The sequence below is a fragment of the Zea mays genome, chromosome 6, assembly GCF_902167145.1.
Source record: "Zea mays cultivar B73 chromosome 6, Zm-B73-REFERENCE-NAM-5.0, whole genome shotgun sequence".
Taxonomy (NCBI): Eukaryota; Viridiplantae; Streptophyta; class Magnoliopsida; order Poales; family Poaceae; genus Zea; species Zea mays.
Window position 1 is genome coordinate 19260860 of NC_050101.1, and position 116227 is coordinate 19377086.

Sequence of the window (116227 nt, forward strand, 5' to 3'; positions counted from 1 at the left end):
TCTGTGTCGCTACTATGTCGACAGGGTCTCAAATTAGTGTTTGAGTCTAATAAAGTGGTCCTGTCTAAGTTTGGTACATTTGTTGGAAAGTCATATGAGTCAGGCGGTTTGTTCCATCTTTCTGTTTTGAACAATCAGTCTTCTTACCATGTTAATGTGGTCTGTAATAACGATTCCATTAATGATATATGGCATTCCCGTTTGTGTAATGTGAATTTTGAGGCCATTAAGAGATTAAGTGACATGTCTTTAATTCCTGAATATAAACATGCCAAGGGTGCAAAGTGTGGTATTTGTGTGCAAGCTAAGCAGCCCAGGAAACCGTTTCATACGGTTGAAGGCAGAAGTACCACTCCTTTAGAACTAATTCACTCAGATGTCTATGAGATGAATGGTATAATCACAAAAGGCGGTAAAAGATACTTTCTTACCTTGATAGATGATGCTTCCAGATTCTGTTATATTTACCTACTCAGAACCAAAGATGAGGCACTAGAACACTTTAAGATTTATAAGACTGAAGTTGAAAACTAGTTAGACAAGAAAATTAAAAGGTTGCGGTCTGATAGAGGAGGTGAATACCTTTCCAACCTTTTTGATGAGTACTGCAAAGAGTGTGGAATCATTCATGAAACCACCGCTCCATATTCACCTCAGTCAAACGGGGTAGCTGAAAGGAAGAACCGAACGGTGTGTGACTTAGCTAATGCTTTGTTGCAAAGTTCGAGGATGCCTGACATCTGGTGGGGCGAGGTAGTACTCACGGTGTGCTATGTCCTGAACAGGGTGCCGCCTCGCAACCGTGAGGCCACACCCTATGAAGGATTTAAAGGAAGGAAGCCAGATCTTTCGCATCTTCGAACTTGGGGCTGCCTTGCAAAGGTGAATGTCCCGTTGCCGAAGAAGTGAAAGCTAGGCCCTAAGACCGTAGACTGTGTCTTCCTGGGTTATGCACATAACAGTGCAACTTATAGATTTCTAGTGGTCCATTCCGAGACAAGCGAAGTCGCTGTAAATGTAATAATGGAATCTCGGGATTGACATTCTTTGAGAGCATTTTCCCTATGCGGGATAAGGAAGTGGTAGCCCCATATGGTCCATCTCGGACGTATTCTCTGCCCTCGAGTGTCCTTGACCAGACTCCAGATTTGGAGTTAAGGAGGAGTAAGAGACAAAGGACTGAAAAGTCTCTGGGAGATGATTATATTATTTATCTAGTGGATGAAGAACCACGCTCCCTCACAGAGGCATATACATCTCCGGATGCAGAGTACTGGAGGGAGGTTGTCCGTAGCGAGATGGATTCAATCATCTCGAACGGAACTTGGGAGATAACTGATCTCCCAGCTGGTTGCAAGCCTGTGGGCTGCAAATGGATCTTTAGGAGGAAGAGGAGACCTGATGGTACTATTGAAAAGTACAAGGCCCATCTTGTGGCTAAGGGTTTTACTCAAAAGAAAGAGGAGGATTATTTTGATACTTATTCTCCGGTGGCTCGATTGCCCACAATCCGTGTGCTTTTAGCGCTGGCAGCTGCTTATAAACTTCTTGTTCATCAAATGGACGTAAAGACAGCATTCCTAAATGGAGAGCTAGAAGAGGAAATTTATATACAGCAACTAGAAGGATTTGTGGTTAAAGGACAAGAGAGCAAAGTGTGTTGGTTGATTAAATCCTTATACGGTCTTAAGCAAGCTCCCAAACAATAGCATGAGAAGTTTAATAACACTCTGACCACTACAAGGTTTTATGTAAACGAAGCCGACAAGTGTGTGTATTATCGCTTCTCTAGGGGCAAAGGTGTCATCATGTGTTTATATGTTGATGACATATTGATATTTGGGACCGATTTGGAGGCTATCATGGAGACAAAAGTATTCCTCTCCAAGAACTTTGATATGAAGGACTTGGGTGAAGCTGATGTAATATTGAACATCAAGCTAATAAAGGGTGAGGATGGGATTACTTTGTCACAATCCCATTATGTGGAAAAGGTCCTGACTCGCTTTGGACATATGGACTGTAAACCAGTCGCCACGCCCTATGATCCATCCTACACGCTCTGTAAATATGAAGGCGAGCCTGTTAACCAGCTACTATATTCGCAGATCATCGGATCTCTCATGTACCTGAGCAGTGCAACTAGACCAGATATCTCATATGCAGTATGCAGACTGGCTCGTTATTTGGCCAGTCCAGGAGATAGACATTGGGTAGCCTTGTACAGAGTGCTTCGGTATTTGAAGGGAGCAATGAATCTTGGTATTAAATATACCGGATATTCGTCAGTACTTGAAGGATTCAGTGATGCAAACTGGATCTCTGACTCGGATCTAATGAAGTCTACAAGTGGCTATATGTTCAATTTAGCTGGTGGGGCCGTGTCGTGGAGATCGCCTAAACAAACAGTGTCGACACGTTCCACCAAGGAGGCTGAATTAGTTGCGCTTGATTCAGCAGCATTGGAGGCTGAATGGTTGAGAGACCTGTTGTCAGACCTTCCAATGTTAGCAAAGCCGATACCGGCTGTCCTAGTATACTGTGACAACACTTCTGTGTTGCTGAAAGTGAACAGTAGTGTCACACCCGGATTTAGGGGCAAACCCGGGCGCGACTCACATGCGTGACAGGATCAAGTCTTACACATATGATGACTCATGGTATAGAAATCAATGTCATATCTTTATTAAATAATCGGAGTTCTGTACAAAATAACTAAAATATATTACACCATATGGCGACGATGATCCTCCACAATCCCTAGTTGACTGGGAGACGACGACCTAGATCTCTCCGAACTCGTCTTGATCAAGTCTTCCTCCACTTCTGGATGCCCCTGTTCTTAACCTGGGGAGTTTAGCAAGGGTGAGCTCCCATACGGTCATCGCTCAACAAGTTGTGGGGAATAATGTGTATGAGCTCACTTACGGTGGGGGCTCATGTGAAGTGTAAGGCTTACCAAAGAGAATGGTCAAGGCTGAGCGTTGCTTTTAACAAGTTGGTCAAAATTTTATTAACAGTTACTAAGTATAAGTAGATACCAACCCAATTAAATAATTGATCACAATTAATAATAAATCCCACAATGCAATGCAAATGATAGATTAAGTTTAGTTCCATAAATTACTCATGTGAGGGTCCGAGCCGCTCATGACCGTGAGCACGGCTGATATACCAGTTTTACACTCTGCAGAGGTTGCGCATCTTTACCCATAAGCCGTGATCCCTTATTTGCCTCGGGTTGCGCAGACCCTTAAACACTGCCAAGGTGAGTAGGCAAGGGCTCACTACGAGGCCTTTACAAAGTTCCACTAGAGGAGAGAACCCGCTATGGATTCCGGGCCGAAGGCGATATAGGAATCCCTCGTCGGAAAAGCTAAAAAGACAGTCCGACCCGAGGACCTCCCTATACCCGCACAACTCCACCCCGCTTGCCCCTTTCGGGAAAGGATTAACTCACACTAGCTTTCCTAATTATTCAGCCAAGGGCGTCCCATTAAACCCTTGTGGTAGCACTGTTTTCCCGGGTGGTTCTCCATGTTCCAATTAAACAAAGTTATCTTATCATGAACAATAATAATCCAGCAATATCAAATCATTTTGGAACATGATCAAAATTCAAATATAATATTAATCCCCAAACCAGGTAGAGCATAGCAAGACTACCCAATAATTCATTTGTATGCAAGGTGTGGGGTAAACAAAACTAGGGTAACCTACTAGGTCCCATCAGATTAACCTGAGCATGTTACAGTGATTAACAAGAGCATTATTGGGTAAAGAAAAGTGATCAAGGGCACAACTTGCCTTTTTGGTGCAACTCTAGGTACTTCTCCAATTTGGTCTTCAGGTTCCTCGTGACCTCGCTTCTACTCGTAGCAATACATACAGATAGGCAAACAATACTTAAAAATAACATTACATCAAACATGTAAACAAACAGTGTAAGAATATTCTACGCGTCGCTACGGAACCGTAGGTTCGAGAACCACTAAAATCGGAGTTAAAACGATTAAGTTATGAATTTTCTAAGGTTTATCGAATTAAATTTACACTTAAAACATTTACTAAAGGCTTTTATAAAATTCCTGGATTTATTTTATATATTTAAGGTGAAAAAGGACGGCGGGTTGTATTACCCGAAAGCTCAGGGTTTAAATTGCTAAAAACAGGACTCATCCGTATTACTTTTGACTATGGATGGACTGCGGGTTGATTCTGTAGTTTTCTAGGGGTTCTTTTGTGATTTGGCTGAGCCGAAGGGGTAGGCACACCTCTCGGCCGCTCGATCAGATATGGATGGTCGAGATTAGATCATCAACGCTCCGAACCGGTACGCTACGTGGGCACTTGGATCCGAGATCCACGGCCGGTATTTTAAAACTGTGAAATCAAATCCCCACTCTCCAACGAGGATCCAACGGTCCTGAATCAATAACGCGAACCGGTATCTCTGTTATGATCTCCGCCGTTAATTCCCCGATCAACGGTCACCATGCCTCGTCACCAGCCCGACAGCCGACCACGGAGGCGCTAGACCCTCCGCGACGGCGACCCTGCTGTCGTGCGACAATCTTCCAACACCGTGTCCCAAAGCCAAATCCCACAGGTGCTAAACAATGTACGACGCAGGGTGATTACTATGGAGAACTTCTTACCGGCGATGAACGCTGTGTCGGAGTTGATCCACTGTGTCCATGGCTTCGCGGTGGCGGAGGAACTCCGTCGAAGAATTCCGGCCGGTATCGGCCGAGTCCTTGCCCGATGATGCAACGTTCATATCCCTCGATCGGTGGCGAAGCTCCACGTCCATCCCTCCATCATGGGACATCGACGCAGGCGAGATGCTTGTGTGGCGGCCATGGCGGCAATCCTCCCGACCCCTCTCACTGCTATGGTGCTTTGATGTGGTTGACGGGGACCTACTGGCGAGGCGAGGAGATCACAGGGGGCAGGTTTTATACCCCGAGGAAAGAGAGGGCGCATCCGCGGCGAGTCGGTTACGACGGCCGCGAGATTCGCCGTGATACGCGCGGGGCACAACGGACTTAGCATCGGACTCGGCGAGGAAGGCGGTCCTGCGCGCTGGGTCCATGCGTCAGCCGAGGTGGTGCTCGACCGCACACGCGAGGTGGACTTGTTCCGCGGGCCCTTCTATCAGCGAGGATGAGTGGACGGCACAAGCACGCGTGTCGTGTTGGTGAGGCTGAGGGATGGGTCCCATGTGTCGGCCACTGTGCGGTGTGCGTGTTTCAGCGATGCTAGCTGCCAAGCGGGGCCCACCTGTCAGCCAAAGAACCGAAGCGCGCGACGGCCAGAGAGGATGAGACGCGGGTCCCACCTGTCGGCACATAGCCTCAGCTATGCTGGGCCGGCGCGGTGCAAGGATGGGCTAGGGAGTAGGTTTCGGCCCAGTTGGGTCTGCTTTTCTTTTTTTTCTTTTCTATTTCTATTTTCCACTTCAAATTTGAATCAGTTTGAAATTCAAACACAAGTTAAATTAGCACAGATCAAAAACCCAGCATGAGATGCAAGTTTCATTTTAATTATTTATCAATACTTATTTAAATAAATGCTTCTAGGTATGCAATTTACACACAAATATTTATATATATTTTAAAATAATTTCTAGTGTAGATCCTTTATTGAGAGGTGATTTAGCTTAAATACTTTAGAGAATACTTATTTACATATAGCTCCACAAAGGGACAATTTAATTCATATAAGAATCTTATTATTTAATGGTTTATTAGAAAACACATTTATTCAAAGGTGGGAAAGTTCTTATTAAAAGATACTTTTAATTCAAAGCTTTGGGTAATTTTACTAAAATACCAAAATAAGATTTTGGGGTGTCACAAATCCTACCCCCCTTAAAAATTAATCTCGTCCTCGAGATTAGTAGAAAAGGGATGCAGAAGGTTCTGTGTGTAGTTTTAACTTTTTAGTTTTCAGTTAGTTTTAATATTACCAAAAGTTTCTTTTCATTAGCAAGTGTGGCTAGAAACACATGGGTATTTTATGTTTTAGCTAATAAGTAAGATTAGAGCAGAGTAGGATAAGAGAAGGTTTAAGCAAGGAAAACTTCTATCCCGGATGGTGGATCCTGTCTTATTTGGATATCTTGTCCGGCTTCTCCTTCCTTGACGAGGTTGATCTCCCTTATCTGGTCTTGGTGCTTCCATTCAAGTTAGGGACATATAGTTAAGATAGTTGTGGGTAGGATAGACTACATTAAGTAGGTCAAGATCTGGTTTGATGTTAGGTTGGAATGGATGGTCATCACGAACATGTTGGTTAGGTCGTTTGTTCATGGCCGAGTTGGTCTAAGGCACCAATTTAGGTTTAAGTGAATTAGGTGAGAAAAGAGTTTCTAGGTGTAGAGTTTAATCTATTAACTGATCTGGATTAATTTGCTCTACCCTACAAATTAGTGCAAGAAATATGAACCGATTGACTAGGCCTTATTAGATTAGATCAGATTAACCACATTAGATTAGGTTATATTAGTTCATATCAGATTAGATGGGATCTAGATTAGACTGGATATGACTAGGTCTCACTAGATTAGATTACAGATTATGGTTATCCTTCTAGGTTAGGATAAGTAGATTCATTAGGATAAGATAGAATCTTTTAAGATAAGATGGATCTGTTTTTTTTTAGATATTTTGTCTTTCTAATTGTATTTCTATGTATATATATATTTAGATGTAATCGTGGACATTACTCCACAACTCATTACACTCAATCAAAGAACCAAATCAAACAAGGTTCATAAGGACAAACATTCAAGCGTATAATTATCTATAAAAAAATAGTTTTTTTCCTAGGACTGGGTGTCCTATTCCTAAGGGTCACTTTAGGTGTAGGATTCCAAGGTGTGAAATCCCCTTGGCTTAAGAGAAGAAAAGATGAGTTAGAACAACAAGAATTAAGGTAAGATGAACTAGAGGATAAGTAGCACAATATGAGAAAAGATCTAGAAAAGATCAAGGAAAGTTTAGAAAGAATCGGAGTAAAGGTAAGTAGGTAAGAGTTTGTCCAATTCTATCTAGGTTACGTCCTACAGTCAACATTGCTCCGATACCACTTCTGTCACATCCGGATTTAGGGGCAAACCCGGGCGCGACTCACATGCGTGACAGGATCAAGTCTTACACATATGATGACTCATGGTATAGAAATCAATGTCATATCTTTATTAAATAATCGGAGTTCTGTACAAAATAACTAAAATATATTACACCATATGGCGACGATGATCCTCCACAATCCCTAGTTGACTGGGAGACGATGACATAGATCTCTCCGAACTCGTCTTGATCAAGTCTTCCTCCACTTCTGGATGCCCATGTTCTTAACCTGGGGAGTTTAGTAAGGGTGAGCTCCCATATGGTCATCGCTCAACAAGTTTTGGGGAATAATGTGCATGAGCTCACTTACGGTGGGGGCTCATGTGAAGTGTAAGGCTTATCAAAGAGAATGGTCAAGGCTGAGCGTTGCTTTTAACAAGTTGGTCAAAATTTTATTAACAGTTACTAAGTATAAGTAGATACCATCCCAATTAAATAATTGATCACAATTAATAATAAATCCCACAATGCAATGCAAATGACAGATTAAGTTTAGTTCCATAAATTACTCAAGTGAGGGTCCGAGCCGCTCATGACCGTGAGCACGGCTGATATACCAGTTTTACACTTTGCAGAGGTTGCGCATCTTTACCCACAAGCCGTGATCCCTTATTTGCCTCGGGTTGCGCAGACCCTTAAACACTGCCAAGGTGAGTAGGCAAGGGCTCACTACGAGGCCTTTACAAAGTTCCACTAGAGGAGAGAACCCGCTACGGATTCCGGGCCGAAGGCGATATAGGAATCCCTCGTCCGAAAAGCTAAAAAGACAGTCCGACCCGAGGACCTCCCTATACTCGCACAACTCCACCCCGCTTGCCCCTTTCAGGAAAGGATTAACTCACACTAGCTTTCCTAATTATTCAGCCAAGGGCGTCCCATTAAACCCTTGTGGTAGCACTATTTTCCCGGGTGGTTCTCCATGTTCCAATTAAACAAAGTTATCTTATCATGAACAATAATAATCCAGTAATATTAAATCATTTTGGAACATGATCAAAATTCAAATATAATATTAATCCCAAAACCAGGTAGAGCATAGCAAGACTACCCAATAATTCATTTGTATGCAAGGTGTGGGGTAAACAAAACTAGGGTAACCTATTAGGTCCCATCAGATTAACCTGAGCATGTCACAGTGATTAACAGGAGCATTATTGGGTAAAGAAAAGTGATCAAGGGCACAACTTACCTTTTTGGTGCAACTCTAGGTACTTCTCCAATTTGGTCTTCAGGTTCCTTGTGACCTCGCTTCTACTCGTAGCAATACATACAGATAGGCAAACAATACTTAAAAATAATATTACATCAAACATGTAAACAAACAGTGTAAGAATATTCTACGCGTCGCTACGGAACCGTAGGTTCGAGAACCACTAAAATCGGAGTTAAAACGATTAAGTTATGAATTTTCTAAGGTTTATCGAATTAAATTTACACTTAAAACATTTACTAAAGGCTTTTATAAAATTCCTGGATTTATTTTATATATTTAAGGTGAAAAAGGACGGCGGGTTGTATTACCCGAAAGCTCAGGGTTTAAATTGCTAAAAACAGGACTCATCCGTATTACTTTTGACTATGGATGGACTGCGGGTTGATTCTGTAGTTTTCTAGGGGTTCTTTTGTGATTTGGCTGAGCCGAAGGGGTACGCACACCTCTCGGTCGCCCGATCAGATATGGATGGTCGAGATTAGATCATCAACGCTCCGAACCGGTACGCTACGTGGGCACTTGGACCCGAGATCCACGGCCGGTATTTTAAAACTGCGAAATCAAATCCCCACTATCCAACGAGGATCCAACGGTCCTGATTCAATAACGTGAACCGGTATCTCTGTTATGTTCTCCGCCGTTAATTCTCCGATCAACGGTCACCATGCCTCGTCACCAGCCCGACAGCCGACCACGGCGGCGCTAGACCCTCCGCGGCGACGACCCTGCCGGCGTGCGGCAATCTTCCAACGTCGTGTCCCAAAGCCAAATCCCACCGGTGCTAAACGATGTACGACGCAGGGTGATTACTATGGGGAACTTCTTACCGGCGATGAACGCTGTGTCGGAGTTGATCCACGGTGTCCATGGCTTCGCGGCGGCGGAGGAACTCCGTCGAAGAATTCCGGCCGGTATCGGCCGAGTCCTTGCCCGATGATGCAACGCTCATATCCCTCGATCGGTGGCGAAGCTCCACGTCCATCCCTCCATCCTGGGACATCGACGCAGGCGAGATGCTTGTGTGGCGGCCATGGCGGCAATCCTCCCGACCCCTCTCACTGCTATGGTGCTTTGTTGTGGTTGACGGGGACCTACCGGCGAGGCGAGGAGATCACAGGGGGCAGGTTTTATACCCCGGGGAAAGAGAGGGCGCATCCGCGGCGAGTCGGTTACGACGGCCGCGAGATTCGCCGTGATACGTGCGGGGCGCAACGGACTTAGCATCGGACTCGGCGAGGAAGGCGGTCCTGCGCGCTGGGTCCATGCGTCAGCCGAGGTGGTGCTCGACCGCACACGCGAGGTGGACTTGTTCCGCGGGCCCTTCTATCAGCGAGGATGAGCGGACGGCACAAGCACGCGCGTCGCGTTGGTGAGGCAGAGGGATGGGTCCCGTGTGTCGGCCACTGTGCGGTGTGCGTGTTTCAGCGATGCTAGCTGCCAAGCGGGGCCCACCTGTCGGCCAAAGAACCGAAGCGCGCGACGGCCGGAGAGGATAAGACGCGGGTCCCACCTGTCGGCGCATAGCCTCAGCTATGCTGGGCCGGCGCGGTGCAAGGATGGGCCAGGGAGTAGGTTTCGGCCTAGTCGGGTCTGCTTTTCTTTTTTTTCCTTTTCTATTTCTATTTTCCACTTCAAATTTGAACCAGTTTGAAATTCAAACACAAGTTAAATTAGCACAGATCAAAAACCCAGCATGAGATGCAAGTTTCATTTTAATTATTTATCAATACTTATTTAAATAAATGCTTCTAGGTATGCAATTTACACACAAATATTTATATATATTTTAAAATAATTTCTAGTGTAGATCCTTTATTGAGAGGTGATTTAGCTTAAATACTTTAGAGAATACTTATTTACATATAGCTCCACAAAGGGACAACTTAATTCATATAAGAATCTTATTATTTAATGGTTTATTAGAAAACACATTTATTCAAAGGTGGGAAAGTTCTTATTAAAATATACTTTTAATTCAAAGCTTTGGGTAATTTTACTAAAATACCAAAATAAGATTTTGGGGTGTCACAAGTAGAAAGGACAACCAAAAATCCTCGAGGCATATCAGAAGACGACTTGATTCGTGTCGGCATGCTAGAGAGACGGGTGTAATAACCGTAGATTACATCAAGTCCGAAAGGAACCTTGCTGATCCTTTCACCAAAGGACTGGCTCAAAAGCCAATCCAAGCAGCGTGCATGGGAATGAGACTCGTACCCTGTTAGCGGTTTTAACTGTGGATAACTGTCCTGTGTGACTGGAGGTCCCGGATCCAGGCTCCAGGAAACGAAGCACTGTGAAACCAAGAGCACAAAAGACAAAGAGTCTCATGAGCTGTTGTGCTCTGTCTGTATGGCAGGTTGAGCGATATGCTCTTAATGCAGTCAATGCTATAATCAGGGAAATTGTCCTACAGAATTTCCTTAATGATTTCACCTATATGAGCTGGCTGTGGGGTCGCAGTCCGGGAGAGAATGGGGTTTTCTCTCTAGTGAGCTCATGAATAGATATTAAAGGGCATGACCGTAACGCCCTGCCCCGTAAGAGAAGCAGATAATCTGCCTAGTACTATGTGCCTTTTGTACGAAGATTCTCACACTAGGGTTTGTGGATCAAGGCGTAGTCCTCCGCTTGCTCGTGCAGGGTTGGAGTACACTGGGATAGGCTTTGGTTCAAACCTAACAAGTACCTCTGCCGAAAAGTAGTATATAAATAGTACGAGAGCTCAACGACATTGATCAGAAAATAAGAGTGAAAATGGTGGGGATTGCTGTTCATTTTGGGGTTTTTCCTTTATTTTTCATATTGGAAATGAAGAAATGAATTAAAAAAAGAGGAGGGAGGCCAGCAGGGTGGGCCGCTACAAGGCCTGGTGGCCGAGCAACCCACCGGCCAGCACGTCCCTAGGGCAGGCTGATGCTGCGGCTGGCAGGTTTGGGTGAGCGAGCAGCTCAGCCGCTGCTCGGGCGGCAGCGGCGTTCTTCAACTGCCACTCCGTTCTCTCCGGAGCTGCTGGCCCCAGTCGGCCGAATCGTGCGCATCTCCCCTCGGCAACTACCTCTTCTCTGCTCCTTAAGTATGGAGAGGTGCCCCCTGGCCAAAAGCTCGCTGGAAAATCGCAAGCTCTCTGTTCCTCTTCCTCCTCTCGGTTCCAGTCATGGTTTGGATCGATTCCTTCGATTCTTGGTGTTCTGGTGTTCATCTTGCCGGTGGAAGAAGGTGGAGGTGGCGCTGCTCGTGCGCAGTGAGGTTCTCCTGTGCTCCGTTGCTTTACCAGTGCGCCTGTTTGGTGCTCTGATTGTTGTCCACCGTGGCCTGGTGCTTGGGCTTCTTGCTGCGCGGTGTTCCTCTTCTCGGGCCGGTGCCGTGGACGTCTCCCACGGCCTCAGCAGCGGCTCTAGTATCTCCGTCAACCTCCCGCCGTGCAGGTCCGGACGTGGGCGGCGGAATTGGTTTTCTGGGACAGAACCTCGTGTTCGCTGAGCAGGTCTTCCCACGTAGACAATCTACGTGTTGTGAGTTACTCGTTGCCTCTTATTATTTATTGAGTAATTTTGTGCAATCTGCTAGTATTCTATACTTGGGTGTGATTGCACTATTTGTGGGCGGATTATGTGCTCGATGATGATAGCGGTGTAGTGAGACAACGTGACAGTCTGGGTTTTAGTGTGTTGTTATTTTCAGCATTAAATATATATTTGTGCCTAGTTACATCTCTCTTTGTTGAGGCTGATTACTTGCGTTAAGTTCTGTTATTTGGTTCAGTGCACAGTTCCTTACTCTTGGTATTCATGCTTGGTTTCTAGGCTCGTTATATTTGATCTAAAACCCTGATTTGGTAAGATAGGACTGTCACGTTAGTCAAGGATTTCTGATCACCACTTAGCGTTGGAGGGCTGTTAAGTGCAGCAACCCGCTATTTTGAGAGCAATATATTAATATAAACAATCATGTTTATTTGTTTAATCTGCCTTTTTCATCTACTAGCCATGTTTAATTTACAAATGGACCTGAGTAGCTATATGTTTCATGTTTTCATTTACTGGAATTGCTACTGTTCATTGCTGTTATAATTACATATGACATTTATGCTTGTTTTATTCGGAATTAGAATATTTAATATATTTAAATATGTTGGAAGCATGTCACTTATTTCTCTAAAACTACAACAATATACAAAACCAACATTTATTACAATTATAGTCCCAGACCAGGGAAAAATAATCAAGCTCTCGAAAATCAAAACTAAAGAACGAGACGGCAAGCTATAATTACTCAACTTATTATACGATAATCGTCCATGTTTAGTGAAGTTGTCTCTACGATATGGCATGTATGTTTTAGATTCGTTACTGTCGGTTTTTTCTTTTCGATAATGGTACCACAAATTTCTCTCTTACAAAAACTTCGCGAGCTCAGGTTAGGATTAGGGTTGAGGACACAGAACCCGATGCTAGCTCACTCGCGTACGTGTGCTTGAGTGATCCGCAGGCCAACGACACTCACTGTCGACCAAAGCTCCCATCCGGATTCCAGCATGGAGAAGAGAGAACAACAGGCCGGCCGGCACCTATGCCTATGCTATGTATATATGCTCTGAGCGTGACCTGAGCTGAGCTAGCGAGACGAACGCGATTGGGAATGTGAATGTGATGCTCCACCTCCACTACCACTCTATCGCCCATATCGTCCGTGGTCCGTCTCGCGCCGAGCATTCGCATTGGCAACCAAACCAAGCTGCTTGCATTGTTGCCCGTCCCTTCGTTGTTCAGAGATCGAACATCCAAGTCGTTAGGAAATGGAGGCGGCGGCGGCGGGGAGCGGCGGGAGTGGTGCGGCGACCAAGCTGCAGAAGGTGTACCGCAGCTACCGGACCAGGCGGAGGCTCGCCGACTCCGCCGTCGTCGTCGAGGAGCTCTGGTATGGTAACAACGAAAGAAGCCAAACAAAATCGTTATCAGAGTTCCGGAGCGATTGCAAATTTTTGCCACCGTTTTGAATCCTTCCTTGAGTTATTGTGTACTGTCACACTGTCACTAGCTAGAAAAACTCCAACGACGCCAGCAGGACAGGCACGACTACTGTCGTCGTCGTCGTTGGAGCGATGGTTTTTGTAATTTTGTGAGTGACAGAACCGGTGGCAAATTTGAAAATGCTTCGGCTTCCTGTTCTCCCTTCGTCTCCTTTTTATAATCTTCTTCCGGCATCATCTTCGTTTCAATCTTCGGAAAACGAAAATATATTTACTACACCCCTATGACCTATCACCTATCGGCCTATTAATTCTTGTAGTTTCTTTTTTTTTTTCAAAAATAATTTGCATAGTTTCTCATAGGGAGCAGGGGCAACAATTTTCCCCACCTCCAGTTTGCATACCATGGATGATTGGTCTGAGTAAAAACCAGTGTTTTTAGCATGTTTGGTTGCCTAACCAGAGGAGCATGACTCGCATTTGGGAAGTAGGCTCTAGTTGGACAGGCTGGAGGATGTAAGCTGCATTTGTTTCGTTTACTGAATCTAAAGGCTGAGCAGAGTTTTTATTTGTTTGCCCGTACTGGGATATGTAAAGTTGAATTGAAATAAAAAAAACAAGTATCAAATAATAGTAATTTTTGCTTGAATCAGTTGTATATCACTTCTTTTTATCGTACTAAATCTTTATTAACTTGCTTGAAATATATTAATATACTATTATGCTAATCATATACTAATATCATAATTAAAATGCTAATCTCCTAGAAAAAATTTGGTGACGATCATCACTACTACCAGGACGTGGGACTCTGCAACTGATAAGTGGGTCACAGTACCATTTTAACCGTGTGCATGGTAAATTAGATATTTCATGGCCCATGGGTCACTTGCATGTCCGCATAGTGTTTTGGTGAGGATGCCTTTCATCGAATTTTTTTTCATCTCCTACATCCCACGAGTTCTCATTTCTCATGGCCAGGCTTGCTGGTTGCTTTTGCATCTGCAAAGCCTAGTCCAGACTAGTATCCAGGCAACCAAATGTTGCGCTGCAGCATCTAGGAAGCTTGACTATCCCATATGTAGACAACCAAGCAAGCTATATATCACCAGCTATATATGTCCTCTTAGAGCAAAGGTTATAATACAACCTTTTATTGATTGTATTGCACCTCACTTATCAGTCTATTCATATAGTAGTTTATCTCATCCATGACTCAAACCTTTCACTTATAACCACCACATGTCTTTTCTCTCTTCTCATCTCTCTCCTTTACATTAGCATTCAACCTACTAAAAGCCTACCCATATATTAGTTGACTCACATATGACCCACCATTTTCTAGAGGCTCAATTGTTCATATGAACATATAGGTAGACCTTCTTTAACTAGTTATTTTTTAATATAGCGACAATTCTAGCTAGAGATTTAAGATCTTGACAAAAACAGGGATCACAGTCATGAAAAAACAAATTACTGACAAGCAAAAATGTTACGAAAAGAGTATTGTACAATTCATCATAGAACATTTTTGGAAAAAAAATGCGGAAATATTCACTAAATTTGTGAGAAGCAGAGTGAGCCTTCGAGAGAAAAAAGAGATGAGAAAGAAAGGAATTGAGATGCGTGCAGTTATGAACTCCAAAAGGCTGTGCAGCACAAGCGTGCAAATGGTCTGAACTCCTATATAAGATCAAATTGAATAGTTTGCATCCAGTTATGAAGTTAATTTGGAGAATACCCAGAATGGAAAAAACGTGTTAGATCAAAATTCATCATATTTATTTTGTTTATTATTTAACATATAAACAAATCTAGAATTTTTCTATCACATACATATAAGTCCATAGCACAATATAGTTTAAGTAGATTGGTACATGCTCATATGTATGATTTGCTCATTTCTTAAATATTCTTTTGGTCCAAGAAATAAAACTGAATTGATTCTTACTGGTGTTTAAATAACTTTTAAATGACATCGAGGGGTTTATGGATTGTATGGATTAATGAAGGTGGCAAGCACTGGACTTCGCAAGACTTAACTACAACACTATCTCCTTCTTTGACGAACCCAAGCCTAAGGCTGCTGCCTCACATTGGAATCGTATTGGCCAAAATGCGTTGAAGGTTGTGTCAGTTTCTACCTCAAGGAATCTTGATTAATCATACATTTTAGGATATCTGCCTTTATTCAGAATTCTCCTACATTGCTCTTATATTAATAACTTTTTGGCCATATTTATGTACTTGACACAGGTGGGTCACGGTCTCTCCAGGGAGCCCAAGGCTCTCAAGTTGGCTTTTGAGCACTGGATCGAGGCTGTGAGTACAATTAGTACAAACCCACTAGTATTTATCCACAAAATCCATTTTACTTCATTAGCAGTCTTAAGATTTTCTAATGTGCTTATAAGTGGGTCAAAAGAGGCCATTTTCCAATATCACTTGATTTTAATATTCTACTTAGTGTCAACACTAATCATTAGATTAATTTAGAAGTCACACATATTGCTCTTAGACACTTTCTTTGGATATATCTATAAAAAATTGTATTTGCAACGACATTTTGTAATTAGTTGCGGCATTATATCACTATATATATTTGTTCTTCTGTAGATTGACTCGCGACATCGCTCCGGGCACAACCTGCATTTCTACTATAATTTATGGTGCCAAAGCCAAGCTGGTCAGCCCTTCTTCTATTGGTGAGAACTTGTAAATATTTACATGTTGCATTGTGGAACAAAGTGATGCAATTTGCATATAACATATATATGACAATATTAATAGAGATACATCAGAAGCATTGTTTGGAGATATCAATTGCTTATTGCATGGAAATTTCAGTGAGCTCACATGCATTTGTAGGCTTGACGTCGGGGATGGAAAAGAAGTGGACCTTCCCGAGTGTCCAAGAACTTTGCTGAAGAAGCAATGCATAAGATATCTTGGTCCTGTAAGAAATGATCTCTACTATGGATGGCTATCTATATAAAATCATGATATATATTATTATCAAAAATATTTCAAGAAGAGTTGTATAAGGGCTTGATGAAGTTCACCCACACACCCTGACTTTGGTTCACATAAGATTTTGTAGTTAAATAAGACTTCTTAGTGTTAGAATACCCGTTTAGGGTTTGGAGTCTTCCTCGTGTAATGACCTTCTCACCCCTCTGTAATGGGCCTGGCCCAGTTCACTCAGTCTATTAATATATCACCCAACCCCTGTTAGGGTTATGGGTTCACATTCCAATATGGTATCAGATTAGGTTTTTCCAGCCTCCTCCCTCCCAGCCGCCAGCCGCCGGCTTCCCCTCTCCTTCCCAGCCGCCGGACTCCCTCCCCCATCCCCACCGCGCCACGAAACCACGCCGGGCTCTGCCCTCCATCCGCCCAGCCATCCCTGCGGCTCCGGCCGAGGCCGTCCCCGGCAGCCACGGCCACCGTCCAGGCGGAGCACCAGCCCGCGTTGCCCGCGGCGCCAAAGCCACCCGCGCTACCGTTTCGCGTGGGCCACGGCTTCGACCTCCACCGCCTGGAGTCCGACCTCCCGCTCATCATCGGCGGCATCAACATCCCCCACGACCGCGACTGCGCGGCTCACTCTGACTTCGTCGTGCTGCTGCACTGCGTGGTGGACGCGATTCTCGGCGCGCTGGGGCTTCCAGCCACCGGCCTTCAACCCGCCGTTGGCCAACTCCTGTCTGCGCCGGCCGCCTCCCTCTGCTCCCACCGGACCGCGCACCTGTGCCGTCTTCTCCAGCCGCCAGTGCCGTGCGCGCCCCGTCCTGTCGCGCCCGCGCCGCCGGACCCCTCCCGTCGCGCCTGCCCCGCCGGATCTGTCTCCTTCCGCGCCAGCGCCACCGGATCCGTCCCGGCCGGCTTCTCCCTGCCACCTCCTCTTCACTTGTCGTCTGGCGCTGTCGGCCCCAACTCCCAGCCAAACCGCCCGACTCGTTCCTACTGGCAGCGTGCGCCCTTCTGGACGGCCAATTCCTCGCTACTCGCGCAGCTGCGCCTCTCCTACCAGTGTTGTCCCCACCCCCACCCATTCCATGGCGTCACCCCCGCTGTACATGAGCTTTCCCTCGCCCGTCGCTCCTGTAACTGTGCGTGCCCTCCTCCACAACGACCAGCTCATCCGGGGCCTGTTCGTGTCCTTCGACCCTGTCTGGAACCTTATTCTCCAGGACTGCGTCGAGATCCACCCTCAGGCGGGCCGTCACGTGCCTGGACCGCTAGTCTTCCCGTGTGCTGCAATCGCCTCCCTAGCGGTTGAGCCCGTGTCATCTCCCTCCCTCCCTAGCACCTCTATCGGGGCACCTTCTTTAGCCCTCTCCGCTCACACCGTACCTTCGCCACCACCACCTCCTCCTCCCTCCACCGATTGGGTGGTTGACTCCGGGGCCTCCTTCCACACTACCCCCACAACTAGTTCGTTACTCCACTCCCATCCACCGCACCCCTCACATCCTTCCTCCATCGTCGTTGGCAACGGTTCCACCCTCCCGGTCACCTCAGTAGGTGCATCGGTTCTTCCAGGACAATTCTGCCTTAACGACGTCCTTGTTGCTCCTGGACTAACTCATCCCCTCCTCTCGGTTCGTCGCTTCACTAGTGACAACCAGTGCTCTATGGAGTTCGACCCCTGGGGTCTCACCATACACCACCTTCCCACACGTGCTGTGCTCGCTCGCTGTGACAGCTCCGGCCCCCTCTACTCCCTTCACTTGCCCACCACTCCCCACACCAGAGTAGCCTCATCTCCTGCCCTTACTACTACCACCACATCACATGCTCTTACTACTACCACCACCTCCTCCGCCATTTGGCACCGTCGCCTCGGGCACCCTGGACCTGACGTCATGTCCCAGCTTGCCGGCCACTCTAACATATCCTATACTCGGGGCTCCTCTGAGCACCTCTGTCATGCTTGTCAGCTTGGCCGTCACTCCCGCCTTCCTTTTTCCACTTCCACGTCCAGGGCTGTCCAGGCCTTTGATCTTGTCCACTGTGATCTCTGGACGTCTCCTGTCCTTAGCCTCTCCGGCTACAAATACTACCTGGTCATTCTGGACGACTACTCCCATTTCCTTTGGACTTTCCCCCTTCGGCTGAAGTCCGACACGTTTACCACCCTCACTCACTTCTTCGCCTGGGTATCCACCCAGTTTCGACGCCCGGTCCGTGCCCTGCAGTGCGACAATGGCCGCGAGTTCGACAACAACGCCTCTCGTTCTTTCTTCCTCACTCACGGCATCCAGTTGCGTCTCTCGTGTCCCTACACCTCTGCTCAGAACGGCCGGGCCGAGCGCATGATTCGCACCACCACCAACATGATCCGCTGCCTTCTCTTTCAGGCGTCTCTCCCTGCCACCTACTGGGCAGAGGCCCTTCATACTGCCACTCATCTCCTCAACCGTCTTCCCTCGAAGGCGGTGAGCCACCCTACACCTCACTTTGCCCTGTACGGCACAGCCCCTTCCTACGACCACCTGCGCGTGTTCGGCTGTGCCTGCTACCCTAACATTTCCGCTACTGCCCCCAACAAGCTTTCTCCTCGCTCCACTCGCTGCCTATTCCTCGGCTACTCCCCTGACCACAAGGGGTATCGGTGCCTGGACCTCACCTCCCACCGCATCATCATCTCTCGTCATGTCGTCTTCGACGAAGATGTGTTTCCCCTTGCCGGCTCCACCCCACCCACCGATCTCGACTCACTCCTCGAGTCTGATCCGGTTCCCCTCCCACCCCCGGCGCCCCGCCTTGCGCCGTTACCCGTACCTCGTGCGGCCACGACGCCTCCACTCGCGCCCACTCCCACGCCACGCGCGGCCCCGACGACCCCGCCTGCGCCACGCGCGGCCTCGTCGATCACGCCTGCGCCCCGCGCGGCCCCGACGACCCCGCCTGCGCCACGCGTGGCCCCGACGACCCCGCCTGCGCCACGCGCGGCCCCGTCGATCACGCCTGCGCCACGCGCGGCCCCGTCGACCCCAACTCGCTTCGCCGACCCCACGCTCGTCTACCACCGTCGCAGCCATGTCGCCACCTCGGCGCCTGCCGACTCGGGCCCGTCGACGAGCACGGCCCGCTTTGCCGACCCTGCCGTCGTCTACCACCGCCGCGAGCCGGTCACACCCGCCGCTCCCGACGTTCCGGCGGCCCGCCCCGAGTCGTCAGTGTACCACCCGGTCGCCATCCACCGCGACCCCGGGCACGTCCACCCGATGGTGACTCGGCGCGCCGCTGGCGTTCTTCGCCCCGTCGACCGGCTGGTCCTAGCAGCGGATACGACCTGCACTCCTCCGGACGCATCCCCTGTGCCCTCCTCCGTACGCGCTGCCCTCGCCGACCCACATTGGCGTCGTGCTATGGAGGAGGAGTACGCGGCCCTCTTGGCCAACCACACCTGGGACCTGGTGCCGCGTCCACCAGGCACCAACGTGGTCACCGGCAAGTGGCTATTTCGCCACAAGCTGACCTCGGACGGCTCCCTCGACCGCTACAAGGCCCGTTGGGTCCTTCGGGGCTTCACCCAGCGCCCCGGAGTGGACTACGACGAGACCTTCAGCCCCGTCGTCAAGTTCGCCACTGTTCGCGCCGTCCTCTCCCTCGCCCTCTCCCGCGACTGGGCGATCCACCAGCTCGACGTCAAGAATGCCTTCCTCCATGGCACTCTGACGGAGACTGTCTACTGCACCCAGCCCACCGGCTTTGTCGACGCTGACCGTCCGGATCTGGTCTGTCGGCTGAACCGGTCCCTGTACGGCCTCAAGCAGGCGCCCCGGGCATGGTACAGTCGCTTCGCCTCCTACCTGGCCTCCATCGGCTTCGTCGAGGCCAAGTCGGACACGTCCCTGTTCATCTACCGGCGCGGCGACGACACCGTCTACCTCCTGCTCTATGTCGACGACATTGTGCTCACGGCATCCACCGCCGACCTTCTTCACCGCACGATCGTCGCCCTTCAGCGGGAATTCGCCATGAAGGACCTGGGGCCCCTACACCACTTCCTCGGCATCACCGCCGAACGCCGGCCTCAGGGTCTCTTCCTCCACCAGCGCCAGTACGCCATCGACATCCTGGAGCGGGCTGGCATGTCTGACTGCAAGCCTTGCTCCACGCCTGTCGACACCCAGGCAAAGCTCTCTGAGGACGACGGGCCTCCGGTCGCCGACGCGACGTCCTACCGGAGCCTGACCGGCGCGCTCCAGTACCTCACCTTCTCCAGGCCCGACATCGCATACGCCGTCCAGCAGGTGTGTCTGCATATGCACACCCCGCGGGAGCCCCATCTCACCGCGCTCAAGCGGATTCTACGCTACCTCCGCGGCTCGCTCGACTACGGCCTCCTCCTCCGACCATCCCCGACGTCGGAGCTCGTGGTCTACACCGACGCTGACTGGGCTGGCTGTCCCGACACGCGCCGGTCCACCTCCGGTTACGCCGTGTTCCTGGGCGCCAACCTCGTCTCTTGGGCCGCCAAGCGTCAGCCCGTCGTCTCTCGCTCCAGCGCTGAGGCCGAGTACCGTGCCGTGGCCAACGGCGTGGCAGAGGCCTCCTGGCTGCGCCAGCTCCTCCACGAGCTCCACAGTCCCCTCCAGCGTGCCACCCTCGTCTACTGCGACAACGTCAGCGCGGTCTACCTCTCCACCAACCCCGTGCAGCATCAGCGCACGAAACACGTGGAGATCGACCTGCACTTCGTCCGCGAACGTGTCGCTGCCGGTGACGTTCGGGTTCTCAGCGTCCCCACCACGCTGCAGTTCGCCGACATCTTCACCAAGGGGTTACCGTCGAGTGTATTTTTAGACTTTCGATCCAGTCTCAACATCTGTACAGGATAGAGTTGTGACTGCGGGGGGGTGTTAGAATACCCGTTTAGGGTTTGGAGTCTTCCTCGTGTAATGACCTTCTCACCCCTCTGTAATGGGCCTGGCCCAGTTCACTCAGTCTATTAATATATCACCCAACCCCTGTTAGGGTTATGGGTTCACATTCCAATACTTAGTATAGACATAAGTCATCAATAAAAAAATATCTCATGCTCTACAAACTTTTGTTGGTTTTTTTAATATTGTTATTACTATTATATTATATTGTATACAAGCTGCAATTTAAAAGACATCAAGTCTCGATTGTTGTTACACAAGAAACATGAATATAATTGGGCATATCTTGGCCGTACGTATCATGACAAATATAAAAACATTCGAGTTCAAAAACAACACAATACCAAGAACTAGAAAAGTGAATTCCAAATCTTCATTTTGTTTATAGTAAACCTACTGGCAACTGGTTGTAAGTTCATATATTTCGAAAATGTTTTGCAGAAAGAACGTGAGCTCTATGAATACATTATTAACGAGGGAAAGGTTATCCATAAGCAATCTGGAGAACCACTTGATACAAGCAAGGGTCCTAAAGATGCTTATTGGATTTTTGTCATGAGCACAGCAAGAAGACTTTATGCTGGCAAGGTAGATTGTCTACTTTTACAAGGACTTCCATGCGCACATTGCTAAGAAATAGTCTTTAATCATATTGTTTTAGCTTATGATTTGGATCTCTATATATCTATGTAACCTAATTTATTCATCCAGAAGGAGAAAGGTGTATTTCAACACTCCAGCTTTCTGTCAGGAGGTGCAACCATAGCGGCTGGGAAGTTTACTGTAAAAGCTGGAGTAATCAAGGTAGTATTGTTCTACAATAATGCCCTATGAAAACTGGTATTTTATTGTGATATAATTAATTCTTGGTTCAAGAAACTTTACTGCTATCATATTGTTATATGTAACATAGTGCTATCCGCCCTCCCTCCCATCCTAGTATTTCTTTCCTAGTTATTCCTTGATTTCACATCTATTTATACATTTTCTAGGTTATATGCAATATTTACCTAAGTTTAGTGAATTTTCTAAAAATACATGATGTGATTTCTAGAGTTAGAATAGCATAAAGATATGTGGGTATATTTCTTACTGTACTTTTTGATTAGCTACTTATCAAGCTAATGAACAATAGAACATCTGCATTTTTTTCCCTATTTCCTTTTCGGCCAGGAGAAAATGATAATATTATTTTTCATATTTTCCTTGTCCTTGTGTTTATTTACATGTCCAATTCTGATTATTTTTACTATCTTATCTTGATCAGTCTATCTGGGCATATAGTGGTCACTACAAACCAAGCACAGAGGATCTCAATAATTTCATGAAATTTCTAGAAGAAAATGGAGTTAATCTCAAAGAAATTGAGGTACACCAATGCAACCATAACTTTGACTTACCTATACATGTCCGCCTAGATGGTTTTATTATATATATGGTGCTGATTTTGGTTATTCAGATGCGACCATTCAAGAAAGGAGACTACCATAATGATTCAATGCCTAATGAAACACAAAACATCATTGTTGGTACCAATCCTCCACAATTGATTCTCTCTTCAGACACAAAGGAAGGCGATGAAGGAAAGGATGCTCCAATAGAACGAGCAAAGGTAACATATCATAGAACCTTATCAGGTGGTCTGCACAACCCCAAAGGCACTGATGTCCCCCAGAAGGCAATTCTTGAGAGGATTAAATCCAAGAGTGAGACTGAATCTTATCAGCTTGGCCTCAAGTTATCCCTCAAATGGAGCACTGGAGCTGGGCCCAGAATTGGATGTGTGAAGGATTATCCAACAAAGCTTAGAATGCAAGCTCTTGAAATGGTACACTTGTTAACAGGGGCATCAACGATACCACATTCATCGTTGCTCGCAGAAGCTCAAGAATGTCACGACCCAGATAGGAGGCTAGAAGATCTTGTGAAACGTGCACAGGCCAACTAATGCACTTGATAACATGAAACCTATGCAGTTCGGCTATTGGATAATTGTAGTGGTAATGTTGCATTGTCATTGTGTTGTGTACTGAAAAACTTATGTTGTTAGCTTGTTCGGTTCTTTTCCTTTTTAGTGTGGCGAAGTCCACCAAATATGACAACTTATCAATTTAGGACCCAATTGGAATGCAGGGTTTCTTCATAATCCTGTACTTTTCTTGTGAAAATTGAACTGATTTCTATGAAATTCTTGTATGATTTCATAAAATTTATTGCATTCCAAATATGTTGTCAAGTTGTAGCAAAAATAGTTTTAGTGCAGAACTCACTTGATAGTGTGCTTGATACTACAGTCAGACAAGATCACCATAAGTATATGCTAAAGATATGACTAATTTTAGGGAGAACAAAAGTGTTGACAGCAAAGCTTGTTCTACAGCAAAGCTTGATACTATATCCTTTTGTAATTGGAAAAGTTGTCAGGTCTCATAATTGAGCAGTCTTACTATTAATCTATTATAATCAGGGACACGTGAGCCTTGATGTTATTTCTCATGAACTAATTATACATTTTCTTTGAGACAACTCCTTAACATTCTCGCTAAAACTGAAACATCCGTCCATCATTTTGGTGGACTCAGGATTCATGTCTAAACTATCCACTTTTCTTTACTGAAATAACTTAAACTAACCACATAGGCCTAAACTTTGCGTTGTGAATAATAAAGTAACCATAAATTTACCTTGCCATTATTAAAAAAGATAACTTAGAACCTCAACTTTCACGCCAATTATCTCTTCATGACCCCATTTATGAATAAATTAGCCTCGAAGTTGTCCAGAGTAAAATTGTGTAGTTTGATCATGTGCGGGCGGAGATAGCGCTGGGGGTTTTCTCGGGCTAGTTTGGTAACTCCATTTTCCCAAGGGATTTCTATTTTCCCAAGGGAAAATAGAACTAATTTCCCTTGGAAAATTGAAAATCCCTTGGAAAAATGGTGTTCCCAAACTAGTCCTAAATTAAAATAGCTCGGGGGCGTCTATCCCGCAACCCGAGTTTTTTTTTTATCGAATTTTCTAGGGAAAAACTAATATTTATGTCACAAAATTAATATAGTGAGATAGAAAACTAATCATGCCTGCATCATTATGTTTCTTAGGTATCGTATCTTTTTTTTTTTTTTTGAGAAACTCTTAGGTATCATATACGGGGTATATCTGATCCTTACCATTCGACACGAGAAACCAAACATTGCGATCGGGAGGCGAAAATTAATGGGTTGGGCCGGGCTCAGCAATGGCGTTTCAGGCTGAGACCAGCCCAACAAGGATGAGGCCTACTAGTACGTTGCTGGGCTTGCTCTTTGGGGGGGTCACGTTAAGGCGGCAACTGAATTCTGGTTACCCTACAGGCTACAGGCTACAGGGAAAGGAAGATGCAATCACGGTGTAGTATATGGCTTTGGATCTGCGTCTGCGTCTGCGTCTTTCGTCCCTGCGTCAACGGTAGAACACCGACTCGCATGCATTTTATGTCACGTCACGTAGCACGATCATTGTAACTGCAGTTCCCGAGCCCTTTATGCAGCACTTTACTCCTTTATACCCAGCTGGTATGTGGTCTTTTGCAGTATGCAGCAGCCAGCATCTTTAGTTACAGTACTTCTTTACATCTTTGGTGAATCCATGCTCCTCATCTTTTTCCTTTTACGTAGTAGAGAGCCTGAGCAGACCAGGTAAGGCTATCTCCAGCAGATTCCTTATCACATTCCCCATCTCATCTCCTATTTCAAACTTCACTCTGCAAACAGTGTTAAACAGTCTCGCGTCCCCTATTTTACCCAGTCTACCGGAGACCATCTAAAGGTGTCTCAGCGATCGGTCGGTCGACGACGCGCCACAGCCCACGCCTCCGGCCAGACGGACTCATTGCTGCCCCGGCAGCCCAGCACCTCGTATCATTAGTGTCACACCCGGATTTAGGGGCAAACCCGGGCGCGAATCAAATGCGTGACGGGATCAAGTCTCACACATATGATGACTCATGGTACAGAAATCAATGTCATATCTTTATTACTTAATAGAAATTCTGTACAAAATAACTAAAAGATATTACACCATATGGCGACGACGATCCTCCACAATCCCTAGTTGACTGGGAGACGATGGCCTAGATCTCTCCAAACTCATCTTCATCAGAGTCTTCCTCCACTTCTGGATGCACCTGTTCTTAACCTGGGGAGTTTAGCAAGGGTGAGCTCCCATACGGTCATCGCTCAACAAGTTGTGGGAAATAGTGTAGTGTAAGGCTTACCAAAGAGAATGATTAAGGCTGAGCATTGCTTTTAATAAGTTGGTCAAAATTTTATTAGCAGTTACTAAGTATAAGTATATACCATCCCAGTTAAATAATTGATCACAATTAGTAATAAATCCCACAATGCAATGCAATGCATGTCAAATTGAGTTTAGTTCCATAATTTACTCATGTGAGGGTCCGAGCCGCTCTTGACCGTGAGCATGGCTGATATACCAGTTTTATACTCTGCAGAGGTTGCACATCTTAACCCACAAGTCGTGTTACCCATTTGCCACGGGGTCATGAATCCCATACATCTCTACCGAGGAGACGAGGCAGGGTATCACTACGAGGCCTTTACAAAGTTCCACTAGCTTCAGAAAACCCGCTACAGTTTCATGAGAAGAGCGATACAGGAATCCCTCGTCCAAAAAGCCATCGCAGCATGATTGACCCGAGAACCTCCCTATACCGGCAACTCCTCTACCGCCCTTGCCCCTTTCGGGTAAGGTAGTCCTCCACTAGCTTTCCTAATTAGTTAGCCAAGGGCGTCCCATTCCACCCCTATGGTAGCACTGTTTTCTCGGGTGGTTCTCCATGTTCCAGTTAACAAAATGATCTTATCATGAACAATAATAGATAACCAACAATAATAAATCATATTGGAACATGGTCATGAATCATAGTATCATTAGCCCAAAAACCAGGTAGAGCACTAGCAAGACTACCCAATAATTCATTTGTACACAAGGTGCAGGGTAAACAAATCTAGGTAACCTATTAGGTCCCATCAGCTTAACCTAACAGTGTCACGGTGATTAAGAATAATGAACATTATTAGGTTAAAGAATGTGATCAAGGACACAACTTGCCTTTTTGGTGCAAACTCCAGGTACTTCTCCAATTTGATCTTCAGGTTCCTTGTCGTAACCTCGCTTCTATCGTAGCAAAACATATATATAGGCAAACAATGAACAAAAATAACATTACATCAAACATGAGAACAAACTGCATAAGAATATTCTACGCGTCGAGACGAGACCGTGGGTTCGAGAACCACTAAAATCGGAGCTAAAACGTGGAAGATGTAAATTAAACAAGTTTTAGCAATTATTTTCATACTAAAAATTGATTTATATATTCAATTTACCAATATTTAATTACTGTTGGACGACTAGATATATTTTTAAATAAGTTCAGGGTGTATTCTGTAAATTCCGGGACCTAGATTCTATTCCCATTCGAAACAGGGGGAGGATGAGTCGTAAGGGGAAAAAGAAAAAATGGCGCTCGGTCCCCTGGGCCGGTTCTTCTTCCTCCAGCGCCCTTCCCTCCCCTTCGCTTGGTTCGCAGTGTCGTGTGGCGCGGTCTCCTGCTGTTGGGCCGCTTCCTTCGTGCCTCTCCTTGGCCCAGGGATACAGTATCCCGGCTCAGGCGCCGAAGCGGTCCCTGGATTGGCGTCCTTCTTGGATCGGATGGAATCAAGGCGTCACGCCGCTCCCTTCTCGCCTGCTTCCCCTCACGCGTGAGTCGTCTCGTTCGCTGTCTTCTCCGCCCGTAAACCCCTCTCCATCGTTAGGGTTTCCTCCGGATTTTGTTGGTGCGTATTCTTTTCCTCACTGCGCCGCCTTTCTCTCGCACCTCTGGTCTCTCCCGTCTTCGGTGAGATCTAGTTTTGGCGGAGGTTGGTGCGTTTCGCCTTTTCGGCCGCCGGTGGTTGAGGAGGAGTGGCCGCTTCTGGGGTCTGGCGGTTTTCGAAGTCCTTCGAAAATCTCTACTATGGATCCGAAAGGAAAGAATCCTCAGAACTCCCAATGGGATCGTTGGGGTCCGATGGAGAAGCCGCAAGGTTCTCATTCTTGGAACAGACCAAGAAACCTAAGCTGGAAGCTGAAGCCGAACGTTGGCAAATCTGAACAGCAGGAGGGGGTGTTGTCCCCCAATCCTGGTGAGGGATCTCAACCAGGTAACCCAGCGGTCTCTCCTGTTCCTTTGAAGAAAGATCTTGATCTTGTTCGTCCTGCGTTCTGTCAGAAATGTGGTGCTGGAGGTCATCATGCCAGACAGTGTTTTAACGCTTTGTGGTGTGATATTTGCCGTAAGGAAACACATGTCACAGCCCGCTGTGTTCTTCCTAGGCAGAACAAACCCACCATGCCCATTGTTGGTTTGGCTGCTGATGGATTAGGGTTTTATCTGTCTCATTTCGCTAAACCTTTGATCAAAAAACCAAAGAGGGTTTTTATCGGTCTGGTTAAAGTGATTGAGGGATTAGTCTCGGCTGAATATCTTGAGAGGGATTTCAGTTTTCACTTCCCTTGGAACAAGAGGTGGAAAGCTACTAAGTGCCATTCGGGGTTTCTGATGCAGTTCCCCTCCCAAGAACGTCTTGAGGAAATGATAAGCTTCCCGGAGCTTAAAATGAAGATGTCTGGGGCCAAGATTGCTGTTGTGCCTTGGAGTTCTAGGGCCAAACCTAAATCCAGGCTTCATACTGTGTGGGTTATTGCTGAAAATGTTCCTGAGGAATTGCAGAACTACCAGTCTATCTGTGAAATTGGTTCAATGATTGGTGCAGTTGAGGAAGTTGACCTTATGTCCCTGGATTCAGATGACATTGTGAGATTTAAAATTCACATTAAAAGTGTGGCGATGATTCCCCCAGTGGTGGAAGTGGCTGTCAAGCCTTTTCTCTATGATATCTTCTTTAGAATTGAATCTATTTGTGATGAAGGATGGAATGATGATTCTGTGAATTTGGGCAAGAGAGCCTCTGTTCAAATTCATGGGTCTAATGATCCACTTTTTGATAAATCTGGGAAAAAACCCAAGAACTTGGATGACGTTAACCTTGAAGACGACCCTAATCATAACCTTAAAATTGGGGAGTCCTCTTCTCAAGGCAAAGAGTTTGCCAAAATGTCTGATCCTACCCTTGTGTCTGCTAAAGATTTGTCAGATGAAGAGCAGAAATTGGAGAATCTTTCGGATGAGAAAGTGGATTTTGATCCAAATGAAGATGACTTGCTTAGCTCTCAAGAACTGGAAGAATTCGCTAAGGATATGGAGGAAGACCAAACTGATTTTCAATCTAGAATTGATGCAATGATCTCGATCCCCCCTAATGTTGAGATTGCTCGTGATGGGAAGAACAAAAAGAATCTGGACTTGCCTGCTAACATGGCTGATGGCGTCAGGAAAAGCTCTAGACTGGAGAAGAATGATGATGTGAAGGTGGCTGACAAAGCGATTTACAGAGCCGAAGCCAAAGACGCCTTCCTCAATAAAGGTATGTGCTCTAACTCCTTCTCCTTACTTGATTCTAATAATGATGACCTGATAGATTTAGCTAATAAACTTGGAGTTTCTTTGGGTCCCTCTGACTCTGATATGATTGATAATTTGGAGTTGATCAAGGATCTGGAACGGTCCAGAAAAATTTTGGCCTTCCAAGCTTGCAAAGAAAATATTTCCTCAAGTGTGGAGGTCCCCTTCATTGTTGATCACAAAAGTGTGGATAGTAGCATCCATAATGAGTCTGATCTGAATATTGATTAGGACTTTTATGATGTGATGGTCTTAAGAAAAGGTAGAAAGATTAAGCATCGGAAAAAACCGATTAAAAAAAAGGCTTCCCCAAAAAGTAGAGGTTCATCTACGAAAAAACGGGAGCCTGATTGTTCTGTCCTCCCTCCTGATCCGTTTTAAATCATGAGAGGCCTCATTTGGAATTGCCAGGGTTTGGGTCGCAACTCTAAATTTGATTTCCTGAGAGAAACCATTAGGGATGAGAATATTGATTTCGTTGGTTTACAAGAAACTAAAAAGGTTCATTTTAATGACTCTCTTCTGTCCTCTCTTGCTGGTAGCAAGCTCTTTGCCTGGTTCTCCTCTCCTCCTAATGGGAGATCGGGAGGCCTGCTTGTGGGGTTTAATTATGAGGTTTTTGATGTCAGAGAATTTGAAGCTGGTGAATTCTTATCTCGCTCCCTTGTCCTCCATAGAGAAAAAAATTTTATTTGGAATTTTGTTAATGTTTATGGGGCTGCCCAAAATGAGCATAAATCCCGTTTCCTCAGTGAATTGTCTGCAATGTGTTCGAGAAGTCAGGTTCCTATGCTTATTGGTGGTGATTTCAATATTATCAGAAGAGCTGAGGAAAAGAATAAGCCTGGTACCCTCAGCAAGTGGAGTTTTTTGTTTAACAGTATCATTGATCAGCATGGTCTTGTGGAATTTGAGCTGAAAAACAGACTATATACGTGGTCTAACAACCGTAACGATCCTACCTTTGAAAAACTTGACAGATTTTTGGCCAGTCCTGACTGGGATCTTGCTTATAATAATCTTAGTGTTATTGGGTTAAATCGATCCTTTTCGGATCATGTTCCCCTTTGCCTTCATTCTGATTCCCGGCCCATGATGCGTAAGGACTTTCGTTATGAGCTGTGCTGGAAGGTTAGGCCTGACTTTCACAATTTAGTGGAAAATGTTTGGGCTCTTCCGGTTGGTGTGTCCAATAGTCTGGATGTTTGGAAGGTGAAATTGAAACGTCTGCGTCAAAAGCTTAAGGGTTGGAACAGAAATATTGTAGGTCATTACAAAAAAGTGAAGAAATCCTTGATTGAGAAAATTGATATTTTGGATAAAACTAGTGAGACTTCTGGCTTATCTGAGGCTGACAGGTATTTGAAATTAGATTTGGAATCTAACCTCAGGAAGATTGTTAATGAGGAAAACATTAGCCTTAGACAAAAAGCGAGAGACAAATTCTTATTAGAAGGTGATGAGAATTCTAAGTATTTTCATTTACTGGCTAAACACAAAAAAAGGAAACTGAAAATTGTGTCGCTTTCTCACGGTGATAATGTGGCTCATGATGATCTTGGCATTAATCAGTTGGCGACTTCTTTTTACAAGGATCTCTTTGGTCCTTCTCAGGGATCGAATATTTCTTTGGCTAATTTGGACATGAAACAGCTTGAGGAGGGTGATAGAGATCTTCTTACCAGCCCTTTTTCCTTGGAAGAGATTAAAGATGTGGTGTTTGCTTTGAAACACAATAGTGCTCCGGGCCCCGATGGCTTCCCTGCTGAATTTTTTCAGGAGTTTTGGGATGTTATAAAGGGTGATTTGTTTAATCTCTTTAAAGCTTTTCATGATGGTTCTCTCAACATTGAGAGACTTAATTTTGGTGTTGTCACTCTTATCCCTAAGGTCCCTGATGCGACTGATATCAAAGCTTTTCGCCCCATTTGCTTGCTTAATGTTTGCTACAAAATCATCACCAAAGTTCTTACTAATAGACTGGCCCGGTGCATTACCTCAGTGATTAGTGATCTTCAGTATAGGTTTATCAAAGGAATATACATTATGGATGGTGTTCTTTCTCTACATGAGATTATCCATGAAGTTAAACGTAAAAAACAAGATGGGGTTATTTTCAAAGTTGATTTTGAAAAAGCTTATGACAAGGTTAACTGGAATTTTCTTCATAATATGATGCTGAAAAAAGGCTTTGGTGATAAGTGGAGTGATTGGGTTTTGAAGACTGTGAAAGGTGGTAAAGTTGCTATCCGTACTAATGATGTGGTCGGGCCCTACTTCAAAACCCATAAAGGTGTTCGCCAAGGTGATCCTTTCTCCCCTCTCCTTTTTAATGTGGCTGCCGATGGTCTTGCTTGTCTGATTCAAAAAGCCAAGGATGAAGGTATTATTAAAGGTCTTATTCCCCATATTATTTCTGGTGGCTGCTGTTGCCTTCAATATGCTGATGACACAATTTTCCTGTTTCAAGATGATTTGGAAAATGCTAGAAATTTGAAGTTTATTCTCTGCATCTTTGAACAGATTTCTGGTCTTAAAATCAACTTCCATAAAAGTGAAATTATCTGTTTGGGAAATGCTCACAATAGAGAGCATTTGTATGCTGACATCTTCACCTGTCCTCCCAGTGGTCTCCCTATGAAATATTTAGGGGTCCCTATTGATAACAAAAAACTGTGCAAATCTTTGTGGGAGCCCATAGTTGGAAAGATTGAGAACAAGTTGGGTTCCTGGCAAGGGCGTTTTCTTAGTTTGGGTGGTCGGCTTGTCTTGATTAACAGCAGCCTCACCAATGTTCCCTTATACATGCTCTCCCTGTATAAATGTCCCAAAGTTGTGATGAAAAAAATGGATATCTTTAGGAAAAGATTATTATGGCAGGGAGGTCATGACCAGAAAAAATACCATTTGGCTGCGTGGAATTTAGTTTGCTCTCCCAAAAATATGGGTGGTCTTGGTGTTTTGGATCTGCAAAAAATGAATGAAGCTTTGTTGGCTAAATGGATTTGGAGACTAGAAAATACTAGTGGTTTGTGGCAATCCATTATTAAGAGTAAATACATCAAGAACAAGCCTATTATTTCTGTGAAGAATAGACCTTCAGATTCTCATTTCTGGAAAGGTATTCTCTCGGTTCGAGACAAATATTTTAAATATTGTAAAAAAATTATTGGTGATGGTAAGAGCTCCAGTTTTTGGAAAAACATTTGGTGTGGTAATATGAATTTTGCAGACAAGTATCCTAATTTGTTTGTGGTTGCCTATGATAAGGATATCACTGTGCATAAGGTGGTCTCTTCCAACTTTCAGATGCTGACTTTCAGGAGAAGGCTCGTTGGTACGTTAGGTGAGGCCTACACTGATCTTATGGATCAGTGTAGTCAGACCTTGCTTTCTGAAAATGATGATTCTTCAAGTTGGCTGTTGGGTTGCAAAGGTTATTCGGTAAAATCCTTTTACAAAATGTTAAAAAATTCCATGATTGATGTTCCTGTGAACTTTCTGTGGAAATCCAGACTTCCACACAAGATTAAAGTGTTCTTATGGTTGGTCAAAAATAATAGGATTTTGACAAAAGACAATTTGGCTAAAAGGCACTGGCATGGGAATATGGATTGTATTTTTTGTGGATTATTAGAATCCATAGATCATTTATTTTTCCACTGCCCTGTGGCCAGATTTATTTGGAGAATCATCCAAATTGCTTTCAAAATGTCCTCTACCCCCAAAAACACAGCTGACCTCTTTGGTCCCTGGATCAATGGTTTTCATAAATCTAAAAAAAATCTGATCGTTTTCGGATGTGGTGCTGTTATTTGGGCTATATGGCGCACTCGGAATGATTGCTGCTTCAATGCTAGGTTGATTGATGATCCGTTAAATATAATTTTTTCCTGCTGTTATTGGATTGATGCTTGGTCTATTCGACAGACAAAGAAGGGAAAAAGACTGGTGGAACAAGGAAGCCGCAGAGTTCGAAAGATAGCAAGTGATATCTACAGCAAGGCCCATGGTTGGAAGCCGGTTGACAGGCGTCTCCAGTGACATTTTGCAGCTGTTTACGCATCTCTTCTAGTCGTGTTCAGCTTGTCTTCTTTTGGTTGATCAAAACTTGCTGTTCAGTCATTTCTGGTGACGCGTGGTCCCTGGCTGCTTTTGGGATTTGTCCTTTGTAGATATTCAGTGATGCTTGTTAGTCTGTTGAACTACTTTAGATATGGTGTGTGTGCCTCCAGTTGAGTTTCGGACCTATATGTTGCTGATATTGTGGTAGGCTTATCGGCTTGTGGCTGTTGGTTATGTCGGGTCTTATGTAAAAACTGTGTTTGGTTCTATTTCTTAATGAAATAGGGGGTTGCCCTCTTTAAAAAAAAAGATTCTATTCCCATTCAATACATATGGACGGCGGGTTAATTATAAAGGAGCTTGGGGACTCTTTTGCGATTTTACCCCGACTAACACTTGCGGACGAACGCGAGCCGTTGATCGCGGGATCAATGGCTCAGATCTGGTTGAGCCGAAGGGGTATATTTAATCTAATCTCGGCCACCCACTGCGAATCCAACGGCAATCCCCCCTTCTACCCCAACCGCCTCATCCCCCCTACTTCGGTTGAGAGACCGGCGGCGCCTAGGCCCTCACCACACGGCGGCGCCATGGCCGGCGTGCGTGCACTGGCAGTCCGCCGGCCCAAACTCCGAAACAGCATGTTCTACACGATGTGGGAATCATAGCGAGTATGATAGAGTGCCTCACCGTCAGTGGAGATGAATGCGAGGCTTGGTCGATGGTGCAGCGCGGATCCGCCACGAGATGCAAGTTCCCGTGCACTTCCCTTGAATTCCGGCCATGCTCCACGCTCGAGATGGCTGCGCCCAAGCGCGGGGTGCCCCGGCGAATCGCCCAGACCGCACGCCGAGCCCCGAGCGGCGATGTAGGTAGGATGCCCGTGTGGCGGATATCTTTATCTCTCTCTGCGCTTTTCTCCGCGGCGATGGCGACTCACGGCATCGGGTTTTCGTTTTGGATGGCCAAGGTGAAGCGAGCATGGCACGAATTTATACGCTCGCCGGTCGAAGGGATAACCACGCGAGTCGCCGTGATCCCCGGGTGCTCGGATTTCTGTTGGAGTCCGATGCGATAGGAAGAGGAGAAATCTAATACGAGGGCCCCACTGCCAGAGACCGGACGAGAGCGCGCAGACTTCGGGAGTTTGCTTTGTTCGCTCCATGACCGAGGACCCGACTTGCTGGGCCCACACGCCGGTGAAATGGACGAGAGGGCGTGCTGGCTGGTGATGTGGCACGGCGAGGGAAGTTGGGCCGCGCGGGACCTTGGGCCGAACAGGTAAGAAAGCACAGGTACACTTCTTCTCTTTCTCATTTTATTTTCTGTTTTTCTTATTTCTTTTCTATTTTCAGATTTTAGTTTTCAAACAAATTCAAACTTAGTTTGGGGCTTTGAATATAAACCAAATACATCAAAGAACCAGCATGATGCAAGTATGTTTGTATACTAATTATTTATCTTCTTAGAAAAATGCTTGTATGCATACAAAGGAAGCAAGTCCCTTAATTAAACAAATTGAAAACTTTTCCTTTGTTTTTTTTTTTCTGAAGTTCAAATTATAATTCTAGTATCAAGATTCAAACCTAAAGTTGGTTAATAGTGCCCTCATTTAGTGCAAGACAATATCTCTTTTCAAATGCTTAGTTTAATTCAAGATTCCCTGTTCATCTTTTCTTTATTTTAGGAAGAGTAATTTCAAAAGTAGAGAAAATTCTTATTATAAGACATTTTTACTTGTTTTTGTTGGAGAATTCTTCAAACCTACCATCATAGGAATTTTGGGTGTTACAATTAGCATGCCCATGTCTCATGTCGTCTGATGTCTCCATCCCCTACCGTTCTAACACCAAGAACAGTTTGGATTCTATCCTTCTCTCTCTCCCAAAAAAAAAAAACAGTAGCTTGCACAGTTGCACTACCATCTTGCTAGTGCTAGCAAGTACTAGTACTCACGATGAACATAATACAACAATTGACTGATTCCAACATGATACAAATTCTGATGGAGGTCCTGCTTGGAACACAAGATGTTCACCTCTTACATTTCCTGCATTCCAAGCAGAACCCCCTAATAATAACATCATATATACTACTCCCTCCGTTCTTTTTTATTTGTCACCGTTTAGTTCAAAAATGAACTAGCGAGCGATAAATATTCGAGAACGGAGGTAGTACTATTTATATTAGAACAAGAACTACAGGGACAGGGTGGTACTGACCAAGGCAGGCAGGTGCCATGCTAATGACATGCGTGTTGCAGCCATGCAGCAACAAGAAACAGCATTAGGTTATTGGTAAAATCCCCGGACGCGAGCTCGAGCTCTCTCGGAGCCGGAGACACGCAGCCGGCAGCCACTTGAGGCCTAGTTTGGATACTTTGGGATTAGAGTGTTTTGGAGGGATTGAAGAGGGTATAAATCCCCAATAGATCAAATACCCGCTCAATACATGTCAATCCACTCTAATCCCACTCATTACTAGAGTATCCAAACTAAGCCTGAGGCGACAGCGCACCCCTGCCTCCTCTGGCCGGCCGGCCGCCTCGTGCGCGCCATGCGCCGTGGTCCATCCATGCCCCCACCACGTGCACGTGCCTGCCCCCGCCGGACTCGGACAAGAGGAGGTGCCTGATTGGGGCCCACCCCGCTCCGGCGACACGACGGAACCAACCGACCAGCGGCTTCTTTCTTGTGCGCGTCGCACGTACGACGCCGGACGGACACGGTCGACGCTTCTTCTCCTTGGCTTCTTCTTTCTAGTAATACTCCACGGGCGTGCCGGGACAACTGTCGTCCGACACGTCGTCGTCGTCGTCGTCCACAACTGCGTTGCCGTTGCTCCGACCGCCAGCCTTGGCGTTGGCGACGACGCTGAACGGTGGCGGCACGTAGGGCGGCGCGGCGCAGCGGAGGAGCGCCCAGTTGACGCCGGCGAAGAAAGGGTGGCGCTTGATTGCGGCGACGCCAACGGTGGCGCCGAGGTGTCGAGCGGGGTCCTTGGCGAGGAGCGCAGTGACGAGGTCCCTGGCGGCAGACAAGACCGTCGGGTCCTTGGGGAACTTGAGCGCGCGCCACGATGTTGGCCAGCGTCATCTCGTTGTCGTAGCCCTTGAACGGCGTGACCCCGTAGAGGAGTTCGAAGACGAAGACGCCCAGCGTCCACCAGTCCACCGAGTTGCCGTGCCCTTGCCTAGACACGATCTCCGGCGCCAGGTACTCGTGCGTGCCCACGAACGACATCGATCGCAGCTCCACCGGCTCCGCCACAAACTCCAGCTCCAGCCCGCTGCCGCTACTGCCGCCGCCGCCGCCGCTGGAGGCGAAATTGTTGCCGCTGTTCGACGATAGCTTCTTGGTGCGCCAGCATCGACGCCGGCGGCCGCGGCCAGGGAAGAGCTGGAAGCAGGAGGCGGCGGGGACGATGCAGGAGGAGATGGCGCAGGACGCGGCGGCGCCGGAGCGGGCGGCGAGGGAGAGCGGGTCGGAGATGACGTGCGCCAGAGTTGGAGCCGTGGGGTCGCACTTGAGGGAGAGGTCGAAGTCGGTGAGCATGATGTGGCCGTCGGCGCGGACGAGGACGTTCTCCGGCTTGAGGTCGCGGTACACGATGTCCATCATGTGGATGTACTCCAGCGCCGCCACCACCTCCGCCGCGTAGAACCTGCATATATATGCACCCGTCGTTTTCAGTCGTCACGCACGAATAATTACCGTTAAATCAGCGGCATCAACTAATCATCCATTTTGGCTAAATAGTACTACTAAATTTGCTATAAACATTGGCCACTTGGCAATGCCATCATGCAAAGTACTACTACCTGCTTGCTCAGAATTTATCTCAAAGTTTCATTTCATTTCTATCATTCAGCAAAGCCATCACGCATGCGTAAGTGATTGTTTGCTCTGCAGCATGACTATGATTGCAAGCTTTACATTTAGCACGCGCATCATCAATTGTAATCGCACACTGCAACTCACGTGGCCACCACGTCAGTAACGTAGACAAAAGAGGCCGGCCTGTGCAACGACTAACGACAAGGGTGCTGTGTCTGAATCAAGTGCCAGCATGTTGGATGCGACTGTGCAGGAGGAGGGGTCACAGCCTCACAGATAGGGGTGTAATCGGATCGAATACGGACAAATATCACTGAAACCATATTTGTTTTTATATTTTTATTCGGATTCGAATTCGAATACGGATATCTTCGAATACGAATACAAATACGGATGTTCTCGAATACAAATACGGATAGTTGTGTGTCGAATCCAGAACTAGTCGGACACAAATACCGTCGGTAACAAATATTTTTGTCGGATATCATGTGAGATACAATTCCACACATATCATAGTTCTTGTAATCATTTAGCCCTCCTTGAGTCCAAATATTTTTTTAGGATTATATGTGGACATATGCTACACCTCCATAAAATTTTATGAATTTCTAAGGCTATTTTGTGTATTACTAATTTCTTTAGGTATAAAATCGTTAAAGTGCAACTAAATTCATAAAATATTCTAGTGTCGATCGAAAATTGCAAATAAGTTATCAAGACTAATAAACATTCTACAAGAATATAACCTCAAGTACCCACACAAAAATGATAAAAAGTGAAGTATTGTTTATATTGAAGCTTGGATACTTATGGTGATTTCACAGGTAACTCACGCAACAGGTAGAAGTGAAATGAAATAAATGTTGGCGTCTTGTGGATTTTATGGTTCAAACATTTTTTGAGGATGCTATGCGGGCATATGTTGCCCCTACGTCAAGTTTCATGAATTTCTGAGACTATTTGTGTATTATTAATTTCTTTATGTAGAAAATCATCAAAATACAATTTAATCCATAAAATATTCTAGTTTCGACCGAAAATTGCAAATAAGTTACCAAGATCAATAAACATTATATAAGAAGATAACCTCAGGTCCCTACGTGAAAATGATAAAGTGAAGTATTGATTATGTTGAAACTTGGATACTTATGGTGATTTCACATGTAACTCACGTAATAAGTGGAAGTGAAATGAAAGAATCACTAGCATCTTATAGACTTTATGATCCAAACATTTTTGAGAATTCTATGTGGACATATGTTACCCCTCCGTCAAATTTCATGAATTTTTGAGGCTATTTGTGTATTATTAATTTCTTTCTGTAGAAAATCATCGAAATGCAATTAAATCCGTAAAATACTCTAATGTTGACTGAAAATTGCAAATAAGTTACCAAAACTAATAAACATCCTATAAGAAGATAACTTCAAGTCCCTATGTGAAAATGATAAAGTGAAGTATTGATTATGTTGAAATTTGGATACTTAAGGTGATTTCGTATGTAACTCACGTAACAAGTGAAAGTGAATTGAAAGAAACGCTGACATTTTATGGATTTTATGGCCCAAACATTTTTAGGATGTTATATGGACATATATTGCCCCTCCGTCAAATTTCATGAATTTCTAAGACTATTTGTGTATTATTAATTTTTTATACAGAAAATTATCAAAATGCAATTAAATTCATAAAATATTCTAGTGTCGACTGAAAATTGCAAATAGGTTACCAGGACCAATAAACATTCTATAAGATTATAACCTCAAGTCTCCATATGATAATGATAAAGTGATTATTGATTATGTTGAAACTTGGATACTTAGAGTGATTCCACATGTAACTATCCGAAATCTGGGAAGGTATCTGGGAACATGCCCGGATATCCGAAATCTGAAATCCGGAAAGGTAACCGAGAAGATATCCGGATATCCGAAAATTCGACGGATATCAGTCATCTCATATTCGTATCCGATATCCGAACTGTACTGTCTTAATCCGAATCCAAAATCCGAATATTCTGTGGATATCCGAAAAAACTATCCAGCCGAATAATTTGCCTTTTGGAACGATCAGATGCTCGGATAATATCCGTACCGTTTACACCCCTACTCACAGAGTCACAGGTAAGGTAGGTAGGCGGAAAAGGCACCAGACAGTGCTCGAATTAGCGCATCATGGCTGTTGGAAGTTGCACGGTGGGGGGCAACACAGTCTCGTGGGTCTACTAGTTGTTTATTAGGGGGTGTTTGGTTACCCCCAGCTAAAATTTAGCCCCTGTCACATCGAATATTTCAACCTCCGTTCCGGTTATTAAATGTAGTCGGATTATAAAACTAATTACTCAGCCGAAGACTAAAAGATGAGACGAATCTAGTCCAGTTGGTTGGGTCTATATTTCATACTCCTATTTGAAAGTTAAACGTTTGACGTGACCCGGACTAAACTTTAGTCCCTAGAACCAAACACCCCCTTACTACTATTGCAGTTGCAGCAAAGGGGACCCCACCCGACCCCCTTGTGTGTGTGTGCATGCATGGTCAGTGCCCGATTGTCAGTCCTTTCATTGTGTTAAACTAGGCTAGAATCCTGAGGGCATGTACAACCTAGAGACTCCGGCTCGGTTTTTTCAAGTACAAGAGACAACTAAGTGACTGCATAATACAATCCTAAGCCTCCAAAACATAAATACAGTCAAGACACAGTATGTATAGAGAGTGGTGTAGAGACGAGCTCTTCACGAAGAGCCCGTCTCTTAATTTTTTTACACTTAGCCCCCAAGAGACACCTCATTTAATTGGGTTGTACATGCCCTTATACAAGACACGAGAAGCGCCTTGCGCATGTGTGGATCAATTGTTAACTTAATCCCTCGTTGGATGAGAAAAAAATTAGTAATAAAAGCCTTCCTTGACCAATGCAAACTAAGCAAGCATCGTCATCATCATAAATCATCTAGTACGTAGTAGTCCATTAAACAGAGCATGGGTAGTCCCAACTCCTGTGGAAAACCATGCTTAAATCCAAACTTGGAGGAGGAGCCCCGCACACGACCAGGGTGCTCCTTGTTGCCTAGGGCGACACTAAGCTCATCCACCTCTCGTCTCGGTATAAATTCTCCTTGCATTTTCTTTTGAGAAAGTGACTGTATTGCTGCCTCCATGGCTGCTGCAATATGTGCATCAGTGATTACTAGCTGCCCAGTTTCTTTGTCCTTAACTTCCCTTGCTCTAACCCAGCAATACGAGCGATCGTCCAAGCCCTCATATTTATACGGGACACCAGCTTGCCTAGCAGCCTCAGCCTCTGCTCTCCACTATTCAACCTTCAGGGCATATCCACCCGAGCCGAGACGGTGAGGGTGTATGTTCTGCTTCGCTTGCTGACTGTTCAAGACACTCAAGGCTACCGCCTCAAGTGGGCTCTTCTGTTCACAAAACCTTTTCCATTGATCAAGTTTGATCTTCCCGAATTGGTTGTACAGCGTACGACCCAACATGTGAAATTTAGGATTTAATTCCGACCTCCAACGTCTTGAAAGTTTTCGCTGCCTGTTTCATTGCAAACTTCTCGACTAGGTCTCCAGGATCACGAGGGAGACCAAATGCCTCCAACAACTTCTTCCATATTTTTCTCTTCTCACCAACGAGAACAAGGGACCAAGTCGGTATTGAGCAATCCAGAATGTCCCTTACTGTTGCTCTTATCGAGCTTGCAAACCGGGAATGTACGCCCTCAGGCTGAGTGGGCTCACCAATAAGGTTAACCTCATCGACAACAACAGTCTGTCCTTTAGTAGGGAACTTGTTCCTGCTTCTTTGCCCTCGCTTTCGTTTCTCTCTCTGAGGAGCGGATGATGAAACAAGAATCTTTGTATGTGCCTATGGTTGCTCTATATCTTGCATTGGCATAAGGGGAGAGACACATGCTCAGATTGCCGTGCACGATGCTCATGTCGTCGTGGAGGTACGCTAGGCCACGCGCCGTGCCCTTGGCGATAGTCATCCGCGTCGCCCACTCCACCGGCGTGTTCGGAGCGCGAGCTGAACAGATCATTATTAGCAAACATCGATGTTCAGAGGGTCAGTTTCAGTGTCCAAGTGCAGAGTTTCAGTTTGCATGGATACTAAGAAATGACATGAATAAACTGGGAACAAATTCATCAGCAGAATTTATAAAGAAAACTGAATGATATGCTCATTGTTGATGAGGTACTGTAACACCCAAAATCGGATTTATAAAGTTTCCCCAAAAGAAGAAGAATAAAAATGACCCTTAATATAGGTTTCTCACTTTTAAAGTTATTTCCTCCTAAAATAAATCGTTGGCAATACAAAAATGTTGTTAGTCAAATATAGAACCTAAAACTTTTGAAATTGGAATTTAGTTTGAAATCCAGAAGAGAAAAACATAAAAATAGAAAGCTCTTCAATCTATTTTCTAAAATGGATTATTCTTCTCATGAACTATATAACTAGAAATACCTGAATTAAAGTTACCCTTGATTAAATATTGAACTTTCCTAGAAGTAAATAAGTAATGAATATTAATTCACTTTCAAATAAACTACACACACAAAATGATATTTTATTAAGATATATCATTTATATGTAAGCATTTCATATTTAAAAGCATTCTCATAAATAAGATAGTAAATATATATTTAATTTGCATCATGCTGATTCTTCGAATGTGCACTTAATTTGAATTCAAATTTCAAAACATAGTTTGAATTTGAAACTTGGAAAGGATAAGAAAACAAAACAGGAAAAAAAAATAAGAAGTTCGGACCTGCACTTGGGCCGTAAGCCTTCCCACCAGCCCACTTAACCTCACCGCGCGGCCCATCCCGCCACACCGCGCGCGCCCTGATCTGCGGGGCCGCTTTTCAGCTTCCCAGCCGCACCCTGTCTCCGACCGGTGGGGCCGATAGCCAGCCAGACCCGCCTGTGCTGTGTTGGGTGCTTTTTGCTGACGATCGGGGTCCACACACCAGAGCCTTCTTCCCAGCCAAATCCCCGACGCGAGCGAAGCGCGTGCACTCTGTGTCTTGCGCAACAGACTCCCGCGTTCCCGTCCGCAGAGACCGGCATGTGGGCCCGCTTGTTCTGTGATTCTGCTCCGCGCGCTGCGTCTCTGTTCCACTGACACGTGGGGCCGGGGCTGCAGCATTGTCGTTGTAACAAACTTCTCGAATGTGTGGCCGCGTAACCGTCTGCTGTAACCGCCGCCACGAGTTCGTTGCGGATTGCTGTGCACCGCGTGACCTGGGTGCCGGTGTTTATATGCGGGGACGTTCCGCACCCCTGACCATCTAATCAGCCAAGCGCGAAAGCTCGGTGTTGCTGCAAGTCGCCAAGAGAGAGATAGGGAGGGAGGGGAGATGCTGTCGTCGACGACCCGCGAGAACGCCGCCGGTTCGTCCCAGGCGAGTCGTCCAGGAACTTCTACGGGACCAGTGAAGTCCGAGGGAGGCTTGATCCGTGCGCGAATCCCCTTGGAGCCGCCGGAATTGCTCATCGGAGCAATTTACTCGCGGCGGATCCGCCCTGTACCGCGGACAGAGCTTCTGCGCGCGCCAATCGAGGTGAGAGTCTTCTACCGAGGTTTGCATCCGTCTCAGTTTTGCTTATCTGCTATCAGAGTCGGGTCTAGTACACGCGGGCGCCTAGATGCATGCTGCTCCGGCGAGCCCATCGCCGTGGGGCGCGTCCGCCGCCGTGACCGTATGCTGGAGGAAGAAGTAGCGCGTTAGCCGTGGATTCTCCCGTGGTCGGCTGAGATTAGAAACCTGGTAACGGTACGGCCAATGTTTGGTGGTCCATCCGATCTGGATCCAAGGGACAAGATCGGATCGCGGCATAATAAAATCCAGACCGCAGATCGGGGGTTGCACGGCTCTGGTCACGTAACCCTTCGGACTTATGATCTGAGCCCTTGATTTCTAATCCAGCGGCTCAGAGTACACGATACCCCTCCGCCATGTACTTTTATTAAAGAGACCCTGAAAAATATCTATATGAACCCGCCATCCATGCTTGTATGAAGAGTCTTACCGATCAGTCCTAAAATTCTCGCAAAAGCCCCTGAATTCTCGGGTAATAGTGGCCGCCGTCCAGATCCTTTATTAAATTATATAAAATAGATCTGAAAATGATTTTTAGTAGAAAAATAAATCTGAAATCTTGTAAAATCCATATCTCCTCCGTTTTAACTCCGATTTACTCCGTTCAAATTGCGTTAGCTTCGTAATCAAATTGTCTACACTTTAGTAACCTTATCTTTATCATGTAACATGTTTTCAAAAATGAATAATTAATTTGTTTACCCTATGTTTACTGGATTAACTTTTCTAATTAAAGTTAAAGTAATGTTTTCAGTCCCTAGTTATAATTTGACTAAAATATGTTTTCTAATCAAGTTATAACTTAGATTAAAGTTGAATTAGTGTTTTCTTTGGAATATCTTTCTCACATGATTTATTAATCAACATAGACATAGTTTTCATATTTAATCACATAAAACTTCTGAAAACCATATCTTTTTAACCGTAACTCCGATTTTTGTGGTTCTTGAACCTACGATCTCGTAGCGACGCGTAGAATATTCTTACGTAGTTTGTTTCCATGTTTTGGTGTAATGTTACCATATCCATTATTTGTTGATTGTATGTATTACTACGAGTAGAGGCGAGGTGACGAGGAATCTGGAGCCCAACTTTTGGGTCAGCATCTGGACAACAAGGTTATCGCAAGTAAAAGGCAAGTTGTGTCCTTGATCACTTTCTTTGACCTAATAATGTTCATGATTCTTAATCACCGTGGCATAGTTAGGTTAAGCTGATGGGACCTAATAGGTTACCTAGTATTGTTTACCCTACACCTTGCAAACAAATGAATTATTGGGTAGTCTTGCTATTGCTCTACTTGGTTTTTGGGCTAATGATACTATGATTCATGACCATGTTTCAATATGATTTATTATTGTTGGTTATCTATTATTGTTCATGATAAGATCACTTTGTTTAATTGGAACATGGAGAACCACCCGAGAAAATAGTGCTACCACAAGGGTGGAATGGGACGCCCTTGGCTAACTAATTAGGAAAGCTAGTGGAGGACTACCTTACCCGAAAGGGGCAACCGCGGTGTTAGGAGCTGCCGGTATAGGGAGGTTCTCGGGTCGATCATGCTGCGATGGCTTTTCGGACAAGGGATTCCTATATCGCCCCCTTCTCGCAGAAACCGTAGCGGGTTTTCTAAAGCTAGTGGAACTTTGTAAAGGCCTCGTAGTGGGACCCTGCCTCGTCTCCTCGGTAGAGATGAATGGGAAGTCGCGATCCCTTGGCAAATAGGTAACACGACTTGTGGGTAAAGATGCGCACCCTCTGCAGAGTGTAAAACTGGTATATCAGCCGTGCTCACGGTCAAGAGCGGCTCGGACCCTCACATGAGTAAATTATGGAACTAAACTTAATTTGACATGCATTTGCATTGCATTGTGGGAATTATTATTATTGTGATCAATTATTTAATTGGGTTGGTATATACTTATACTTAGTAACTGCTAATAAAATTTTGACCAACTTATTAAAAGCAATGCTCAGCCTTAACCATTTTCCTTGGTAAGCCTTACACTACATGAGCCCCCACCGTAAGTGAGCTCATGCACATTATTCCCCACAACTTGTTGAGCGATGACCGTATGGGAGCTCACCCTTGCTTACTCCCACCCCAGGTTAAGAACAGGTGCATTCCAGGCAAGGAGGAAGACTTTGATGAAGATGAGTTCGGAGAGATCTAGGCCGTCGTCTCCCAGTCAACTAGGGATTGTGGAGGATCATCGTCGTCATATGGTGTAATATATTATAGTTATTTTGTACAGAACTCCGATTATTTAATAAAGATATGACATTGATATCTATACCATGAGTCATCATATGTGTGAGACTTGATCCTGTCACGCATGTGAGTCGCGCCCGGGTTTGCCCCTAAAAATCCGGGTGTGACAGTAGTGGTATCGGAGCAATGTTGACTGTAGGACGTAACCTAGATAGACCTGGACAACCCTTACCTACTTACCTTTACTCCGATTCTTTCTAAACTTTCCTTGATCTTTTCTAGATCTTTTCTCATCTTGTGCTACTTATCCTCTGACTCATCTTACCTCTTCACTTCAAAGACAAAAAGGGATTTCACACTTTGGAATCCTACACCTAAAGTGGCCATTAGGAATAGGACACCTAATCCTAGGAATAAAAAAACTATTTTTATAGGTATTTATGCACTTGAATGCTTGTTCTTATGATACCTGCTTGATTTGGCTCTTTGATTGAGTGTGATGAGTTGTGGAGTAATGTCCACAATTGCATCTATATAAATAAATGAACTAAATTAAATAAATAAAATAAAATACCTATTCAACTTAAATTATCCCCCTTAGAAAAAGATAAAACAAACAAGAAAATGTCATATCTTATTAGGTCTATCCTATCCTAATAAGATCCATCTTATCTTAAAAGATTCTATCCTAATAGATTTATCTGATCCTAATAAATCTACTGACCTACCCTAAGAGGAACAACCATGACCTAATCCAATCTGATCTAGATAGACCAATTTAATCCAATCTAATATAGATCCCATCTAACCTGATGTGATCTAATCTAACCTAATGCAACATAGCCTAGCTAAATCAGATCTAATCTAATATGAATTGCTTAATAGGTTAGCTAATACTGGTGAAACAGATTAGACTCTACTCCTATGAACATGTTTTAACCTAGTTCGCTTAATCCTAAAATGGAGCCTTGGACCAACTCGACCATGAAAGAAACGATCTAACCAACATGTTCATGATGACTATCCATTCCAACCTAACATTAAACCAGATCTTGACCTACTTAATGTAGTCTATTCTACTCACAACTATCTTAGCCATATGTCCCTAGCTTGGATGGAGACACCAAGACCGGAGAAGGGATAGATCAACCTCGTCAAGGAAGCACAGAAGCCAGATAAGATCTCCAAATAAGGCAGGATCCACCATCCAGGATAGAAGTTTTCCTTGCCTAACCTTCTCTTACCCCAACTTTTTTGAATTCTACCTATTAACTAGTCATAGTATACCTATTTTTCCTAATCATCTACTAACTAGTATTAAAGACTTGAAACAAACCTTCTACATCCCTTTCTTACTAATCTCGAGGACGAGATTATTTTTAAGGGGGTAGAATTTGTAACACCCAAAATCGGATTTATAAAGTTTCCCCAAAAGAAGAAGAATAAAAATGACCCTTAATATAGGTTTCTCACTTTTAAAGTTATTTCCTCCTAAAATAAATGGTTGGCAATACAAAAATGTTGTTAGTCAAATATAGAACCTAAAACTTTTGAAATTGGAATTTAGTTTGAAATCCAGAAGAGAAAAACATAAAAATAGAAAGCTCTTCAATCTATTTTCTAAAATGGATTATTCTTCTCATGAACTATATAACTAGAAATACCTGAATTAAAGTTACCCTTGATTAAATATTGAACTTTCCTAGAAGTAAATAAGTAATGAATATTAATTCACTTTCAAATAAACTACACACACAAAATGATATTTTATTAAGATATATCATTTATATGTAAGCATTTCATATTTAAAAGCATTCTCATAAATAAGATAGTAAATATATATTTAATTTGCATCATGCTGGATTCTTCGAATGTGCACTTAATTTGAATTCAAATTTCAAAACATAGTTTGAATTTGAAACTTGGAAAGGATAAGAAAACAAAACAGGAAAAAAAGAAGAAGTTCGGACCTGCACTTGGGCCGTAAGCCTTCCCACCAGCCCACTTAACCTCACCGCGCGGCCCATCCCGCCACACCGCGCGCGCCCTGATCTGCGGGGCCGCTTTTCAGCTTCCCAGCTTCCCAGCCGCACCCTGTGTCCGACCGGTGGGGCCGATAGCCAGCCAGACCCGCCTGTGCTGTGTTGGGTGCTTTTCGCTGACGATTGGGGTCCACACACCAGAGCCTTCTTCCCAGCCAAATCCCCGACGCGAGCGAAGCGCGTGCACTCCGTGTCTTGCACAACAGACTCCCGCGTTCCCGTCCGCAGAGACCGGCATGTGGGCCCGCTTGTTCTGTGATTCTGCTCCGCGCGCTGCGTCTCCGTTCCACTGACATGTGGGGCCGGGGCTGCAGCATTGTCGTTGTAACAAACTTCTCGAATGTGTGGCCGCGTAACCGTCTGCCATAACCGCCGCCGCGAGTTCGTTGCGGATTGCTGCGCACCGCGTGACCTGGGTGCCGGTGTTTATATGCGGGGACGTTCCGCACCCCTGACCATCTAATCAGCCAAGCGCGAAAGCTCGGTGTTGCTGCAAGTCGCCAAGAGAGAGATAGGGAGGGAGGGGAGATGCTGCCGTCGACGACCCGCGAGAACGCCGCCGGTTCGTCCCAGGCGAGTCGTCCAGGAACTTCTACGGGACCAGTGAAGTCCGAGGGAGGCTTGATCCGTGCGCGAATCCCCTTGGAGCCGCCGGAATTGCTCATCGGAGCAATTTACTCGCGGCGGATCCGCCCTGTACCGCGGACAGAGCTTCTGCGCGCGCCAATCGAGGTGAGAGTCTTCTACCGAGGTTTGCATCCGTCTCAGTTTTGCGTATCTACTATCAGAGTCGGGTCTAGTACACGCGGGCGCCTAGATGCATGCTGCTCCGGCGAGCCCATCGCCGTGGGGCGCATCCGCCGCCGTGACCGTATGCTGGAGGAAGAAGTAGCGCGTTAGCCATGGATTCTCCCGTGGTCGGCTGAGATTAGAAACCTGGTAACGGTACGACCAATGTTTGGTGGTCCATCCGATCTGGATCCAAGGGACAAGATCGGATCGCGGCATAATAAAATCCAGACCGCAGATCGGGGGTTGCACGGCTCTGGTCACGTAACCCTTCGGACTTATGATCTGAGCCCTTGATTTCTAATCCAGCGGCTCAGAGTACACTATACCCCTCCGCCATGTACTTTTGTTAAAGAGACCCTGAAAAATATCTATATGAACCCGCCATCCATGCTTGTATGAAGAGTCTTACCGATCAGTCCTAAAATTCTCGCAAAAGCCCCTGAATTCCCGGGTAATAGTGGCCGCCGTCCAGATCCTTTATTAAATTATATAAAATAGATCTGAAAATGATTTTTAGTAGAAAAATAAATCTGAAATCTCGTAAAATCCATATCTCCTCCGTTTTAACTCCGATTTACTCCGTTCAAATTGCGTTAGCTTCGTAATCAAATTGTCTACACTTTAGTAACCTTATCTTTATCATGTAACATGTTTTCAAAAATGAATAATTAATTTGTTTACCCTATGTTCATTGGATTAACTTTTCTAATTAAAGTTAAAGTAATGTTTTCAGTCCCTAGTTATAATTTGACTAAAATATGTTTTCTAATCAAGTTATAACTTAGATTAAAGTTGAATTAGTGTTTTCTTTGGAATATCTTTCTCACATGATTTATTAATCAACATAGACATAGTTTTCATATTTAATCACATAAAACTTCTGAAAACCATATCTTTTTAACCGTAACTCCGATTTTAGTGGTTCTTGAACCTACGATCTCGTAGCGACGCGTAGAATATTCTTACGCAGTTTGTTCCCATGTTTTGGTGTAATGTTACCATATCCATTATTTGTTGATTGTATGTATTGCTACGAGTAGAGGCGAGGTGACGAGGAATCTGGAGCCCAACTTTTGGGTCAGCATCTGGACAACAAGGTTATCGCAAGTAAAAGGCAAGTTGTGTCCTTGATCACTTTCTTTGACCTAATAATGTTCATGATTCTTAATCACCGTGGCACAGTTAGGTTAAGCTGATGGGACCTAATAGGTTACCTAGTATTGTTTACCTTTCACCTTGCAAACAAATAAATTATTGGGTAGTCTTGCTATTGCTCTACTTGGTTTTTGGGCTAATGATACTATGATTCATGACCATGTTCCAATATGATTTATTATTGTTGGTTATCTATTATTGTTCATGATAAGATCATTTTGTTTAATTGGAACATGGAGAACTGAAAGGGAATTAGGCTTACACCTAGTTCCTATACAATTTTGGTGGTTGAATTGCCCAACATAAATCTTTGGACTAACTAGTTTGCTCTAGTTTATAAGTTATACAGGTATCAAAGGTTCACAACATAGCCAATAAAATGACCAAGTGTTGGGTTCAACAAAAGGGCAAAGAGCTAACCGAAGGCCCTCTGGTCTGGGCGCACCGGACTGTCCGGTGTGCCACCGGACAGTGTCCGATGCACCACCGGACAGTGTCCGGTGCACCAGGGGACTCCAGCTCAAACTCGTCACCTTCGGGAATTTCCAGAAGCACTCGCGCTATAAATCACTGGACTGTCCGGTGTACACCGGACAGTGTCCGGTGCGCCATGGAGGAGCGGCCTCAGGAACTCTTCAGCTTCGGGAAAAGTTAATGGCTCGTCCGCTATAATTCACCGGACATGTCCGGTGTACACCGGACTGTCCAGTGTGACTCCAGCGCAACGGCTATCCCGCGCCAACGGCTACCTGCAGAAGCAATAAATGCGCTGCAGCGCGCGCAGACGTCAGGTTTGCCCATGCTGGCGCACCGGACAATGAACAGAAGCTGTCCGGTGCGCCACCGGACATCAAGGGTGGCCCACAAGTCAGAACTCCAACGGTCAGATTCCAACGGCACTGATGACGTGGCAGGGGCACCGGACATGTCCGGTGTGCACCGGACTGTCCGGTGCTCCATCGAACAGAGGCCTCCAGCCAACGGTCAAGTTGGTGGTTGGGGCTATAAATACCCCAACCACCCCACCATTCATTGCATCCAAGTTTCTACACTTCAACACCATTACAAGAGCTCTAGCATTCATTCCATAGCACACAAAAGAGATCAAATCCTCTCCAACTCCACATCAAGCCTTAGTGATTAGAGAGAGTGATTTGCCGTGTTCATTCGAGCTCTTGCGCTTGGATCGCTTTTCCTTCTTTCTCATTTGTTCTTGTGATCAACATTCATTCACTTGTAATTGAAGCAAGAGACACCAATTGTGTGGTGGTCCTTGTGGGGACTTTGTGTCCCAAGTGATTGAGAAGAAGAAAACTCACTCGATCAGTGGATCGTTTGAGAGAGGGTAAAGGGTTGAAAGAGACCCGGCCTTTGTGGCCTCCTCAACGGGGAGTAGGTTTGCAAGAACCGAACCTCGGTAAAACAAATCCACGTGTCTCACTTGTTATTCGCTTGCGATTTGTTTTGCGCCCTTTCTCACGGACTCATTATTGTTTCTAACGCTAACCCGGCTTGTAGTTGTGTTTATATTTGTAAATTTCAGTTTCGCCCTATTCACCCCCCCTCTAGGCGACTATCAATTGGTATCAAAGCCCGGTGCTTCATTAGAGCCTAACCGCTCGAAGTGATGTCGGGAGATCACGCCAAGAAGGAGATGGAGACCGGCGAAAGGCCCACTACAAGCCACGGGAGCACTTCTTCGGAAGAGTCCCGCATCAAGAGAAGGGAGAGGAGGAAGGACTCCTCCAAAGGAAAGGAGAAGAGATCTTCTTCACACCACAAGGAGAAGTCCTCTTCCCACAAGCCGCATCGGAGTGAGGACAAACAAAAGAAGATGAGGAAGGTGGTCTACTACGAGACCGATACTTCATCACCATCTACCTCCGGCTCCGACGCGCCCTCCGTAACTTCTAAACGCCAAGAGCGTAAGAAGTTTAGTAAGATCCCCTTGCACTACTCTCGTACATCTAGACATACTCCATTACTTTCCGTCCCATTAGGCAAACCACCAACTTTTGATGGTGAAGATTATGCTAGGTGGAGTGATTTAATGCGATTTCATCTAACCTCACTCCACAAAAGTATATGGGATGTTGTTGAGTTTGGTGCACAGGTACCATCCATAGGGGATAAGGATTATGATGAGGATGAGGTGGCCCAAATCGAGCACTTCAACTCACAAGCAACAACAATACTCCTCGCCTCACTAAGTAGAGAGGAGTATAACAAAGTTCAAGGGTTGAAGAGCGCCAAGGAGGTTTGGGATGTGCTCAAAACCGCGCACGAGGGAGACGAGCTCACCAAGATTACCAAGCGGGAAACGATCGAGGGGGAGCTCGGTCGATTTCGGCTTCTCAAAGGGGAAGAGCCACAACACATGTACAACCGGCTCAAGACCCTAGTGAACCAAGTGCGCAACCTCGGGAGCGTAAAATGGGACGACCACGAAATGGTTAAGGTTATTCTAAGATCCCTCATTTTCCTTAACCCAACTCAAGTTCAATTAATTCGTGGTAATCGTCGATATACTAAAATGACCCCCGAGGAAGTTATCGGGCATTTTGTTAGTTTTGAGTGCATGGTCGAAGGCTCGAGGAAGATCAACGAGCTCGACGAACCCTCCACATCCGGAACTCAACCCGTCGCATTCAAGGCGACGGAAGACAAGAAGGAGGAGGCTACACCAAGTCGACAGCCAATCGACGCCTCCAAGCTTGACAACGAGGAGATGGCTTTAATCATCAAAAGCTTTCGCCAAATCCTCAAGCAACGGAAGGGGAAGGATTACAAACCTCGTTCCAAGAAGGTTTGCTACAAGTGTGGTAAGCCCGGTCATTTTATTGCAAAATGTCCTTTATCTAGTGACAGTGACCGAGGCGACGACAAGAAGGGAAGAAGAAAGGAGAAGAAAAGGTACTACAAGAAGAAGGGCGGCGATGCCCATGTTTGTCGAGAGTGGGACTCCGACGAAAGCTCAAGCGACTCCTCCGACGATGAGGACGCCGCCAACATCGCCGTCACCAAGGGCCTTCTCTTCCCCAACGTCGGCCACAAGTGTCTCATGGCCAAGGACGGCAAAAAGAAGGTAAAATCAAGGTCCTCCACTAAATATGAAACATCTAGTGATGAGGATGATAAAAATGAGGAGAATAACTTGCGTACTCTTTTTGCCAACCTTAACATGGAACAAAAGGAAAAATTAAATGAGCTAATTAGTGCCATCCATGAAAAGGATGATCTCTTGGACTCCCAAGAGGACTTCCTAATCAAGGAAAATAAGAAACATGTTAAGGTTAAAAATGCTTATGCTCTAGAAGTAGAAAAATGTAACAAATTTTCTAGTGAGCTAAGCACATGCCATGACACTATTGCCAACCTTAGAAATGAAAATGTTAAATTAATTGCTAAGGTTGATTCTCATGTTTGCATTGATCCTAGAAATGATAATGTTGACTTGCTTGCTAGGATTGATGAGTTGAATGTTTCTATTGCTAGCCTTAGAAATGAGAATGAGAAACTAATTGCTAAGGCTAAGAATTTTGATGTTTGCAATGCTACTATCTCCGACCTTAGAACTAAAAATGATTTGTTGCATGCTAAGGTCATTGAATTAAAATCTTGCAAACCCTCTACATCTACCGTTGAGCATGTATCTATTTGTACTAGATGTAGAGATATTGATGTTAATGCTATTCATGATCACATGACCTTAATTAAACAACAAAATGATCATATAGCTAAATTAGATGCTAAAATTGCCGAGCACAACTTGGAGAATGAGAAATTTAAATTTGCTCGTAGCATGCTTTATAATGGGAGACGCCCGGGCATCAAGGATGGCATTGGCTTCCAAAGGGGAGACAATGTCAAACTTAGTGCCCCTCCTAAAAGATTGTCCAACTTTGTTAAGGGCAAGGCTCCCATGCCTTAGGATAACGAGGGTTACATTTTATACCCTGCCGGTTATCCCGAGGACAAAATTAGGAAAATTCATTCTAGGAAGTCTCACTCCGGTTCTAACCATGCTTTTATGAATAAGAGTGAGACATCTAGTTCTAGGCAACCAACCCGTGCTAAGTTGCCTAAAAAGAAAATTCCTAGTGCATCAAATGATCATGACATGTCATTTAAAACTTTTGATGCATCCTATATTTTGACTAACAAATCCGGCAAAGTAGTTGCCAAGTTTGTTGGGGGCAAACACAAGGGCTCTAAGACTTGTGTTTGGGTACCCAAGGTTCTTGTTTCTAATGCCAAAGGACCCAAAACCGTTTGGGTACCTAAAGTCAAGAACTAAAATTGTTTTGTAGGTTTATGCATCCGGGGGCTCAAGTTGGATACTCGACAGCGGGTGCACAAACCACATGACAGGGGAGAAAAGGATGTTCTCCTCATATGAGAAAAACCAAGATCCCCAACGAGCTATCACATTCGGGGATGGAAATCAAGGTTTGGTCAAAGGCCTTGGTAAAATTGCTATATCCCCTGACCATTCAATTTCTAATGTTTTTCTCGTTGATTCCTTAGATTACAATTTGCTTTCCGTATCCCAATTATGTCAAATGGGCTACAACTGTCTTTTCACTGATGTAGGTGTCACTGTCTTTAGAAGAAGTGATGATTCAATAGCTTTTAAGGGAGTGTTAGAGGGTCAGCTATACTTGGTAGATTTTGATAGAGCTGAACTCGACACTTGCTTAATTGCTAAGACTAATATGGGTTGGTTATGGCATCGCCGACTAGCCCATGTTGGGATGAAGAATCTTCATAAGCTTCTAAAGGGAGAACACATTTTAGGACTAACCGATGTTCATTTTGAGAAAGACAGGATTTGTAGCGCATGCCAAGCCGGGAAGCAAGTTGGTGTCCATCATCCACACAAAAACATTATGACTACCGACAGGCCACTGGAGCTCCTACACATGGATTTATTTGGCCCGATCGCTTACATAAGCATCGGCGGTAGTAAGTATTGTCTTGTAATTGTGGATGATTATTCTTGCTTCACTTGGGTATTCTTTTTACAGGAAAAATCTCAAACCCAAGAGACCTTAAAGGGATTCTTGAGACGGGCTCAAAATGAGTTCGGCTTAAGGATCAAGAAAATAAGAAGCGACAACGGGACGGAGTTCAAGAACTCACAAATAGAAGGCTTTCTTGAGGAGGAGGGCATCAAGCATGAGTTCTCCTCTCCCTACACGCCACAACAAAATGGTGTAGTGGAAAGGAAGAATCGAACTCTATTGGACATGGCAAGAACCATGCTTGATGAGTACAAGACTTCGGATCGGTTTTGGGCCGAGGCGGTTAACACCGCTTGCTTCGCCACCAACCGGTTATATCTCCACCGAATCCTCAAGAAGACATCATATGAACTCCTAACCGGTAAAAAGCCCAACATTTCATATTTTAGAGTCTTTGGTAGCAAATGCTTTATTCTTGTTAAAAGAGGTAGAAAATCTAAATTTGCTCCTAAGACTGTAGAAGGCTTTTTACTAGGATATGATTCAAACACAAGGGCATATAGAGTCTTTAACAAGTCCACTGGACAAGTTGAAGTTTCTTGTGACGTTGTGTTTGATGAGACTAACGGCTCTCAAGTAGAGCAAGTTGATCTTGATGAGATAGGTGAAGAACAGGCTCCATGCATCGCGCTTAGGAACATGTCCCTTGGAGATGTGTGTCCTAAGGAATCCGAAGAGCCTCCAATTGCACAAGATCAACCATCCTCCTCCACGCTAGCATCTCCACCAACTCAAAATGAGGAAGAGGCTCAAGTTGATAAAAGAGAAGATCAAACAATTGAGCCACCTCAAGATGATGGCAATGATCAAGGGGGAGATGCAAATGAGAAAGACAAGGAGGATGAGGAACAAAGGCCGCCACACCCAAGAGTCCACCAAGCAATCCAACGAGATCACCCCGTCGACACCATCCTCGGCGACATTCATAAGGGGGTAACTACTAGATCTCGGGTTGCACATTTTTGTGAACATTACTCTTTTGTTTCCTCTATTGAGCCACACAGGGTAGAGGAAGCACTTCAAGATTCGGATTGGGTGGTGGCGATGCAAGAGGAGCTCAACAACTTCACTAGGAATGAGGTATGGCATTTAGTTTCACGTCCTAACCAAAATGTTGTAGGAACCAAATGGGTCTTCCGCAACAAGCAAGACGAGCATGGTGTGGTGACTAGGAACAAAGCTCGACTCGTGGCCAAGGGGTACTCACAAGTCGAAGGTTTGGATTTTGGTGAAACCTATGCACCCGTAGCTAGGCTTGAGTCAATTCGCATATTATTAGCCTATGCTACTTACCATGGCTTTAAGCTTTATCAAATGGACGTGAAAAGTGCCTTCCTCAATGGACCAATCAAGGAAGAGGTCTATGTTGAGCAACCTCCCGGCTTTGAAGATAGTGAGTATCCTAACCATGTTTATAAACTCTCTAAGGCGCTTTATGGGCTCAAGCAAGCCCCAAGAGCATGGTATGAATGCCTTAGAGATTTCCTTATCGCTAATGGCTTCAAAGTCGGAAAGGCCGATCCTACTCTATTCACTAAAACTCTTGACAATGATTTGTTTGTATGCCAAATTTATGTTGATGATATCATATTTGGGTCTACTAACGAATCTACTTGTGAAGAATTGAAAGGGAAATGTGCCTTTGGGCCATTTCTAAGTATTTTGGTGATTGAGTGTCAACACAAGTGCCTAAATGTGAATTTATGCTAATGGACAAACAAAGTGCAAATCACAAGTAAAGGTATGTTTCTAATCCTTAGTACATTGGTTTTGTGTACTAATATTCTTGTCTAAGTGATAGAAACAGAGAAAAGAAGAAAGAAGGAGAATTGGCTGTGTACAGCCAAAAGGCTGTTTCGGTCTGGGGCACCGGACTGTCCGGTGGTGCACCGGACTGTCCGGTGGTGCACCGGACAGTGTCCGGTGCGCCAGGCTGCCTCGGGCAAACTGGCCGCTCTCGGGAAATTTGCCGACGGCGTACGGCTATAATTCACCGGACTGTCCGGTGTGCACCGGACTGTCCGGTGAGCCAACGGCCGGCAAAGCCAACGGTCGGCAGCGAAATCTGCGCGCGACACGTGGACTGGCCAACGGTCGGAAGGGGGCACCGGACTGTCCGGTGTGCACCGGACTGTCCGGTGCGCCAGATCTGCATCGGTCAGCAACGGTCAGCTGCGCTGTTTATGGAAACAAATCGGGCACCGGACAGTGTCCGGTGTGCACCGGACTGTCCGGTGCACCCGACGACAGAAGGCAAAGATGGCCTTCCAGAATTGTTGTTAACGACTCCTAGCTGCCTTGGGGCTATAAAAGGGACCCCTAGGCGCATGGAGGAGCAGACCAAGCATTCCTACAACACTTCTAAGCACCAAGACATCGATCTCACGCATTCGTTTCATTGTGATAGCATATAGAGCTCTTGTGGAGTTGTGAACTCTTTGTGTTGCGTTGCGAGCTCTTGTTGCGACTTGTGTGCGTGTTGTTGCTCTGATTTTCAAGTCTTGTGTGTGTTGCTCATTCCCACCTTACTCCGTACTTCTTTGTGAATCTTAAGTGTAAGGGCGAGAGGCTCCAAGTTGTGGAGATTCCTCGCAAACGGGATATTGAGAAGAAAAGCATAACACTGTGGTATTCAAGTTGATCATTGGATCACTTGAGAGGAGTTGAGTGCAACTCTCGTCCGTTGGGACGCCACAACGTGGAGTAGGCAAGTTTTGTACTTGGCCGAACCACGGGATAAATCACCGTGTCCTCTCTGTGTTGAACTTCTTGTGATCATCATATTGTGCAAGATCTTCGCTCTAGCCACTTGGCATTAACTGTGCTAACACTTAATCAAAGTTTTGTGGCTTAAGTTTTTAAGATTTACAGGATCACCTATTCACCCCCCCTCTAGGTGCTCTCAATTGGTATCGGAGCCGTTCTCTTCAAGAAAGGGACTAGCCGCCCGAAGAGATGGATCCTAAGGGGAAGGGAATTGTGATCAACGACAAAGAGAAGGAGTTCTTCGTCAACGAGCCAAGGGATGACAAGTCCAATGACTCGGGCTCGGGCCACAGACGCAAAGATGGGAAGAAGAAGAAGACAAGGCGCATCAAGGAGATCGTCTACTACGACGACAGCGATGAGTCTACTTCTTCCCAAAAGGATGAGGACAACGACTACAAACAAAAGACGGTTAACTCAAACTTTTCTTTTGATTATTCGCGCATTCCGCATAGCTCGAATACTCATTTGCTCCCCATTCCACTTGGCAAACCTCCTCACTTTGATGGAGAGGACTACGGATTTTGGAGTCACAAAATGCGTACTCACCTATTTTCTCTCCATCCAAGCATTTGGGAGATTGTGGAAAGTGGAATGAAATTTGATAGCTCGGATAGCCCTATGTTTATTAATGAACAAATTCATAAAAATGCACAAGCTACTACTGTTCTCTTAGCATCTTTGTGCAGGGAAGAGTACAACAAGGTGAGCGGCTTGGACAATGCCAAGCAGATATGGGACACCCTCAAGATCTCTCACGAGGGCAACGACGTCACCATGCTTACCAAAATGGAATTGGTGGAAGGAGAACTTGGGAGATTTGCTATGATAAGGGGGGAGGAGCCAACTCAAACATACAACCGGCTCAAGACCCTTGTCAACAAGATAAGGAGCTATGGAAGCACGCGATGGACGGACCACGACGTCGTCCGCCTAATGCTAAGGTCATTTACCGTTCTTGATCCTCATTTGGTGAACAATATACGTGAAAATCCCAGGTACACCAAGATGTCGCCCGAAGAAGTTCTTGGGAAATTCGTTAGCGGGCGAATGATGATCAAGGAGGCAAGGTATGTAGACGACGCTTTGAATGGTCCGATCAACGAACCGCAACCCCTTGCTCTCAAGGCAACACGAAGCAAGGAGGCGCTACCTAACAAGGTGGCACAAATTGAGGCGGCAGGACTTAATGATGAAGAGATGGCTCTCATCATCAAAAGATTCAAGACGGTGCTTAAAGGTCACAAGGGACAACCAAGCAAGGCCAAAGCCAAGGGGAAGCGCTCATGCTTCAAATGCGGTAAGCTTGGTCATTTTATTGCTAACTGTCTCGATAATGAAAGTGACCAGGAAAAGGGGAACAAAAGAGAGAAGAAGAAGCAATATAAGAAGGCAAAGGGCGAGGCACATCTAGGAAAGGAGTGGGACTCGGATTGCTCTTCGTCCGACTCCGACGACGAAGGACTCGCCGCCACTGCCTTCAACAAATCGACTCTCTTCCCCCATGAGCATCACACTTGCCTCATGGCAAGGGAAAAGAAGGTAATCACTCGTAATGGTAATACTTATGATTCTTCTAGTGATGATGAATCTAGTGAGAATGAAGTAGATTACTCATGTTTGTTTAAGGGTCTAGATAGAACCAAAGTAGACAAAATTAATGAACTGATTGATGCTCTAAATGAGAAGAACATACTTTTAGAGAAACAAGAGGATTTATTGTATGAAGAACATGATAAATTTATAGAAGCTCAAAAATCCTATGCTTTAGAAGTTAAAAGAAATGAAATGCTTTCTTTTGAACTATCTACTTGTCATGAAACCATTTCTACTTTAAAAGGTGTCAACAATGATTTAAATGCTAAATTAGAAGTAGCAAATAAATCCAATTCTTGTGTAGAACATGTCGCAATTTGTTCTAGGTGTAAAGATTTTGATATTAATGCTTGTAGTGAACACTTAGTTTCTATTTCAAAATTAAATGATGAATTAGCTAGTCTTAATGCACAACTTAAGACTAGCAAGAGTGATTTTGATAAACTGAAATTTGCTAGGGATGCCTACACTGTTGGTAGACACCCCTCCATTAAGGATGGACTTGGCTTCAAAAGGGAAGCCAAGAACTTAACAAGCCATAAGGCTCCCATTCCCGCTAAGGAGAAAGGGAAGGCCCCTATGGCTACTAGCACTAAAAAGAATCATGCTTTTTTATATCATGATAGAAGACAATCTAGAAGTGCTTATAGGGGTTATAATACTTATGATGATTTTGATTCTCATCACATGATTGCTTCTAGTTCTTCTTATGTGAATAATAGAAATATGTCTAGGAGAAATGCTATTCATCATGTGCCTAGAAAGAATGTTATTCATGCTCCTAGGAAAGTAGTGAATGAACCTTCTACAATTTATTGCGCTTTAAATGCTTCCTTTGCTATTTGTAGAAAGGATAAGAAAATTGTTGCTAGGAAGTTAGGGGCAAAATGCAAGGGAGACAAAACTTGCATTTGGGTCCCTAAGTATATTTGCACTAACCTTGTAGGACCCAACATGAGTTGGGTACCTAAAACCCAAGCCTAAATTTGCCTTGCAGGTTTATGCATCCGGGGGATCAAGCTGGATTATAGACAGCGGATGCACAAACCATATGACGGGGGAGAAGAAGATGTTCACCTTCTACGTCAAGAGTAAAGATTCCCAAGATTCAATTATATTCGGTGATGGGAATCAAGGCAAGGTAAAAGGATTAGGTAAAATTGCAATTTCTAATGAGCACTCTATTTCAAATGTATTTTTGGTAGAGTCTCTTGGTTACAATTTGCTATCTGTTAGTCAACTATGCAATATGGGGTATAACTGTCTATTTACAAATGTAGATGTGTCTGTCTTTAGAAGAAGTGATGGTTCACTAGCTTTTAAGGGTGTATTAGACGGCAAACTTTATTTAGTTGATTTTGCAAAAGAAGAGACCGGTCTAGATGCATGCTTAATAGCTAAGACTAGCATGGGCTGGCTGTGGCATCGCCGCTTAGCACATGTTGGGATGAAGAACCTTCACAAGCTTCTAAAGGGAGAACACGTGATAGGATTGACTAATGTAAAATTCGAAAAAGATAGACCTTGTGCAGCTTGTCAGACAGGTAAACAAGTGGGAGGAGCACATCACAGCAAGAATGTGATGACCACATCAAGACCCCTGGAGCTGCTGCATATGGACCTCTTCGGACCCGTCGCCTATCTGAGTATAGGAGGAAGTAAGTATGGTCTAGTGATTGTTGATGACTTTTCCCGCTTCACTTGGGTGTTCTTTTTGCAGGATAAGTCTGAAACCCAAGGGACCCTCAAGCGCTTCCTCAGGAGAGCTCAAAATGAGTTTGAGCTCAAGGTGAAGAAGATAAGGAGCGACAACGGGTCCGAGTTCAAGAACCTTCAAGTGGAAGAGTTTCTTGAGGAGGAAGGGATCAAGCACGAGTTCTCCGCTCCCTACACACCACAGCAAAATGGTGTGGTAGAGAGGAAGAACAGGACGCTAATCGACATGGCGAGGACGATGCTTGGAGAATTCAAGACCCCCGAGCGATTTTGGTCGGAAGCCGTGAACACGGCTTGCCACGCCATCAACAGGGTCTACCTTCACCGACTCCTCAAGAAGACGTCGTATGAACTTCTAACCGGTAACAAACCCAATGTATCTTACTTTCGTGTATTTGGGAGCAAGTGCTACATTCTAGTGAAGAAGGGTAGAAATTCTAAATTTGCTCCCAAAGCTGTAGAAGGGTTTTTGTTAGGTTATGACTCAAATACAAAGGCGTATAGAGTCTTCAACAAATCATCGGGTTTGGTTGAAGTCTCTAGCGACGTTGTATTTGATGAGACTAATGGCTCTCCAAGAGAGCAAGTTGTTGATCTTGATGATGTAGATGAAGAAGATGTTCCGACGGCCGCTATACGAACCATGGCGATTGGTGATGTGCGACCCCAGGAACAAGATGAGCGAGATCAACCTTCTTCCTCAACTATGGTGCGTCCCCCAACTCAAGACGATGAACAGGTTCATCAACAGGAGGCGTGTGATCAAGGGGGAGCACAAGATGATCATGTGATGGAGGAAGAAGCGCAACCGGCACCTCCAACCCAAGTTCGAGCGATGATTCAAAGGGATCATCCCGTCGACCAAATTCTGGGTGACATTAGCAAGGGAGTAACTACTCGATCTCGATTAGTTAATTTTTGTGAGCATTACTCCTTTGTCTCTTCTATTGAGCCTTTCAGGGTAGAAGAGGCCTTGCTAGATCCGGACTGGGTGTTGCCCATGCAAGAGGAGTTAAACAACTTCAAGCGCAACGAAGTTTGGACACTGGTGCCTCGTCCCAAGCAAAATGTTGTGGGAACCAAGTGGGTGTTCCGCAACAAACAGGACGAGCACGGGGTGGTGACAAGGAACAAGGCTCGACTTGTGGCAAAAGGTTATGCCCAAGTCGCAGGTTTGGACTTTGAGGAGACATTTGCTCCTGTGGCTAGGCTAGAGTCCATTCGTATCTTGCTAGCATATGCCGCTCACCATTCTTTCAGGTTGTTTCAAATGGATGTGAAGAGCGCTTTCCTCAACGGGCCAATAAAGGAGGAGGTGTACGTGGAGCAACCCCCTGGCTTCGAGGATGAACGGTTCCCCGACCACGTGTGTAAGCTCTCTAAGGCGCTCTATGGACTTAAGCAAGCCCCAAGAGCATGGTATGAATGCCTTAGAGATTTCTTAATTGCTAATGCTTTCAAGGTTGGGAAAGCCGATCCAACTCTTTTTACCAAGACATGTGATGGTGATTTATTTGTATGCCAAATTTATGTCGATGACATAATATTTGGTTCTACTAATAAAAAGTCTTGTGAAGAGTTTAGCAGGGTGATGACGCAGAAATTCGAGATGTCGATGATGGGCGAGTTGAACTACTTCCTTGGGTTCCAAGTGAAGCAACTCAAGGACGGCACCTTCATCTCCCAAACGAAGTACACGCAAGATCTGCTGAAGCGGTTTGGGATGAAGGACGCCAAGCCCGCAAAGACACCGATGGGAACCGACGGGCACACCGACCTCAACAAAGGTGGTAAGTCCGTTGATCAAAAAGCATACCGGTCAATGATAGGGTCATTACTTTACTTATGTGCTAGTAGACCGGATATTATGCTTAGCGTATGCATGTGTGCTAGATTTCAATCCGATCCTAAGGAGTGCCACTTAGTGGCGGTGAAGCGAATCCTTAGATATTTAGTTGCTACGCCTTGCCTCGGGCTCTGGTATCCAAAGGGGTCTACCTTTGACTTGATTGGATACTCAGACTCCGATTATGCTGGATGTAAGGTCGATAGGAAGAGTACATCGGGGACGTGCCAATTCTTAGGAAGGTCCTTGGTGTCATGGAAATCTAAGAAACAAACCTCCGTTGCCCTATCCACCGCTGAGGCCGAGTACGTTGCCGCAGGACAGTGTTGCGCGCAACTACTTTGGATGAGGTAAACCCTCAGGGACTTTGGCTACAATCTGAGCAAAGTCCCACTCCTATGTGATAATGAGAGTGCTATCCGCATGGCGGAAAATCCTGTTGAGCACAGCCGCACAAAGCACATAGACATCCGGCATCACTTTTTGAGAGACCACCAGCAAAAGGGGGATATCGAAGTGTTTCATGTTAGCACCGAGAACCAGCTAGCCGATATCTTTACCAAGCCTCTAGATGAGAAGACCTTTTGCAGGTTGCGTAGTGAGCTAAATGTCTTAGATTCGCGGAACTTGGATTGAATTGTAGCATACATGTGTTTATGCCTTTGATCATGTTCATTCTGCATTTTGTTGCTTATTGTGGTGCTCAAGTTGTACAAACACTCCCTGGACCTCACAAGTCCGTTGCAAAGTGATGCACAGTTTTAGGGGGAGATGTGTTACAACTTGACCCTTTGAGACTAACCATATGCTTGAGTTTGCTTGAATTAGTCTCAAAGAAGAATTGAAAGGGAAAAGGTGGACTTGGACCAATGAAAGACTTCCACTGCACTCCGATGAGAGGGTAACTTATTCCAAGTTCATCTCATTAACTCTTATTGCCATTTGCTCTTAATTGAAGATTTTGGTGAAGCAATGGGGTTAAGGGGCCAAGATTGATCCCGTTTTGGTGCTTGATGCCAAAGGGGGAGAAAATAAAGGCCAAAGTGATAAATGGATCAGCTACCACTTGAGATTTTGAAAATAATACCTTGAAAAGTTGGCTTCTTGTGGGGAGAAGTAGTGATTACAGGAAAATGGGGGAGTTTTTGAAATCTTTGATCAATCTCTTTTGAAATGACTCTCTTTATGCTTCAACATGTGTGTTTGACTTAGAGATAGAGATTTGAGTTTGATTTACAAAAACAAACCAAGTGGTGGCATAGGATGATCCATATATGCCAAAAATGAATCAAAATAGATTTGAGTTCTATTTGAAGTGATTTTGCACTTGTTCTAGTTGCTTTATGTTGTGTTGGCATAAATCACCAAAAAGGGGGAGATTGAAAGGGAAATGTGCCTTTGGGCCATTTCTAAGTATTTTGGTGATTGAGTGTCAACACAAGTGCCTAAATGTGAATTTATGCTAATGGACAAACAAAGTGCAAATCACAAGTAAAGGTATGTTTCTAATCCTTAGTACATTGGTTTTGTGTACTAATATTCTTGTCTAAGTGATAGAAACAGAGAAAAGAAGAAAGAAGGAGAATTGGCTGTGTACAGCCAAAAGGCTGTTTCGGTCTGGGGCACCGGACTGTCCGGTGGTGCACCGGACTGTCCGGTGGTGCACCGGACAGTGTCCGGTGCGCCAGGCTGCCTCGGGCAAACTGGCCGCTCTCGGGAAATTTGCCGACGGCGTACGGCTATAATTCACCGGACTGTCCGGTGTGCACCGGACTGTCCGGTGAGCCAACGGCCGGCAAAGCCAACGGTCGGCAGCGAAATCTGCGCGCGACACGTGGACTGGCCAACGGTCGGAAGGGGGCACCGGACTGTCCGGTGTGCACCGGACTGTCCGGTGCGCCAGATCTGCATCGATCAGCAACGGTCAGCTGCGCTGTTTATGGAAACAAATCGGGCACCGGACAGTGTCCGGTGTGCACCGGACTGTCCGGTGCACCCGACGACAGAAGGCAAAGATGGCCTTCCAGAATTGTTGTTAACGGCTCCTAGCTGCCTTGGGGCTATAAAAGGGACCCCTAGGCGCATGGAGGAGCAGACCAAGCATTCCTACAACACTTCTAAGCACCAAGACATCGATCTCACGCATTCGTTTCATTGTGATAGCATATAGAGCTCTTGTGGAGTTGTGAACTCTTTGTGTTGCGTTGCGAGCTCTTGTTGCGACTTGTGTGCGTGTTGTTGCTCTGATTTTCAAGTCTTGTGTGTGTTGCTCATTCCCACCTTACTCCGTACTTCTTTGTGAATCTTAAGTGTAAGGGCGAGAGGCTCCAAGTTGTGGAGATTCCTCGCAAACGGGATATTGAGAAGAAAAGCATAACACTGTGGTATTCAAGTTGATCATTGGATCACTTGAGAGGAGTTGAGTGCAACTCTCGTCCGTTGGGACGCCACAACGTGGAGTAGGCAAGTTTTGTACTTGGCCGAACCACGGGATAAATCACCGTGTCCTCTCTGTGTTGAACTTCTTGTGATCATCATATTGTGCAAGATCTTCGCTCTAGCCACTTGGCATTAACTGTGCTAACACTTAATCAAAGTTTTGTGGCTTAAGTTTTTAAGATTTACAGGATCACCTATTCACCCCCCCCTCTAGGTGCTCTCAAGAATTTAGTAGGATCATGACTCAAAAGTTCGAGATGTCTATGATGGGGGAGTTGAAGTATTTCTTAGGATTCCAAGTCAAGCAACTCCAAGAGGGCACCTTCATTAGCCAAACCAAGTACACTCAAGACATTCTTGCTAAGTTTGGGATGAAGGATGCCAAACCCATCAAGACTCCCATGGGAACCAATGGGCATCTCGACCTCGACACGGGAGGTAAGTCCGTGGATCAAAAGGTATACCGGTCGATGATAGGCTCCTTACTCTATTTATGTGCATCTCGACCGGACATTATGCTTTCCGTTTGCATGTGTGCAAGATTCCAATCCGACCCTAAGGAATCCCACCTTACGGCTGTAAAACGAATCTTGAGATATTTGGCTTATACTCCTAAGTTTGGGCTTTGGTACCCTCGGGGATCCACATTTGATTTGCTTGGTTATTCGGATGCCGATTGGGCGGGGTGCAAAATCAATAGGAAGAGCACATCGGGGACTTGCCAGTTCTTGGGAAGATCCTTGGTGTCTTGGGCCTCAAAGAAGCAAAATTCGGTCGCTCTTTCCACCGCCGAAGCCGAGTACATTGCAGCAGGCCATTGTTGCGCGCAATTACTTTGGATGAGGCAAACCCTGCGGGACTACGGTTACAAATTAACCAAAGTCCCTTTGCTATGTGATAATGAGAGTGCAATCAAAATGGCCGACAATCCCGTCGAGCATAGCCGCACTAAACACATAGCCATTCGGTATCATTTTCTTAGGGATCACCAACAAAAGGGAGATATCGAGATTTCTTACATTAACACTAAAGATCAATTAGCCGATATCTTTACCAAGCCACTAGATGAACAATCTTTTATCAAACTTAGGCATGAGCTCAATATTCTTGATTCGCGCAATTTCTTTTGCTAGATTGCACACATAGCTCTTTTATATACCATTGATCATGTCTCTTATATATGCTATGACTAATGTGCTTTCAAGTCTATTTTAAACCAAGTCATAGGTATATTGAAAGGGAATTGGAATCTTCGGCGAAGACAAAGGCTTCCACTACGTAACTCATATTTCGCCATCACTCCAAGCAACTCTCTACTCTTTGGGGAGAAATGAGCATCAAAGAAAAGGACCGGATTTCGTCTTTGGTATAATCTTAACTCATTTATTTATGACCAAAGGGGAAGAAATTACATCGAGGGCTCTAATGATTCCGTTTTTGGCGATTCATGCCAAAAAGGGGGAGATGAGCCCAAAGCAAAAAGGACCGCACCACCACCAATTTCGTGTTTTAAAAAGAATTTTATCGATTGGTATCCTATTGTGTTCAAAAGGGTAGTATTTCAAAAGGATATATCAAAAACCCTCTTGAACACTAAGAGGTGGATCTATTTTAGGGGGAGTTTAGTTTAGTCAAAGGAAAAGCTTTTGAAACAAGGAGAGAAAATTTCAAATCTTGACAATGCTTCTCAAAATCTTATTCATTTGCCTTTGACTATTTGCAAAAGATCTTTGAAAAGAATTTACAAAAGAATTTGCAAAAACAAAACATATGGTGCAAGCGTGGTCCAAAATGTTAAAAACAAAGAAACGATCCAAGCATATTTTGTAAGTATTAATATTGGCTAAATTCCAAGCAACCTTTACACTTACATTATGCAAACTAGTTCAATGATGCACTTTTATATTTGCTTTGGTTTGTGTTGGCATCAATCACCAAAAAGGGGGAGATTGAAAGGGAATTAGGCTTACACCTAGTTCCTATACAATTTTGGTGGTTGAATTGCCCAACATAAATCTTTGGACTAACTAGTTTGCTCTAGTTTATAAGTTATACAGGTATCAAAGGTTCACAACATAGCCAATAAAATGACCAAGTGTTGGGTTCAACAAAAGGGCAAAGAGCTAACCGAAGGCCCTCTGGTCTGGGCGCACCGGACTGTCCGGTGTGCCACCGGACAGTGTCCGGTGCACCAGGGGACTCCAGCTCAAACTCGTCACCTTCGGGAATTTCCAGAAGCACTCGCGCTATAAATCACCGGACTGTCCGGTGTACACCGGACAGTGTCCGGTGCGCCATGGAGGAGCGGCCTCAGGAACTCTTCAGCTTCGGGAAAAGTTAATGGCTCGTCCGCTATAATTCACCGGACATGTCCGGTGTACACCGGACTGTCCAGTGTGACTCCAGCGCAACGGCTATCCCGCGCCAACGGCTACCTGCAGAAGCAATAAATGCGCCGCAGCGCGCGCAGACGTCAGGTTTGCCCATGCTGGCGCACCGGACAATGAACAGAAGCTGTCCGGTGCGCCACCGGACATCAAGGGTGGCCCACAAGTCAGAACTCCAACGGTCAGATTCCAACGGCACTGATGACGTGGCAGGGGCACCGGACATGTCCGGTGTGCACCGGACTGTCCGGTGCTCCATCGAACAGAGGCCTCCAGCCAACGGTCAAGTTGGTGGTTGGGGCTATAAATACCCCAACCACCCCACCATTCATTGCATCCAAGTTTCTACACTTCAACACCATTACAAGAGCTCTAGCATTCATTCCATAGCACACAAAAGAGATCAAATCCTCTCCAACTCCACATCAAGCCTTAGTGATTAGAGAGAGTGATTTGCCGTGTTCATTCGAGCTCTTGCGCTTGGATCGCTTTTCCTTCTTTCTCATTTGTTCTTGTGATCAACATTCATTCACTTGTAATTGAAGCAAGAGACACCAATTGTGTGGTGGTCCTTGCGGGGACTTTGTGTCCCAAGTGATTGAGAAGAAGAAAACTCACTCGATCGGTGGATCGTTTGAGAGAGGGTAAAGGGTTGAAAGAGACCCGGCCTTTGTGGCCTCCTCAACGGGGAGTAGGTTTGCAAGAACCGAACCTCGGTAAAACAAATCCACGTGTCTCACTTGTTATTCGCTTGCGATTTGTTTTGCGCCCTTTCTCACGGACTCATTATTGTTTCTAACGCTAACCCGGCTTGTAGTTGTGTTTATATTTGTAAATTTCAGTTTCGCCCTATTCACCCCCCCCTCTAGGCGACTATCAAGAACCACCCGGGAAAACAGTGCTACCACAAGGGTGGAATGGGACGTCCTTGGCTAACTAATTAGGAAAGCTAGTGGAGGACTACCTTACCCGAAAGGGGCAACCGCGGTGTTAGGAGCTGCCGGTATAGGGAGGTTCTCGGGTCGATCATGCTGCGATGGCTTTTCGGACGAGGGATTCCTATATCGCCCCCTTCTCGCAGAAACCGTAGCGGGTTTTCTGAAGCTAGTGGAACTTTGTAAAGGCCTCGTAGTGGGACCCTGCCTCGTCTCCTCGGTTGAGATGAATGGGAAGTCGCGATCCCTTGGCAAATGGGTAACACGACTTGTGGGTAAAGATGCACAACCTCTGCAGAGTGTAAAACTGGTATATCAGCCGTGCTCACGGTCAAGAGCGGCTCGGACCCTCACATGAGTAAATTATGGAACTAAACTTAATTTGACATGCATTTGCATTGCATTGTGGGAATTATTATTATTGTGATCAATTATTTAATTAGGTTGGTATATACTTATACTTAGTAACTGCTAATAAAATTTTGACCAACTTATTAAAAGCAATGCTCAGCCTTAACCATTTTCCTTGGTAAGCCTTACACTACATGAGCCCCACCGTAAGTGAGCTCATGCACATTATTCCCCACAACTTATTGAGCGATGACCGTATGGGAGCTCACCCTTGCTTACTCCCACCCCAGGTTAAGAACAGGTGCATTCCAGGCAAGGAGGAAGACTTTGATGAAGATGAGTTCGGAGAGATCTAGGCCGTCGTCTCCCAGTCAACTAGGGATTGTGGAGGATCATCGTCGTCATATGGTGTAATATATTTTAGTTATTTTGTACAGAACTCCGATTATTTAATAAAGATATGACATTGATATCTATACCATGAGTCATCATATGTGTGAGACTTGATCCTGTCACGCATGTGAGTCGCGCCCGGGTTTGCCCCTAAAAATCCGGGTGTGACAGGTACTGTCGAAACAATAACTTGACCTTTACTTGGACAAAGTATAACTAACTAATTTATGAATTGCTAGGCCCAATTCACAGGAAACACAGTCGGTTTAACTTCAGAGCTTCAGTTCACAATTGTTGCAAATTTTCAGTTCAAAAGGTTCTGATTTCTGAACACCGGAAAATGTCTAGTTGTGGACAAATTATCAACAAATTTTATGTTGAGGCAATCAATTCTTAACTAAAAATCCTAATCCATCCCTTGTTTGGCCCAAATCTGCCACCAACTGTCCGTGCATATGCATACTACTGAACTATTCTGCTGATGCTCTGATCTCTGACTGACAGGATTTTTGAGGGGTCTAAACCCAGTTCTGCCAGTCTTACAACTCCTGAATCAAGAACATTTGCTGAAACTCTAAAACTATGCAAGTCAAATTTGAACTGGCTAACAAAACTACAGTTGTATCAGTGTTCCAATGACTGAATCTGTAGATGTTCAGACCAAGCATTTGCTGAAACATACTAGCAGACTGCAGCTAACAAGCTAGAACTGTCAACTGTCAAAGTGCACATTAGTTTTCAGAAATGAAAGGAATGTCGAGTTGAGAAATCAAAGAAGGAAGTTTAATGATGCTGAGGAGCTGTTCTGTTTTCAAACAAGAATGTCTAATTCATCAGTTGTTAGATCTGTCGTCAGACCCCATTGTCGAGAAACGTGCTTCAGAGTTTGATACTGAATGCTGAAAATTTTCTAGCTGGAGACAAAAATTGTAAACATATTTGAGTAACAAAGAGAGTTTGATATTGAATGCTGAAAATTTTCTAGCCGGAGACAAAAATTGTAAACATATTTGAGTAACAAAGAGAGTTTGATAGTGAATACTGTTGGTGTAAATAGAACAAGTGTAAGGGGTTTCTTGTATAATGGTGAAATATAATGTGAGCTTGGGGGTGTTGTGAGGAATAACTCACCCCAAATCAACAACATGGTATATGGAGCTAGGGTTCGCAGGCGCCGCCACTCGAGCTCCGCCTTGCGCGTGTGAGGAAGAAGGCGGTCACCCAGCCGAGCCCGGAGCCGGAGCAGGAAACCGTGGTGGAGAAGCGCGTGGAGGAGGCGGATCCATGGAGCGCAGCTCGGCGGGCGGCCCCCTGGCAGCTGGCGTGGCGAGCTCATCCGCGCGTCCTCGACTCGTCCGCGCCGGTGCCGGCCGCCGTCCCCGTCCTGTGCGACGGCGAGCTCGTCGGCGTGGGCTCCCGCCCCTATGCGCACCAGCTGCGCACTCCCCCCTGCTCGACCCCTCAGTTCCTGGTGGTCGCCCTCGGGCCCCTCCGCTGGTGTGGCTGCTGGGATTGCTGCTACGGACGCTGGTGCTGTAGCTGCTCCCAAGGAAGAAGAGAAGGCCGAGTACCTCAAGGACCGAGCAAGTTTGCTGTTGCTGCTCCTGCAGCTGAGAAAGGGGGAAGAGGAGGAAGCCTCTACTGCTGCGGTGAGCGTGGAGTTGGGGAGAGTGAGGTGGTGCTGCTCCTGCAGCTGAGAAAGGGGGAAGAGGAGGAAGTCCCTACTGCTGCCCTCGTAGCTGTTGTGGCCTGTGTAGCTGTGGAGGCCGGTAGGAGCTGGTATGGGGTTCTGAAGCGAGTTCTGAACTGTCCTGTCTGCTTGAAGCCGGAGCTACTGCTCTGCTTGTTGTGGTGAAGGAGTAGATGTGCGAGCTCATGGAGGAGCTGCTGGAGCATAGCCTGGAGGCGTCTGCTAATCCCATGAAGGTGGTGGAGTACGTGCAGAAGGAGTCGCCGCTGATCGCCGTGGTGCTGAAGGCACACATGCACTGCGAGGCCTGCGCCGAGGGGATCAGGAAGAGGATCCTCAATATGAAAGGCGTCCAGTCCGTAGAACCAGACCTCAAGGCATCGGAGGTGGCTGTCATGTCCAAAAAGGTCCGGAGAGTGGAGGCGGTGGTGGCGGAACTGGAGTGTAGGAACTCTGAGCTGTTTGGCGAGAAGGGTGAACTGGAGGAGAAATTGGTGGCTGCCAAGGAGGTGTTGGCGAGGCTGACGGCGATGACGAGGGAACAGGAGGCTAGGGTGTTTGCTAGAAGGAGAGAGTCTGATTTGGTGAAGGAGAAAGAGGCTGTTGCTAAGGCTCTTGATGCTGAGAAGGCTGAAGTAGCAAGGTTGAGGTTGAAAATTGAGGAGCTAGAGAAATGTAGCGGTGAGAAGGATGGTGACATCAGGAAGATGAAACCAGCCTACTTTGCCAACTATGCCCACATGGGTGAAGGTACTCAGGAACAAGCTCTTACATACTCATGTAGGCATCAAAAGGAGTGGGTCATAGATTCAGGAGCATCTAAGCATGTCATGGGCATATCCAGCTCTTTCAAAGCTTACATCCCACATACACATTATGAGTTTGTTCAAATTGCTGATGGCTCATCCCAACGAATCCATGGTGTAGGGTCCATAGAGTGTACACCATCTCTTAGCTCATCCTCAGTCCTACATGTCCCATCTTTTCCGGTCAATCTCATTTCTGTAAGTTCAATCATTGATCAGTTCAAGTGTACAGTAACGTTTGATGAAAACACTTGTGTCTTTCAAGAGAAGGGGACTGGGAGAAGGATTGGGACTGGAGTCAGACGTGATGGTTTGTGGTTCATCGGTCATGAAGAATCAGCATTGAGAGCAGTTGCTGAAAGGGATGTGAAGGAAATTCTGCTACTTCATTGTCGGTTAGGACATATATCTTTTGAGACCTTAAGACGGCTGCACCCTGCTATGTTTAAGGGAGTGGACAAAAGTAGGCTTGTATGTGATGCATGTGAGCTTGGCAAGCATACTAGATCCATCTATCCCAGTATTGGTCTTCGCAGTTGTGAACCATTTACTATGATACACTCAGATGTTTGGGGTCCTTGCTCTGTTACTTCTGTGAATGGTGCTAAGTCGTTTGTCACCTTTATTGATTGTTGCACTCGTATGACTTGGATCTATATTCTTAAGCATAAAAATGAGGTGTTCCAGTGCTTTCAAGACTTTCATAAATTAGTTGCAAATCAGTTTAATGCAAGAGTTCGAATCATTAGGACAGATAATGGAACAGAGTATGTGAATAATGAGTTCAGATCATATATTTCAGATCAAGGAATCATTCATCAAACAACTTGTCCTGGAACTCCACCTCAGAATGGTGTAGCTCAGCGAAAAAATCGCCATTTGTTGGAGGTAGCAAGGTCTCTAATGTTTCGGATGAATGTACCTAAGTACTTGTGGAGTGAAGCGGTGATGACAGCCACATACCTCATCAATCGGATGCCCTCAAGGATACTTGATATGAAATCACCTGCTGAGCTCCTGTTGGGAAACCAGAACTTTAGAGTTCCACCCAAGGTCTTTGGTTGTGTTTGCTTTGTGAAAGATCATCGACCTATGGCGAGCAAGTTGGATCCTCAAGCTGTCAAGTGCATTTTTGTGGGTTATGCCTCTACTCAGAAAGGATACAAGTGTTGGGATCCTATTGGGAGGAGACTCTTTGTGAGTATGGATGTAACATTCCGTGAGAAGGAACCATACTACACAAGAAAGGTTGACCTAGACAATTTTCTGGAGGACTTCTCTCCAGTCAATGGAAGGGACTGGAGAGAGGGAGAGAATGATAGTGGACAGGATGATGATTGTGGCCAAGATAGTGATTTGGTTAGTAGGACTTCAGGAGGGGTGATTGTTGGAGGTATGGTTCCACCAGAAATGAGGGAAGTGATAACCACAGAGATAGTGAGTAATGATGAAAGAAGTGGTGGTGGAGATCAGGATGATCCAACTGTCAATAGTCAGGAGGAGATAAAGGATGATGAAGCTGTGATTGTTGGGACAATCCCGTGTTCTATTGGGGCAGAGGTGAATAAGAAGCAGGGGGAGCAACGACCTATAGTGTACTATCGAAGACGGGCTAAGAAGCAGGGGGAGCAACCTCTACCTGAACAGACATAATCTGAACAAGTTGAAGCTCTAGTCCCATACCTCTCTTCAGACTGCTCTCCAGTTCCGAATGGTAATGTTGCTCCTCCCTCTGAACATGTAGAATTACCTATTGCACAAAGAAGAGATCCTAGAGTCAATGCTGGAAAACCCCCTTCTCGTTATGGTTATGAATATGATATTGCTAAGTATGTCTCATACTCTAGTGTCTCCTGTATATAGAACATTTGTTACATCTCTACAAACATTGTCTATTCCGAAGGATTGGAAGTGTGCTAAACAGGACCCAAAGTGGAAGGATGCCATGAAAGAAGAGTTGCTTGCCCTTCAAAAGAACAAGACATGGGAACTTGTTCACCTTCCTGAAGGAAAGAAGGCGGTAGGGTGCAAGTGGGTCTTCACAGTAAAGCAGACCCCTGAAGGAAAGATTGATAGGTACAAAGCAAGACTCGTGGCGAAGGGATATAGTTAGACGTATGGGATTGACTATGATGAGACATTTGCACCTATGGCAAAAATGGGCATGGTGAGGACCTTAATCTCATGTGCGGCCATTGGTTGGACGTTTCATCAGCTGGATATGAAGAATGCATTTCTTCATGGTGACCTGCAGGAAGAGGTCTATATGGAAATTCCACCTGGGTTTGCAAATGAACAGACAGTTGGGAAAGTGTGTAGACTTAAGAAGTCACTCTGGTCTGAAATAGTCACCACATGCATGGTTTGATATATTCAGGCGAGCAGTATGTGATATGGGCTATTATCAATGCAATGGAGATCACACGGTCTTCTACAAACATCAGGGTTCTTGTATCACTATTCTGGTTGTTTATGTTGATGATATAGTGATCACTGGAGATGATGTGAAGGAAATTAGGAAACTAAAGGAAAGGCTAGGTAGAGCCTTTGAGGTAAAAGATCTTGGACCACTTCGATACTTCCTTGGGATTGAGATTGCTAGGTCATCTAAGGGAATTATTCTCTTAACGGAAGTACGTCCTTGATTTGTTGGCAGAAACAGGAATGCTTGGGTGTCGTCCATGTGGCTCAACCATTGATAAGAATCACCAAACTTGTGCTGAGTTAGGTGACCCTATGGATCGAGAAAGATATCAGAGGATAGTTGGTCGATTGATATACCTCTGTCACACAAGACCAGACATTGCTTATGCAGTGAGTGTGGTGAGTAGGTACATGCATGATCCTAGAGTTGGGCATATGAGGGTAATTTATCAAATCCTGAGATACCTGAAGGGAACCCCTGGCAAGGGTTTGTGGTTTAGGGCAAACCAACACCTGAATCTAGAAGGGTATTGCGATGCTGACTAGGCAAGTAGTAGGGATGATCGGAGATCCACATCTGGATATTGTGTTTTTGTGGGTGGTAATCTAGTTTCGTGGAGAAGCAAGAAGCAAGCAGTGGTATCTCGGTCTACTGCAGAGGCAGAACAAAGAGCAATGGATCTAGCCTTATGTGAAATGATGTGGTTGAAAGGTCTTCTAAAGGAGCTTCAGGTGTAGAAGAATGAGACCATGTTACTTCATTGTGATAATGTTGCTGCAATCAACATAGCAAATAATCTAGTTCAGTTTGACCGCATGAAACATGTGGAGATTGATAGGTTCTTTATCAAGGAGAAGATTGATGGTGGGGCTTTGAAGTTGAATTATGTCAAGTCTCGTAATCAGTTAGCAGATAGTCTCACGAAAGGTCTAGGTCCTAAGGATAATGAGTTGGCTTGTAACAAGATGGGAATGTTGAATATATTTAGCCCATCTTGAGGGGGAGTGTTGGTGTAAATAGAACAAGTGTAAGGGGTTTCTTGTATAATGGTGAAATATAATGTGAGCTTGGGGGTGTTGTGAGGAATAACTCACCCCAAATCAACAACAAATACTGAATGTTAAGATGATGAATTGTAGCACTTTACTTCATTATTTGGATAGCAAATCATAAAATGTCCTTAGATTGTTTGGCTCAAAAATGCACGAGGTGAACCTAGTAGCACTAGCAGTCCGTGCATACTACTGAACTTTTCTACTGATGCTCTAAACCTCTGACTGACAGGATTTTTAGGGCGTTAAGGTCTAAACTAACTTCATTCTTTTAGCTTAATCAAAAGAAAATGCAATGCTAGCATAATCACAGTTGTATCAGTTTTCCAATGATTCAATTTGTAGATGTTCAGACCAAGCATTTGCAGAAACATACTAGCAGACAACAACAAGCTAGAACTGTTGACATACAAATTCCCTAAATTTCCTTTCAATTAGCAGCGTCACAAACATCTCTCGTACAAATTGCTCAAAATTAGCTGAAAGAGTTAGCAATGACCTACGATTTGTGAATCATACTGTATATTAGAATTCAGAAATGAACATTAGTACTGAACAATGAACAGAGTAGAAGAGCAGAAATCTGACCATGCAAGAATGAGTGGAGGCTGCCATTGGGCATGTAATCGAAAACGAGTAGCTTCTCCCCCTTTGGTCCCAGGTAGTATGCCCTGAGGGCCAGCTGATAGTCGCCTAGAGGGGGGGTGGATAGGCGAAACCTGAAAATTAAAACTTTATCCCCCAACTAGATCCCTTGATTAGTGGTTAGAACAAGATATACAAATATCGGAGAATAGAAACTAAGTTCTTGCTTGAAAAGAGTATTGCTAAATAATGCGGAAGTGATAAATCAATACAACTAGTAAGTTATAGAATAACAAAGCAAGAAGCCTTAGATGAGAAGAGCACTAGGACAAGTTCTTTCTTGCAACGTGTTGCTTCACTAAATGAGAATTTAACTTGAAGCAACACCAAATGATATTAGCAAATGATGGAGCAAGAAAACTTAGATCAAAGGAAAACAAACAAATCACAAGCAATAAACACGATGGACACGGGTGATTTGTTTTACCGAGGTTCGGCCCTCGAAGGCCTAGTCCCCGTTGAGGAGTCCACTTAAGGACGGGTCTTTTTCAACCCTTTCCCTCTCTCCCCCGATCACACAAGGATCGGTGAGCTCTTCTTCTTCTCAAGGATCACTCTCGATCCCACAAGGACCACCACAATCTTTGGTGTCTCTTGCTAGCTTTTACAAGCCTCCAAAACTTTGGAGGAAGTTCGAATGGGAGTCAAAACTCCACGCGCAAATGAACACAAAGATGAAGCACACACTATTTCTCGATGAATCTCACAAGGCACTAGTGCTAAACTCAAATGAGTAGCTCTCTTTTGCTTGCTCTCTCTTTTGTGGCACTTGTGTTGGTTGTAGTGGTCTAAATCTTGTGTATAGGATAGATCAATGAATATATGTGGTTGGGAGGGCTTGAGTATGTCAACTAGATGACTTGGAATGTTGCTTGGACTCCCACACCTTGAAGTGGCCGGTTGGGGTGGTATTTATAGCCACCATCCAATTTTGTAGCCGTTGGAGAAGCTGCTGGCGATGGGCGCACCGGACAGTCCGGTGCACACCGGACATGTCCGGTGCGCCAGCCACGTCATCCTATCCGTTGAGATTGGAGCTGGTCGACCGTTGGAGGCTTTGTCCTCATGTGGCACCGGACAGTCCGGTGCAGCACCGGAAAGTCCGGTGCCCCTCTGACTTCTGCTCTGACACTCTGAATTCAACTGTACACTTTGCAGAGTCGACCGTTGCGCGCAGATGACCGTTGCTCCGCTGGCGCACCGGACAGTCCGGTGAACACCGGACATGTCCGGTGAATTATAGCGGAGCGGCTGCCGCGCGTTCCCGAGGCTTACGAGTTCCGGAGGCTGCGCTTCCTTGGAGCACCGGACACTGTCCGGTGTACACCGGACAGTCCGGTGAATTATAGCGCGCCGGCCTGGGAATTTCCCGAAGGTGGCGAGTTTAAGATGGTGACCTCTGGTGCACCGGACACTGTCCGGTGGTGCACCGGACACTGTCCGGTGGCACACCGGACAGTCCGGTGCGCCAGACCAGAGGTGCCTTCGGTTGCCTCTTTGCTCCTTTGTTGAATCCAAAACTTGATCTTTTTGTTGGCTGTGTGTGAACCTTTTACACCTGTATAACTTATACACTAGAGCAAACTAGTTAGTCCAAATATTTGTGTTGGGCAATTCAACCACCAAAATTATATAGGAACTAGGTGTAAGCCTAATTCCCTTTCAATCTCCCCCTTTTTGGTGATTGATGCCAACACAAACCAAAGCAAATATAGAAGTGCATAATTGAACTAGTTTGCATAATGTAAGTATAAAGGTTGCTTGGAATTGAGCCAATATTGATACTTACAAAATATGCATGGATCGTTTCTTTGTTTTTTTTAACATTTTGGACCACGCTTGCACCACATGTTTTGTTTTTGCAAATTCTTTTGTAAATTCTTTTCAAAGATCTTTTGCAAATAGTCAAAGGTAAATGAATAAGAGTTTCCAAAGCATTTTCAAGATTTGAATTTTTCTTCCCCTGTTTTGAATGCTTTTCCTTTGACTAAACAAAACTCCCCATAAAATAGATCCACCTCTTAGTGTTCAAGAGGGTTTTTGACATACCCTTTTTGAAATACTACTTTCTCCCCCTTTTGAACATAATAGGATACCAATCGATAAAATTCTTTTGAAACACGAAATTTTTAATTTGGTGGTGGTGCGGTCCATTTGCTTTGGGCTAATACTTTCTCCCCCTTTGGCATGAATCGCCAAAAACGGATACTTAGAATGAGATATAAGCCCTTTCTATAAGTTGTCTCCCCCTTTGGTAAATAATATATGAGTGAAAGGTTATACCAATGTGGAGAGATAGTATGGAGTGATGGCGAAGGGTAGATAATACCAATAGAGTTGAGTGGAAGCCTTGTCTTCGCCGAAGACTCCATTTCCCTTTCAATCTACGACTTAGCATAGTAATATACTTGGAAACATATTAGTCGTAGTCATGGTACAGGAATAATAGGATATATGCATTTGTACCAAAATGAAAGAGATATGATCAAGAGATATGTCAATTAAGCATGATCATAGTTCTGTATAATATAGATTTCTCCTCCTAAATATGTGCCTTGAGAGGAATACATATTTTGGCCTTAAATGCCAAGGGCACATAATTAGGTTAATGAGAACAAGTCTATATCATAGAGAAAGTGAAGTGCATTGTGTCATAGTATATGTGTGATGCTCAAGACAGTTTATGCACTTATGAAAGCATGTTGCAAACGTTTTAAGCATTTTCCTTTAAAGATTTCAAAGAGACTTAAGGACCATCCACCTTTGGAACAAAGGTAGCTTATCCTCGTTACAAGGTTAAGCTTTAAGCTCTTTGACAATAGAACCACTTCATCTAGTTTTAGCAAAGATGCAATAATGCATGAGTGAAATTTTAAGAGGTGAAACTAGGTGTGAAGCAGGGATAAATGCAAAGGTCATGCTTTCTCTTCCTTTTATACAAGATATGCAAAGAATGTATATGAGAGGAAGATTTAGGTACATGTATGAATAAGATTGAATAGTTTTACCCTTTTGTACCTTCACATAGAGATGCTCTCTTCATTGTGCTTTGTCCTTAGTCTTAGTCGCTTAAGACCTATACTCAAGACAAAGCATGAGAATATTTTGCACAAGAGAGAGTTCTACAACTTGTGATCCTTTTCTAAGCCATGTTATTATGTATCAAGAAGATCACAAATTGCATAAATAAATCATGAATTCTCCTTTTAACTTAGTGCATATCAAGATAGATGTCGATTGAAATTACCAATTGAAATCAAATTGAAACTGCATGAAGCACTAAGAAGCATAAATGATAATTGAAGTTATTCAATGATCATAAAATAGATGCGATCAAAAGAACAACATAGGCATTAGATTTTCAAACATGCTCATAAATAGGAGAATCCGATAAATATGCTACTTTAACATTGAAAGCTACAATCCTTGATAAAAGCGACATTAATTTTACAAGTTGGATTGATGTGTAGTAGCATACTTTATGAGAAACTTATTCTCATTCAAGAGACTATATGAAATTTCTAAGATAAAGTAATAGTCTCAACATAATCAAGATATAAGAACAGACTCCCCCTAAAGATATGCATCAAGTATTTGAAAGAATTGATTCAATGCTTTTACTTTTAAAGATATATAGGGAGAAGCATTATATATCTTGATCAAGGCTTATAAAATTTGCAATAAACAACTTAAGCCTGGTACTCTCATAATGAAAAAGATTTAAAATGCTTACAACCACACCATTGATTGTTGTGAAGACCTTATTGTCCAAGTAGGTGTTGTTGTCCTTGATGTTCTTCCTTTTTCATTTGAGTGTCCTCCTTTTGTGGTTGTCTCTTTTTCCTTCTAAACTTATTGAAAATACTCAAGAGAGATGTTAATAGCGCAAGGGAGTAAATGATGAATGATGGTTTCTTTAGATAGAAGATAAGAACAATTCATCATCCATAAGTCACATAGACATGAGGTAAATTTCTTGACATTAGTGCACATCAAAAGAAATATGCACTATCTAAACATTTTGATCAATCACAGGAAATTTACTTCTTCATATTGAATTTATTAATCATCACTTTGAGGTAAGTCAATATGAGAACATATATAGCAAAGGCATGAAATAGATTCTAACGGACAAATGCATTTTTAAGAATGAGATTGAATGCACATCTAGTTAATTTTAGGTCCAATCAAGAATCCATTCCTCACATGGATAGAATATGATAATGTAGATTAAGTATCCATTGAGATGGGAACTAAACTTGATTAAGAAGAAAAGTTCCCATACCTTTGCTTTTACCTTTCTTCCTTTAGGTGAAGAGCAACCCACGAGGCTTGTGCACTTTCTTTCTTGTAGATTTTCATAATTGAACTCAAGAGAAATGTTAGTAGCAACACAAGCACTAGTTTCCATTTTTGTAATCATTTTGATAAGGAATGGGAAGCTAGATTACTAAAACATGGAAACTTCATAGCATGAACTAGATTATCCATAGATGATGTTATGCTCAATTTTAACTCATAAAACAAGCATAAACAATCCTTTAAGATTGAGGGAATAAATCTAATTCATAATATGGAAAGCGATAGATGTGAAAGAATCAAATCCAATTTTAAGCAGGTAGAAGTACATTATAAATCATTGGATTGATTTTTCTTTTCATGTTAGATTACATGCTTTTCCAAAGAGAAACCTATTCTCTATAAGTAAGACTATTTGGGTTACTTAGATAAAAACATAAGTCCCACTTATCTAGTTATAGAGAGAGTTTTCCTTTTATAAGTATCCTAAGGATTTGAATTCCTTACATGACACCTTATTCCTTTAATAACATGAAATATCTCTCTATATCTAGAATCATGGCAATAATAGGAATATTAGTGTAAAACATGCCATGAGGTTTTGCAATATTGAAGCATGTAGATTGCCATAGAAGGGAAATGATGAGCATGCAATCTACCATATGAGAGGAAATTCTTGAAAGAATGGTAATATAAGTTTAAAGACATTTGAAGTGCTTCATTTTCCTATGTGACTACCCAAGACACATAAGAAGTGATAATTTAAAATACGTGCACTCAAAAGCATAAATGTTACCATCCTTTGGCTTTCCTCCATGTTGTAGGTCTTGACTTTTCGGCACAAGATAATTCTTTATTTCCTACAACATCAATATCTTCCTCGAGATGATATGAGTTAAAGACATAGTAATTTGAAGAATAACCTTGGGTCAATCTCGGATATAGGTCATTGAAGATTGATAGCTTGAGTTAATAATAAGTGAATGAACTCTCTCAAGCACCCCAAAGCTTCATATCATCTCCTTCCCCTACAAAACTTTGTCAAGTATATTTTGGTACCCATCGCTTGATGGGTCCATCACGGTTAGTTAACAAAGATCTAGGAACCCAAAAGTCCTTTGTGTTAGCATTAGGTAAACTCATTACCTTTCTAGCACAAGTTGCAATTTTGGGTTGCCTAGTTACATGAGAAGTAATTGACAAGCTAGGAGTGGGAGATTTACCTATGGGACAATCCTTGCATTGATGTCCCTTCTTTCGGCATATGTAGCATAGGCGATCTTCAACTCTTGAAGATTTCTTCCTTCCTTGCTTCTTGCTTGCTACATGGTTAGTGAATATTTTCTTTTCTAACCCTATGCCTTTTTGTTTTAAATGGGGACAAGATCTAAGCAAGTGTCCCTTCTTAGAGCATTTAAAACAAAGTTTATTATCCTTGTTAATAATCAAGCCATTTTTAATGTAGGGACAAGACCTAATCAAGTGTCCCTCTTCAAAGCATTCACTACACTTCTTAATTTTCTTAGTGAGAAGTGTGGCTTGATCATTACCTTGGATGTTACCTTTTGTGGAGGCGTGGTTGAGGCTTTTGGAGGAGGTATTGGATTTCATCTTTTGTTTCTTCCTCTTAGTAATCCTCAAATCCTTGACATTTTCTTCAAGGGATGTAGTGCATGCCACGGTTGTTCCCGTCTTAAGCTTCTTCACCATGTGATCACGGTTATCTTGAGAAGGTTGGGCAATGCATTTCCCTTTTAGTTGTGTCAAGCTCATCTTTAGCCTCTCATTCTCTTCTTTGAGCTTTTGATAAGTATCATCTTTTGTTCCTGCAAATTCTAGCTCAAAGGAAGATTTGCTTGTCGACGGACAACAAGCATTAGCACATGGTAATATAGTATCAATTTGAATACATGTGCATGAGTGAGGTTGTTGGGATTTTAAGTTTTCTATCACAACCTCATGAGCAATATTTAATATGATATGATCATCTCTAAGATTTTCATGAGAGCATAGGAGCATATCATATTTTTCTTGAAAAGCTAGATTCTCAATTTTTAGCTTTTCTACTTGGTCCTTAAGCAAGGTATTCCTATTTACTAATTGAGCGATACAATGTAAAGCGTTATCTTGCTCAATTGAAATAGTTTCATACCTTTGGACCAAATCAACATGAGAGCATTTTAGCTCCTCATGTTCTTTAGTCAACTCGTCAAAGTGTAGCATTTTTATGGAGAGAATATCTTCTAGCCTTTGACGAGCTTCGCTTTGCTCTCTCGCTCTTTCTAGAAGTTTGAGCATGACCGCCTTATCTTCTTGGCTTAGGCGAGCGTAGAGATGCACAAAGCTTCTTTCTTCCTCCTCATCCTCATTTGTGCTTCCGCTATCATTTTCATTAGCCACACAACACATGTGGGAATCGAAATGGGAAGACAAACCTTTTGGAGAGGTGGATTCATCGTTTGGTCTCCATCGTTCATTTTCTTCTTCTTCCTTCAAGGGGTTAGTCTCACATATACCAAAGGAAGTAGAAGCACAAAATGAACTATCATAATAGGACTCATCAAATTTGCTTCTAATTCTAGTCCAAATATCATGCGCATCATGGATGGATTCGTCATAATTTGATATGAAGGCACGATAATCTTCTTTGCTAAGAGAATTAGTTAAGATGTCAAAAGCTAGATAGTTTAAGCGATAACATCTTTGATCCTCCTCGGAATTAATTTTTCCATTGAAATTAGAGGGAAAAATACTCTTGCTTATAATTTGTTCTAATCGTGGATCTATGGTTCTAAAAGCATTTATCACACTAGTAGACCATGAGTCATAATTAGAACAATCATCAAATAATATTTCAAGAGTTACCTCTTTTTGAGTTACGTTCGATGGAGGAGTCTTCTTGTTCTTTTGGGATCTTCTACGAGCCATCACTTCGAGTTGTTAGACTCAAGATGAAGTGCCTAGCTCTGATACCAATTGATAGTCGCCTAGAGGGGGGGGGGGGTGGATAGGCGAAACCTGAAAATTAAAACTTTATCCCCCAACTAGATCCCTTGATTAGTGGTTAGAACAAGATATACAAATATCGGAGAATAGAAACTAAGTTCTTGCTTGAAAAGAGTATTGCTAAATAATGCGGAAGTGATAAATCAATACAACTAGTAAGTTATAGAATAACAAAGCAAGAAGCCTTAGATGAGAAGAGCACTAGGACAAGTTCTTTCTTGCAACGTGTTGCTTCACTAAATGAGAATTTAACTTGAAGCAACACCAAATGATATTAGCAAATGATGGAGCAAGAAAACTTAGATCAAAGGAAAACAAACAAATCACAAGCAATAAACACGATGGACACGGGTGATTTGTTTTACCGAGGTTCGGCCCTCGAAGGCCTAGTCCCCGTTGAGGAGTCCACTTAAGGACGGGTCTTTTTCAACCCTTTCCCTCTCTCCCCCGATCACACAAGGATCGGTGAGCTCTTCTTCTTCTCAAGGATCACTCTCGATCCCACAAGGACCACCACAATCTTTGGTGTCTCTTGCTAGCTTTTACAAGCCTCCAAAACTTTGGAGGAAGTTCGAATGGGAGTCAAAACTCCACGCGCAAATGAACACAAAGATGAAGCACACACTATTTCTCGATGAATCTCACAAGGCACTAGTGCTAAACTCAAATGAGTAGCTCTCTTTTGCTTGCTCTCTCTTTTGTGGCACTTGTGTTGGTTGTAGTGGTCTAAATCTTGTGTATAGGATAGATCAATGAATATATGTGGTTGGGAGGGCTTGAGTATGTCAACTAGATGACTTGGAATGTTGCTTGGACTCCCACACCTTGAAGTGGCCGGTTGGGGTGGTATTTATAGCCACCATCCAATTTTGTAGCCGTTGGAGAAGCTGCTGGCGATGGGCGCACCGGACAGTCCGGTGCACACCGGACATGTCCGGTGCGCCAGCCACGTCATCCTATCCGTTGAGATTGGAGCTGGTCGACCGTTGGAGGCTTTGTCCTCATGTGGCACCGGACAGTCCGGTGCAGCACCGGACAGTCCGGTGCCCCTCTGACTTCTGCTCTGACACTCTGAATTCAACTGTACACTTTGCAGAGTCGACCGTTGCGCGCAGATGACCGTTGCTCCGCTGGCGCACCGGACAGTCCGGTGAACACCGGACATGTCCGGTGAATTATAGCGGAGCGGCTGCCGCGCGTTCCCGAGGCTTACGAGTTCCGGAGGCTGCGCTTCCTTGGAGCACCGGACACTGTCCGGTGTACACCGGACAGTCCGGTGAATTATAGCGCGCCGGCCTGGGAATTTCCCGAAGGTGGCGAGTTTAAGATGGTGACCTCTGGTGCACCGGACACTGTCCGGTGGTGCACCGGACACTGTCCGGTGGCACACCGGACAGTCCGGTGCGCCAGACCAGAGGTGCCTTCGGTTGCCTCTTTGCTCCTTTGTTGAATCCAAAACTTGATCTTTTTGTTGGCTGTGTGTGAACCTTTTACACCTGTATAACTTATACACTAGAGCAAACTAGTTAGTCCAAATATTTGTGTTGGGCAATTCAACCACCAAAATTATATAGGAACTAGGTGTAAGCCTAATTCCCTTTCACCAGCAGGTTGGGGTGCCGGATCCGTCCCAGCACCGCCGCCTCGGCCTCGAACTCCTTGTGGCCCTTGGTGATCTTCTCTCGGAGGCGCTTGACAGCGACCAGGCTGCCGTCCTCGACCGTGGCCTTGTACACCGTGCCGTAGGTGCTCTTCCCCATGATCTCCACGGTGGCGCACAGCAGGTCGTCGGCCGTGAATGTCAGCGGCCCATCAAAGTGCACCAGCTTGCCGCCCACGTCGCCGCCGGACTCCACCTCACCAGCGCCGGACCCAGGCTTCTCGCCGTGCCCGGCCGCCGCAGCACCAGCGCCGGCACCACCGGCCTCCTTGGCCGCTGCTTGCTTCTCGCTTCGCGTCCCGGCAGTGCCGCCGGAAGACCTCTTGTTCCTGCGCAGGAAACAGAGCAGGAGGCAGCAGAGGAGCAGCAGGACGAGGACGCCGACGATGATCCCGACGACGATGAGCACGAGCGCCTTCCTGCTGAACTTTCGGCTTCCGCGTCCGCGCGGTGGCTCCTCCGCGGGAGACGCCGGCGCGGGGGACGGGGACGCCGGGCAGGGCGTGGAAGCAGAATAGCCACAGAGGAGCACGTTCCCCTTCCCCGTGAAGGCAGGCTCCCCGAACTTGCGCGCCAGCGAGGCCGGCGCCGCGCCGGAGCGGTTGTTGTAGGAGACGTTGAAGGACTGGAGCGTGGTGATAGTTCTTTTGGATCTCCCCAATAATCCTAACCACTAGATCAAAGCACAAACACATATTGTACCTTGCTTAGATTCGCTCGCCATCACGTTCATCAGTGAAGTTCTGCGCTACGGCAGCGACGGTCGGGGAAGCGAGCTCGGCGTCGATGGCGGTGGACTTCCTATTGCTGACAGCCTCCCCTCGAGATCGGTCTAAGGTTGAGGTGGAGAAACGTAGACGGAAGTGAACCTCTTGTCTCAGATGTCGACTCTCACCTCTCTATTTATAGGGATGCGCAACAGGGGCCCACCAGCCTCGTCTTGGGCTAGACGCCCCCGATCAAGGCGCGAGATCAAGGGCCCAGTTAACCGTTGGGCTAACTGGTGGAGATCAATTCTAACATTCTCCCCCTTGATCTCATCTTATACTTTTCACTTTATACCTTTTAATTCTTTTCGTATTCCATCACAAAGTAGTGCATAGAGCATGCTTCGTCGTCACGATCAATCGGCGATAGACTTAACAGCTACAATACATGTCTCTGTTCTGAAATAGATCTTTTAACTTTGGGCCCTTTTATTGTCCGGAAAACATAGGCTATACCATAAACCCATGTCGACTGTGTGTTCTCTAAACGCACTGGATGGTAAGCCTTTAGTAAGCGGATCCACAAGCTCTTGCCTACTACATATAGGTTCAATACTTTTAATATGATTCTGGACTTTCTCCTTTACAACGACTTTGTGTCAACGTGTTTGGCAGCACACTTGACCCGTTGTCATAGGAGTGAACTATTTGAATGGTTAATGCTGTTGTCAACCATTATCAACTCTAGGTACCATTTTCCTTAACCATTTTGCCTATCCCTTAGCCTCATATCATGCTATATCATGTCTTTGCATCACATTGATGATAACTGTTTGTTTGGAGCTTTTCCACACAAAAACTCCAAGTGTGAACATTAGCGATAATTGTGGATTTCGCTACACATTTCACAAGGTTCTATCTTTGTACTTTTGAGAGTACTTCTTCTTTCTTTTTAGCATGAGACTGACATTCATAACTAAAATCCAGTGATCTATATCTGGACTGGACACTGCCAAAACAACCCGGATACGTGAACTACGTCAGGGTAACACCATACTTGTGCATTCATTTAGCTTCCAACAGCTGAAGCATATGGTACCATATTCATTTAATCTATTCCATATTGCCTCTTGGAACATTGAAGTTCCCAAATCCATTACCCTTGATCATTGGAACAGGCGTAGGTTTTCTCGCATGCATACTTTATTTCTTTACAACATTTCGTAGCATGCCAATGCGATAATCCTAATACCCCTTTTCTCTTCTATCTCGGTAAATCTCAATTCTTAGAACGAGAGACACTTTACCGAGGCCAATTTCATTTAATCTTGAGGACAAGAACTTTTCACCAGTAGATTGACATTACTACTGACAAGTAAGATGTCATCCATATATGTAGAATTAGGGAATGAACTCCCATTCTGTAACTTTGCACAAATGCAATTGTCCTCTCATTCTCTTTAACCCAAACATTCTTTTTGGCTCTTCAACTTTAAATGCTACTGTCCAGGGACTTGCTCAAGTCCATTAATGACTTTTCAGGTAGCATCCCTCATGCACTTTTACTATCATGGCAAAACTTTTAGCTTATGCCATGTAATCATTTCATAATAATCCCATTGGCGAATGTCGCCTTTACTTTCATCTGATATAACTCAGATCATGGTGTGCCACTAGCACTCATTGCAATCTATTCTTCTCTTTAAGCAATAATCTTTCGATTCAAGTTGCGCTTTTCATATTTACATATTCCCTTTAAAGTCACATTTCGTCTTGTAGACCCTTTACAGCCTATTGTTTTGGCTCTATTAGGAATTATTTCTGAGTTCCAAACATTGTTGGTAATCAGTTATTCTTTTGCCAATTAGACGAGCGAGTGCCTCCATAGCTTCTTCAAATGAGGTGGGATTGTCCTCCAACTGAATATCACAAATATAGACTTTGTAGTCATCAGAAATATCTGATTTTTTTATTTTTTTAAGACCATTTAGGCCTCAGCTATTGGCACTTCTTTCATATGGGGCTATTGTTGCTCTTTATTGCCAAGAGGCAATTGATTCTACAATCTCCTGTATCACAGGATTCTTATTTACTTTTTCTTTGAGGGACCAACAACAGGTAATGTATCAGTCAAACAACATCAACATGTATTGAGCTATTTGTCGTTCTTGAATCATTGGAGTAGGAACACAATCCCACTTCTCTTCAAGTCTTAGGTTTCTATATACATGCTCCCCCAGATTACTCCATCTTCTGTAAAGATGGTGTATCTTCAAACTTTCTCAACTTTGTTTGGGTTTATTCTTTTAGAACTCATATGGCACCTTAAGCACCATTTCTAAACTATATTCTTTTCCAGCATGAATACCGGTTGACTATGCTATCTTCCTATCAGAACCACAAAATGTCCGCTTAGAAATTTAGCCATTTCTTTGCTTTAGGGGTATCGTTATTATGACCGTCGTACTCCCCCGACGACCACATTCATCTTTAATAGATCACTCTTGCCTTCAATGCATAGTATGCATTTCATTATCTGAAGTATAGGGGAGTATCTTTCTTAATTGATCCCACATATCTCCCCCTCGAAATGTTGCATGAACTTTTCTGCCACAATTTCGAAACCATTTAGAACTCTTGTGATTGAGGAACTTTGATCACTGCATCCACATGATTACATCATGCATAATTCGTATGGGAGTATTTTTTACTCATTTCACTTCAAGAACTCATACAGAATCCTTTATCATTGGTACTTTTGCAAGCCACGCTCGCATATCATTCTTATCTTTAGGTTCGTCTGTAACTTTCTATTTTCCTTAAACTCATTGAGTTCATAATGATTGTGCACATAGGATAGCATATTAGCTAATCCATACTTTTCTCTTAGTGTGGGATACACTAAAACCACATGAGACGTCACAACTTTCTCCTGCTATGCAGGACAAGCTCTATGCCAACTTTAACTCGCCGTGCGAGTATGCATTTCAGACTTTTCCTGCCATGTGGGTGTTATCTCAAACTTTTCCCGCCATGCGGGTAATTCCCTCGAAGGGACATAAATGCCAGGATTGGCTCACATTCAATCATTAAATTCAGAAATGAATCTGAAATTCTATAACACACATGTTTGATCCAACGTTGGTCAAATCAAACATGCATATTACTTATCACAACTCTTACCATAATGACTGAAACAAGAAAAAAAATTCTTATTTATAGAGAGTACATAAAAGGCATTTCTTAAATTATACTTCCATATCAACTTTGTCGCCATTGGCGACTCTTTTTACTTTATCATCTTTTCTTGGATTAATATCCAAGTATTTCTTTTCATTTCAAGCCATTCTATAAGGAGAACATACTCCCCCATACAATGACCTTCTTTCTGAGTCACAAGTATCCAGCACATTTTCTTATTGTCTTCCTTGAGAGGACAATAATCAACAATAATGCTCATTAAACTTTGAAAACTTTGTGTTCTATTTTATATCACTGTTGGGCAGAAATAGAATAAAACATCATTCTTCTACATTAATTCCACATCACCGTTGGGCAGAAATGGAAATAACATACTCAATTATCTTGAAAACATATGATTACTCCTCAATCAAATTCTCCCGTTGGTTCGAAATTAATTAGAAGATAATCATCATCATTGCATCGGAAACATGAAAAATACAATTCTCTAGTTTAAGAGCATTCCTTGATCTTTATCTATTCTCTGAAAAATTGATCACTTTGATGCAAAATCTATCAAAGACTTAAACTTTAACTGTAAACTCATCAAATTTTAATATTGTTATCATCCACGTTGGTCAGAAAATAACAATATCATAATTAACTTTGAACAAATATCTTTCTTCTCTAATTAAATAGAGGTTAAACATAATCTCAATTCTATGAATAACTGTGAGCGAAAACAATAAATATTATGTTTTTCCAGAAGCATTTATTTACTTTTCTATTATATGAAGATTATATCCATGTTTCAAAATTAAATTCTCCCGTTGGTTCGAATTTAATAATGAAACAATAACTATAAATACGCAGCAGAAACTTTACTGAACAATTTATTCAGAAGCACAAAATTTATTATATATTCTCTAATCAAATTATCCCGTTGGTTCAAATTTGAGTAGAGATTAAACATTCATAATTCAACAAATAATTGCTTCTGAAAAAAACAAATATAAAAACTATAACATTCTTTCTATTTAACTTGGCCTAGAAACGGCTCAAAACAAGGCCTATCTTGGCCCATTAGGGTTAAACCCTATTTTCTTTTCTTTCCTTTTCTTTCTTTTATTTTCTTTTCCTTTTTTTGATTTTATGCGCAGGGCCATCCCATGCACCCGTGAGGAGCATTGCATCCGACCCTCCCCGTGGGGTTTTTTTCTTTTCCTTTTTTTCTTTATCCAGCACGCCATTCATCAGTTTTCCTTTCGACGCATCTTTTTCCTTCTCGTTTGCGCAACGGCCGCCGTATCACCCGCCACTCGGGCGCGACGCGTGCGTGTGGCCAGCCGCGTCCTCTCCGCCGAGAATAGGGATGGCAATGGGCACAGATTACCCGCGTGCCCGCGGGCACAAACCCTATAGGGTGCGGGTTTGGGTTTGGGTTTATACCCGCGGGTAAGGGTACGAGTTTAAATGTGTACCCAATGGGTGTATCTTCGCGGGTATAAAATGTTTAAACCCGTGCCCGTATACCCGCGAACCCGGTATATATATATGTGCTAGAAACCCTAACTCTGTCTCAGCAAATCCTACTCCCGTCTGTTCTCGTTGTGGCGGCCGCCCCTATCCCCAATTCCCCATTCCCCATCCGGCTTCGGCGACGACAATCCCACACGACCACGCTCAGGCGGTCAGGCCCAGGCGGTCCAGCCTCCACTCCAGCGCTCCAGCTCCACCGCTCAGCTGCTCTAGCGCGGGGCGCAGCCTCCACCGGCGCTCGGCCTCCAGGCTCCAGCCCTCCACACAGCGCCGCCCTGCGCCCCTGCCCCTGTCCGGCTGTCCCACGCGGGCACGCGGCCTCCAGGCTCCAGCGCTTAGCCTACAGGCTACAGCACCGCTCGGCCTCCAGCCGTCCAGCGCTTGGCCTCCACGCAGCGCTCGGCCGCTCCAGCGCGGGGCGCGACCTCCACCACCGCTCGGCGAGTCGGCGTCCACCGCTCGCTCGCTCCAGCAGACCAGCACGCGGAGGCCAGGTCGCCAGGACCCAGCGCGTGGTCGTGCTGCGGCAGTCCAGCACCAGCCGTCCAGCGGCAGCGGCACAGCGTCGTCCAAGCTCCAAGGACCAAGGTCAGCCTCCCTCGAGCCCTCGATCTCTAGTGTTCAGTGCCAATTTCAGCCTAGAATTTATCTATATTTGGTGATTGGTATGTTAAATTGAATATGTGTGTTCTCTTGTAGTTGTGATGGCAACCCCTGCCAATAGCAGCCAACATGAAGTGTCGCAAACATCTGTTCCCCCAATTGCAGCAGCTGCCTCCATTGAGGTTGTTGATGTGCCAGATGGTCAAGGTGAAGATGGATCAGGTGTTGCTGCTACTCGATCTCATGGATCACAAAGGAAGCTCACTTCGACTGTTTGGGAAGACTTCACAAGAGTATGTGATGATGATGGAGTTTGGAAGAGGAAATGAAGGAGGATCCTTGTATCGCCTCGGATGATTAGTTTAAACTTAAATTTGTGGTTGTTATCCTATAAATTGTTTGACATTTATTATTGCTATGAACTGATGTCTTGGAATTTGTAAACTATATATGTATGGAACTGGAGCTATTGTATGTTTGTTGTATGGGACTATTTGGAAATTGCTTGTGTTTGAAATTATTACTTGTTTGTATGGCGGCCACGCGGGTTTGTTCGCGGGTCTGGTGTACCCGCGGGTGTGCCGTGGGTTTATTGCGCCCGCGGGCGCACCCGCGGGTTTATAAAACCCGCGGGTGACGGGTATGGCTTGTATACAGTACCCGACGCGGGTTGCGGGCACGGGCACGGGTACGGGTTTGCTATTTGCTGGCGGGTATGGGTTTATAAAACCAATGCCCGCGGGTTTTGTACCCGTTGCCATCCCTAGCCGAGAAGACCGGTCACAGCGGCACGCTCCACCCCAATTACACGTGGGTCGCCGCCACCACCAAGTCCTGTTGGCCAGCAGCGATCTTTGCGCCGAGAAGACAGGGTCAGCGCCCCCTTTCTCCCTCCTCGCCCGGAAGCCGGTGTGCGGGATGCCACCGCGCGCGCGAGCAGGACCGCCGCGGCCATAGGCGGGCGAGCGAGTCCGTCGCTGCCGCGGGCGTGCGCGTCCCGATCTACGCAGGCCGCAGCAGGAGGGACACGCTGCTGCCGGCCCTTCTCGGGCGCTCGCCACCGGCCATCTTCTCCGCGCATGCCGCAGCTCGATCTGCTCCGAGCGTGCGAGCGCAGGCGCGCCGTGTCGCCGCGCCGCCATGGACGAAGCGTGGCCTTTCTTTCTCGCCTTTCTCTCGAGTGCGCACGTCGTGTGCTACGATGCTTCGCACGGGGAATCAGCCACTGCCGTGGCATGCGGGCGAGGCCGCTTTTCGTCGCGAGCGAGCAGGCACGCCTTCCTTCGTGCACGCGAGCGCCGCCGTCAGGCGTGCGGCCCCCGCCTCTGTTTTTCTTGCGCGCGTGGACGCCTCTCTCCCATAGCGTGCAGATGAGACCACCGCTCGTTCTCTATTTCTTTCACACGCACGCGTGCTGTTCTGTTTCTTTCTTCGATTTTCATCAATCGATCTTTTCTTTCGTTGCTTTTCTCAATTCGAAAACGGGTCATTTGATCTGTTCTTCTTTTGTTCGGACCTGAAGAACTGGATCGGAACTGGGCTAGAGATTTAGGGAACTAACCTGGCTCTTGATGCCATTGATAGACTTTTGGATCTCCCCAATAATCCTAACCACTAGATCAAAGCACAAACACATATTGTACCTTGCTTAGATTCGCTCGCCATCACGTTCGTTGGTGAAGTTCTGCGCTACAGCAGCGACGGTCGGGGAAGCGAGCTCGGCATCGACGGTGGTGGACTTCCTGTTGCTGACAGCCTTCCCTCGAGATCGGTCTAAGGTTGAGGTGGAGAAACGTAGACGGAAGTGAACCTCTTGTCTCAGCCGTCGACCCTCACCTCTCTATTTATAGGGCTACGCAACAGGGGCCCACCAGCCTCGTCTTGGGCTGGACGCCCCCGATCAGGGCGCGAGGTCAAGGGCCCAGTTAACCGTTGGGCTAACTGGTGGAGATCAATTCCAACACGTGGCGGTGAGGTTGTCGAGCCCCGGCGGGATGTCGCCGGATAGCGCGTTCCCGGACAGGTCGAGCACTTTTAGGTCGGCGAGCGTGGCGAGCTGAGTCGGGATGGTGCCGTTGAGGCTGTTGCTGTACAGGTCGAGCTGCTGCAGCTTGGTGACGGACGCCGGGATGGGCCCGTCGAGGAAGTTGTGCGCCAAGCTGAGGAACACGAGCTGGTAGCTCCCGGTGATGGCCTCCTTGTTGTTGTTGTTGTTGTTGAGGAGCTTCGACGGGGACTTGTCGGAGCCAGCGAAGGCGTCGGGGATGGGACCGGAGAGGTTGTTGTAGGAGAGGTCGAGGAACACGAGCGACGCGGAGGCGACGACCTCGACGGGGACGGCGTCAGAGAGCGTGTTCCGACTAAGATTAAGCTGGATGAGCCTGGTGGAGTTGGCGACGGCTGGGGGGATGGCCCCCCGGCGGCCCCCGTGAGGCGGTTGTTGCTCGCATCAAATGCCTGCAGCGCGACGCAGCCGCCGATGGACAGCGGGATGGCACCGGAGAAGCGGTTGTTGAAGAGGTAGACGCCGCAGGGGTCTGTGAGGAAGCCGAGCGAGGACGGGACGGCCCCCGCGATGGCGCCAGCGAAGGCGGACGAGCTGGCCGAGCCCGCGCGCGGAGAGCGTGCCCCCAGGCCTCGCCACGGGAGCGTGATGGCCACCACGCTGCAGAGGACACACTTGATGCCCGCCCACGCGCCCGAGCAGGCCGTGACGCCGCTGTCGTTCCAGGAGCGCAGGAAGATGTAGGGGTCCGACAGGTCGTGCTTGATGGCTTGTAGGCCCTGGTAGTCAGCCTGGGAGATCACCACGCCGTCGCCTGTGGAGTGGTGGCGGTGGCAGTGGTGCTGCGCCGCGGCGGTGGTGGTAGGAGGGGAGAGCATGAGAAGGGTGAGGAGGAGGAGAAGCGTGGGTACGGCGGCGGTGCTGCGGTGGGAGAGGCGCGGCGGCATGATGATGAGGGAGGAGGAGAGCAGTAGAGATTGCTGTCGAGAGGGAGTGTGTCAGTACCAAGGAAGACTATGCAGGAGAACATCAGAGTGGTGGGAACGAAGATGGAAGCCGGAAGGAGCTGCAAGGATATGTGTTGGGCCGTCGCGTGCCTAGGCCCAGTGGGCGGGCGCTACGCGTCGGACATCTGGTCCGTGTAAGAGAGGAGAGTGAGGAGTGTATTTGAACTCAGCCTTGCCACTGTGAATGTTAAGATATGAGAAATACAATGATCCTCCTCCTATCTTCTTCTTCCCCACGTTATCCTCTTCCCTTTCTGAGTAGCCATCGTAGTTGGTAGCTAACAATTGGTATCGGCTGAGTTCGTCGCATTAGGAGCAACTCAGGTCTTCGAGGCAGAAACTTGCCAAGAATAGCTGATGTAGGTGCTGGTTCATCTTCTCAGCCTCAACGAACATATGTCAGGACAAGGAAGTGTTTAAGAAATGCAGCAGCTCAAGATATTGGAGAAGAGGACAGTGATGATCAAGAAGATGGTGCTGCTGCTGCACAAGTAGAACAACAACAAACACAAGAAGCAACTGGAGATATGGATGAAGATGGTGCTGCTGCTGATGCATTTTGTTTGGATGCTGATCTGCTCTAGGTAGTAGCCAGCAGGTAATGCATTACTGCATACTGCTTGATGCTTGTACTAGTAAAGTAGTAATGCACTTCTGCTGCTACTAAGTTTCAGAGTTTCAGTTCTGCTTTCAGTTCTGCACTTCTGCTGCTACTAAGTTCAGTAGCTACTATTTTCAGTTTTAGTTTTATGCCTATATTACTTTCAGTTTCAGTTTTACACTTTTACTGAATTACTGCTACTAATTATGCCTATATTACTTTCAGTTTCAGTATGTTACTACTTTTTAAGAGTAAAGACTTATATAATGTCACTCTATTGCAGTACTGCAGTATTGCAGAAATGCAGACTAGCATTATTGCTTACATATAGTTATATACATATACATATGTCCATAAATCTATAGGACGACTAATAGACGACCAGAGGTCGACCAGGACCGATTAGGTGTCCTAATCGTCACCCTAATCGTGATTAGGCGCCTGGTCGCTGCTCTAGTTCGACCAGCTGGTCGCCCGACTTGTAAACATTGGTCGTTACTTATAAAATAGAGAAATTTAGTTTAATGGCTATTTGTTTTGAGATGACGAAAGCCCAGCACTACTAAATTACACTTGTCAGGTTCTGGATTCTCTTAAACCTCAGAGCAAAACTTGTTGCAGGTGGCCTAGTAATTCTTGCAGGCTTGCAGCAACAAGTGTGCTGTCACTTACCACAAGTTTCAGAAAAGACTTAATTATGAATGGTGAGGGCCTGTGGTACCATAATCGCAACCAGCGCAAATGCTTCTTTTTAGCCCATATACCCACCCATATCATCATCTATGGAGAAACAAAAACAATTTAACACCGCAAATTTGCATCGAAATTAACCGGATCTTCCATTATGAAAGATTATTTAAAATAAACCCCTGAATTTTACATCTAAAATACATATTCTATCATTATGATAAATAATGCAAAGTAATACTTAAAATTTCTTTTTAACATAGCCACATTTGCCAATATAGAAGACAAAGTAACCCCTTTAATTTGTAACCACAATATCCACCTCTAACACTATGAAATAAGAAATATCTCAAATATCCTTCTAATCTTCAGTACGTTATACATGTTTATAAATTACAAAACTTCGACCACCACTAAAATTAACAGAAGAGGCAAAAGTGGCTCATGACGCAGAGCAAGTCCCTAACATACATGTCTTCTGCGTGACTGAATTCAGTTACCAGCGGGCAATGGAGCAGCTTGGCAATTTATAAAAAAAACTGCGCACTTGCTTCGACGCTTTGGCAATATCTGCGTGACTGAATTGAACATGCTATTAGAATAGGCCTCTCTATTATGATAAACCTTTGATAGTTTTATCTTGTGTTTAGTACAGAAACGTTGAAGACCCTGTCAGATGGCAAGATTTGAGTTTAATGGGCACAAAATGGCAAAAGCAAGAAGAACTTTCTCCAGATCTTTAAGTTGAATCTTATATTGGCTGCAGCTCAGCATAAGATCATGGTTTTCAAAATGCTTTCTGCAGTACCTCACAAAAGAGAAACAAATAAAATTCTCTTTTCAGCTAACTACAATTGTTTGCTATTTTTTAGGCAACAACCAATTATTAGCTTGTTCTGAAAAAATATAGGAACCAGATCATAGCAGAACCTATCACCAGGCTTCATGTCACTATGGTTTGAACTACCAGTTCCATTATTGTACCTTGGTTTGACAAACGTTGCAGATACCCGAACTACTTCATCATCAAGAACAATAACGAAGTCTGTAGATTGTGATGTTAGATGGTACAGAAGAAGGTTTTAGAAAGAATACCTAGAAGCCCCCCTGCAGTTTCTGAGCAAACACGGGTCAAGAAGATATGGTCGATCTGGGAAGCGAGAGATTGTTTCGTAAGCAAGTTAGCATTTTACAGTATAAGATTAGGATGTAAGAAATTCAAAAACAGGACGATGAATGTGAGTTATTATCCATGGTGGAGGACGTTGTATATTTGAAAAAATGGATGCAATCACTAGTAGAAAAGAGCTCAAAGCCTGCGGCACCCACAAATTATCACTGGGGGTTTCAGTTACCGCGCGCCAGTAAAAAAAACCAGGTGGGCCCGACTTGGGAACCGCTAGTGGAAACCTATTTCCACTGGCGGTTCTCTTAATACAACCGCCAGTGGAAATAGGATATTTACACTGGCGGTTGGTGTAACAGAACCGCCAGTGAAAATCTAATTTCCACTGGCGGTTCTGTTACACCAACCGCCAGTGGAAATATCCTATTTCCACTGGCGGTTGTGTTAAGAGAACCGCCAGTGGAAATAGGTTTCCACTGGCGGTTTTTCAAGCCAACCGCCAGTGAACTATGTGTTATAAATACCACTCTTCCTCCCCGACAGGAGCTGTAGCTCGCAGCCAACTTCCATTGGAGGCGATTTTGGAGGTCCAGATTTCACAAAATACAAGAGGGGTGGTTTTGGTCTTCATTTTTTGGAAGAAGGTGAATAAGAAAGGTTGGTTTATGTTTCTTTGTCAATTTTTGTTCATTCTTGCTCAATTTTAGCCACATTTTGGATCTAGGGTTTTACATGTGAGAGAGAAGAGTATAGCTAGGTTATTTTCTCTATTTCCTCAAATGAGGTTGCTTAAGATGGTTAGATTTTGTCTATTCCCTCTCCTTTTTCATGTTTAGTTCTCAAATTAGTTTATCCATGACACATATTTAGTTGCTTAATGAATGGTGAATGTGTTGTATGGAGAGGGAGGATGATAGGTTTGGTAATTAAGATTATTTTTATTAATTGTTATGAAAGGTTGGTTTAATTATGTTTCAATTGCCAATTATTGTTCATTTTTGCTCAATTTTAACTACATTTTGAAACTAGGCTTTCACCATGTGTTAGAGATAGGTTTGGGTATTAAGATTTTTTGTTTATTAGTTGCTAGGAAAGTTTGGCTTATGTTTCTTTTGCCAAATTTTGTTCATTTTTCCTCCATTTTAGCCACATTTTGGATCTAGGGTTTCACCATGTGTTAGAGATAAAGTAGTTAGGTTGCCTAATCCAACCGCCTATGACCTTTGTTGTATAAATACCCCTTCATCCTTCCCGACAAAAACTGTGTAGCTCGCGTGCAGCCCAACTTTCATTGGAAGGCCAGATTTCACAAAATACAAGGGAGAGGTTTTGATCTTTATTTTTTGGAAGAAGGTCGCTAAGAAAGGTTGTTCATGTTTCTTTTGCCAATTTTCTTTATCCATGATATATTTAGTTGTTAGGAAATATTGGTATATGTTTCTCTTGCCAATTTGTGTTCTTGTGTGTTTTATGTTACTTTTTTTACAGGTGATGATGGAGAGGACATCCTGGATGTATAACTTATCAAGGCTAGATCCATCATACATATCTGAGGTCCATAGGTTTATTGTTGTCGCTACGAACCATGCTTGGAGAACAAAGACAAAGCACATATATTGTCCATGCATGGACTGCAAAAATGCTGTTGTATTTGATGACACAGAACAAATCATATCTCATCTGGTATGCCGAGGATTTGTGAAGGATTACATAATTTGGACAAAGCATGGAGAGGGTAGCTCTTCGCCTTATACAGCTGGAAACCCTGCGAACATCGACGACAACTTTCAGTTCGTTCACGAGACACAACAACCTCTTCCACAGAGCGAACATGTAGTGCCAAATGTTACTGATCATGGTTACGCTGGAGGAAATGAACGTGAAAGAACCCATGTTCTACCAAATGTTATGGACGAGGAAGATGCAGAGTTGTTAGAGGCAATGTTGCGTCGTCATACAGATCCATCGATGTTCTTCATGAAAGGTATGGAGTCCCTGAAGAAGGCAGCAGAAGAGCCTTTGTACGACGAGTCTAAGGGTTGTACCAAAGAGTTCACGACGCTCCGGTCTGTGTTAAAGATGTTGATGTTAAAAGCTAGATATGGTCTGTCTGATGCTGGCTTCGATGCGTTCTTGAGTATTGTCACAGACATGCTTCCAAAGGAGAACAAAGTGCCTGCTAACACGTACTATGCAAAGAAACTAATCAGTCCACTCACTATGGGCGTGGAGAAGATCCACGCGTGTAGAAATCACTGTATCCTTTATCGAGGTGATGATTATAAAGACTTGGAGAGCTGCCCAAAGTGTGGTGCAAGTAGGTACAAGACGAATAAAGACTATCGAGAGGAAGAGTGTGTTGCATCTGTGTCTAAAGGGAAGAAGCGAAAGAAAGCCAAAAAGAAGACTTCAAAATCCACGAGCAAAGAAAAAGAAGAAGTAGACTATTATGCGCTCAAAAAGATTCCTGCTTTGGTGATGTGGTACCTCCCCATCGTCGATCGATTGAGGTGTTTGTTCGCTAACCCTGAGGATGCCAAACTTATGAGCTGGCATGCTTCTGATGAGCACAAAAACGATGGGAAGCTTCAACATCCAGTCGATGGGAAGCAGTGGCAAGATTTCAATGAGAACCACCGAGACTTTGCCGATGAACCAAGAAATGTTAGGTTCGCACTGAGTACTGATGGAATGAATCCATTTGCTGAAAGGAGCAGCAAGCATAGCACATGGCCAGTGATCCTCACCATATACAACCTTCCTCCATGGTTGATGCAGAAACGGAAGTACATTTTGCTAACCATCCTTATTTCTGGACCTACACAACCTGGAGTTGATATGGATGTATTTTTAGAGCCCTTAATGGAGGATATGAAAATATTGTGGGTAACGGGTGTTCAAATGTTGGATGAGTATCGTAAAGATTCATGCACGCTGAGAGCAATTATTTTTGTTACGATCAACGATTACCCTGCACTCTTCACATTATCAGGCCAGTTTAAGGGAAAGGTTGGCTGCACAGTATGCATTGATGGAACTGCTTACGTGTCCCTTACTGCATCTAAGAAGATAGTGTACATGAGGCACAGTGTAACACCCCAAAATCATATTTTGGGCGATTTAGGAAAATTCGTTTCGTAACTTAAATAAATGTGTCTTCAAATAAGAGATTGATAAAAGGATCCATATATGAATATATTATCCCTTTGTTGAATTATATATTGACAAGTATTCTCTAAAGTATTTTATGCACTAGAAATTATTTTACCTATTTTTCTTGGGGTGTATGCATTGCATAATTAGAAACATTTGCTAGGATAAAAAAAATGTATAAATACGTTAATAACAATCATATTTATGTACCTCATGCTGGAGTTTGTATCTGCATCTAACTTGTGCTTGAAATTCAAAACCCAAATTTGAAATGTGAACAAAAACAGAAAATAGAAAAACAAAAAGAGAGAGAACCTCGTCTTGGGCCCTTTCTGTTTCCCTCAGCCCAGGAATCCCTTTGCACCGCGCGGCCCAAGAGCACCCCGCCAGCCCAATACTCATCACACGCGCACACTGTCGCCGACACGCGGGCCCAGCGCATCAGACTCCCACTCGCCCTCGGGCGCGCCCTCCCTGGTCTCGCCGACGGGTGGCATCCACCTCTCTCCCTCTGTTTCTCTTCCCGGCACGACGGGCCGCCCCTGGACTGCTGCCCCGTGGACCCCGCTCGGTCCCGCGCCTGCGCATGCGCCATGATCCACTGTTGGTGGGGCCGCCTTGCCAGTCCTCAGCCACGCGTGTTTGCCGCGGCCCCAACGGAATTCAGTTGGCGAGGATCGCGCCTGATCCTCCCCGGGCTCCGCACCCCGGAGCATATAAGACCGACCCGCCCCAGAGCTTCACCAAACCATCAAACCGAGACACCGGACCACCGTCTAGGCAGGGATGAGAAAGCGAGGGAGGTGTGCGGAGAGGGAGGGGATTTAGCCGCCGGCGTGGATCCACGGTTACACCGACGTCGAGGCCTCGGTACCAAACTTGGGAGCTTCACTGCGTTCCTACGGAGGTGATCGTGGCCACGCCTGGGCGTATTGGCGACCGGGCACAGCGGAATTGCTCACCAGAGTTGATCCCCGCCGCGAATCCGCACCTCGCCGCGAACTGACTTCTTCACGACATCACCACCGGTAAGGGCTGTCTCCGCACGTTCGCGATCTCGTACTAGATGATTAGCACTCGTCAATCTCGGGTTTGGAGCGCTCGGACGTCATATTGCCGCGCGCCGGCAAGCATCGCCGCCGCGGGACCTCGGGCACCGCCGTGCCCTGGGATCGTTGAAGCAGGTCGCGTGGGAGCCATGGATCCCAGAATCAACGGACGAGATCATATCGAGATAACGGTATGGCTGTAGGAAACGTGGTCCGTTGGATCTGGCATTGATGGCTGTGATTAGATGTAGGATACCCCTTCACGCGTTACAATCCGGGCCGCTGGATCAGATCGGGCGGTTCTGATTGAATCGCACTTCATTAAATCGTGGCCGTTGATCCTCGATCCGAGGGCGGTTATCACATACCGGTTCGGGCTGGGAAGCTTTTAATCGGAGCCGTTGATTCGAATTGAACGGCGCTGATACACCTATACCCCTTCGTCCGGCAATTTTGCGTAAGAGCCCTCGAAGAATCAGGAAAATAACCCGCAGTCCACCCTTATGTAAAGATCAATACATACAGGTCCTTTTATTTATAGAATTAACCCTAAAGTATTTAGTAATAGAACCCGCCGTCCAAACTCGTTGGGAATTATAAATTAAAATCAGAAAACTGTTTTAAAATGTAAAAATAATTCACTAAACTTCGGAAAATCATATCTCCTATGTTTTAACTCCGTTTTAGTCCGTTCAAGTTGCGTTAGATTCGTGTTAATATTGCCTACACTTTAGTAACCTTATTCTATCATGTAACATGTTTCCAAAAATAAGTAACTAATTTGTTTAACATATGTTAATATGTCTATAATTATAGGTTGATCTCTACTCAAATTATAATTTAGATTAAAGTTAAGATAGTTACTTCTTTAGAATATCTTTTCACATGATTTATATTACTTAAAATCAACCTAGAATATAGTTTTCCTATGTAATCACCCAAATCTTCCAAAACCATATCTTTTTAATCGTGACTCCGATTTTAGTGGTTCTCGAACCTACGATCTCGTAGCGATGCGTAGAATATTCCTACGTAGTTTGCTTATCTGTTTGGTGTAATGTTATTTTTATTCATTGTTTGCCTATATGTATGTTTTGCTACGAATAGAAGCAAGGTTACGAGGAACCTGAAGACCAACTTGGAGAAGTACCTGGAGTTGCACCAAAAAGGCAAGTTGTGTGCTTGATCACATTCTTTGACCTAATAATGTTCTGTTAATCAATGCTGCACTGTTAGGTTAAATTGATGGGACCTAATAGGTTACCTAGTTTTGTTTACCCTACACCTTGAATACAAATGAATTATTGGGTAGTCTTGCTATTGCTCTACCTGGTTTTGGGATTATTATTATATCTGTTTATGATCATGTTTTATCATTACTGTTGGCCTTATTATTGTACATGACAAGACCATTTTGTTAATTGGAACATGGAGCTTAACCTGAGAAAACAGTGCTACCACAAGGGTTTAATGGGACGCCCTTGGCCAATTAATTAGGAAAACTAGGGAGGGATCACCTTACCCGAAAGGGGCAAGCGGGGAGTGAATCGCTGCAGAGCATAGTGCTGGCTGTAATTACTGCGATGGGGTTACAGACCGTGGAACAAGGTGCTATGCTCCCTTTTGCCTGAAACCGTAGCGGGTTTTCCCAAACTAGTGGAACTTTGTAAAGGCCTCGCAGTGAATCCCTAGCCATTCACCTTGGAAGTGTCTAAGGGTCTAGCTAACCCTGGCTACACGGGAAACACGTCTTGTGGGTAAAGATGCGCAACCTCTGCAGAGTGTAAAACTGGTATATCAGCCGTGCTCACGGTCAAGAGCGGCTCAGGACTCTCGCATGATTAACCTATGGAATTAAATTTAATCTGTCATATGCATTGCATTGTGGGAAGCATTATTATTGTTATTTATGATCATTTATATTATTGATGGTATTTACTTACACTTAGTAATTGCTAATAAAATTTTGACCAACTTATTAAAAGCAATGCTCAGCCTTAACCATTATTTGTTGATCACCCTTACACATGAGCCCCCACCGTAAGTGAGCTCATACACATTATTCCCCACACTTGCTGAGCGATGACCGTATGGGAGCTCACCCTTGCTATAATCACTCCCAGGTTAAGAACAGGTACCACCGGAGGAGAATCAAGAAGATGAGTTCGGAGAGATCTAGGTCGTCGTCTCCCAGTCAACTATGTTGGTGCGGAGGATCGTCATTAACATGTGGTGTATCTTATTTAGTTATTTTGTAAAGAACTCCGATTATTTAATAAAGATATGACATTGATTTCTGTACCATGAGTCATCATATGTGTGAGACTTGATCCTAGCACACATTTGAGACGCGCCCGGGTTTGCCCTTAAATCCAGGTGTGACAGAAGTGGTATCGGAGCAATGTTGACTGTAGGACGTAGCCTAGATAGATCTGGTCAAAACTTTCACCTGCTTACCTTTACTCCGATTCTTTCTAAACTTTCCTCGATCTTTTCTTATCTATTGCTGTTTTCCTCCGATCATTCTTATCTTTGCATTCCTAAAGCCAAAGTGGATTTCACACTTTGAAATCCCACACCTAAAGTGGCCCTAAGGAATAGGAGACCTAATCATAAAAAAAATTATTTTTGTAGCTATCTATGTGATTGAGTGCTTGTTCTTATGAACTTTGTTTGATTTGGCTCTTTGATTGAGTGTGATGAGTTGTGGAGTAATGTCCACAATTGCATCTACATATATAATTAAGCATAAAAAAATATGTTCGCAAGGTAACTAGATAACTTAGATTATCCCCCGTTAAAACATATCCATCTAATCTTAAAAGATTCTATCGTATCCTAGTAGATCCATCTTATCTTAAAAGAATCCTTTCTAACCTAATTGGCTTTACCCTTAAATGGTGCCTTAGACTAACTTGGCCATGAACAACTTGACCTACATAATAGGTACATAACCTATCTAACCAATCTAGAAACAAAACTAGACTCTGCCTAAGTTCATTTAGCCTAAAAGCCACCTGCTAAGCCATCTGTCCTAACTACCAAGCCATTCTACCTACAAGTCTATCTTACCTTATGTCCCTAACTCAGATGGTCAATACTAGGACAGGAGGAGGTGTTGATCTGCCTGCACGCATACGTCGAAGGAGGGCAGTAATCAATTCAGAATCACAGATGAATCCCCCAAATCCTCCACCTGCCGGGATGGAAGCATTCCTCGCTGCCCAAACTCAGTTACTGCAGCAAATGGCCAATACAATGGCCAATATGCAGGCTCAGCTCAACAATAATCAACATCAACCACACCAGCCACCTCCCAGGGACAAGCACAGAGAATTTATGAGCCACAAGCCTCCCACATTCTCCAGCTCCCCAGATCCACTTCAAGCTGATGACTGGCTTAAATCTGTGGAAAAGATGCTTAATATCACACAGTGCACTGATCGAGAAAAAGTCCTTTATGCATCGGGTCGCCTTACTGGCCCCGCTGCTGATTGGTGGGACGCTTATTGCGCAGCACATGCTGCCGCCGACACCATCTCTTGGGCAGAATTCTCAACCAACTTCCGGAATTATCACATTCCTGCCGGGCTAATGAAGATCAAGAAGAAGGAGTTTCTTTCCCTCAAACAGGGAGGAATGTCCGTGAGCGAGTACAGAGACAAGTTTATCCAACTGTCTAGATATGCACCCGCAGAAGTCGCTGATGATGAGAAGAAGCAGGAATTATTTATAGAAGGACTTATTGGGCCGCTCCAGTATCAGTTGATGTCCCACACCTTTCCATCTTTCCAGAGACTTCTGGACAAGGCTATAGCTCTGGAACACAAGCGTGTTGAGCTAGGCGAGATGAAGAGGAAGGCTACTAACCAGGGACAGGCAGGAAGCAGCACCCGGCCCCGTTATGCTTCATCACAAGGCACCCCAATTCGTGGCAGTCCCGGACAACAATCATCTCAAGGCCTGAATCAACAAATCCAATCTACGGGATCCCAAAAGTCGGGTCCTTCCCAAGCAAGCATTCCAGTAGGACTAGTTGCCCCTAACACCTCAACAAACAAGGCATGCTTTAAATGTGGACAGATTGGTCATTTTGCCAACAACTGCCCAAATAAGGCTGCGTACACTACTCCAGCTCCAATAAAGCAGGGACAAGCCTCGGGAGGTAAAAGCCAGGCCTTATCAGTCAATCGAGGACAACACAACTTCTCGCGCGGCCAAGTCAACCATGTGGAAGCATAGGCTGATCCCGCAGAACCAGAAGACCTGGAAGATATGACTGGAGAAAACGAAGAAACTTATGAGGAAGAAAATGAACAACAAAGTTAGGGTTCTCTTATACCTGTCCTAATCTCGAGGACGAGATTCTTTTTAAGGGGGGTAGAATTTGTAACACCCCAAAATCATATTTTGGGCGATTTAGGAAAATTCGTTTCGTAACTTAAATAAATGTGTCTTCAAATAAGAGATTGATAAAAGGATCCATATATGAATATATTATCCCTTTGTTGAATTATATATTGACAAGTATTCTCTAAAGTATTTTATGCACTAGAAATTATTTTACCTATTTTTCTTGGGGTGTATGCATTGCATAATTAGAAACATTTGCTAGGATAAAAAAATGTATAAATACGTTAATAACAATCATATTTATGTACCTCATGCTGGAGTTTGTATCTGCATCTAACTTGTGCTTGAAATTCAAAACCCAAATTTGAAATGTGAACAAAAACAGAAAATAGAAAAACAAAAAGAGAGAGAACCTCGTCTTGGGCCCTTTCTGTTTCCCTCAGCCCAGGAATCCCTCTGCACCGCGCGGCCCAAGAGCACCCCGCCAGCCCAATACTCATCACACGCGCACACTGTCGCCGACACGCGGGCCCAGCGCATCAGACTCCCACTCGCCCTCGGGCGCGTCCTCCCTGGTCTCGCCGACGGGTGGCATCCACCTCTGTCCCTCTGTTTCTCTTCCCGGCACGACGGGCCGCCCCTGGACTGCTGCCCCGTGGACCCCGCTCGGTCCCGCGCCTGCGCACGCGCCATGATCCACTGTTGGTGGGGCCGCCTTGCCAGTCCTCAGCCACGCGTGTTTGCCGCGGCCCCAACGGAATTCAGTTGGCGAGGATCGCGCCTGATCCTCCCCGGGCTCCGCACCCCGGAGCATATAAGACCGACCCGCCCCGGAGCTTCCCCAAACCATCAAACCGAGACACCGGACCACCGTCTAGGCAGGGATGAGAAAACGAGGGAGGTGTGCGGAGAGGGAGGGGATTTAGCCGCCGGCGTGGATCCACGGTTACACCGACGTCGAGGCCTCGGTACCAAACTTGGGAGCTTCACTGCGTTCCTACGGAGGTGATCATGGCCACGCCTGGGCGTATTGGCGACCGGGCACAGCGGAATTGCTCACCAGAGTTGATCCCCGCCGCGAATCCGCACCTCGCCGCGAACTGACTTCTTCACGACATCACCACCGGTAAGGGCTGTCTCCACATGTTCGCGATCTCGTACTAGATGATTAGCACTCGTCAATCTCGGGTTTGGAGCGCTCGGACGTCATATTGCCGCGCGCCGGCAAGCATCGCCGCCACGGGACCTCGGCCACCGCCGTGCCCTGGGATCGTTGAAGCGGGTCGCGTGGGAGCCATGGATCCCAGAATCAACGGACGAGATCATAGCGAGATAACGGTATGGCTGTAGGAAACGTGGTCCGTTGGATCTGGCATTGATGGCTGTGATTAGATGTAGGATACCCCTTCACGCGTTACAATCCGGGCCACTGGATCAGATCGGGCGGTTCTGATTGAATCGCACTTCATTAAATCGTGGCCGTTGATCCTCGATCCGAGGGCGGTTATCGCATACCGGTTCGGGCTGGGAAGCTTTTAATCGGAGCCGTTGATTCGGATTGAACGGCGCTGATACACCTATACCCCTTCGTCCGGCAATTTTGCGTAAGAGCCCTCGAAGAATCAGGAAAATAACCCGCAGTCCACCCTTATGTAAAGATCAATACATACGGGTCCTTTTATTTATAGAATTAACCCTGAAGTATTTAGTAATAGAACCCGCCGTCCAAACTCGTTGGGAATTATAAATTAAAATCAGAAAACTGTTTTAAAGTGTAAAAATAATTCACTAAACTTCGGAAAATCATATCTCCTATGTTTTAACTCCGTTTTAGTCCGTTCAAGTTGCGTTAGATTCGTGTTAATATTGCCTACACTTTAGTAACCTTATTCTATCATGTAACATGTTTCCAAAAATAAGTAACTAATTTGTTTAACATATGTTAATATGTCTATAATTATAGGTTGATCTCTACTCAAATTATAATTTAGATTAAAGTTAAGATAGTTACTTCTTTAGAATATCTTTTCACATGATTTATATTACTTAAAATCAACCTAGAATATAGTTTTCCTATGTAATCACCCAAATCTTCCAAAACCATATCTTTTTCATCGTGACTCCGATTTTAGTGGTTCTCGAACCTACGATCTCGTAGCGATGCGTAGAATATTCCTACGTAGTTTGCTTATCTGTTTGGTGTAATGTTATTTTTATTCATTGTTTGCCTATATGTATGTTTTGCTGCGAATAGAAGCGAGGTTACGAGGAACCTGAAGACCAACTTGGAGAAGTACCTGGAGTTGCACCAAAAAGGCAAGTTGTGTCCTTGATCACATTCTTTGACCTAATAATGTTCTGTTAATCAATGCTGCACTGTTAGGTTAAATTGATGGGACCTAATAGGTTACCTAGTTTTGTTTACCCTACACCTTGAATACAAATGAATTATTGGGTAGTCTTGCTATTGCTCTACCTGGTTTTGGGATTATTATTATATCTGTTTATGATCATGTTTTATCATTACTGTTGGCCTTATTATTGTACATGACAAGAACATTTTGTTAATTGAAACATGGAGCTTAACCTGAGAAAACAGTGCTACCACAAGGGTTTAATGGGACGCCCTTGGCCAATTAATTAGGAAAACTAGGGAGGGATCACCTTACCCGAAAGGGGCAAGCGGGGAGTGAATCGCTGCAGAGCATAGTGCTGGCTGTAATTACTGCGATGGGGTTACAGACCGTGGAACAAGGTGCTATGCTCCCTTTTGTCTGAAACCGTAGCGGGTTTTCCCAAACTAGTGGAACTTTGTAAAGGCCTCGCAGTGAATCCCTAGCCATTCACCTTGGAAGTGTCTAAGGGTCTAGCTAACCCTGGCTACACGGGAAACACGTCTTGTGGGTAAAGATGCGCAACCTCTGCAGAGTGTAAAACTGGTATATCAGCCGTGCTCACGGTCAAGAGCGGCTCAGGACTCTCGCATGATTAACCTATGGAATTAAATTTAATCTGTCATATGCATTGCATTGTGGGAAGCATTATTATTGTTATTTATGATCATTTATATTATTGATGGTATTTACTTACACTTAGTAATTGCTAATAAAATTTTGACCAACTTATTAAAAGCAATGCTCAGCCTTAACCATTATTTGTTGATCACCCTTTGTGAATCATCTAGGCCCCTTTGGTAATGTTTTGGTAATTAATGACAACTTCTTGTGGTCTAATAATTCCTGGAGAAATAAGAATGCAGGTTGAACCACAGTGAACTGAGAAGTCTTGAAGACTTATGAGCATTGGTTGTGGATCAGGTGAAGGCAAAGGTATAACATAGGTTTTGTTTTTGCCGGTCACCAGGTGTGTAGAGAAGAAAGTGACCGGATTGGTAGGCTAGATAGCCGTACTATTAAGAGGGGTTAATGACTTTGTTCTGTGTAAGACTTAGTGCCTCATAGAGCATCTAGTGGTTGCATTTGCATGAGGACTAGCAGCGCTTCCGTTTCGGAGAGTTAAAATCTTTTCAAAAGCGAGTTTGGAAAGTGACTAAATCTTGGGGTCGGCGGACCGTCCGCGCCATGTGGCCGGACCGTCCGCGACCCATCCAGAGGGGTCCAGTATTTGTTCTTTTCGGGCTGGTTCTGTTTGTGTGCACTGCGGACCGTCCGGGGCGTAGGGCCGGACTGTCCGCAGTCATGTCCAGAGAAGGCTGTCCTCGGTCCAGTCCCTGTTTTATTAGGCGGACGGTCCGCCTGTGAGAGGCGGACGGTCCGCAAGTGTCCAACTCGTTTTTGGACAGGGACTGTGTGCTTTTACTGTTTTGTACTACGGACGGTCCGGGGGACCAGTCCGGACAGTACTGACTCAGGTAGCGGACGGTCCGGGATTTATAGCCGGACGGTCCGCGTGTATTAACTCCGTTTGATCCGAGGCTCGGGTGTTTGAAATTGCCAGGTCGCGGACGGTCCGGCCTTGAAGGGCGGACTGTCCGGACCCACCTTTTTGAGTCTGCTCTGACATGTTTCAAACGTCTTTATAGCCGTTATGGTGTACGGCGGACCGTCCGGCCCTAGGGCGCGGACGGTCCGCGTGTGCGCAGAACAGCCCCCTTTTGCACATAACGGTTGGATTCTTGTGGAGGACTATAAATAGAAGGGCAGCTCGTGTGAGAGGGCTCTCTTGGCCATTCCTTGCATACATTGAGCTCATTTGTGATCCTCCAACTCACTCTCTCACACTCTTTGCTTGAGATTGCATTCTAGTGAGGGATTGAGTGTTCCTAGTGCATTTGCATCATTTGGTGACTCTTGAGGCACTAGGTGGTACACCGAGCAAGCGTCGTTGGCTTGTTACTCTTGGAGGTTGCCGCCTCCTAGACGGCTCGGGTGATTGTCTCCGTCGAGCTCTCCAAGAAGATTGTGGAGAAGCCGCGGTGTGGATTGTGAGGGGTTCGCGCCTACCTCGCCGGAGCGGCAAAGGTGACACTAGTGAAATCGAGGTATTGAGTGATTTCTTGTCCACTTGGCTTAAAGATCAAGACGTGTCTTGATAGAGGAGCAAGTGAGAGCTTGAAGTCCACCTCAACGTGGATTAGGGGTGATCGGCAAATCACCGATACCACGGGTTAAATTTCGGTGTCTATTCTTTCTAGCATTACTTCTTGCCTTGCAATTGATTAGTGCTTTGCTCATTGTTCTTCAAGTATTCAATCTCCGTAGTTGTTTTTCATACATTGTTTGCTTATTGACACTAGATATTTTATTTCTCTTGTTGCATTGATTAATTTTATTAAGTATTGTTGTTTTTAGTCAAAACCGTCTATTCACCCCCCCTCTAGCCGGTGTCCTAGATCCTACAAGTGGTATCAAAGCCAAGGACTCCATTGTTTGTGGATCTAATCATCCCGGAGTGGGACAAAATGGCTAGTAACAACAATGTGCACATTGGGAAGCCACCGCACTTTGATGGAAGCAATTATGATTATTGGAAAATAAGAATGTCAATGCATCTTAGAGCAATGGGTGGAAAAATTTGGCCAATTGTTAGAGATGGATTTGTTGTATTGAAGGAAGATGAACCATCCATTAGTGATAATGAGAATATCCTCACAAATGATCAAGCCATGAATGTCTTTTATGATGCTCTTGATATAAATGAGTTCAATCGTATCAAAAATCTCACAACCGCTCATGAGATTTGGATAAAATTAATGGAAATTCATGAAGGAACTACAATTGTGAAGAGTGCCAAACTATATGTGTGCAAAGGGAAGTTTGAGCAATTTATTATGAAAGAAGATGAGAGTGTATCCGATATGTTCAATCGGTTGAATGAGATTGTAAATGAACTCAAAGGACTTGGTTTTAATGTACCGGATGTGGATTTCACACACAAGTTCCTTAGATCACTTTCGGAGAAATATGAGACTATTGTGACAATGCTAGTAAGAAGTGATCTATCTACAACTTCTCCAACCGAAGTATTGGGAGAAATTCTCACTCAAGATATATTTAAGAAGTCTCAAGCCGATGCCTTAAGTTTGGCAAAGAAGGTGAAAAATGAATCTATTGCTCTCAAAGCAAAGGCCTCAAAGGCAATTGAAAAAGAAGATAGCAATGATGAAGAAAATGAAAGTGAGAGTGATGGTGACATGGCTTTATTTGTAAGGAAATTCAATAAATTCATGAAAATGAAAAGAGGTCAACCTAGAAGAGGTCAAACATCTAGAAGAAATGCTTTCAATGATAGAAAGTGCTTTGAGTGTGGGGAACCCGGTCACATTGCCATGAATTGCCCAAGCAAGAAGAAGAAGGGCAAAGATGAAAGTGACAAGAAGAAAAAGAAATTCTACAACAAGAAGAAAGATGGCAAAGCCTATCTAGTTGAATGGGACTCGGATGATAGCTCGGATGATGATAATAATGATGACACCTCATCAAAGCTTAATGCCGGAATTGCCATCAAGGAAGCTCCCTCACTCTTTTCATCCCCCCATTGTCTCATGGCAAAGGGAGATGCTAAGGTAAAAATCATCACCGATTTAAATGATATAAAAGATGATGATGATATTGATGATGTTGATGATGATGGCTATTCATATGATGATCTTGTTAGAATGCTAGGTGAGGCCGATGACTACATGCACAAAGAAAAAGAAAAATTTAAGACCTTGAAGGAATTGTATAAAAACCTCCAAGTGTCTTTTGAGGAGCTCAAGACCTCTCACAATGATCTCAAAGAAAATTGTGAGAAGCTTGCGGATGCTCAAAAATCATCTATTGTGCATGAAGTTGAGGTGGTCACTAAGGATGTTGGAGTCACTTGTGACTTACTTGATAGTCTTACAAGTGAACCACTATCTACTAACTCTATTTGTGATAAATGCAAAATTTCTCTCATTGATAACATTGCTCTTGATGAATCAAAAATTATTGTTGAGAATGAAGTGTTAGTAGATAGAATAAATGCTCTAACTCATGATCTAGAAAAGGCATATGGTGGTAAGACTAAATTGGATTTCATATTGGGAAGTCAACGATGCTCTCTTAACTGTGAAGGTCTTGGATATGTTCCTAAGAAAGGAAAGAATGCTTTTGTAAAGCAAAAGACATTGTTTGTGAAAGAATGTGACAAAGTGTGTCACAAGTGTCACAAAAAGGGGCATGTTAAGAAAAATTGTCCTAAGTTCAAAAATGTATCCTCCACTTGTTTTGAGCATTGTTATGTTCTTTCTCATAATGCAAAAGGTGTTCATGCTAAATTTGTTGGTACCTCAATTGTTGGAAACAAAAAGAAAGCTATTTGGGTGCCAAAGACCTTGGTCACTAACATCCGAGGACCCAAGCAAGTTTGGGTACCTAAAAGAGATTGATTTCCTTTTGTAGGTGAACTACAAGGCGGGAGGGAATCATTGGGTGTTGGATAGTGGATGTACTCAACACATGACCGGGGATATGAGAATGTTTACCCAAATGAGTGAGGAAGATTGCTCAAATTATGATAGTATCACATTTGGAGATAATCGTAAAGGAAAGGTTAAAGGTTTGGGTAAAATTGCTATCTCAAATGATCATTCTATATCAAATGTGCTATTGGTTGAGTCTTTGAATTTTAATTTACTTTCCGTAGCTCAATTATGTGATTTAGGATTTTGTTGCAATTTCACAGTTGAAGATGTTATTATCTCTAGTGTTAATGGTAGCAATCTTAAATTTAAAGGCTTTAGACATGAAAATCTTTATCTTGTTGATTTCTCATCTAATGAGGCAAAGCTCACAACTTGCCTATTTTCAAAAGCTTCACTAGGTTGGTTATGGCATAGAAGACTTGGTCATGTTGGGATGAAGCAACTCAATCGGTTAACCAAGCATGACTTAGTTCGAGGCTTAAAAGATGTGAAGTTTGAAAAGAACAAATTGTGTAGCTCTTGTCAAGCCGGTAAGCAAGTGGCAAATACTCATCCAAATAAAAGTCAAATGTCCACTCATCGACCTTTGGAATTACTTCACATGGATTTATTTGGTCCCACATCTTTTGTAAGTATTGGTGGTAATTCCTATTGTCTTGTGATTGTGGATGACTATTCAAGATTTACTTGGGTTTATTTTCTTCGAGACAAATCCAATGTGTTTGAAACATTCAAGTCATTTGCTATATTGGCTCAAAATCAATTTGATTTCGACATCAAAAAGGTTAGAAGTGATAATGGGTCGGAATTCAAAAATGCAAGAATTGATCAATATTGTGATGACAAGGGTATCAAACATGAATTCTCTTCCAAATATACCCCGGAACAAAATGGTATTGTTGAAAGAAAGAATAGAACTCTTATTGACATGGCTAGGTCCATGTTAGCGGAATATAGTATATCGGATTCTTATTGGGCCGAGGCAATAAATACCGCTTGTCATTCATCAAATAGACTATATTGTCACAAGCTCTTGAAGAAAACTCCATATGAATTGCTTATTGGTAGAAAGCCAAATATCTCATATTTTAGGGTATTCGGTTGCAAATGTTATATTTTGAGAAAGGGGAGCCGGCTTTCCAAATTTGAGAAGAAATGTGATGAGGGTTTTCTTCTTGGATATTCATCAAATAGTAAGGCTTATAGAGTCTTCAACAAAACTCATGGTATTATTGAGGAAGCCTATGATGTTGAATTTGATGAAACAAATGGGTCTCAAGATGAGAGTGATAATCTCGATGATGTTGGGGGAACTCAATTGATAAATGCAATGAAAACAATGGCCATTGGTGAAATAAAACCTAAGGAAGATGATGATGAAGATAGTGTGGTTGTCATCCCTTCATCCTCAACTATAAATGAGGAAGATCACCAAAGCCAACAACTCGATGAAACCATAGATACTCATGATCAAGGTACTTCAAGACCTACGGTTCCTCCAAATGCTTCAACAAGCAATTATCAAACGGTATCAAGAATTCATCATTCCATTGTGAAGGATCACCCGGTTGATCAAATTGTGGGTGATATTAGTAAGGGTGTTCAAACTCGCTCTCGCATAGCTTCGTTTTGTGAACATTTCTCTTTTGTATCTTGTATGGAACCTAACCGTGTAGATGAAGCTCTACTTGATGTTGATTGGGTGAATGCAATGCATGAAGAATTAAATAACTTCGCTCGAAATGAAGTTTGGGAGCTTGTTGAGAGACCAAAGAACCACAATGTTATTGGTACAAAATGGGTGTTTCGCAACAAGCACAATGAAGATGGTGTGGTAGTAAGAAACAAGGCAAGATTGGTTGCACAAGGATATACTCAAGTTGAAGGATTGGATTTTGGGGAGACTTTTGCCCCCGTAGCAAGATTAGAAGCAATTCGGATTATACTTGCTTATGCTTGTGCACATAATATCAAGCTCTACCAAATGGATGTTAAGAGTGCCTTTCTAAATGGTAAGATTAGTGAACTAGTGTATGTGGAACAACCTCCCGGTTTTGAGGACCCCAAAAGACCTAACCATGTGTTCAAGCTTTCTAAAGCTCTCTATGGGCTTAAGCAAGCTCCACGCGCTTGGTATGAAAGGCTTAGGGATTTCTTGCTTTCCAAAGACTTCAAAATTGGGAAGGTTGACACTACTCTATTCACTAAAAGAATTGGTAAAGACTTATTTGTTTGTCAAATTTACGTTGATGATATCATTTTTGGATCTACTAATGAATTATTTTGTGAGGAGTTCGGAAAAATGATGTCAAAAGAATTTGAGATGTCTATGATTGGAGAATTGAGCTTCTTTCTTGGCCTTCAAATCAAACAATTGAAAGATGGTATTTTTATAAGTCAATCCAAATATTTGAAGGACATGCTCAAGAAGTTTGGTTTAGAAAATGCTAAGCCTATCAAGACTCCAATGGCAACAAATGGTCATCTAGACTTAGATGAGGGAGGTACTATAGTAGATCAAAAACTTTATCGTTCAATAATTGGTAGTTTACTTTATATTACCGCATCTAGGCCCGATGTTATGTTTAGTGTATGCATGTGTGCACGATTTCAAGCTTCACCTAGAGAGATTCACTTGAAGGCCGCAAAAAGAATTCTAAGATATTTGAAGTATACCCCCAATATTGGTCTATGGTATCCCAAAGGTGCCCACTTTGAATTAATTGGATACTCGGATTCGGATTATGCGGGGTGCAAAGTTGATAGAAAAAGCACCTCCGGTTGTTGTCAATTTCTTGGTAGATCTCTTGTTTCATGGTCTTCTAAGAAGCAAAATTCGGTTGCTTTATCTACCGCCGAGGCGGAATATATATCGGCCGGAAATTGTTGTGCTCAACTATTATGGATGAAACAAACTTTATTGGATTATGGAGTTATTTTCAAGAATGTGCCTCTCATGTGTGATAATGAGAGTGCGGTAAAATTGGCGACAAATCCGGTCCAACACTCAAGAACCAAGCATATTGATATACGGCATCACTTCTTAAGGGATCATGTTGGCAAGAGAGATATTTGTATTTATTCCATTGGAACGGATGATCAATTGGCCGACATTTTTACAAAGCCTTTGGATGAAACAAGATTTTGTTCCCTAAGAAGTGAAATGAATGTGATCGATCTCTCAAATGTGGCTTTAAGTTGATCACACATGTGTAGTCTTGCATCTCGGGTCTAAACATGCTTTTTATGCTATTTATTTGGTATTATTGGCGCATTTTTCATTTCAACTTGCTCTAGATAGTTTTATTCAAAAGTCTAGCACTTCTCAATTACATAATATGTATATGCATGCATACTAACTCTTGGATTGGTCGAAATGTCCATATATAAGCACCAATTTGGAATCAAAATTCAAAATCAGCAAGTGGACAGAAATTGGAAAAATGAGTATCAGGCCGCGGACCGTCCGCCCATGGACCGCGGACCGTCCGCAGCATCAGGAAATGGACAGTCCGAGCAGCCTCGCAGACCGTCTGAGATCATCAGGGCGCGGACCGTCCACCGCCCCCGCGCGGACCGTCCGCGATAGGGCAGAAAAAGGGACAGAGCCCGCAGACTTGCCAGTTGTGCCCATTTGGTTGTTCTCTCTTGCTCTCCACTCACTATATTCTCTCTTGTGTCGAGTGTGCGCGGACCGTGAAGTAAAGTTGCGTGCGGACAGTCTGACAGCTTGCAGCAACATTCTCTCAACATGTCTTCATCACGGTATTCTCAAATCTTGTGGATTTAGTCAAATTTCATCAACTTTGAGATTATTTGGGTTTCTTCTCTGATCTGAAATTGAGCAGTGGGTTTCAAAATCTGATTGGTGGGATTGATAGTTCTTCTCAATATCAATGCTATGCAAAATTTTGAACCTGTTTGGTTGGATATTATCTGCAAAAACATCAAATTGAACACTTGTGGCGGCTAGGGTTCTTGGAGTCGCCCCTGGTCGGTCGCGGACCGTCCGCCTGGTGGACGCGGACCGTCCGGGCCTCTGGCGCGGACCGTCCGGCCCCCTAGCGCGGACAGTCCGGACCCTGGCAGAGCATTACAGTTCCATTCCTTTTACAAATGGTGATTGGTTTCAATTATTTATCTATGGATGTTTGTCACATTGTTGCAGTGGTCTTGGTGGTCTACGCAAGAAACTTGCAGGTCACTTTAAATCCAAGCGCCCTCGAGGAAATGATGATGATTATGTACCAACCACTGATTCAGAAGCCCAATCCTCAGCTGGGGGCACTGAATCCATGGATGCGGAAGATTTTCCTCATGTTCATCCTGATTATCCCATTGATATCCAAGGATGGACTTTCCCAAAGCGGAGATTTTCTATGACTGAGTACTGCTCTCGACGGACTGTGGATCAGTATGCTCTGCCATCAGATACCAACATCCAGTTTTTCCACACGCAGCTGCAGTTTGATGTTTTCTGGGGCACCCTGGTGGATACTAATTTCCATAAGCATCAGGTGATTGATTGGTCATTCCTGCTCAGTCAATCAGTCATGGAGGGTTTGATCCCTAAGTTTGAGGCATGCGGACTATATCAGTTTATGGGGCAGCGCACAGATTTTAATGAAATGGCTGTTAAGCAATTCTTGGCTACCTCAGAGATTGATATTGCAGAAGAATCCATCACCTGGATGACTGGCTTCAAGCGCTACTCTGCTTCTTTTGCTGACTTTGCAGCTGCCAACAGTCTGAACTATGGCACCATTTCTGCTGGAGTGGATCTTTATACTGAAGACAATTTTGAGGATTTTGTGCAGTTTTATGAGCCAGCCAGACTTGGTATACCCAGGAGATTTGGTGAGACAGCAGGACTCAGACATCATCCTGCTGTCATCAACAAGATTGCCAGAGTCACCATCCTTCCCAAGAGTGGTGATAAGAGTAAAATCAGGGATAAGTTCTGGAACATCATCCAGCATATAATGAATGGTGAAGTCATGAACATTGTTCTTTTCATGATGAGACAGCTTAATGATTTAAAGATGGACAAGAATCAAAACTTGGCATATGCTCCCTACATTATGGCACTGGTCAAATCCAAGACAAGATTTGAGGGCCCATGTGAGATTGTTCACACTCCATTCAGGCCTTTTAAGAATGAGATAGGGTTTCTCACCAGGCCGCTCACTCCATTCCCAGATGATGAGGAAGACCCTGGCTATGAGGGTGGAGCAGCTCCTAATGTTGAGGAACAGCAGATGCCTCCTCCTCCACCTCCTCCTCAGCCTCAGCACTATTGGGAGCCTGCTCCAGGATACTTTGATCCTTATTTTCAGAATATGCAGCAGGGACTTGAGCATCACATTGATACACGCTTTGATGGCCTGGTGACACAGATGGATCATCGTTTTGATGCCATGCAGTCTCAGTTTGACAGCAACTGGGATGCACTCAACTCTGAGTTTTCTGATTTTCGTGATCAGATTCACACTAATGTCACTGATCCCATCATGACCAGGCTGAACAATATGCAACAGAGTTTTCAGGACAACATGGGTGCCCTGTCCAGTCAGTTTGATAATCTCTCTACAAATGACAACATGCAGGAGATCAGTCAGAGGCAGCAGCAGCTTCAGCAGGATTTTGGCCAGTTCTCCTCCCTGTTTGATACCTTCAGCACTCATTACTACAATATGCATCCTCCGCCGAGCGATCAGTGAGGCCTCTCCTTTGTGGCAATTGATGCCAAGTGAGAAG

General features: G+C 44.6%; 1 protein-coding gene and 2 pseudogenes across 1 annotated transcript; 1 reads left to right on the forward strand and 2 right to left on the reverse strand.

Annotated features, from left to right (window-relative positions):
* Nucleotides 1–12992: 12992 nt before the first annotated feature.
* Nucleotides 12993–23383, forward strand: LOC100273114 (putative calmodulin-binding family protein). The gene is made up of 9 exons (NM_001147563.1): nucleotides 12993–13269; nucleotides 15334–15448; nucleotides 15578–15643; nucleotides 15938–16026; nucleotides 16190–16277; nucleotides 21661–21807; nucleotides 21931–22023; nucleotides 22487–22588; nucleotides 22679–23383. The coding sequence occupies exons 1-9, from the start codon at nucleotides 13148–13150 to the stop codon at nucleotides 23165–23167; spliced, it is 1311 nt and encodes a 436-aa protein (NP_001141035.1). The 5' UTR covers nucleotides 12993–13147; the 3' UTR covers nucleotides 23168–23383.
* Nucleotides 23384–34714: 11331 nt separating this feature from the next.
* On the reverse strand, nucleotides 34715–36898 carry LOC103629065 (serine/threonine-protein kinase AGC1-5-like; annotated as a pseudogene).
* A 3578-nt stretch (nucleotides 36899–40476) lies between these two features.
* Nucleotides 40477–92531, reverse strand: LOC103630880 (probable leucine-rich repeat receptor-like protein kinase IMK3; annotated as a pseudogene).
* Nucleotides 92532–116227: the final 23696 nt, after the last annotated feature.

Excerpts from the sequence above, each read along its gene's own strand:
- LOC100273114 (NM_001147563.1), top strand. The coding sequence starts at position 13,148 with ATGGAGGCGGCGGCGGCGGGGAGCGGCGGGAGTGGTGCGGCGACCAAG. Across the intron at positions 15,449-15,577 it reads TTGGCCAAAATGCGTTGAAG|GTGGGTCACGGTCTCTCCAG; the intron begins GTTGTGTCAGTT and ends TACTTGACACAG. Across the intron at positions 16,027-16,189 it reads GGTCAGCCCTTCTTCTATTG|GCTTGACGTCGGGGATGGAA; the intron begins GTGAGAACTTGT and ends ATGCATTTGTAG.